The sequence below is a fragment of the Callospermophilus lateralis genome, chromosome 12 (assembly GCF_048772815.1).
Source record: "Callospermophilus lateralis isolate mCalLat2 chromosome 12, mCalLat2.hap1, whole genome shotgun sequence".
Taxonomy (NCBI): Eukaryota; Metazoa; Chordata; class Mammalia; order Rodentia; family Sciuridae; genus Callospermophilus; species Callospermophilus lateralis.
The window spans coordinates 75546262-75690440 of NC_135316.1; the positions used below are offsets into that span (position 1 = coordinate 75546262).

At 43.3% G+C, this 144179-nt stretch overlaps 2 protein-coding genes across 2 annotated transcripts; both read right to left on the bottom strand.

Annotated features, from left to right (window-relative positions):
* Positions 1-203: 203 nt before the first annotated feature.
* LOC143411452 (guanylate cyclase soluble subunit beta-2-like) lies at positions 204-52655 on the bottom strand. The gene is made up of 14 exons (XM_076872229.1): positions 52588-52655; positions 40781-40875; positions 30302-30462; positions 26709-26808; positions 25713-25909; positions 24426-24537; positions 23113-23216; positions 21224-21440; positions 19142-19462; positions 16124-16272; positions 15328-15474; positions 10772-10926; positions 9430-9581; positions 204-337 (listed from the first exon to the last, which is right to left on the bottom strand). The coding sequence occupies exons 2-14, from the start codon at positions 40845-40847 to the stop codon at positions 204-206; spliced, it is 2016 nt and encodes a 671-aa protein (XP_076728344.1). The 5' UTR covers positions 40848-40875; positions 52588-52655.
* Positions 52656-65059: 12404 nt separating this feature from the next.
* On the bottom strand, positions 65060-93011 carry C12H13orf42 (chromosome 12 C13orf42 homolog). Its single transcript, XM_076872525.1, has 4 exons — positions 92598-93011; positions 68233-68380; positions 66404-66644; positions 65060-65234 (listed from the first exon to the last, which is right to left on the bottom strand). Exons 1-4 carry the CDS (start codon positions 93009-93011, stop codon positions 65060-65062), a joined length of 978 nt encoding a protein of 325 aa, XP_076728640.1.
* Positions 93012-144179: the final 51168 nt, after the last annotated feature.

A 144179-nucleotide genomic window follows, 5' to 3' on the forward strand; every position in this document is an offset into this window, starting at 1 on the left:
GCGTTGAGAGCTGGCTCTCGGCGAACAACGTCTGCATGTTCTGCAGACTTGTCAGGATCTTGTTTCATCTCTAGACTTTTCTTCTCAAAGGGACGATGAGGGAGACGCTACTTAAGAAATTTTGAGCTGGGATGCCAAGTTACTGTTCTTTGTCACCTTACAACTAAAGGGAAAATTCATCTCCAGGGCTCCTATCTCCTCTGTTACAAGACGACACAGAAACCAGACGGCACCGAGTCGCTAGTCTTGGTGGGATCTGAAGATGACTGTCGGTCAGTGGCCTCCACGGAGTCCTGCCTTGTCCCCAGACTCCAAGCGGGTGTGGCTACATCAGAGTCTGCAAAAAAAAAACCCAGAAGGGTGAGCAAGTCAATCAAATGTCACATTGACCTCCCGCTAGGGACTCCCTCTGAGCCTTCACCTCCACCACAATGGATACACTCTGTGCTACTTTCCTGCCTCTGCAAGATCTTGGGCATGACAATATCTTGCACCCTGTGACTCTACCATTTCTCTTGTGCTCCACGATACCATCTTGTCACACCTCAAATCTTTACTTCTGTAAAAGCTACATAATAGCACTAAGTCTCCATTCTCCCCAGACTGGGATCATCTGTAAGTTCTGGGCTACCATGTCCCATGGACTGAGGTTCACACCTGGTGCCACGTGCTGGTGGCAAGCCACTTACCACCCTGTGACAGTGAATAAGTTACTTAATCTCTCTGGGTCTCATTTTTTCTCATCTGTAAATGGGAACCAATAATTACGTTAGATGATCGATATCAAGTAATTAACAGAACGGCCGCACAGGGTACCCATTCCAAGATGCCAATTAGTCTTCCTAAGTATGCAAGGGAGCCCAAGGAGGAAGCCCAGGAAAGCAACTGCCTTGGGAGGGAGGGGTCAGGACCAGAGAGCAATGGAGAGGGAGGCTGGCCGCAGGACCCGTCTCTATCCCCTCCTGCTCCCCCTGCGTTTTTTTCTGAAAGCCAGCATCCGAGATCTTAGAGCCATATATCATCCGCATTTCCTTTTTTGACACTAATAATTTTTCCAGAGACACTCAACTTCAGAGAGGCGCCCATGATAGATCCCAGGTTCATGAACACCTCCTGTTCCATAAAGCATGCAGTCAGGAGGGGCTTCCCTCTCAGCTCTCCCTCCCCAGATGAATGATGGGCTTCCTTCACCTTAGGGGCTATTGCAGTTCAGGCTTCTTTCCGACCTTAGGTCAATGATGGGTTTTGCATCAAGATCCTAAGAGTAATGGGTATCCTTCAGCCCAAACAGACTGAGAGGAGCTCCGTCTGCTAATGACCAGTCACTATAAGTGATGACATATGAGGAAAACTTTAGGCTACTGGACCAGTCGGTTTGCAGACTCCCCTCAGTCTTAGGCCCAGGAAGAGGTGAAAACTGGGGAGAGGACCCTGGAACCAAGAAGGTAAGAGGGGAGTTCCTGGGTCACCTAGAACCACGTCCCTGGAGCAACTCTGGGAAATGAGTCATGGGAGTATTTAGCTCATGCACAAATTGGAGCTAAGATGACCAGGAACCAGGTCCATAAAATTCTCAAGTGTGGCATCTTTATAGGTCTGGACAAACTGGAGTTGGCTAAATACAGATGTCTTTAGTTATAGGTTCATCTGATAGCCATACCATATTCTCCATGTCTGTCCCCCCCCCCTCACACACACACACACACACACACACACACACACACACAGGGTATAAAGAGCAAATCATGTGCAGTCACATTTTATGCTCTTTGGAAAGTGTTACTTATTCAGATATGAAGTTGTTGTACTTCCTTGCTAATTCTCTACAAATTTTATTATTCCTTATGCCTTTCATTTTTAATTATAGAATTATTAGAGTATTAAATTTCTTTGAAATGTAAGGCATTATTATAATTTTAAAAGGCATTAAATTTTTCAAAACTGGAAACCTGCCATTAAATGACAGAGCATAGTGTGTTTGAAAGCTTTGAGTTTCACGTTTGTTTCGGTTTTGTAGCAAATAAGGGAGAATGGAGCTGATTACAGAGGGAAGTGTCATTTTTTTTCCACTGACTGAGAACACTTGGCCGGGTGCCTCCTCATCCATCACCACACGTCAGTCTAGAAGGGCAACTGGATGTCCCCATCGAACATCCCTCTATACCTTGGTTTCTCCAAATGTTCAAGAATACTAAACATCACATCCACGTCCCACTCAATTTACAGACTTGTTATATAAGAATCTGTGAGCAAAATCTCCACAGAACAGTGTCTTGATCACAAAATGTGCTGGGTATCTTGGAAATACTACCATAAGGGAGTATTATTCTAATTGAAAGAAAAATGGAGCTAAAGGGGGTTGGAGTTGCTAAAAGTAGAGGAAATTCAGCAAAGGCAACTTCCTTTGACTGTCAGTCACCAACTCTGCTTCCAGAGACTACCATGAGTCTTCTGAAACAACGTGAATAATCTATTTTCTGGCTCAAAGTCTCACAAAGGATTTTATAAGTACACTTGATGTTAGGAAATAACACTTCATAGAACTCCTATTTCCTCTTTTATTCAATACCTTTTCATGTTTTTTTCTGATTTTTCCTTGTGAAAATTTTTGAACTTTGCTTTTCATCATTGACTCATCTCTTCTGTTCATAACACATTTTTTTTCTCTCTTCTAACCTGCCCATTTTTTTCATTTTCTTGCTAGTAGCTTAACCTTGATCTTCCAGCTCCTCCATTTCTACTCCCATTTCCCTTAAACTCATTTTCTTCCTTCTCTTTTCTTTCCCTGAGGAAAAATCCCCTGGTCCCCAATAAAAAGAAAACCGGCTAGGATAGTGTTGGGAAATTGAACTGAGACATCATGCTGCTAGCTGGACAGGCCAGATGTGACTCGATCCATTTGAGTAGATGCCACCTGACAATTCAAATAGACTTGGTCAGCTCAGAATTACAAGACTTTCTGGGATTTTTCCACACATATGTTTGACACTTTTCCTCAATTCAATTCCGTAACCCAGATGGTGGAAAAATGACTTTGCTTACTTGAGATGAATTCTTATCTATCATCTTTCACACCCATAAGACCATTGCTCACAGCTCCCAAGATGGCCTATTGGTGCCATCATTTTGCTACACTTAATGCTCATTATTGGTGCACAATTAGGAAATGTAGCATTTTGGTTAATTACATTTTCTAATTGGGAATTTTAAGGTACATCTTCTGTGGATTACTGACATCTAGACACCTGGAATAATCCAAACACAAAAGCTAAATTAAATGAAATTACTCTTTCTTGGAAATTTCAGAGGAAACTTCAGGACTTACAGAATATCAGGGTCATCACAGATGGATTGTAGATATGCAGCTGTACAAGATTATTAGGATTTCCATTGGATGCCATATAAATATGAGTCTGGGTATATAATAGCACAGATTACATGGAAATAAGATACCATACCAAATACATCTTCCTTCCTTTGTTTTAAAATGTGTTTATATTCAAAGGAAAGAAATCCATGACCTGCAAAGTTACAAAACAGTACATAACAGTGTGTATGTACTATACACACACCTATACACACAAGTCTGGGAAGATATGCACCCCATTTTTAATAGTAGTACCTCTAGTAGTATCTCTGGGTGATGGAATTACAGGTGCTTTTGTTTCCTTCTTTTTTTAAAATCTGCTTTTTCTATTTTTTAATAGGTAAATAGTCCTTCTCTGATACAAATCAAAAGGCAAACCACACAGCTCAGTATTCAAAGCAGAACAAAAACCCATTCAAAATAAATTAAAAACAGGTTAAATGAAGATGACGGCTGCAGAAGACATCTCTGCATTTGGGAAACAGACATGATATAAGCCACATTGTCAATTTATGAACTTGAGAGTGTTTGGGGGGATGGGGAGCTATAGGGTCTGCAGTGGGAACAGCATGGAGTTTTGGAAGACGTTGGTGTCTTGGAGAAGACAGGTGGGATTTGGACTATTGCCTGGTTATACTTCTAGGGCTCTGTGAGTCATACAGGAAATGACATGTGTTTACAAGTAGGAATTCTAACATTTGTGAATAAAATCAATTTTTTTTTTTTTTTTTTTTTTTTTTTTTTTTTTGCCTTTCTGCGTCTGTTTCTAACCTCCTAGCTAGATAATAAGATATGGAAGATCATATCTTCATTTCAACACCAAGTCTCCATGGCTGGGGTAAAAGTTTGTGCTGAGCCTGAAATCATTCTCTGCTGGGTCTTTGTCACCCTCAGCGACTGCAGTTTCACTCCCTGGGAAGCTGCACCTCATCCTGGCACTTGGCTGCACAGGCCCTGTTATTGGCCTTCCTGGACCTCTGCCCTGGCCTGACCTTTACTCTGCATGGGCTCCCCTGTCTGCCTTCCCACCTGCTTCTGTCTCAGCTTTCCGGGGCATTCTGTGCTAGTGATACGAAGGATGTGAGGGTGTCTCCAAAATGCTGAGAGGGTTTGCTATTGCAGAATCATCTCCAGCTCCCTCCTGTTTATATCCTTGGGCAAAAGAGACCTCACTGTGGAGGCGATGTCTCCAGCTTCCAGAAGACCCCACATTTTCCAGCAACCAGAGCAAATTCTTGCCTTTGCCCACTTCTACCGTCTCCTACACTCCCTCTGAGAGCTCTTCTCAGTCCTTGCCGAAGCCATCATCTCTTCTGCTCCCTGTGGGTGCCTGGTGCCCTGTGGGAGGCTGGAATTCTGATGTCTCTGTGTGGATCCTTCTGTCCGCCTCTGAAGTTCCTCGTGTGTACGTCCAGCAAGCCTTTTTCTAGAGCCCCTTGTACAGTCTTGTGCTAAGACATACATCTTTTTTTTTTCAGAATGGACTCTCAGTGTTAGGGTCCCCAAGTGAGCTAGCAGTTAGCATTTCCAAATATCTTAGTACTCTGAGTTTTAGGTGATATGTTCTATCTCATATTCCTCAAACCACCCCTATGAACAGGCCTTCTAACATTCTGGGATAAGAAAAAAAATTAATTAGGAGGACTCACTGCAGACCTGAACCTAGACTTCAGAATTCTGATTTCAATTCTGATTTTCACTCTCTACCATGATGGAGGTTCCCAAACCCATTTGGGCTCATCAGAATCCCCCATAAGCTGCTTGACAAACTAGAGTCATGGGCCCCACTCTGAGCCTCCCAATCGACCTTGGGATGCAGCCTAACCATCGTACTCTCCACAGTTGCTCCAGAAATGCTTCTGCTGCCCCCACACCTCCCATGAGGAACCAGCTCTCATGAAACATGCTAGTCCGTGTTATCCAGGGATATGTCCTTACCCTGAAAATCTTATGTTCCTCCATTAGTAACCTGCTTATTTGTGAAAGTCCATGTTCACCTCCCAGTATCTTCCTTCTACGGAACCTTCCTGAGTTAACAGCACAATTTCTAGAAAGTCCAAGGTTAAAAACAACTCCGCCATTCCTTGATCCCAGGTAGGAAAAGGGAGCGCAGTTTGACAGCCAAGCTTAGGAAGGCCCCCGAACAGCTGCCAACAGGCTTCTGAACTGGGCATAAGGACCCAGCCATCCTCAGCAGCTAGATCCACATCAGCTAGACCCCAGCTAATTGGACATGTCTGGAAAGACTCTTGAATAATCAAGACTCTGTAAAGTAAGGCACAGGAAGCGTGGCACATTAAATGACTACAAGCCCATCCAAGAATTCAGTCCATCAGGAGGACTGAAAATGGTGGGAAAGTTCTTTCTGTTTGGAAGAGTAGTCAAGTTCAGAGGGAGTCAGCAACCTCTATCAGGCAGACCACCAAACCTGAAATTCAGGAGAGACTCTCACCACACAAGTTCTCCAGAGGAACAATTAGGAGCTGGTTTAAGAAGTCCCCCAAGCTGGCTTAACCTGCCACAAACCCAACAAGTGGACACCCTTGACTGTGGTTTCTAAGGAGGGGGTTACTTCCAGAGAGGGGCTTGGGCTGCGTGCCCAAGCGCTGTATGCAGGTCAGCCTGGAAACCATTACTGTAATTGTCGGGAAAATCAGTTAGGAGAAAAGTTGAAGCAAACTGAAATTTGAAAAACACATTAACAGGGACCTGATGAGATGCCAGAAGAGTCTGCCAGGAGGGACAGCTGGAAGGCCAATTTTTCAGTCCATACTGAAAGGTGGTTGCTTACATATCTGAGTCAACATACACTGGTTTCTCTCCTGCTCAATACTCCTGTTTAATTGCACTGGGGGGTCTCCCTACGGACACATCTAACACCCCAATACAGAGTGGAGTGAAAGAAAAATGTGTCATGGAAATGCAAATGAGGTTCCCATCCTGCCCACGGCTTCCTTCTGCTACTGTGAGGGTGCCGCAGAGATTCAACAAGGCCACTTTTAAAAGGAGGCCAAGAGAAGGGGTGAGCACCAGGCCTCAGCTGGCCCTCGAGAGACATCTGCATGGTGTCCCCATTAGATACTTTGCCAGGAGCAATGGTAACCACAGCAGGCAGGGAGGAGGCAGGGGACTGCCTACAACCCACACCCAGGAGTCAAGTCAGATAGAAAGGCATAGAACTGCAGAGCCACCATGTTTGGCAACCAGGTGTCAACCTGCCGAAGAGGGTGGCCGATGTCATCAATGAGGTGAGTCCTGAATGTTCAACCAACTACCGAGAGATTGGAAAGCAACCAGATCTCCAAGGCAATGAAATCCTACAGCCTGACTTCAGGAGTCTCACGGGCTTTGGCGACTGATAGAAAGGCTTCCCCATAATGATGTCCAGACAGGGGACAGGGTAATGGTGAGGGTGGGGGCTCTTGCCGTGACCCTCTAGCAGCCTTCACTATCTCAGAGCAAAGCTAGGCCTGCAAATGCATGAGAACTGGCATTAGAACTAGGGTAAGAAGTAGGGTCTGTGAGCAGGAGCCGCGAATCCTATAAGGCTAAGTGCCACATCTGCTGTCAACCCTGAGAGCTAAGAAAGAAGCCCCCACAGGGGAAAACTCGAACTCATATTGCCTGGGGAGGATTGGAAAAGATGTGCATTTGGGTAGCTTTCCACCCCCAGGCCTACCTGGCTTCAAGCCTCTCGCACATACCTGAGAATTATCATTTACCCACAGTGTGAGAGTGATTCACCGTGAACACACCTGCTCATCACACTCAGTGATGGGAAATCTGAGGGAAATGGGGCTGGGCCATCATGATGCCAAGAAGTCCAAGTGCAGCAGCCTGCCCCTTGGGAAACTGAAATTGTTTTGCTCCATTACTGAAGCCATCTCACACAGACGCAGTCTGTCCAAGAAAACCAAGCCTGGAGATCACACGCTCCTCTTCATGTTCTAGTTGTGGGACCTTATATGCATCACAGCGCCTTTCTGAACTTTAAGTGCCTTACCTCTGTCGTGGGATTAGTAATGTAATCGTTGTGTTATTGTGATCACTGGGTCAAATGTGGCAATGTGAATGAAGTGCCCAGCACTGAATAGCTGCCCAACAAATACCCTTTTTCCACCCTTCCAATTTCCCTCTGATACACAGGTGCCCTCGGTTTTTCCTTTTCTAGCCATTGATGTTGGGTTTTGTCCAGGAAAGCAAAGGCTAGACAAGGTATTAAATCAGGGACCCTCTGAGATATTCCTCTTTCCTCTAAGCAACGTGCCCAAACCCACCGAGCCCTGTGCACCATGCAGCAGGTGTCTAAGAAAGACATTCCTTCAACTTCATGGAGCTTAAGGAGTTCTTAGACCTTAATAAATCATAAACCACCTTCTGAGTGATTTATGGAGCAGCTACATCTGAATTGGAATAGCAGAGATCTGCTCCCTTTGAAGGTGCCCACCAGGCCCCAGCAGCTCTGCACCTCACCCCAGACTTTGTGCCCATACATTCTGCATGTGGATAAGGAGGCTCAAGGCCAAGACTGTTGGAGGCTCCACCTACCTCTCTGACCTCATCCCCTACTACTCCCTTTCTCCTCCAGCCCTCTCCAGATACTCTGGTCTGGTCTCCATTGCACTTGCTCAACCTGTCTGCCTCTGGGCCCAGCGTTTCTGGAAGCCCCATTCCCCAGGCTGCCACCTGCCGGCTCTTTCCCTGAATCATAGTCTCAATTAGGTGCGGCTACCTCAAGGAAGAATTTGTTGGCCCTCTTCTCCACTACTCAGATTTATTTTCTCTGTAGCATTCATCTCTACCTGAAATATCTTATTTATTTTGCTACATGTGAAGGGTTTGATTCTATCAAAACACAAGCTGTGTCTGTCAGTAGCACCCCTAGGTCCCAGGGAGGCGCATGCTGGTCACCCTTTGTTCCTAGTGATGTGGCACCCCCTTTCTCCACTGAAAGCCCTCTTCACCATGGCTGATTTCAGGACTGTAAGCAAAAGAGTCCATTGTAGATAAAATTCCTATTTTCATGTCGCCCTGTTTACTTGGCCACTGGCCGAGAAGATACCAGCACTCCAGGTGCTGTACACCCCCTTACTAGTTTTTCACAAACATATCCAGTATAGTCTTTTGAAGAAATGTGCAGACAAGGCCTCTGGCCTTGAGCTGGGCTTCACAGAGATGTCTACATTTTTTAGATAAGTTACAATTGGGCTCCATGGTAACAACTGGCAGGGGGAGGAAAGAAAGGGTAGAAGAAGCTCCCCCCTTCTCAAGTGTTGTCCTTGAAGAGTTAACTTGCCCAAAACAGTGAAAGAAAAAGCTGCTTTTATGTGAACTTCTGCAGACAGTGAACTTTTGAGCCCCTCCCCTTACATGCTGGGTATAAAACTCTGAAACTACCTGAACTCGGGGTTCAGGGGATTAATTGATTACAGCAAAAGCTGTGCCCTCTGAACCTGGCTGCAGCCAAATAAAACTGTTTCTTGCTCTCTTCGGTGCCTTGCCTCGTTTGTTCCTACAACACTAGAGCAGCAAGAAATGGTTTGTTGAATAATCCATGGCTGTTATAATCCTATCCTGTACTAGGCTGGACAACTCTTCAGGTTTGGATACTTCCAGAAACGTGAGCTGTAGGAGAGCAGGGCGCTAGGAGTAGGTAACACCTCTATGTCATGGCTGAAATCTGCTTCCAACTTCTTATGACCCAGGGCTACAAAATCCTGGAGTCAGAACTAGGGAAGTTTTACTCTGTGTCCTCTCTACTGAACTAAGCAGAAGGGTGCTGATCATTCCCCCCTCTCTCATATTCTGGAGCCAACCAGCTCAACACCAAAGGCTCAATTGATCCCGGTAAACACTGTCTATTTTGCCCAGCTCAACGGGTATCCGACTGTCCAGAATATAAGAGAGGGGTGTGCAGGGCAGGAGGATGGAGGCTCCACCCCCGAAGGCAGCAGCGTGGTGGAAGCCACCTGTGTCCACTCTCAGACCAAGTCTACTGCAGACACATCTGAAGTGCAGAGTAGAAAGATACCCAATGCTAATGACAAGGCCTTGGGGCTCACCCTTGTGATCAAGTGGAGTTTTAGGTCTGCCCATGATCTCATCCTCTGTGGCATTCAAGTTCTGGATCAGAAAGTATGTGGTCATTTTCCCTTTACCTTTTACTTCAATTTCACCTCTCTCAATGATTTCAAACCCTTGATTTTCCAAGGCTCTGCACAGAAAGAAAAAGAAAAACAAAGACCACAGGTTGGCTACAGTGCAAGAGGAGAGTCCCGGACCCAGGACACACAGCAGGGAGGAAGGAGGATCCAAGCCCCTGGTCAGGGCCTGCAGAGGGGCAAAGGCAGTGGGGAGAAGAGGGAGGCACGAAGGTTGGATGTTCTGAGCAGGGTGCCAAAGAGCAAGAGAGGGCACAGGGAACCCTCCCAAACCCTGATGATGCTCCCACAATGTTCTTCTCCCACACATGCCTCACACCCACAGCCCCTCATTTCTACTGGACGGCTTGGTTTTCACTCCCACTACCCCGATTTTGGCTAGATCCCTCTCTGAAACTCCTCATTCAAGATTCAGCCTGGCATCTTCTCCCCCACCCCATGAAGCCTTTCTTTCCAGGGACAGGCTCTTTCCCCTGGGCTCCCATGACCTGCTTGAATTCCCAGAGCAGGAGAATAGAGGAGCTGAAGAGCGGGGAGTCTGAGCCCTGAGCCCTGCCTGGAAGCTTCCAGGTTCCCCCCTCCTGACCTACCTAAACCTGGGGCAAGTTATTAGCGCTTTTTATGCCTTATTTTTTTCTCATCTGTAAATAAGAATAATAATAGTACACTTTCATGGAGTCGTTGCAATTAAATGAATTAATATACGTAAAAGATTTTAGAATCCAGTGTGGACGATTAGACTTTCTAAGTATCATTTTGAGCCTATCTTTATCTTTGTACTTGTCCCACTCTAAAAATATTGAAATGTGAATTTTCTGTCTTCTTCCCCTAGACCAAGGGCCAGCAAACTTTTTCTATAAAAGATCAGGTAGTAGATATTCCAGGCTTTGTGGACCATATAATCTCAACTCTGTCTTTGTATCACATTAGCCGTGGACAGTATGTGATAAGAGAGCATGGCTGTGTGTCAATAAAACTTTATTTACAAGAAAAAAAAAACCAAGCCCATGGGGCTTTATAACTTGCTGTTCTCTCCACTGAGCCACATGGACCTTGAGAGCAAAATCTATGTCATAATGGATGCTCAACAATCCTGTCTGGCACAGTGTCTTCTGTGAGCCAGTGAAGCATGGAAGAGCAAACAGGAATCTCCTCTACTCCCCCACCCCATGGCTGGTAGACATTCGGTAAGTTCTGGAATGAGGGGATGGATGAAAGAAGGCACAGAAAAATGAATGGCTACCTGTAGGCTGTGGGGCTAAGGTGCACTTTGTTGGGAAGCCCATGACTTTCCATCCTCGAGGCTGTGTTCACAGTGTCACCAAACAAGCAGTACCGTGGCATCTTGTCTCCAACGACACCTGCTAGGACTGGTCCAGTGTGGATCCCCACTCGGATCTGTACAGAGAGAACCTCCCTGAAAAGAAACCATCTAATCCTCTTGCTTTTTGCTTTTAAGTTAATGTATAATTTTACATAAAAGGAAAACCACAGCCATTAATGTGTTTAGTTCCATGAATTTTGACAAGTGCCTATGTCCCTAGAACCTCCATCTAAAACCATTCCACAAAGATATGAAATTGTTCCACTACTTCACAGAATTATCTTGTGCTCCTTTCCAGTTAAACTCTTTTCCCCTCCCACCCCCAACAGAGATAGAGAACTACTTTTTTAAATATCTTTTCCCAAAGATTATTTTGCCTGTTCTGTAATGTCACATACATGTAATCGTCTAGTATATGCTATTTTACATCAGGATTTACTTGATCAACATAATTTTGAGATTCATTTATAGGATATGGATCAGTATTTCATTATTTTTATTACTGAACAGTAAAAGTACACCATGATTCATTTATCCATTCTCCTCTTCACTTGGGTTATTACCAGTTTGGAACTAATATAATTAAGGCTGCCATGAACATTTCTGTACAGGTATGTTTTTGTGGACATATGTTTTCAATTCTCTTGGGTAAATTCCTAGAAGTAGAAATTCCACTTCTGGGTCACAAGGTAAATGCCAATTTAATTTTACCCAAAACAAAACTACCCCAGAACTCTCCAGAGTTCATTCTCTATTTTCCACTCCTATCAGCAGTGTGACACTGCTCATGGCTCCACATTTTCACCATTTGGTCTTCTAGTTGGTGTGAAATGATATCTCTCTGTGGTTTTTAATTGCATTTCCCTAGCTAATAATGTTAAGTACATTTTATGCCCATATTATCCATCTGTATACCTTCTTTTGTGGAAAGTCTGTGCAAGGTTTTGCCTGCTTTAGAAATTGTATTATTTACCAGTTATTGTTAATGTGCATGAATTCTATACATATTTGAATATATATATAACATTTTTTTCTAGTCTATGGTTTTGTATATTCATTGTGTTTAATAAGCAGAGATTTTAATTTTGTTGAATATATTAATTTGCTTGGGCCACTATAATAAAATACCACTGACTAGGTGGCTTAAACAGAAATCTTATTGTCTCATGGTGCTGGGTGCTGGAACGCCAGGATCAAGGCAAGGTCAGGTTTGGTTTCTCCTGAAGACCTCTGCTGGTTTACAGACGACAGCCTCTCTCTGAGTCCTCACCTGGTCGGCATCCCTACTGTCTCTGTGTCTTCATTTCCTTTTCTTATAAGTACATCAGTCAGATTGGACTCACCCTTAGGCCTCATTTTCACTTTATCCGCTCTTTAAACCATGTATCTTCAAACATCGTCACATATTAAGAAACTGAGGTCCAGGACCCATGAATTCTGGGGGATTTTTTCCTTTCACGTTTAGTACCTTTATGTACTAAGAAATCATTGTCCCAAAGACATGAAACAACCTCCTGCATTTCCATCCAGAAGCTTTGTGATTCTAGCTTTTATGATTAGCTCTATAATGTGTGTTAAATTATTTTTCATATATGAAATAAGGTAGGATTGAGGTACATTTTTTTCTTGCCATATAATATTCAGTTGTAACAGAACCACTTTTTGAAAAAAAAAAAAAAAGGTTATTTTCCCCACTGAATCAATTTGGTGCACTGACTAAAATCAATTAATCTTTAAGGCACAGTCTATTTTTGGACACTCTCTACTATTTCAACGATCTATCTGTCTATCTTTCTGCCATTTCTACTTTGTTTATTACTATAGCTTTAGAATAGTTCTTGACATTGGGTAGTGTAAGCCCTATAATTTTATTTTCCATTGTCTGAGTTATTCTAGATTCTTTACATTTTCATACAAATTTTAAAATCAACTGGTAAATATTTTCAAAGAAGCCTTCTGGAATTTTTGACTGCTATTCCATCAAATCTATACATCAACTTGGGGACAATGGACAGCTTAATCATATTGATTTTTTTCCAGTTGTGAACATGGTACATTCCTCCATTTAATTAGGTCTTCTGTATTTTCTCTAAGTAATCGTTTGTAGTTATAAGAATAGAGGTTGAGTGAATCTTTTGAAAGATTTAGTTCCATGAATTTAAATGGTTGCTTTTTTTTAATTTATTTATTTATTTATTTTTTTCATCTTCCATACATTTGATTCATTTTTTATTTCATCTTTCAATTTCCTGTCTTAATGGGAGATCTGGTTTTACAACACATTCCAACAGTGAGCTCTTCAGGGTTGGTTCTCCGGCCAGTCCTACTCTCTGCACCTGGGGAGATTTCTCTCTCTCTGCCACTCTTCCTTGCCGGGGACCCCCCCCCCCCCCCCCCCCCCCCCGCCCCACTTCAGAGAATCATTGTTGTGCAGGTACTACAAAGAATGCCCCAGAGGAATTTCTCTTGGTTCTCACACACTAACACCAGCCCCTCCCACAGGCCACTGCCTTGCATTTGGGGAGGACCCCAGGAACTCAGGGATGAGGAGGTTTCTCAGCTCTTCCTCTGTCCCTAGCCTTTGGCTGAATGAAGAACTCTATGCACTTGGGGAAAGGCCTTTGGGAAAGAGTTGGTGGATGGGTCCAGACTTCGCCTGGCGCTCCATGGGACTTTAGCCTATCATTCTGGCCCTCCATTCTGGCCATTAAAAGTTCACCAAACTGGCCTGCTTCCTCCCTATCCCTATATCTGCTGGGTTACTTCTACTGATGCTGTACCAGGAATGAACAAAGTTTCAGCTGTTTCCTTCTTGAAAAGGCTCGACACTTTCTGGAATTTTGTTCATTTGGATTTCTTTGCTTACTGATGGGAATAAAAAACGTCTACGAGCATGAGAACCTCTCAAACCTGCCTTTTTATACAAGATTTTCTTCTCCTAGAAATAAGATTGTAAATTCCTCAAGAAAAGGGCCTGTCAGTCCATCTCTAAATCCTTCAGAGCACCTTGTGGAACTGCTGCATACACTCAAGGACCGCAATAAGTGCACATTAAATAATCTGTGAATGAAAGAATAGATCTCAATGTGCACTAATTTTAAAACTGTAGAAATACTAGCTTTCCAAAGAGAGATGATTCTGGTTATTATCCCCGAAAGCCTTGAATAAAACCTACATGATATGCTGCTGGTGGTGGGTATTTAACTATGTTCCTACCTTAGAGTTGCTAACATACTTTCCTGTTTTGTTTTCTTTTTTCTTGGTAAATTCACCTTAAGAATTACAAGGAGTTCACTGCTTAATTCTTATTGGTATGGCATTATTCTCATCTATACATCTTTCATAAGCACACACACTTTCGATTTACACAAACATATATTTTAAGTCATTTTTCTTCAGTGACTTACCTTAGGGCCCTTTAACTAAAGTATTCATCTCTTGTCTGACCTCCTTATCTCTACTCCCTCACTACCTTCCATTCTGATTTTTATTTATGACATCAGAGATTTTATTCAATGTATATATTATAGTATTGGAGATGTTTTGTTCTTGTGATGGCCTAAAGCCAGTTTTTACTTAAAAGACTACTGGGGACACTAGATTCGAGATCTAAGCTATTTCTTAGCCTCCAAATCACAGGAGAGAGCAAGTAGAATATATTTTCAGAACTTCCTACAAAGGTATCATAACTTGGAAAAAATCACATCTGACCTTATAATTTTATTTATTTTTAGTTAACCATTATTTTGAATTTTTGACTGAAATGAGCAGGGGAGGGATCTGGATGTAAAACAGCAAAGAGATTCAGCTCCAAGCTAGCTCAGGGGATTAGGATCTGCTCAGTTGACAGAAGAGGGCATTTACCTTCTTTCTCCCAAACTGCCCAGATTCTATCATGGTGCTTGGAAGAGCAGCTCCTACAAGAAAGGTGAGTAGATGTCTTGCTAATGGCCACATGGTGGAAGGAACCATTCTCAATATCTATGGCATCCTGGTGCCTGGGCTTCTGACTGGAGGCAGCTTTATGCCTCAGCCTGAGCTCTCAACTGCCAGTCAGCACACAATTTCCCCAAATAGGAAAAGCTGGCAGTTCAGTAAACCTGAACCACCTGTTGAAATGTCTGAACAACAACAACAATAAAAAAAACAGGAATTATAAATGAGCTTTCAGAATGGATTGAGTCTTACAAGATAAGTAGGGAAATGCACTCAGAATCATCCTAAGTTATGCACAGAGGAAGGATGCAGTGAATCGCAGGAAAATTCTTAGCATCCCAGCCTCTTTTGAATTTTGGAAGAAACTGAGACTATAATATCCTTACTAATATCTCAGTTCCTTAGGTACATATGCAAGAGAAAAAGAGCTGGGAAAATTACCCATTTTAATTATTGCAATAGACCCCATGACCACCTAAGCAGACCAGAGTTTTGCATGATATGTGTGGTATTAAGCAAAGTACTCATTTGCTGTCTACCTGGATAGGTTCTCCGGTAACAGGATTCATTACTTCTTTTGCAGCAATTCTCATCCCCAGTGCAAAATTAGCCACTCTCTGAGCATGGCTTCCAACAGGCACAGGTACACCACCTACCACCATATAAGCATCACCTATTGTTTCCACCTGCCGAAGGGAAAAGAAAGGGTAATCAGAGGCTTCCCTTCATGCACTACGCCAGCCATTTTCCATCTATTTCTGTAAGCAATATATTAAAGCTGGTGACTGCATGCGGGGGTATGAGGAGGATGAGGGGGAAGGTAAGAAGAAACGTGACTTAGGGAACAACCATGAGACAGCCAAAAAGATTTTCTGGTGTTTGCTTTGTTTGTTTGTTTTGACATTGGGAATCAAACCCAGGGCCTTGCTCATGCTAGGCAGGTGCTGTCTCCCTGATTGACACCCCCAGCTCCCTTTCTGTTTTCGGTGGGAAAAAAAATCCCAGGAGGCTCAGAATCAGGCCTCTGGAGTAGTCATATGATACTGTATTAGATAATGTATTATTTGGATATAAATTCTGCTAAATTTTCTAGAAAATTTTCCTAGAAAACAGTGTTTTCCCCTCAGTTGCACCAGGGGACCATGTTAGCATGGGTATTGCATGAAGAATCCTAGTAAGATATGATTCCTAAAATACTCCCAATTCTCTTTTAGCTCTGCCTCTTCTCCCAACTAGCATTCACACCAAACCCCAGACTAGTGCCTACAGAGGAAAGAATCAAGACTCTGCCTAGCCACAACCCATGCGCAACCACCACAGCACACAGACACTAACTTTGTAGACCTCGTGGACGCTGGTTAGCCTGTCAAACTTGGAGTACATGGAGTTCAGCATGTTCACTATGTGGATAGGCTCACAGGCAGCACAGATGTTGGTAAATGTCACCACGTCGCTGAAAAGGATGGTGCAGGTTTCAAACTCTCCTGCGATAGAAATGAGAATCCGTGAGAACCTAGGAGAGAGGGTTCTGCCTTCAGGTGTCCCTTTTAGAATCAAACCTGCTTGTACCTTGGGGAAGAAGATCTGAGTGACAAGGACCTCTCAACAGTCACTCGACAGACACCAGCTGAGCACCTGCCACAAGCACATCTCTTGAGTCTCTGCTGTGAGTAGAGATCGTGTGCAGAGAGATGAGCAGACAGAGCCCCTGCCCTGAAGGAGCTCCCAGTCGATTGAAGGAGACATGAGAGTAAGCCAACATTCCCAATAGCATGGACAGGAACTATGGGATGACAGAAATGTACCCTCCCGTGAGAGCCCAGGCTGAGCCTGAGCTCCAGGAGGTTCAGAATCAGGCTGATGGGGACTAATCTCCAGGAAGTCTTGGTACAGTGTGGTAGCTACCCGTGTCCTCCTAACCTGTGCCCTGCTCTCACTCCTGTCCAAACTCATACTAATTTCTACATGGTCATCAGATTTTCTCTTTTAGTCTGATTTATCCCTCTTTTAAATCTTAGAACCTTAAATCTTAGAACAAAATCCCAAATCCTTACCATGCCCTGCCACAGGGACTCCCTCTCTGTCCCTGCCACTTCTCTGACCACATGTCTTGACACTATCCCTGTGGTTTACTCCACTCTAGTCTCACTGGCCTCCTGGGGGTTTCTCTAGCATGTTAAGGGCCTCCTGCCTCAGGGCATTTGCACCTCCTCTCTCCTCTGCCTGACATACTCTTCTCAGACATCCACAGGGCTCTTCCCTCCCATCTTGGATGCAACCAACTTAGTGAGAACATTGTTGATCTCCCTGTCTAAAATAACAACCCCAAGACTCTCCATCCTCTCAGCCTTATTACAAGCCCCCCACTCCATAAGACCTATGTGGCATGATTTATTAATAAAATTCTGTATTTAGTTATTATCTGCCTTCCCCATTGGAATACTAAACTTCAAAAACTGAGAGACTGTTTCGCTTTCTGCTGTACCCCTAGCACCTAGAACAGGGCCTGACATAGGTAAATGCTCAAAATATATGTATTAACTGGTGAATTGATGACTCCTGAATGCAAATGGGTGCCTTTTAAATTATTTATGCCTCTGTGGTATTCTCCCCTTTGTATAACTCCTCTTCTGTTTGGTTTCAGGCCTCCCAGTCTCTTTTTCAAATTCTTACCATCCTTCTGATCTTATTTCACATCTTTGGCTGGATTCTCTTCCTTCTTAAATATTGGGTGTTCTCTAAGGTTCAGTACCCCACCCTCTTCTCACCTTGGACCCTTCGGATGATCTTACCAGCCCTCACAGGGTCCATGATTAGCCATCACCTACACTGAAGCTACTCCCAGACCCCGGGCTCCACGCTAGAACTTCCCTTGAGCTCTCCCTACAATCCCTAACCAGCTGTGTGAAGCATATCTCAGACTCAACAGTTCTAAACTGACCTTATCACTTGCCTTGAGACCTGGTCTTTCTGGATAAAGCATCACCAGCCCCCAAGCCGGGTACCTCCTCCTGTCTCTGATCTTCCCTGTCATATTGGCATGATGGCTCCTGGCTCCTCACCAGGCTGCCTGGGTTCAGGCTCTGACTATCTCTGAACTTCACTTTGTCAGGCTCTCAGCCCTCCTCCCTCTACACTGCAGCCCAAATGGCCTTTATAAATTCACCACATCACTTCCACTGTAAGAGAAATGAACCCCAATGACTCCCCACCTCCTGCAAAGCAAAGACACTTTCCTTTCCCTTGACAATCCAGATCCACCACTCCGTCTCCTGAGCCCCCCACTGCTCCCCAGCTTCCTCAGACGTCACTTGTCCTTGTCCTACCTTGTCCTGCATCTGGTACTTAATTTCAGGCTGTTTTACCTGGGCTCTGGCCAGACCATTCTCCTGAAGCGCTCTCCCCTTCTTCCCTTGCTGAAATTCAACCCCAAGGCACCTTGAGTGCCACACACTTTCATGAGGTGCCTTCACCACTTCGCCCTGCCCCCTATCTCCTTCTCTTCTGATACCTGTTTATTATCCATCTCTGTGACATCTGTGTTCCCACTGCCCCTGGAAAGAGCTCGTAGTGGAACGAGTATGGCTCTTGGAATCAGACAGACTTAACACGATGCGTTTCCAACTCATAAGCTGGGCTGAATGTCAATGTGCTCAGCTGTACAGAAAGGACGACACCTCCCTTAGAGAAACGCAGAACAGGTTCAACAAAACAGCATGTGTAAGATACCTAACACGGTTCCTGGCACAATAATTGCTCCTTATTGCACATTCACTTCCTTTCCATTAGCCAGTCCTATCCCCATTAATGTATTCTACATATATCTGTCAAACCCAAAGGCTGGGAACTCCTTGGGGCCCCTGGATCTGGTACAGCCCAGGGCACTGAGCTCACTGGGCATGGCTGTGAAGGAACACACACCAGGCAAATGAAAAGTGAGTTCAGAGCAAACACATCATCCCTCCCTCCAGAATGGTCCTCAAAGGTACCCCCTGCTTCAGTTAATGTGTGGATGTATTATTTCCTGTTATAGTTAAGGACCCTACTTTTGGACATTGAATAATGAGGCCAGTCTCAGGACACAGACTGAATTCTTAGAGAACCTAATATATGTGCACGCTGTTAACAAGCATTTTTCTCTACTCCACATTTCACTCTCGTGTGGTTTTTCTTATGTTCAGTGTAGAGGGGAGAGACTGAGGCAATGCAGGCTAAGCAATGGACCAAGATGGTGCCACTTACAAGGGATGGAGTAGAATTCAACCCCAGATCTGCTCAGCTTCGAAGCCCATGCCCTCAACCCTGAAGGCACCCTCTCCCCTGCCCTGAGGTCCCCGTGAAGGGATGCCCTACCTGCGGCCACCTTTTTGCCCTCCTTCAGCTGGTTGGCCACGTGTTGGGGCAGCATGGCATACAGCAGGGTCTCTGTCTTCTTCTTTTCTATGGCCAAGTGCTTGGACAGGACTCGCAGCTCCTCCTTCTTCCTCTCCAGCTGGTTGGACAGCTCCATCTCCGCCAGCCTCTGCTGGTTGAGGAGGATGAGATCCCTGGTGGTGTCGTGGCGGGCAATGTCTGACAGATGCATCTTGCGCTCCTCCAGCTCTTGCAGACTGCGGAGCTTCGGAGAGCACAGGAATATCATGCACCGCAGGGACTCCATCCAGATCATCTGGCCTTTACATCATGGAGAGAAAGGCAGAAACACAGTCTATCTCCAAGGCTGGGTTAGCTGAGTCCTCCAGAGAAGCAAGCCTCACCCTCTCTGGCCACCTTCTAGCCACTATCATAGCCATACTCCTGCCTTTTCTGCCAGACGTCTTGAGAATGATCTATACTCCTGTGTCCACTTCCTCATTTCCCCTCTCTCCACAACAGCTCTCTCTGGTTGCTTCTGTACCTTTGAAGTGGCTCATTCATGGCCTCTAAGTTCCCAGCTGCAACACAAGCCTCAGTCTCATCTTTACTCGCTCTTCTGTTGGTATTAACCTGAACTTCCTTTTCCTGAGGATTTCTGACATTGCTTTCTCTATAAAAGTTTCCCCTACCTCTCTGAATTTTCCCTCTAGGATTTTGTTCTTTAAATTTCCTTCCTTAAATGTAGGCATTCCCCCGGGGTTGGTCTTGGAATCCTCTAGCATTACACTGTGTGATGGTTTAGAGGAGAGGTGTCCACAACGCTCATGCAGGAGACAGTGCGAGAAAGTTCAGAGATGTAATGATTGGGTTATGGGAACCTCAGCCTAATCAGTGCATTAATGATAAGAGAAGAAAGAAAAATGACATTGGATATGACAATGATTTCTTGGATGTGACCTCAAAAACACAAGCAGAAAAAGAAACAGAGAAATTGGACCACAGCAAAATTAAAAACTTCTGAGCACCAAAGGACACAACAGCATGAAAGGGCAACCCACAGAGTAGGAGAAAATACTTGCAAGTCATATATCTCACGAGGGGTTCATATCCAGAATATATAAAGAAACCCAGATTAAAATGATATAGACAAAACACTTGAACAGACATTTGTCCAAAGAATATGTAGAAATATCCAATAAGCACATGAAAAGATGCTCAATGTTATAAATCATTAGGGAAATGCAAATCAAGGCTATATAAGATCGCTTCCTATGCATTATGATAGATATTATTTTTAAAAAAGACAGAAAATAATAAGTGTTCATGAGGATGTGAAGAAATTGGACCTCTTGTGCATCATTGATGAGAATGGAAATAGTGCCGTGTCTACAAAAACCAGTATGGCAGTCCCTCAATAAATAAAAACAGAATCACAATCCATGTGATATGTTTCTGGATCATATTCCATTTCTGGATAGGCTCAAAAAAAAACAGAAAAATAAAAAAAGAAAGTAAGGACTCAAAGAGACATTTACATACCCACATTCACAGTAGTACTAGTCACAATAGCCAAATGTAGTCATTCAATAGCCAGATAAATGGATAAGGAAAATGTATATACATACAACAGAATATGATTCAGTCTTTAAGAGGGAAGGAAATTCTGACACATGGAACAACATGGGTAGACTCTGAGGACATGACAGTGAAATAAGCCAGTCACAAAGGGACAAAGATTGTATGCTCTTCCATTTCTGTGAACTACCCAGAGTAGTCAAAACCACAGACCGGAATTGGAATGGTGATTGCCAGGAAATGGGAAAAAAGAGGACTTGAAGCTTGTGGGGTGTGTGTGTGTGTGTGTGTGTGTGTGTGTATTCCATTTATGTCTAAACCAGAAACCGTTGAGGAAATATATTGTTTAAAAATAAAGCCAAATAGAAATGTCCAAAATAAAAAACAACTCGCACTCAACCATAGTCCCTGCCCAGATTTTGGGAGACTGGAAACTTGGCCTCTTCCCTTTCTGACCAATCCCCCCAAACCTGCAGGGAGCAAAGGACTGGAGGGAGTTGTTACCGCGGAGTTTGAGAGTGGGCTGCTCTTTCCAAGCTGCCGGCATCCTTTCTCTTCGTGTCTTCAGGACAAATTGACTGTTGATAAATTTGCAGATGCTGGAAATGTTGAAGGTAACTTGAGGATGAACGATGGAGAAATACTCATCTAATCGAATCTTCTGGGTTTGGAGTCCTGGGACATACTTCTGAACATTCACTCCGGCTTGCTTGACCCTCAGCTATCCACAGAGGGGAGATGTCAGACTGGGGAACACAAAGCAACCTCCACCATAAACTCTCCTTTAGAAATAACATTTGGCCTTGCTTTGTGACTCGCTGGGGAGAAAGGGGGGTCTGTAATGGAATAAACATCACAGATAGTTTTTCTTAATCAGATCTGTAGCTCATGGTTGGAAGGAAGGCAAGAGGAAAGGGAGGCTCAGCAGAAAAAAGAGGTTCATGAGGCTCTCAACTGGACCCAGCAGTCCTTTCCTCACTCTCTAAGACCTCTCTGGGTCCCTCTGTCTTCACTCACTAAGAAAGCAACTAGCAAGTTCTATAGCACTGGATCTGACACCCAGGCCTGGTGAAGGAGCCTATCTGGTGGGTGGAGACACATCTTGCTGTCTCTAGAGAACACTCAGAAGGGAGCAGTAAAATGGGTATCCTTTACATAAAATGTCCAATGCAGCAGAGTGGTCAGGGACATGTAGCTTTACTAACCACAGGGAATCTACTAGGTGATAGAAATCAGCCTCATCTTTTCACACATGTATCATGAACTTGTATATATTCTATACCCAAAAACTTAAAAAGAAAGGGAGTTTCTAAGTAGACCAGAATTTAAAATATTAATAGTGGTAGTAATAATAATAAGAAGAAGAATTATGTTTTATGACACTGGAGAAAAGTCAAGGTGCATTACTATATAACCTACCAAGTTGTTTCATATAGGGGTATTTTTTTTAACTCAGTGAATTCACAATTTCTTTGTGAATGAAGAGTCCCCTCAAACGAGCATGCTTCATAGACTCTGCATTTAGAAGTCAACTGGTAGGTGATGATTTAATATGTCTATCGGTTGCAATAAATTATCAGAGAAAATCATAGTGGCTAAAAAGCCTTTTTTAAGATCTTTATTTATTTTTGTACTAGGGATTGAACTCAGGGGCATTCAACCACTGAGCTACATCCCCAGCCCTTTTGTTTGTTTGCTTTGTTTTTTATTTTCAGACAGGGTCTCAATGAAGTTGCTTAGCCTTGCTAAGTTGCTGAGGCTGTCTCTGAACTTACGATCCTCTTGCCTCAGTCTCCCAAGCCACTGGGAATACAGGCATATGCCAAAATGCCCAACAGCTGAAAAGCATTTTAACTGATTTTTTTGGATCAAATCAATTTTGCCTACTTGTCCTTTAAATTCACAATCAATTCTGTTGACAAATATTTTATCCAGAGAAATTTCTAACAATCAAACTTAAATGGCATGCTCACAACCCCCACAAAACATGGTAGGAGACCAGCACAGACCTCTCCCCAACTAAGATGCAGAAAGTCAAGCATGGTAGGACTGAGACATTGAAAGTGGTCACAAGGATTTTGGGAGATGATGCTTAGAGTCACCCAATGTTGCTACTGATGTCTGTGTGCATAGTGAATGCTAGCGTCACTTCTTTTTGCATTTAGTTATTTGAATGGTAAACTTTCCCATTCATTCACTACTTCAAACCTCCTTTCCATATCTACCTAGATGATCCTGAATCCCAGTTTCCAGAAGATGCCACAACCTGAATCCAAGACAATGGTTCTGCCAGGCTAAAAACCCTGGGAACTTAAAAGTCTCCTAAGACTATAAATCACAACCCCCCCCTTCCCTGGCTTATTCCCAACCCCAAGAGGCAATAGTGCTCTTACTGCTTCATCAAAGATAATGTGGAAAGGAAAAGCCTCACAGAACGTCTTTGCTTCAATCCAGAGACTCTCAGGATAAATGGGCTCGAAGGTGTCCCTGAGGTGCCCTGGACACAGAAAGAGAAAGTCCTAATGAGAAGCAGCTCCTGCTGTGGCCCTCGCACAGAGCCCAACTCGGGACGGGGATAGAATCTTAAGTGTTTCACAGGCAAAGTGTGATCCCCACTCTTTAGCCCAGGCTCCCTCGGCGTCTCCAGATGGCCACAGCAATTCTTCTTCCAAATTAAAACAAACAGAAAACTTGCTACCAGGTTGAGAAACCCTTCTGCCCCCTGCCAAGTTTCTGCCCGCCGCTCAAGAGTTACTGGGCCAATTGAGTGTGTCTCACCATGAAAACAGAGTCGGCATTGAAATGGTGACAGCCAGACAATGAGTGTGCCCGGCCCAGCAACAGGGACATTTGCCATGGAGCCTTTTAGACTGACAGTTTGGGTGGCACATGAAAATTTAACCAACAGTCCTATTTGGCAGGGGGTAGAGATTCGAAATGGAGCCTTTTTGATATGAAAATCTCCTAGACAAAGGATGTCAATTGCATGTTTGACTCATTTGCCACGGCTTGAAGGACTCCAAATGCAGCTCTTTGAGCCCTGCAGACCTTCTCCCAGATGCGTGTCACCTGACCCTAGGGTCATGACAAGGGGCATCTAGCTCCATTCTTACTGTGGATCGGAGCCCTTGTTCCAGCTCTGGCATCAGGTGCCGGTTGTTAGGCCGGCTTAGTACCCATGGGAGTGCCAGAGAGAGCCTACTACACTCATTTTGCAAATGGAAAATTGAGGACCTTATCCAGGGTCATATAGCTCCTCAGGGACAAAGCCAGAAATCTTTCTTGGCTCTTGATCCAGTGTCCTTTACGTAACTGGATGACCATGGTCATTATCCACAGATTTCCAGCCCAGAAACGTGTACCAATCAAGAAGGCCTGGATCCAGAGGAGGAGTTAAGGAAATCCCGTTGTTCTTGACAATAACTCAGCCCCTATCCATCTTCCTGCTCAGCAGTCACCAGTTGGGACTAATTCCAATCCTCCCTCCAGCGGCTTAGGAGAGATGTCTGTGGATGATCCAGATGTATAGTATTACCCAATGGATGGCAAATTAGTAAGACATTTTAAAGTCAAAAAAACCTGACCACTAAATCTAAGCTCTGCAGAAATCAGGGGGCATCAATCACAGAGAACTCTGTCCCATTTGTGCACGGAGGCTGCTTCCCCTGGGAACCAGGCAGTCCTTCTGATCTAACAGCCTACCTACCTTTTCCAAAAGTGACTATACTTCTCACAACATCCCAGTTGGACTTCTTCACAGGACAAACAGAGACACTTAAATATTTTTCCTTCATCCTAAGGAAAGCTGCCTGAAGAGCCTGCAGAGAGAGCAGCACAGGTGCCCGGTCATGGGACTGGAGATGCACAGCCCCATTTGCTGTGATGGGGCCCATCTTTACAGTAGAACAGTGTCCACGGCTGGGGGGACAGTGCGAGGTTTGTGACATCAATGCTACCAAGATTTTTTTTTTAAATCTAGTTAATCCTCATATTGTTTCTCTACCAAAGGCACCAAGAACGTTTTACATCTTGAGACCAGGGTAATATCTGGCAGGAAAATCACATGCAACATCTTGGTCTTTCTGTGGTTGAAGACTCTGCAGTAAACCCTGAGATGGGCTTTGAATGCCCTGAGACATAAACACTGTGTGCTTCCAGAATCACAAACCTATCTGGATATTTGTACAAGCTACATGGACAGAGAGAGTTGTTCTCCTATTATATATATATAGTACCTAAGCTGACAATGATCATCTTATGAGTTGCAGTTGAAGAGACCAAGCACAGAATTTGAGTAGACTTTAGGCTTGTGACTAGCATTGGGGAGGTGAAGTCAACTTATTTTAGGAGGATTGTAAAATAAGCCACCAAATCCAAACTTCAAAGCCTTTATCCTGGCATTTTTATGGGTGAACAATTTTCCAGGCGAAGGTGCATGGCAGAGAGTCTCTGATATCCAGTTAAACTTAACCCAGCAATTCTCAACACCCACCCTGGGGACATTGGTAATGGCAGGAGGCTTTTGGTTGCCACAACTGAGGGGGCAGGGTTCTACTAGCATCTAGTGGGTGGACACCTGGGAAGCGGCTTCACATCCTGTAATGCAGAGGACAGCCCGTCACTACAAAGAATTTTCTAATCCAAAAGTTCAGTAGTTCTGCACCTGGTGGCACAGGCCTGCCATCCCAGCTACTCAGGAGGCTGAGGCAGGAGGATCACAGGTTCCAGGCCAGCCTGAGCAATTTAGTGACAACTTGTTTCAAAATAAAGTAAAATAAGGTACTGAGGATGTAGCTCCATGGCAGAGTGCTTACCAGCAAGTGTGAGGCCATGGATTCAATCTCCACTATGACAAAAACAAAAACAAAAAACACCCTGCCTCAACTCCACTATTAGAAGGTCCAGTTGATTGTGTTGTTTGCATAGATGGTGCCAAGACCGGTATCTCTACTTGGGAGAATTTTGCTTTCTGAATACACCACAAACCCAGTACCTCTTGCTCTCTTCTGACGTCCTCACCATCCTGCAACCCGTTTGGTTTTGCCCTTCTAGTCTGCCTGCGAGACTTCTGTACAACCAGAAACACAACGTGCTCTTTTTTCCCTGTCCTCTCCACTTCTTCATTCACATCAAGGATGTCCATGGTCACGTCCATGTCAAAGAAGTCCTTAGCCACAGCTTCAATGATACCTGCAGCATGAGGACACTTAGCGGTTAGGGATGGCAGAAGACAGTGTGTCAACAAACATCATCCAAAAATCAAGTCATACAACTTCTGATGAATTTTCCAGGATTCACAAAGCCCAGGACCTGCCTCAAGACATACAGCATATGACAGATGAGTAAAATAGAAGTACTTAGAGATTCAATTTGTCCATGCCTGGATACCAAATATATCCTGCTGTTTCCATTTCTCGTTCAGCATCGATTCATTTGGTTTTTATTTCAGGAAGGCATGTTAACTCCTTAAACAAACAAACCAAAAATAATGTAAGCAAAATTCGGTTGTAAAAGCATTAAGAATCATGTTTGCAAAGTTTTCTTTGGGAATCTATCCCAGGGTTAAAGTACACAGTGTGGAGAAAGAAATGTGTGAAGATGTTCACCACAGTCTTGTTTACAATAGCAAAAGATTAGTATTGATGAAAAAATGCAGCAATAGAGGGCTAGCTAAGATAACCATAATATGCAATATCGTTCATCCATTTAAGACGTGGTTTTAAAGACTACGTGAAAACATGGAAGCATGCTTTTTCTACCATGCTCAACTTTTTATTTTAGAAAGAGCCAATACAAAATAGTATCTATATAAATATTATAATTATGTAAACACCTGCGTAATTCAAAGACTTTGGAAATAATGATCAAGATGTCAAGGAATCAGATATAAGAGACAGAGCTCCCAGCCCACATCTGGCTCGTGGCTGTCCTGGAGAGTTTGTGGGCAGTTTCCTCCCTCCAGTGGCCTCAGAACTAAGCCACGGCCTACCTGGTACAATGTGGCACAGACCACGCCTGTCCGAGTAGTAATGAAGAAGCATTTCTCCATCCGCCCCTCTCTCCACACGAAATGATGGTGCGTTCATCTCCTAATTAGAAGACACAACATGTTTCTTCCCAGGGAAAATAAATTGTTTAAGCTATGACGTCAAGGCCCTGGGAACAGGACTTTCCACCACAGCATGCAGAACTGTATCCCCGCCTCTTTCCAGTCACACAATACCGACCACGGTTTCTCAGCTCCCATGTATCAGGAATTTTCTTCTGTACCTAATTCTCTAAACAGCATTTTATGACAACCGTTGTCTCCATTTTCAAGAGGAGGAGACTGAGGACCAAGGAAGTTAAACCTAGATGAACAGTAGAACAACGGACCACCCCCAGATTCAGCCTTTGTCATGTGCCAGGCCTCTTCCAGCTGAATCCCAAGGGATACTAGCCAGAAGGCATCAGGAGGCCTCTGTGAGTCTCTGTAGACCTTGGCTGTGACCAAATGACCAAGGGCCTTTTCACCCACAGAAAGATCAGGGGCTCAGAGGAATCTGCAAGTGAAATGAATTAGTGAGTTTCTTGCTGTGGTATCAAATCCCACATTCGGAAAACAGAACCCTGAAGGAGCCATCAGAAAAACTCCTCTTTCTTCGGGAGTAAGTGTTGACATTCACGTATGCCCAATCTCATGAAGGCAAGATACGTGCTGGGAATGAAAGGTACACACTTTGGCTGGAGAATTCGCTGACAGAAGCAACCGTTTCTCCTGCTTCCCCCACCCGCTTCAATTTAGCAAGACAGGGTCTTGTTAAATTGCTCACAGCCTCCCAAATTGCTGAGACTGGTTCTAGACTTGAGATCCTCCTGCCTCAGCCTCCCAAGTCTCTGGGACTACAGGCATGTGCTACCATGCCCCGCTCTCCTGCTTGATTAGCAGGCAACTCAGCACCCTGGACTCACAGCTTTTGGTCTCAGAGAGGGATGAGATGAAGAAGGTGGATGTGTTTTTTATGAGATCTTTGTCCTCTTTCCTAGTAGAGGGTTGCTAGTTGGAAATGGGTTTTTTTTTCTTTTCCAAATAAATATTTCATATTCCCAAAAGTATGTATATAGATAAAAACATTTGTTGGTATGTATGTGTGTTTATATCTTTACCAAATCTAAAGAGGATTTGATGAAGTATGCATAAAGAGGAAATTAAAAGTTCATTTAAAAACTATATCCAAATTCTACAGTGAAAGTAAAGCAATTCAGTACAGAGGGGCTGAAATAGAGATCCACGTGCTCCTGCCAACATCCCCCTCAAGCCATCTCCAAGCCAGACCTCTTCCCAGACATTTTAGTTCTTGTGGTTGATGTCTCCAAGTTTCTAAATAATGCAGTTATAGTTTTACTTATTGATTAACATAAAACATTTTTTTTTAATAGAGAATAAGGCAAAGGAAAAAATGATGCCAAGCAAGGCTTTTTTCAGACAGACGTGGCTGGGTTTAAGTTATTGCTCAGCCACCCACAGTATGGGTGAGTTTGGAGAGTGTCTTGACCTTTCTGGGCCTCAGTTTTCTTAACTATATAGTGGGGAAAATAAGAGTGCTTAATCTTACAGGCGTTAAGAGGATAGTTCATTTAGCCCAATACCTGCCTCATAATTGCCAGTCAATGAAGGTTAGCTAAAAAAATAACAAGATTAAAGGCACAGTTTTAACCAGGAATGTGTTCCTTAAAGTTAAAATCATTTTATTATTTTTGCCTAAAGAGACAATCTTTAATTCTTTGTCTAGTATAAATCACTATATAGCTATCAGGTATCATTGCATAAAGTTCATCCTAACTTGTGTTTTATAGCAACTTAAATATTTTATCTGATTATATGCTGAATGTCCTGATATATCCTCAGAGAGGTTCTAGTCTATTCTCTATTACTATGGTTTTGGCATATGTGGGGTGAGAGGTGGTTAACTAGTATAGGAAGGGTATCAGGTTGGGTATAAAAGTCACAGCCGTGGGTCTTCAGAATCTCAATTCCTTTCACTCTCATTCATGAAAGTGAGAGTAATATCAAGGGAACAGTATCTGAAACATTAAAAACATTCCATAACGTTTTTAATTAATAAATAAATTAAATATTGACACCTTCTCCAGCACCATGACTGAATATATTAACCAAATTTCAGATGATATTAAAAAATATTATGGAAGTTTATTAAAGGATCCTAACTATATTTCTTTCTATTCTAATAGTTGTGTCTTTAGCTAAGAAACCTGATAGAAAGTTGCCATGCAAATTCTCATACTTTTAAAACTGTTCCTAATGAAGAGAAAGAAAGAAAAGGAGAAGGAAGTGTTGCTTATGAAATGCCTGTTCTGAGCCCATCATAACGCTAAGGACTTTTATATGCTATCTCTTTTAATCTGCACACCTCTATGAGGTAGGTTATTTATTCCTATTCCTTTTTGTCTTTGTGTCTAATGGCTTAAAAATTGTTTAGTACATAGTAGGTGCTCATTAAATGTTTATTAAATAAATAAGTGGGCAACAACTTTTCCAGGATCACACAGCTGGTAAGTCACAGTTCTGCTCAGACAGTGACATCCAGCCTCATTGCCCAGACTCTTTCCACTCCCACCACCTCAAGAAGTTTATGTGAAAACAATAGAACAGGCTCACAAACTCACTCTTCTTGAAGTAGGATGTTTCCAAGCCTCTGATTACTTATTCAAAATATAGAGAAAATAACCATTTTTTTCCCAATTTTACAGATATGTACAAGTGCACATATTAGTGATGTGCTTTAATATACATAACGTTTTTATCCTCATGACAACCCTGCAAAGGTTGTCACTATGAACACTAAGTCTAGAAATGGTGAAGAGGTTGGTAAAGTAAAGGTGTCCTAAAAATAAAATATTTTACATAAAATAAGAAACTCTTATCATGCTATGTGAAATGCTACTTGATCGTTTCCATAAAGTACTTTGTCTTAAAAAAAAAAAAAGTTGGTGGTGGGGGAGCCTAGGCATTTGAATTTCCAATGATCTCTCCAAAGAAGAAAAGCAAGGCACGAACTCCAGAAGGACCTATCCCAGAAGGGAAATTAGTTTCTTAACACCTCAGTCAGTTGCCCTGTGGGTTAATCAGAGTTGGATGGTTTCCGATTCTGGCTCTTGGCCCTGTCGAGTCTTTCCTTCTGATACTTGAATAACACAAATCTGGCTGCATAAGCTATTTATCAGCTCCATCCAGGCCAGGAAACCTTAGGAGAGATTTTGCAAATCCACTGAAACCTGATTGTTTTCCAGTCTTTGTTGCCATTGTGATCAGCCCCCTAGAGGCCTTCCCCCATCACAAAAACTGTACCTCTCTCACTCTCTCTCTCTCTCTCTCTCTTTTTGGCCAGGCAGTTTATGAAGGTGGCCAACAGGTATTTATTTTCCTTTTCTTTCCCATGAGAACTCTCGCACCAGGGACCAAGGGTTCTGCAGCTCCCTTCCACCCACTCTTCTCTGCAGAGAGGGAGGACATGGCCCAGAATTGCTAAGTATTTGCTTCTTCTCAGGATCACCAAGATTACCAGGCCCAGGTGGTCTTACCTGGTAAGAGAGTGCAAGGTAACTGTGGAGGGCATCCAGGTTTTCAATAAACTCCGTGAGATTTCCTCCCAGTGTCCTCAGCATTCTGTCGTAGCCAGACATCTTACAGAATTTGAAGAAGTATTCTCCAAAGAGTTTCAGAACGGCTTCCATGGACACACCTGTGAAATACAAAGCACACCTCACCATCAAAGTCCCTGCAAGGTGTTTGTCCTCCCTTGGTATTCATTTATTTCCAAAGTGCCCAAATCCTGGCTCTGTGAGACTTCCTGAGCCCCCATCTAAGTCTTCACCTTCCTCATCAGTGAAATGTCAACAACAATGTCAATGTCATGAGGCCCCTGGGAGGAGCCCAGTGCAATCCTGGAACCTGGTGGGTGCTCATTAACCACGAGTTCTTCCCAATCCCACCCAATCCCAGTCTTTTTCATGACATCCACGGCAAATATTTTCCTATGGTCCAGGAGGGGATTCACAGTTATTGTTCCCCCTTGACCACTGCCTCCAGTGAGTGGTCAGATCAAGGGCACAGAGCAGCCCTCTGCAATCTCTTCTACCACTCCTACATCTTCAAATACATGGTCTAAAGCGCAAAGTTCAGCTCTTATAAATGGCCAATGTAGCAGTGCAAAAGCAATTCCACCAAAGTTTTTATCATAATTTACCCAAAAGATGATAGCAAACGCCTGCAAAGACTCCCTCTCTCTGGGCCTCACCAGATCACGGTTGCCCTTCAACGTTCAGTTTTCACATCACATTCTCCACGAAGATCTGTCTGAATATCCCATGTCCTGCTGACTTCACTCTTCCTAAATGTTGCACTTTTTCCCTCCTATTTCTAGGGTTAGGCAGCAACCTTTCCTTCCATGTTTTCTGAACTGGATACAAAGTGGGTGCTTGATGAATTTCTGGGGTTGGGTTTGCAACACCTGGTGAGAAATGCTGCCCACCTCTCCCACTCCCCACCTGCACTGTTTGTGTAGTAAATAGTTTTAAAGAATAGTCCGTAGTTCCTGCAGCACCCATTGTCAAAGTTATTTTACCAATGCTTGTCGATTTCTTGGAAGGTAGATAATGTTATTTTCACGTCCCCCTTTTCCCTCATGAGCCCATTAAGGCTAAGCCATCTTTGTGAATTGCAGAGACCAGATTTGCTGAAGAAGCTATAAATCTTAAAGTCAGTGCCTCCTTCTACTATAACCCACAGTCTTTCGAGCAGCAGTTAGGGAAACAAGCGTCAACCCAAGGCAATGGCTACCTATGGACTGTCACCATTGGCAAAGGAGGAAGGACATCTATTCATCCTTCTGACCTAGAGCTCCTGGAAGGAACACTCTTACTTATAGTGGACTTGGGACCCATGTGCATGCTGGGGGCCAGGGAGAAGGTCCAAAATACTCAGATTTATAGGATTCACAATTCCTCTACTGCATATGAAATCATTTTAGTGTTTCACATGCTTATGAACTCTAGGATGCTAGCTGGATCTGGAACTCACAACAAGGGGACTTCTAGGTCTGTTGAGCTCTCTGGAACTGGGTCATACAAAGGGACAGGGGATGAGAGGAGACCTGAGCACTGTTCAGCCTGTCCTGGCTTCCTAAGATGGAAGCCAGGAACAGCAGTTTCTCTACAGTTCTTTGTCCTTAGCTAGACCTCTGAGCAGATAATTGTTCTGTAATCCGAGCAGGACAAAGTCCCCACTGAGTTGGTCTGGTCTTGTCTGACTGAGTTATATACATATTTTTCTCAATTTGTTAGTCGCATCTGTATCTAGATAAAGCTTGGGATGGTAGAGTGGGCGGTGGTCCTGGCCTCCATTGCATCCTTTGTTTGGGGTCCATCCTAGCTGGATGCAGGCAGGCTTGTCGACACCAGGAGCCATGCCAACTCTTAAGTTAACCGACATAAATTCTACTCAGGTTCTTTCCAACACTTCTGAGTTCCTGGAAGAACTCCTGAAAAATAAATGAACAGGTGGGAAATTGTTCCTTCCCCTCTCCTTCCACCTTTCCCTTCCTTTCCTTCTAAATCTAGCTTATCCTGGCTGGGAAAAATGAAAAAGAAAAACATCTGTTCCTTACAGCCTGCAGCCGGGAGCTCTGAACAGGTGCATCCTGTTACCCACCAGGAAAAGCACGGGTCCCTAAAGCCTTCCTTCTCCCCGGGACCTCTCCCAGGAGGACTAGGCTGTGTGCAGGCCAAGCAAAGTTATGTTCAAGTGACAGTGGCAGCTTTGTGTAGAAAAGCTGCCTGCTTGACTTTTCTTTTATATCTGAAAATTTACAAAAATCCATGAAGTTGCTCGTTCCAGACCCTGGTTATTTTGTTTCTGGGCACCCAGCTCTGTTAACAGGAAAGGACATCTGGCTGAGAGACTAACTGTTCCTTAAACAACAATCTTGGGCTCGGGTGTGGTGCTTTCCATCTGTGCTGGGTTTGGGGCTGCTGCTGGGATTCTTGGTTCAGAATGCTTGTCCAGCAGAGGACAAAGGCCTGTTCTTAAATTCAACACCTGTCTTGTTTTTTGATACGGTTTCACCTCAGTGAATTTAGAATTCCAAGAGCCTCCTAAGTCACAGGGTGTCAGGGACATATTGAAAATGATAAGAAAATGCAAGAACAAACTCAGCACACATCTGAGGTGCTTTAAAATGTTATTTGATAGTGCAACAGAAAATCTATAGTATGCATAGTTTTCTACCTTTTGTGTAAGAAAGAAAGGGAAATAGAGAAATGTATATCTATCTGCTTATTTGTGCAAAATTAAACAACAGAAGAATAAACCAGGAGCTATGAAGATTGGCTACCTATGGGATTTTGGTGGGAATGGGATGGAAAAAACTGTGATGGGGGATGCTACTTCTCTGAACATAACTTTGAATAGTTTGGCTTAAAGAATCATGTTAATGTTTCATATGCTTAAAATAAGCAAGATCATTAAGGAGAGGGGAAAACCCTAAGATGGAATACAAACAGAAACAAATTAACAGAACAATATTTCAGACTGAAGAGTTTTGAATAACACAAATACCCAGAGGAAAAAAATTAACCCGTTAATATTTGAACACAATATTTAGATTGCTTTGTCCCCAGGCCATAGACAAAAAGAATGTGAACAAATATTGAATTGGAGTTCAGCTTTCTTCCATCATTTAGGTTAACAATTCTGAAAATAATTCCTGAATATTCAAGAATTGAGCATATAAGTAAACATCTTAGAGCCTGTGGGAGACAGATTTCTCCCTGAGAAAGTGGTTACAAAAAGGAGAAGAGAAAGAACCCTGTAATGTTGAATTAGAAAAAAAATTTAATATAATAAGACCACAAAAGTCATCATAGTATAGATAGATGATAAATGATAGAGAGATTGACAGATAGATAGATATGTATATTAGCATCTGTTTTCCAGGTCTGTTTACTGAGAGAGCCTGAAAGTAGTGACACCTCAGACGTGATGAGCTCACCTAGCAATCAGATCTTGGTCCTTAAGTACCACTCTGCCAAAAGAAGCCATTTCTCTACTTAGAGAAATGGCAGATTCCAGGACTGGGGCATGGTGGAAAGAATGAGATGAACCTATACCATTGTTTCATTCCAGAAAGTAAAGAGGAGATCAAAAAATGATAGGGACATATCAAAAGGGCACAGGGGCCAATTTAAAGGGATTCCTATTAGCTAAATCTTGGAGAATTTGAGCATCGAAATAAATAGTGAAAGTAAAGGATTGCAACCTATTTTTTTTAAAAATTAAGTTTCAAGAGTCTTGCTTATTTAAATTGATATAAATAAACTCAGGAGGGAAAAAATTCTTCCTTATAGAACTCCAACTAACAAATGCCAGACATTCTATACTTAGAATATAACCATTTTACCAACATCATAAGTATTGGCCCAGATAAAAATCATAACTGAATACTAAAATCCCAGAAGAAGGGGTTTGAAAAGCAGTACGATATTTGCATTGTCTGAATTACAAAGGGAAAAATAGTAATTTTACAGTGGAGCAAGCTGGCAGATTCCACTTTCACAGAGTGATCAATATTGACAGTAATAATAGGACAGCTCAATGATGAATTGGGAAGGATCACTTCTGAGCCAGGCACACTGGTGGATACCTGCAGTCCCGGCAGCCCAGGAGGCTGAGACAGGAGGATCATAAGTTTGAGGTCAGCCTCAGCAACTTAGTCAGACTCTGTCTCAAAATAAAAATAATAAAAGGGATTAAGGTAATAGCTCAGTGGTTGAGTAGCTCAGGTTCAAGCCCCCAGCACCACAAAAACAAAAGAGAAAAAACAAACAAAAAAGATCACTTCTGTGGTCTTTCTACCAAGAAAGCATAATTGAAATTATATTACGAGAAACTATTAAATAATCAACTTTAAATAAATCCTGAATGAAGGAACAGGATACCAAATAGCTGAGCAGAAGCTCCCAAAGATATTAATGTTATAAAATACAGAGATTCTGGAACACATCTAGGTTAAAGAACAATGAAAACACATGACAATTGGCATCATTCAAGTTTTCTTCTATTTTAAAGGACATATGTGTCAAGTGGGGAAAATACGCCGTAAAGTCTGTAGATTATTTCATAGAATCATATCAATGCCCATTTCCTGAGTTTCATGTTGTACCGTAGTTATGTAAGATTTTTTTTTTTTTTTTTTACCAAGAAGCATCATGTCTGTAACACAGTAACAATTCGGGGACGGGGGATGGATTATAGATACAGATATGGAACAAAGACAGAGCCAATATGGTTAGATGCTAACATCTGGGAAACACGGATGGAAAAGTATATGGGAATTCTTTGTGCTATTCTTACAAATCTTTTGTGGGTTTGAATTTATGTCAAAATGAAAAGTTTTTGCTGATTGACCTGAAAAGACCTTAGGAAATCTTATATAATAAGACTGCTTATCCCAGGCCAGCTGAGATACAGCTGGAACCTGAATCTCCATAATATTATAAATTTTGTTGGATATAATCAGAGCATTATCATTACATTTTAAAATGTCTTTATCTTGTTAGAGACTCATACTGAAATATTTATGGGAAAAATTATGGGAAACCTGAGATTTGCCTTCAGACATTCCAGCAAAAATAAAAACAGAAAAGGGGTGGAGAGACCAGATAGATGAAATAAGATTGTCAAAATCCTGACAATTAGTGTAACCGGGCTATGGGCCTGTGGCCTGCAGTATATGACTCTCTACTTTGGGATATGTATTAAAAGTTCTGTTAAAAAGTGGTTTTGATTTTGTTTCAATGAAAGGCTTCTTTGTTAGCAGGGAATTAACCATCACAAAGCATCTAGGCTTGGCTTCCCAGGAGCGGTGCAGAGCCTCCTAACAGGCTTTTAAATTGGCATGATGTATGAACTTGAACTTTCTGACTTAACAAGCTTGGCTCTTGGGTGTTGCCAGGAAATGTTTATTTTTTGCTGGGTTACAGCTCCACGGACTGGAAAAAGCAGAGGTGCACCGTCCAGGGCAGCGGGAGAGGGGCCACCTGCTAAGGCCCCAATGAGGACTGACATGTGGGGGGCTGAATGCAGCAAAATCACTGCCACCTACACTCAGCCTTCTGGGCAAAGGGTCTGCATGGGGCTGGATGTCTCATAACCCCTCCCCAGCTCCCACCTCCAAAATATAGGCAGTGGGAGTTATTCGTTATATGACCTTCTGGGTCCCCCCCCCCGAAAAAAAGCACATGCTGTTCCATAAGACAGGGAAACATGCTCTACGTCTTAGAATGTTTTCCATAGCTTTACTATCCAAAGGATAGGGAGGGAGGGGTCGCTGACGTCACCGCTGTTTTACCCCAGGGGAACTGGCACCAGGTGACCTGATGAAGGGAGGAGATGGCCAGGAGGCCCACCCACGTCTGCCTGATTCCAAAACCCTCACCAGCGACATCGCCAACATCTCCTCTCGTCTGCGGGATTCAGAACTGGCCTTGGAATCAGGATTGGAACCAAATTTTCAGTTGGTTGCCCAGTCTGGGTTACTGGTCCCACCCTCGGAGGGCTATCGTAAAGAGTAAATGTCAGAATGCCTGATTCCGGTCATTGTATATTTTAAATTTGTAAATTTTAAGTCATTACTCTTATTTTTGAAGAAGTAAGTGCAAAAACGGGCTGTTGGCATTTGCTGAAGGCTAACTGTTGAAACATACTTCACTACGGGTTTCTTAGCAGGCAAAGTCTAGACAGACACAGCTGTGCCAAATGGCTGTTGGGTGTTGTTTTGAATTTTGTCACTTCAGATCACTAATAACCCACTTACACACTAAGTAGGCACTTATTCACATACAGAACAATTCCTTATGCAACGCTCAACCTGCCATCTGGTCCCATCCTGAATTATGCTAATTAGAAAGCACAGAGCTATGCAGAGGCAGAGGGGTCTGGAAAAGTCCCAGCAATTGCTTTAAGGTAGGGAAACCGCATCCTGGGGCCCAGTGAGAGAGCAAAGCCCCCATCGGGGAGAAGCAGCATGCTCTCTCTTTGTCCAAGGGAGGAGTCGGCCTCCACTGACCAGTATATTTTATTGAATAGTAAAATGCCCTTCTTGAAGTCTTCCTTTGGCTGTGCCTCACTCTCTCCAAATCATGAGAGTTGTATATACACAGAGAAACCACATGGCTCAGGCTTCTTAGGGGCATCCTGATTCCAAATCCCAACTTTTTATTTGAAAAATGTGTTCTGCCATTTAAGGTATGGGCCAACATGTTTTGAAGATAAACAAGGAAAAGGTTTCTGATATTCTAAGAGAGGCAGAAAGAAATCACAGGGATATACTTTGGCTTTGGGTAGAAAGTCCGTCCACACATGGGTCTATAAACTTGCTGCTGACTCTAAATGTGTTGTTGGGGCTGGGACTATGATTCCCATAGAGCAGGTGTGAGAGGGCATTTCTCTGCTAAAGGTGCCACCACACACTCGGTGTCTACAAGCATGCACAATGACAAAGACAGACTGGGAGGATACAAGATATATAGAGCATTTCTTTTTGGAGACCTAAAATATTAGAGAATAATTGAAGCCTTGCAGGTCACGCAGTGGTCTCTCGACAGCTCAACTCTACCATTTTTACCACAATAAGGGGCATAGACAATACATTATACAACAAAAAATGGACATGACTATGTTACAGTAAGACTTTATTCACAAAAACAGGCAGAGGCTCAGATTTAACCCATTGGCTGTAAGTAGTTTGCTGACCCGGGATCAAAGGACTCACAATGTTATTTTTTATCACGGCCATTTGAAGGGAACAGTAAAGCCTGTATCCACTTCTCAAGGACAGCATTAAGAGGTACAAAACAGAAATAGCCCCTGCCTTCCTTTCAGTTTCAATGTCAGCTTGTATTTGCTGAATTCCGTATTTGCTGTCACCCTGTATATTACAACATGCCTTACCTTTGTTATCTGTTTTAATTCATTCTTTCCCACTACACTTTGCGGTATTGTTCCTTTTTGAGGAGATCAACTCTCAAGGAAATTCTAGCCCAAAGTCACACAGCTGGTGCGACAGAGCAGAATCCAACCCCTCCTGCTCCTTCTAGGATAACAACAAGCTGCCCTATGGCAGAGGGCTAGGAACCAAACCAAGTCAGCTTCATACAGACACCCATCTCGTCCCGTTGCTGGGATCCCCCGAAATAAAAGCCAGAAAGAACTGGCTTAATTTTTACCATCCATTCCCAGATCTATTGCCCTTTTCTTTCTTTCTTTTTTTGAGAGACACAACATCTTTATTTGTATGTGGTGCTGAGGATCAAACCCGGGCCGCACGCATGCCAGGCGAGCGTGCTACCGCTTGGGCCACATCCCCAGCCCTCTATTGACCTTTTCTATTTTCTAAGCTCAGCCCGAACTCCAGCTTTTCAGATCAGAAATACCCACCTCTCATTGCGGAATTTTCACCTACTATTTTGTATTCTTTCCAAGGAGAGAAAACATAGATGAGAGGGTATAGCTGGACATAATTGAACTTGCTTGTGAGTCATCAGCCCTTACTGGGAATCACAGACCTGCAGAATTGTCCCCAGAGGAGGAGCACCTGCGCCTCGCCTATGTGGGGTGGTGCACATTAAGATCAAGAAGTCTGACTGTGTGGTTTGGAAAAGCATCTGTGACATCATAGTTACACAATTTAAATTGTGTAAGAAAGCAATGTCTCAGAAAATAGAGCAGAAGCTCTTTGGCAGGTGCATCAAGCAAGAGGACTGACAGATACTACATGTTGAGAAAGAAGGTGCTCCTGGGAAGCAGAGCTGAGGCCAGAACCCAGGTCCCCTGGCTCCCAGCCCAGAAGGGACAGTGTGGCACTGTAAAGAACATGCACCTTGGGGCTGGGGTTGTGGCTCAGCCGTAGAGTGCTTGCCTAGCACGTGCGAGGCATTGGGTTCGATCCTCAACACCACATAAAAATAAATAAAATAAAGATATTTTTTAAAAAAGAAGAACATGTACCTTAGATTCAAGGCTCCATGTCGAAAGCCTAATACCATCTGCTTGTTGATAGCCCATGTCCTGCAAAACCCTCCACGCTGTCAGTTGTAGGGGAAACAAAACAGGCTGGGCAGGAAGGGATGGGGTTGCAGGTACTATGAACGCCCACAATTTCCAGCCCAGCTTTTCCTAGAATCTCTCTCTCTAAGATTCTTTGGAATCTTAGAGGGTGTGGAATGTCCAGCTGTCATTGCTGGGAGGCCACCGGAGCCTGGTGCTGTGGACAGAGGTGGGGCACTGGCATTAGGAGAGTCCCCAAGGTGTTGGTGCTCTTGGAGTCTGAGTTCCAGAAGGTGAAGGGATAAATCTGTTTCACTCCTGTTCACTATCTCCAATCTCAGACCCAACCTTGTCTTGTTTTATGAAAGGTGCAGAAGCCAAGTGACTAGGGGCTACCACACATCTGGACGGAAATTATTTTAATGACCAAATGGTGCCCGGATTCCTCCGAGCTCCAATCGCCATCATCTTGCCAGGCCTTATTGACCCCTCTGGCCCCTCTATGGCTCCACCACAGATCAGAGCAGCCTGATGAGCCAGGGCAGCAGGTGGCAAAGTTGGCAAGAGAAGCAGGTGACCGCCTCTTACTGGAAAGGACTCTGATTGTCACATGAACCCAGCTTCCTAAGCTTCAGTGACTTCCCCCTCCTGGCTTGGCAGAGACTTTTGGCCTCTCCTGCATGCAATCCCCGGAAGGTATTCTGCATACAGTAGACAACTGGGAACGTAAGAAGAGATGCAGATGTCAGTCAAATTACCATTGAAAATCAAGGGAAAAGCCCCCCAATTGATCAGTTCCAGGTGCATGAGTTAAAACTGGTCCAATCTTTTTAATTAGAGAATTTTTCTGAAATTCAAAAGAGAGGGAAATAAGTGCAATGCCTCACCCAATACAGGCACATTACTCATCACGGCTGTGCTCTGGAGAAGCCACCTGTCCCCGTGGACTCAGGGTTAACTAGCTTCCCAGGTGGGTTCTGAGGCACACCTGCAGGTCTGGTTATTGCAAAGGCTCAGAATGGCTATAACTGGTAACCATCTCACAAATTGCTCTTGAAGACAGCGGTCAGTTTGCTGGGCTCCCAGAGGCACTATGAAAACTAGCTTAAAACCAGAGTCGCTACTCCTTGACCCTTTGTGAGCTGCACAGAAACCAGCTTGCAGGCCCTGAGTGACAGGACATGTCTTTCAAGAAACTACTATGTGCCAGATATCACACTGGATATTTTCACATACATTGTCTCAAACCTTGAAACAACTCTGAAAGGTAAATGTTACTATTTTCATCTGACAAACAAGAAAGCCATGACTGCTTAAGTAACTTGTCCTTGGTCATTAAAGCAGAAAAAGATCAAGCTAAAACTTGCTTTTGTCCTGTACCTCCTTCCCTTTGGGTGTGGAGAGTGAACTGATTCATAAAATAAACCATCCCTGTTGATACACCTATGGGAGAAACATCCGGGAATATGTGCGTTGTTAGCAGGACCATGCACATGTAGGTCCTCTGCACCCCCTTATGACCCTATTGTGGCATTTGAGGGTCTGGGAAGATAGACAAAATGAGCCATGGTAGAGAAGATGAGAGAAAGGTCCTCAATACCCTCATACCCTCATAGCACTCCATTTCCAGATAAATACAAGTGTGGTTGGCATAAGGAGATACTCAGTATGTGTGTATATATATATGTGTGTGTGTATATATATGTTAAATATTGTGTCTTTAAACAGAAGCACACATAAATTAATATTATACCTTGATCAGTTAACAAAAACATTATGACTCAAAACTTTCAGGAACCTAGCCCTGTATTTCATATTTCACTGAGGAGCACTGATTCAGTATTCACTAATTCAGAATTTGCACAACCTCCTAGAACATAACTACCATGAATAATGACAGCCACCTGTATTTTGCTACAGCAGCCCTTAGGACCCAAAATGAGCCCTTTCCTGCTTACCCAGAATCTTGCAGGCCTCTTGGATGAGCTTAATGGTGATGATGTCATCATACACTGTGTAGGTCATGAAGGCATCTTGAACTTCTGCAGAAGCTCTGGAAGGCAAATCAAGGTGCCATGAACATCCAGCAGTGGAGTTTAATTCAGGAATGTATATACTGACTCAGCAAGACATGGTACAGCCACACACCCCGAATCGTAAGGCACGTGAGGCACTGAAGTTCATGTGTGTTCCTACAAGACTTCCCTGAACACCAGTATGGACCAACAGCCTAGGGCACCTTGTGCCCAGAATTGAGAATCAATGGGTTAGAAGTTCTCTGAATTTTCCTCCAACTGTAAGAGTTCCAGTTTCGGTCCAGTGGTTTCTAAGCATTATTAGATGTAGCTGTTCAGAAGAGCCAGGTGGGAACCCTGGGACAGACAAGGAGTGTCATAAACTATCACTCCGTTAAGTGGGGTACTCTCTGTCATATTGGGACAGGAAACTTCTACTGGCTTCCCAGGGGCCTGTAGTCCTTTGTGAAACAAAACAGACAAAAACTTGTGCCCTCCTTTGGTGCCTATGAACAAAATAAAGACACAATGGGCAAGACCCCAGCTTAAACCTGACATTGTCATCATGGGTTCTCAAGACTCCAGAGAGAATGATGTGATCTCCAGGATACCTGGGAATGTATCAAACTCTGTGGCTTTCCCCAGCACTCTGATGGGGCCACCCATTCGCTCCCTCTAGGCTGGGCAGCCTCTTCTTTCCTGCAAGCACTCTGCTGTCAAACATTTATTTGGGCTTGTCTATGTGCTGCACGTTGCTGCCCTGCCAGGCTCGCTCAGGCTGTTAGCACTACACAGGGATCTCTAGCCTCCTTCACTGACCCCCACGACCTTGGCATACAGCTCCCTGGATCAGTGCACACATACACAGACTCATTCAAACCACTTTGGTAAAACAGAATGTTCACCAAGAATTTACTTTAAAAATAGACCAATCCACGTTTCTAATAAGATGGCAAAGTTCCTGTGAAGAAGAAGGGAAGGATAGGAAAACTACTATCCGCCGGGCATGGGGGTACATGCCTATAATCCCAGTGGCTCAGGCAGCTGAGGAAGGAGGATCATGAGTTCAAAGCCAGCCTCAGCAAAAGCAAGGCACTAAGCAACTCAGTGAGACCCTGTCTCTAAATAAAATACAAAATAGGGCTGGGGATGTGGCTCAGTGGTTGAGTGCCCCTGAGTTCAATCCCTAGTACCCCACCCCCCCCAAAAAAAAAAGGAGAAGGAGGAGGGGGAGGAAAATGACTATCCGAAAACATTTTGAAGACATGGGGATTTGGAAAAGCAACAATGGTGAGAAATGAAGTAAGAACTGTTTCCAGTTCACACAGAGAGAGGAGCATATTTCTTATTGCATGAAAACGTCAGTCACCTAGGAACTCATGCACTCACAGGCAGGAGAGTGAGGGATCAATATTTAGGGAATAAGGCACTAAATGTGTTCCTCTTTAGTTAGTTTCAACTAGTGATACCCAAAATACCAGGGCAGGAAACCAAGGCCGGGGTTGCCTGAATCAGAATAACTTGGGGAGTAGAACAAGCACATGGACTCCTGAGCCCCAGGAGGTTTGTCTGTAGTTTCTAACCACTTGCTTCTTGACTCTCTGGATTTGGAAACCACTGCTCAGGAGCACTTCTAGATTCAATCTGGCAAGGCAATAGACTATGAAGATGGCGGATCTTACACTGTTCAACCTTACTAAGCTGTGGTTCCTAAGAGTCCAGAGGGGAAATAAAAGACCCTTTGCAGCACATTTCAGAGCAAGAAAATTTAAGTGATGGGAAATTGTTCCTTCACCAGGTTCTTCACGGTGGATGAGGAATTCAGGTAACAAACCTGCGTGTAGCTATGTAACATAAGGTGTAGCCGGGGACGAGAAGGCCTGGAGAGTCAATGGCTATCTGGGGGTTGGAGAAGGCACCAGCTCCTTCCTGCCTGTCCTTTGCAGCTCCCCGCACCTCCACGGAGATGTCCAGATTCCTGGCTCACACGCCTGCCTGCATGACCTAGCTCTCCCTCCAGCCAGCTCCCCTGCCCCTCCATCCTCTGCTCCTCCTGCTTCTTTCCTCCCCTGCTGCCTTCCTTCCTCCTTCCCCTCTCAGTTGAAAAATCACAGGGTCTAGTCATCACACTTTCCCCCTCTGGATTCTGAGGCTCCTAATACTACACGTCTGAGCACCAACTGTGCCTGTGAGCTTTGATACACTCATCTGCATGGGACCATCTAAAGATCAGGAAACGTCATTTGATCGTCAATACCTAACATTGCACCTGGTGCACATTAGGAGCTGGATCAATATTTTGAAAAGAGAATTTAGCAATTTAGATGAGAGACCTAAGTGGGCAGAGGCTTACATACTCACAGTGTGTGAGTCAGGAAGGGACCCGAGAGTGAATCCTGGCCCTAGCGCCGACGAGCTGGGTGACACAGAACAAATCTCCTTACACCTCCATTTCCGCTTCTTTGCGGTGATAGCATTGGATTCTGTCAATGTTTCCATGGAGATCATGGTATCCAGTGCTCCCCCGCCAACCACCAAAGATACATCCCTCCTGACCTCTGATTCACAGAGAAAGAATCTGGCACTTAAAACAGCAGCTCTCAAAGCATGATTTATAGAACCCCTATGGGAGGTCCCTAACGTGTTTTTAAGGATCCATGAGGTGAAAACTATTTTCATAATAAAATTCAGACATTTTTTGCCTTTTTAACTGGTTGTGGTGCAAAAGCATGAGAGGGTAAAACTGCTGGTGACTCATGAATCAAGTCTTCATTATATCCTTTAGAGTCATTGAATGCTTTTGCTGCAACACACACATGCAGAAAGAAAAAGAATGCCAGTTTCTCTACAGATTGTTCTTGTAGAAGGAGAAAAGGTGATCGATTTTACTAAATGTGCATCCTCAGCACACATCTTTTGACCACTTTGGGATGAATAGGAAGTATATGGACCTGGAAAGTGCTACATACAAGGGTGTGGACGGTCACCTCCAGGCAAAGCACTTACACCATGAGCTACGAGCTGAATTAGCAACTTCCTTATAGACCATCATTTCTATTTGAAAGAACCACTGACAGATGAACTGTGGCTCCTCAGGCTTGGATATGTGGCAAAGATTTTTTTCTTAAAAAAAAAAAAAAAAAAGAGGAGGAGCGGGAGAGGGAGAGAAGGAAGAAGGAGAAGAAGAAGAAGACAGAGAAGACGGCTGTATAGCTCAATGGTGGAGTGCCCCCGGGTTCAATTCCCAGGACAAAAAGACAGAGAGAACAAAGTTAGCATATCACTTCAAAGAAAATAACTGGCAGAATGTATTGCCAGTGATAAAACTCAAGTTTTCAAATGAAATGAGAACTTTGGAAAACATTTATCTGCTGCTGTGAGCTAACGAGCTTCCCATTCTTAGAGGTTTCTCTGGCAAGATTGAGATGATGAAATTGACCAACATGATTTTCATATCAAATAAGGAAATGATAATATTCGTAAGAACTGACCGATTTGGTGAGATAAAGCCTAACTAATGCAAGACAGTGTGAAATGCTTCCCACTGCCTAATGCATGATGGAGCAAAATGATGGCAACAGATTTATTCCAAAGTGTAATACAGACCAAGGCATTTTAGCATAACATGCAATGAAGAAAGTTATGGGCACAGTTTCAGGCTTAACATTGCAACCGGCCTTTGAGAAACTACCACTTTTCAAACTTTTGTGAACATTAGAGACAAGAGCCATGATGATCTGAAAAGAGGATTAAAGTCCTTCCTTCTACATACTCTTCATGTATTTCAAATAAAACCTCACAGCACAACAGAATACAAAACAGAGAGTCCAGCTATCTTCTATTAAGATAGACATTCAGGAGATTTTCAAATATGAAACATCATTCCTGTCATTTTTGCTAATTTTTTATTGGGATAATAAAGTCATTTATTATCATTAAAATATTTTCTCTGTGCTAACACCCAATAAGCTTATTATTATTATTTTAGATGAATTAACAAATAACCATTTGTAAAATTTTTTCAGTTTTTATTTCTATGACTTTAAATAACAATAGATAAAAGAAAGTTCTTTGGAGTATTCAATAATCTTAAAGAGAAGGAAGGTTTCCTAAGATGGAGATGTTTGAGAACTTCCGATTTAAACCAAGAATGAGTCATATTTGCTTTGAAAGCTAATGAATCTGAGGAACAAGAAGGAAGAGCCCTGCCATCCCCGGCCAGCTTAGGCCATCTCAGCCTGGGGAGTCACCTTACCTGTCCTGGCAGTGGTCCTGAGTATCTATGGATGGAGCTCTCGAACATCCAGCCTAGCACCATCTGCCCCTGGTATCCTCAACCTGCAACTAGACCCTGACCTCCAAAGAAAGTCTTCTGAAGGAAAGGCTGCACAATCCCTGTGGGGACCACCGGTCCCAGAGGACCGCCTTGCCCTGGAGGTGGGGAGGAGGGGTGGAAGGTAGAAGGAGATCAGGGCTGAAGTTCTCCCACAGCAGCCACCAGGTGAGACGAACACCCTCCTCAAGACACTGCTGAGAACAAATAAGTTTGTCTATTCTATCAATAAAAATAAAATACAATACACACAATTTCCATCCAGTCATGCTAAAGGAATTATTATTATCTTTACAGAAAATGACATAAAATCATTGCCATATGAACAGGAAATTAAATGGAGCCAAAGATACAAAGCAACATTACCAAAGTGAGTCAGTAGGTTAATGAATGACAGTAACAATAAAAACATTCTCTTTGAGCTTTTAGTGTTTCTGTTATCTGCCAGCTTTAATTTTTTTTCCTTCATTCTAATGAATACAAACTCACTTTTTGTAGCTAAATTCTATTTATAATTTTTTTTCCAACACTGGGGATTGAACCCATGGTCTCACACATGTTAGGCTAATGTTCTACTGCTGAGCTACATCCCCAGCCCAGCCCCATTTTATATTTTGTGGGGAAGGTGGGTACTAGGGATTAAACTCAGAGGCACTTTCGCACTGAGCCACATCCCAGGCTATTTTTATTTTTTATTTTGAGACAGGATCTCACTAAGTTGCTTAGGACCTTGCTAAATTATGTAATCCTCCTGCCTCAGCCTCCCTAGCCACTGGTATTACAGTCACTTGCCATAGTGCCCGGCTCTGTTTCATATTATTTTTAAAGAAAGATACCTAAAGGATATAAACTTTAGACCTCAAAATATCTACTTCTATTCTTACATATCTTCGATACAATCTCACTAAACAAAAATATTTCTCGAACTTTACCTTTGAGGATTTTTATTAGAGAAAAAGTTTCTACTTTATATATGTTATATTATAAAATGAACTGTATTTTTTAAATGTCATACATTCTTGGAAGCTTCAATATGATCTTTTGGAGGTTGAGTCCTGCAGTTGGAATACTCTGGCCAAATTGATTCTTGAGGGCCCTCTGACGGCCCAGGGTTTGAGGCAGGTGGGTGAAACCAGCAAACCCGTTTATGGCCAGAAATAAAGCAGGAGTGGAAGGCCAGGGAGCATCTTCAGATACAAGTAAAAAAATAATAGCTCTTTACTTCCAGCCACTTTTAAACTAGACTTTATTTGGAGGAAAACTAGGAGCCGTGAAGGAAAGGGAAACTTGCAGTATTAAAGAAAGGAGTAACAATTTGATTCAAATGTATGATATGTCAAGATCATTGTATTGTCATGAGCAACTAATTAAAAAAAAAGGGGGGGGTTTAGAAATTTGTTGAGTCCACAGGACGAAGAAGGGGGAAAAATGGTGAATGGGAGCTGTTTCGATTTGTTCTGGCTCATCTCATTTCTCAATATAGAAATCCTCCTTGACTTATTGTGGGATTGCTTCCCAACACACCTACTATAAATCAAAAATATCGTTAAATCAAAAATGCACATAATGTACCCAACCCACCAACATTATTGCTTAACCTAGCCTACCTTAAGTGCCCAGAACACTTAAATCACCCTACAGTTGAATAAAATCTTCTAACACAAAGCCTATTTTGTAATAAAGTGCTGAATATCTCTTGAAATTTACTGAATACAGTACACCATAGAGTCCAGTATTGGTTGTCCACCCTTAGAATCAAGGGGATGACTGGGGCCTGCTGCTTCCTGCTGCTGCCCCACATGGTGAGAGATTATCACACCCAATGTTGCTTGCCTGGGAAAAGATCCAAATTCAACATGTGAAGTCCAATTTCTACTGGACACATATTGCTTTTGTACCGCGATAAAGTTGAAAAGTCCTAGGTCAAATCATCATAAGTTGGGGACCAACTGTACTTGAAAGGATGCCTTTCAGAATGTCAAAATATTCATAGCACTTCCTATTTAGCAAAAAAATAAAAAATCCTATGCATGCACAAGTAAGGGTCCTTGAATTTTTTAGCTTGTAGAGCTCTTAGGGATGCTAATGAATACTATGGATCTTCTCCCCAGAAAATATATCTAGACACATGTTCACAACATTTTCATACATGATTTCAGAAAATTCTCAGGCCCTCACAGACCTATCCATGAATGTCTGTGAAGACCCCCTGACACAGGGAGAACTGAGTAACCATTCGCCTCTCTCCTACCTACATCAACTGGTTTAGGCTCAGCACTCATCCATCCAGCTCCCTTTCACTCATGCACCTCCATTCATACACATCCGAATCCCCCAACTATTTACCCCTTCTCCGTGCATTTGTTTCTACAGTGGGGAACACATGCCAACCCTGATGTTGTACCCATAATCTCTTCTGTCCTACAAAGGACACCTGACCACGGCCCCCTATCAAACCCTCTGTCTCAGGCATCTGGAAGGAGACACTCAGAAAGTGAGCAGGTCAGATGATGGTGAGCTCTTGAATCAAAAGGACATGTAGAAAATTTTGGAAGAAAAAGAAATTAAGAGGCCTGCAAAGAGAACCAGGAAAACAGAGTAAACATGAAGAAAGATGCGGAGACACAGAGGTCACTGGCCTTCCATTTCCTCTCAAGTTGCTGGGTACTTCCTGCTCCTAAGCTCTGAGATTCCTTAGAACCCTACACTAAGCTTTTATACTTTGGTTTATATGGTGACTGCTTATCCTTACAAGCAAGATCCTGGATTAGGTTCTACTACCAAAGTGCCAAGAGTGATAACCTTCTCATCTCTTAGCCACCCCAGTCCTCACAAGTGGACGAGGTGAAGGCCATGATTATCTACGTTTACAAGGGAGGCCAGAGACCTCAGCAAACCAATGCAATTACATGACATTTCAACTCCTTCCCGTCTTCTACAAGTGTAGCTATTCTGGTCCCCAACAACTTTTCCACTTTCATCTTCTATCAGATGTTTTCGTCTCTGATACACCACGCACACTGGATTATTTTCTGGGCCTCCAATTCACCAATCTCAGTCTTACCTAGGTCCTTTACACTGGATCGCTGTCTCTGCCTGGAACACACATACTTCCCTGACTCAAGGTGGCCTCTTTCTTCCCCTTTAGTTCAACATAACCTTTGCTAAAAGACATGTTCTGACCACTTCCGGGATTCCAGCATCTTCTCTCCTAAGTCACTATCATATCGTCCATATTTGAATAGCACCTGGCACAATCTGAAAGGCTTTTGTTTATCTGCTTATTCCACTTTTTCACTTTCTGTCCCCCACATTGAAATACATTCCCAGAGAACTTCCCTCATCTGTTTCCTTCATTTCTATCCCCACACACTGGCACTCTGCTTACAAGGAGCTAAATAAGCATCGATTGAATCAATGAACTTGCCCAAGTCAAATAGTTAGTAATTGATGATCCAGGTGAAATGTAAAGGTTTATTGGATTCTAAAGACCTTTCTCTTCCCAATCTATTAGTAGCTTCTCTTGGTTAAGTTTTGATAAAGATTTTAGCCAGGAGGCTATAAAAGAGTGGCTCCTGATTAGAAATCTATAATCTAGACTCTATGAGCAAGAAATCAACAATGTGGGCAAAGGAGAAGAAACATCTGTTTCTGATTGCTCATATAAAATAAAATCTATGTCATAAGGTCTGGAGACATAGTTCATTTGACTTAATCATTTCTTCTTCAAATTTGTGTAGGAATTGATGGGTTTTCCTTTTTAGCAAAAATTCTATTTTAAAAGCACTAGGGAGCTTGTTATTTGAATGTAGCCTGAAGCAAATCCTGCTGCACAGCAAATAATCTTGCCTTAATTTGTGTTTTATAAGTTGAGTTTTCTGTACTCTACTTTTTTTTTTTTAAGAATGAGTTCTAATACGCAATTATTATAGCTAGTTGGACTTTAAGATAGACTTGACTTTTGGCTTAAAGATGCATTTCCAATTCCATCCCATAGGTGTCTAGTGTTAAGATATGGACAGACATTCTGTGACTCAATTCAATAAATACTTCCAAATTAAAGCAATAAATTTCTAGCCACACAGATTCAGGACATGGCCCTGCTGGGTCCTCTGCTTCCAGTCATGGTTCTCTGATTCCTTGCAAGCTTGCACCCTTGTTCAAATGCCTTGGTCACCTTGGAGTTCTTGGAGACTCCAGGTTTCCATCTCTAAGGGTGGGAAGAGATAGTATTCTAACCTTTCAGGAGGCCACATCCAGTATCCAAAAAGGAAAAAGTGACTTCCCTCAACTCACACATGGAAACCCGGGCTTGGAACAGTAAGCTGACTTCCTCAACCAATTGGGGTTCTGGTACCTGGTCACACTACACCTGCTTGACAATGTAGGTCAGGGCGAGAGACCTTCCTCAAATTGCACATCTCAGCTACTGGCCATAGGCAGGCTGAACACGCTGCTCTTCTATTGGTTCCAAGTATTTGCCTATCTCTGGCTATTTCCAGAGCCTTTGCCTTCCTCCCAGGCAGGACTAACTCCTGACCAGTGGCAGCTGAGCTGAGATTAAAAGTCTTAACCAGGAAATCAGATGGTACAAGGTCCATGGATCAAAAATCAGCAAACCAAACAACCTCCCTACACAGAGACTCTGAAGGTCCCTTTAGGAGGGCTAGATGGTGACCCACATTGGACCTCACAGAGGTCAGTCTGAAAAGATGAGCAGAGACAAAGCCACCCATCAATACATCAGGCTGATCTCAGGAAGCCAGGTGTCCCTAGGCACGGAGGAAGGAAGACTTTGAGAAACATCTGCTTCCTCAGGATGTTGCAGCTATGTACTGGAGGAGGGGGAGAATGATGCTTATTGACTTCCTACGAGGTTCTTTGGTGTAGATTGTTCCACTCAATCCTCTCCTTAGCCCTAGGAGATAGGGGCATTATTCCCCTTTTATCCACGAGAATCAGAGCTGCAGAGAGGTGAAGCAACATTCTCGGTTCTTGTGCAGCAGAGCCGGGCTCAAATCCATCCAGTGGGATGCATGTCCTGTTGACCCTCCACTTCTCCCCAACACCCCCGTCAAGAACTCACATTTCGAATATAAGCCAACAGCAAACATCAGTTTCCAAAACAGCCACTGGCATCTGTTGAGTGTCTACTCCAGGCATTTGTGTGTATGTCTGCTTAGTATAATTTAATTTAACACTTGTAAAATTTCTACAAGGCTAACTAGTCCTAGTATTCCTTTATGATGAAACAATTAAGTGTCATGCCCTGGGTCATACAGATAGGAAGAAAAGATTGTGGGCTTTGATGCCAAAGGTTGTAGCCCCAGATCCCCTGTTGAATTCAACTACAGTTTCCTAGGGACTTGCAACTATGTCCAATGACTTTTGAGAATACAAATGTCCTATTTCCTAAAATGGTTCCCTATGCCACCTTGCAATGTCCACACCATAGCCTGTCTACCCTCACCAACTCTTCTTCCTCCTCCTAAGACTGACGGCGGCCCCTGTGTAGGGACAGCTGATCTTCTAGCAGGCAGAGGGGCACAGCTGTCCTGTTTGTAGCAGAGCAAACAATCCCATGTTTCATCAAACGTGGGTCTTTGGGGGGGCTGGGGATGTGGCTCAGGCGGTAGCGCGCTCGCCTGGCATGCATGCGGCCCAGGTTCGATCCTCAGCACCACATACAAAAAAAAAAAAAAAACAACAAAGATGTTGTGTCCGCCGATAACTAAAAAATAAATATTAAAATTCTCTCTCTCTCTCTCTCTCTCCCTCTCTCACTCTCTCTTTAAAAAATTTTAAAAAAAATTAAAAAAAAAAAAAAGTGGGTCTTTGGTGCCCTAATTCCTAGGTTCCAGGTATATATGTAAACTTTGTGCACATCATAAAACCATGCAGGCTGGCCTGTTCTTTTCCTTCCTCTCTTCTTACTGAGTTTTCCCTTTACAATATAATGGCTATAATAAAAGACCCCAAGTCTTCAAATGCATCTCTCCCCAAGGCTGCTTAGGGGGTGTTGAGAAGGAGCCCTTGAAGATACTGCCATCTCACCCTGGCCCTGTGGCCCTCTGGCTGTGCAGTCTTGGCCAACTCACTTTAACTGCCCTAGGCCTGTTTTCTCACCTAAATAAAATGAAGATTTGGGCTAAACAATCTCCCAAGGGCCCACCAGCCCAAGGTCTCTTTAATCATAATTATTCAGTGATATATTCAGAAATGAGTATTTCTTGCCTCGGGGACACCAGAAGTTCTTTTTTCTCATCCAAACATGTAGAGATCTAAGTAAACTGTCCTGGAGAAGCTGAGGAAATAGCCCTGGACTTTAACATAAAGGGGTCAGGACACTGCAGCACTGCACGATTCTTATTTCTTTCATTATTCCATTTGTTCTTTGGTCGTTTTGCACCACGGAAGACAGTTTTTGTTTTATTATTTAGAAATGCAAGACTCCCTTATATCTTTTTGCGCGCGTGTGCATGTGTGTGTGTGTGTGTGTGTGTGTGTGTGTGTGTGTGTGTGGTGTTTCCAAGAGAACAGATTCTCAAGAATGGACTTACTACTTCCAAGGAATTGATAATTTTCATAGTTTTTAGTTGTCTAACTGCTTTCCAAAGGGCTGCCCTGATTGACAATACCATCAGCAATTACCCATTTTGTTGCAACTTAACCAGAATTGGTCATTATCATTTAAATTTTTGGAGATTTAATAGGCAAAGTGGCACCTAATTGCTTTGATTTGCATGTCCCTGATTAACCGAGGAAGCCATATTTTTATATTCCCCTCTCTTCATAAGGCCAGGGAGGATCTTAGAACCCTTTCAGTCCAAACTTATAATATTTTAAGGCTGAAAGATTCCAAAAAGCAGCCAGAGAGCACAAGGATACAGGAATCAGATAGGGAACTCTTTGGAGATGTAAATGACAGTATCAAGGGGTTACCAGGTGAAGGCTGGGAAGAAAGACCAAGAATTAACTAAAGAATACCTAAAGGCGCAATTCTGGCCAAACTGAGAAGAGATGTCCCTATTCTGACCAGCAGCTGCTGTCCTGTGCAGTAGAAATGGTATAAGTGATTTCTCTTCAGGGACCAAAAACGGCAAATGAGAGTTCACTCATGAGCTAAAAATGAGAATGACTTTGGCATTATTTACATTGGGGCTCTGTCTTAAGGTTAATTTTAGGAATAGAGAATGATAGTAACCTTAAGCACAGGTATGATTTATTAAGTTTTTTCAAGTTAGTATTTTTAAAGCACTTGAATTCATCTCCCTAGTAACTGAATCTCTTGGAGAGTTCTAATGATAATATTGTAATGAATCTTACTCAACTAACTGGCTTAATCAAGAGTAAAGAGTCGTAACTGTCAAAACCCTGTGGCTCCAGGGATGCTTCATCTTTCCTTTAATATACTTACTTCAATTTTTCCCACGTCTCTTCACCAAATTTCTCTATCACGAGAGATTGCAGACAAGTGTTGATAAATCCATACTAGAACACAAAGCAAGTACAAAGAAATCTGTATGACGAAGCATGAAATCTGCAGTCGTAGACATCTAAGTGGCATCTTTGTGGCAGTGGAATCCTACAGCAAACCCATTATACCTCTTCCTTGTTTCTCTTGACTTTATTTGCTCAATAGCTATGCTCATTCCCAACTCAGGGACACCCCTGCAGCCTGCAACTAGTGTTATTTCCAAAGAGAAAACATTTGAGCTAAATTTTCACAGATTATTATTACAGGAGGTTGAAGAAGCTGCTATGGCTCATTGCAATCCTCTCTGGAACTGGGAATTGGTTGGTTAGAAAGAAGAGTTGAAAACACAGGTGGCCAAGGCAGGTATTTAGACATGGAGGAGGTTGGGCAAACAGGGGCCACACAAGTCATAGCTGGGGCACTCCTGAGAAATGTCAGTGCACCAAAGAAATACTAAATATCTGAAAATGTTAAGGGTTACCAAATCCTTCTCTTATAAAGAAGACTTGCCACATCCCAGTCCTACTTACTGGGCCTGCCATCTGTTGGCTGGGGAATGGGGCTCCATATTGTAATACAGCCTCAGGGAGCCCAGGGAAGGCATGCAGCTTAGAGGAAAGGGCTTGGGCTCTGGAGACAAATGGGTTTCTGTCTCTGTGCCTGACAGTGGTGTGTCTTTGGATAAATTGCCTAGCTTTTCTGGGCCCAGTCTTCTCATGAGCTAAACTGGAAATAATAGCACTTGTTCAATTTGAAGAATATTGTAGGGTTATATAGGAATGGGTCCGGATTTAGACAAGGAGGGCTGATTGCTAACCCCAAGCCTTATTCTCTGTTTGACTCTGGCCCTTCACCAAATCTCACTCACTTTCAGTTATTTCACCTGGAAAACAGCTATGAGAATGATCCTGCCTTTTAGGGTCAAATGACAGCATTGGTATGAGCACATGGCTCACGGTAAGTGACCAAAAGCTTATAACCATGCCTTTGGAGAATATGCATCTCGAACAACAAGTGTTAACAAGCGGAAGCTGGGAGGAGTCCGAAGGAAGGATGCAGAGAACCGCTTACCATGTTGCCACTGGCTTGTCTGCAGGCCCGAGAGATCACAGCAGAGCCCCAAGCTCCCAACCTGGTAGTTCAGCTGGATTGGCATATCCAGCAGCCCGTCTTATAGCAGTCTAGGTAGTCCACAGGGAAATCAGGATGTGCTCACTGGCCTCCAAGCAAGGAGCACACACCAAGCTGAACACTCAGTCGCCCAGGGAGTAAAAAGTAAGGTTGCCCCTGCCCAGGAGTGAGTGGCACCCCAAGGGGTGCACCTCCCATATGTCTACTCTTGGGAGATCAGCCTGAAGCCTGAGCACCTCCCTGTGGTGCCAACAAACCATGGCCTCATGGTGCCAGCCCAGAGCTGCTGCCCTGTGCGGCAGAGATCCACAGAGCACTGGGAGATGGGTCCTGCCAGTTTGCTTCCTGGGTGGGGAGACAGGCAGCTTGGAGGAAAAGCACGTCCTGGGCCTGCTAGACCCTGGAGTTTATTGGCTCCTCCCACTGAATCCATCCACAAATTCATAAACTCCCTGTGCCCCTCCCTCTCGATTCCCTGCTGAGAGGTTGGCTAAAGAGGGAGGCCAGGATTCCCGAAACCTGGCAGGCTTCTGCAAAGTCACTCATCTTTCCATTGGACACATCACTGTTAGTCACCTACCTGTGTACTGTCATCAACATGAGCACCTGGGGACGAGAGGAACTAAAGGTATCGGTTCTGCTCCCAGAGAACAGATCTTGAGAGCAATCCTGGGACCCTGAACTTGACTTTGGAAATTACTGCTGGACTCCTGCAGGAAGCTGCATTTTATATGAGATTGTCTATTGAGGGGACTTTAATGGAACCACTTTGGATACCATCCAAGAAAGGCCTGCCTGGACCAGCACTTGACCCTATAATGTTATAATGTGGAGTCCTCCGGTGCCTGAAAACCCAACTGTTCCATTTCTCCTCCAAACTCAACTGTTCCATTTCAGGCTCTGTAGGCTGTTGCCAGAGGTCTATTTCCTAAGTATCATTTGCAGTCAGAGGTGAGAAACCCAGCCACCAACCAGGTCCCATGAATGTTGCCTGCAGCGGTTCTAACAGACTGCCAGCTTTGGTGTAAAAACAAGAGTAAAAGTAAATAAATACTCTAACATCAAGTGGGGGTGGTAAGCTCTCCAGGCTGCAGTAGAGAGATGTAGGGCAGGTATCTGGAGGCGACTCATGGTTAAGACAGCATCTCGTGACCCTGACAAAGCCAGAGATTGAGGCGATCCACTGGGATGCATGTGTGGACATCAGATGCCCTTGGGGGTCCTCCAGAATCTTTATCTCAGCATCCCAGCTTGCTGAAAGACTTCCCTTCATGGCTCTCTCCTGCTTGAACCCATCTTCTATGCTTCCCTTAGAAAGGTTTCTCCGTCCATCAAGCCTAGTTGATTACAGTCCTGTCTGAACTCATTACCACCTCCTCTTGGAGAGACAAGAGATGGTTAGAGCCTCTCTTGCTCACTCTTTCTCTCTCTCTCTCTCTCTCTCTCTCTCTCTCTCTCTCTCTCTTTCTTTCTTTTTTGGTACTAAGGATTGAACCCAGATGCTTTACCACTGAGCTACATCCCCAACCCTTTTTATTTTTTTACTTTGTTTTGAGACAGGGTGTCTCTAAGTTGCCGAGACTGGCCTCGAATTTGCAATCCTCCTGCCTCAGCCTCCTGATTGGCTGGGACTCCAGGCGTGCACAACTGCACCTGGCATAAGTCCTCCCTTCTTTCTGAAATAGGGAATTTGCTTATTCCCAGAAGCTGGACTCTCCATGCTGTTCCTATGTGGAAGGGACATGTGGTCTGGAGCAAGAGAAAAAAAAAAAAGTCTCTGGAATAGGTGATTTCCATAATTATGCTTCCCAAGCCTTTGCCACCATCCAGCTGACAATCCTTCTTTCGGCTCTGCCAAGTGGGCTTGCTCTGGCTCTCTCTTACATCCCCCAGCCCCCACCCTGCTTTTTCAAACACATACACCCACATGCTCACACTTCACAATAAGTAAATGGTTAAAAAAAAAAAAAAATCTCCCTTTTTCTTTTTTCATGCAGCAGATGGCAGGTCTCAGGAACTTGGTGGAAATTAGGCTTTCTGATTTTCTAATAAATTTCAGCATCTCACACAAAAAGCACAAGCTCATTTTGATTCTGATGTTAAGTACCATATGGCACATCATCCGTGGAACGTGGCAGCTTCATACTCAGGGTAACGAGGACAGGAGGATCTCTGCTATAACAATGAGGTCTAGCGTGTATGAACCAATTGGATTCCTGGGTGAATACCATTTGATAATAATATTGTATATGGCAGCGGAGTAATTATCCCTCTTTTATGGTATGTGTTAATTTTCCCTGCCAGTTTCCCTAATTACAACTGCCACCCAAAGGACTACTTTTCGTAAATACTCTGTAAACATTTGAAAAGACATCGACAGCATATGCATGAAGAAAAGCGTCCCTGGATTTTGAAACTGTCTGGAAAATTGGCTGACGTTTTATATGTTTTTCAATGGCATAAACAGCCGGGGAGGAACCTGAACGATATGGAAATGCCCTCTCCCTTTCATGACCTCACAGGCCTTCCTGCCCACCCTGTCTGGGATCATGGTTTGCAGACCTTTTTTTCACTGCTGACTTCATGAATCTTCAGTGAACAGTTCCATGAACCTTGACAAATGCATACACCCGTGTAACTCACGCCCCAGTGAAGATACAGAACATCTCCGTCATCACAGGAAGTTCCCTGGGGCCTCTTCTCAGCCAGCCCCACCACCCCAGCTCCCACATCGATCAGCTTGGCTCGCTCTTGACCTTCATATACACTGAAGCACACGGTGTGCTCTCTGCTGCGTCTGCGTTCTTAGCTTTTAACGTTATGTTTGGAGCATTGCATTCAGATATCATTTTCCAAGTTACACATGGGTAAGTCAACACAGCCTCTTCAACACGTGAAGGAGCCCCCACAAGGCAGTCGATGTACGATACGCAAGAGGGAAAACACAAACCTCTTATTTCTCATAGGACAAGCAGGAAAGGGCAAGATAGCATACGGAGGTCACTAGATAAATCTCTATCATTTAAGGAAAGAAACAAGAGGGGGGATGCATGGCGAAGCATCAGGACAGAAAAATATCCCCATTCTTTCCCCAATGCGTGTTGCATTCCTAGGACAGGAGCTGCCTTCTTCCTGGCCTGGAGCCCCTGCAAATGGATTTGTTCCTTTTGTCTACCTCCGACTTCCTGGCTTCCTACCAGTCCTGCAGCAGCAGCATCAGGTGTCTCAGGCCTGGAGGTGGAGTCCCAGAGGTTCAAAATCCACCCCCATCCCCCCCGCCCCAACACACAGTTTCCAAGCATCTGAAATTCTCATTCCTTTAGGCTACAGCTTTGAAAACTTCTGCCACAATAACAATATTATCTATTCCTTTGACGAATCAGACTTGCTAGTGTTCACCTAAGAAGTCAGGAGATATGAAACAGATGAACTTTGATGAGCTCATACCAGACACACGGACAGGGCCCGTTTCCTCATCAGGCCAAGGCATGGAGTGCTCTCTAGCAGCCAGGGACAGCGGAGGGAAAAGATGAAAAGTAGCACAACTTGTGTAGCACTGAGTTATGCTGATTTTCTCCCTTGGTGGGACTCCCATGGAAAGGTGGTTCCAGGTGGAAATGATGTGGCTAAAGGGAGAGCTGTGATCATCTGACCCAGGTGTGGTGGCTCTCACCTACATCCCAGCTACTCAGGCGGCTGAAGCAAAGGATCCTTTGAAACCAGAATCTTAAAGTCCAGCCCGGGCCACACAGGGAGACCCCATCTCTTAAAAAAAAAAAAAAAAAAAAAAAAAGAATAGACTGATTTCTTTTAGATATATTTTCCTAGTTGGAACTTCAGAATGCACAAACTAGGGGGTGAATATCAGTAAGACTCTCCAGGGGTGGGGAGGGGGGTAGTCCAGAGGTAGGGTAGTCTGTTCACAGTAAACACTTGCTGTACTCCACTGTGGTAAGTGGAGTACAAGCTTCTGTACATGCTTGCAATGAGGCACCTATATGTGTTTAAGGGTGAATTGCATGAAATGACTGTTTTTACAGGTCATGGACTAAGGAATATTGTCACTTACCTCTGGTCCTTCTTGCTATTCACGCCTCCTTACCACAGTCCTGTAAAGTGGACGCTATTATTGTTAACCCCCTTGGAAGATGAGAACTTGGAGATTCAAAGAAACTAAGCAGCTTCCAGGAATCTACAAAATTAGCTGGGGTCAGAACTGGTATCAAAACGCAGGCCCTTGGTCTGTATTTATGTTGCTTCCAAGAATTGCACTCCACACCCCCACTCCGCCCCTCTCTCTCTTTCCTTGAAGAAGTTTAGGTCTGTCCTAGAGTCATGTGTTTGCTTGGGAGAGTGGGGAGAGGAACCTCTTTTTCCAGGAAAGTCCAAACTCCAGAGCTGGGGTTGTGCTCAGTGGTATAGTGCTTGCCTAGCACGTGTGAAGCACTGGGTTCTTTTCGCAGCACTGCATAATAATAATATAAAGTCATTTGATAATTAAAAATATATATATTTAAAAAACAAAACAAATAAAAAATCTCTGGTTTACGAAGGCCCTTTTTCCTTCATTGAGACGCTGGAAGATGATATTTTCATTTGGCCTTAGACTTGGGTGCAATATTCTGAAAAAAAAAGGAGGGGATTCTTACTGGGCAACCAAAGCTTTCCCCTTAGGTCCCAGGAAACCAGCAAGAACGGAGGCTTTTTCTTAGGGCAGGGACATCAGCTAATGATCCCCGTTTGCCTCCATCCTAGCTACCAGCCCCATGCTCGCTGACAATGGTATCTGTGTATTCTAAGCAGAGGGCACGGCCCTTTCCCTTTCCGTTTGAATTTTAAATTTTCAATAATAAGCAGAGGACAGGTGGGATTATTGGGCCTGAAGCGCCACCGTGTGGCCAAAGCGCCGCACACCAAGAGGTGCTGTACCGGTTAACTCCCCCCACACCCACCCCCAGGAAGAGGGACGCGGGGCCCCAGAAGCCCACCAGGTGGAGCTCAGGTATGGATTAATCATAAAAAAGTCTCCTGAGAGAATTCCTCCAGGCTTGGCCGTCCTACAACTGCAACGTGAATGTGCATTTGCTTTTATGCATTACATACAAAACCAGACCAGACAGGAGGTGAGACGTCAAACCACACAGTGGCCCTTCTGACCGGGACTCATTCAGGACCAAATTCAGCCACCCTCTAATCTAATCTAACCTCTGCTTCCAGGTGATCCAAGGAAAGCCACAAATCAATCAGGTGATCTGGGTAAGGAGGTACAAAGGACTGTCACATTGTGATGAGCTGGCTGTCACTCACATAAGGATACTTTTTTTAAAAAGTGTTTTATTTGTTTTAATAGTTATACATGGCATATATATGTGATATATACGATACATGTCATATACATGATACATCATATATAATAGAGTATAAATTCTCATTCTTCTGGCTGTACACGATGTAGAATCACACGGATCGTATAGTTATATTTATGCACAGGGTAATAACGTCTGACTCATCCTACTCTCCTTCCTACCCCATACTCCCTCCCTTCCCTTGAGAGCCCTGATAATAATATGAGCTGCAAAACGGACCTCACTCACTATGTGCCAGTGCTTTACAGGTGTGGTGTTCTCTGACGAGCCAGGTCTCTAGTGCATGTCTGTGGCAGAGACACTCACTCTGTGACATTGTTAGGGAACAGAGACTGAAATGGTCGAGCAGCATATTCCAGCCATCTGGCCAGTGGGCGCGGGAACTGAGATGGCAGGCAGATCTGTGACTTCAAAGCCCACTTTTCCACCACAAGTTGCTACAGTGCTGTCTTCTTCGAAGTGATTCTTCCTCCAATTCTGCGCAGAACATTTTTAGAATCTCTCTTTTACAGCTATTTTCAGAGTGTGTGGCACATTTTTGAATAGCCTGTTTTATGGTTCAATGTGAGGTGTCCCCCAAAAGCTCAAGTGTGAGACAATGCAAGAAGGTTTAGATGAGAAACAATTGGATTATGACAGCCTTAACCCAATCAGTGAATTAATCTCCTGACAGGATTAACTAAGTGGTAACTGAAGACAGGTAGGATGTGGCTGGAGAAGGTGGGCATTGGAAGTGTGCCTTTGGGGTACATATTTTGTATCTCATGAATGGAGTCTCTCTCTGCTTTCTGATCATCATTGAGCTGCTTCCACGTCACACTCTTCCACCCTAATGTTCTGCCTCATCTGAAGCCCCAAGGAATGGAGCTGGCTGTTTATGAACTGAGATCTCTGAAACCATGAGCCCCCAAATAAACTTTTCCTCCTCTACAACTGTTTCTTGTCAGATCTTTTAGTCACAGCGGCAAAAAAGCTGTCTAAAACGCTGAGAGCCAGTCAACTTTCTTGTATTACAACCATAGTTAACACTCATTATAGGGCAGGTATAAATTCATTTAATTGTCACCAAAGCAGTCAAGAAGTAGTACGGTCGTGCCTGATTCACATTTGGGGAAATAAAGCCTGGAGAGTCTCAGTCATCTGCCCCTGTTTACAGGAGGTCCCCAGTCACTGGATGAGGGAGAACTGAAGTCCAACCATTGCAGGACAGAGACCACTGGGGTAAGGGGCATCCCACAAAGATATTCAGTCACCTGTGGGCTCCCCTCCTGCGCTCAAGAGGGCTTGGGCTTCAGAAACAGCCAAAGCAGTCCAGAGCTGGTCTCATGAGTAGGGTGGTAAGCTTTCCCCACTGTGCACAATCCCATTTTGATCAAAATTGGGAACCGCCTCCCTCACCTGGTTTTGGAGCATGCCCCGCCAGCCCTGCTGGACCACGGCACCTCCTCCTCTCCAGCTCTCTGTGCTCTATGGTCCCAACCTCAGAGCTCCCCATCACCTCTCCAGGCACGTCCCTTGCTCCTTCTCTGCCTAGCCTCCAAAGGTTGGGTCCTTCCTGCCTCTTAGGTCTCCCTCAGCACCTTCCTGACTTCCTCTGCCCAAGGCTTCAGATCCCATCTCTGTGTTGATGGCTGCCAAGACGACACCCCTGGACCTAACCACTCCCTGAGCTCTATGTGCAGATGTCTAGTTCCCCATTGGACATTTCTCCTGGAAAGTCTACAGAAGAAAGTTCTAAAGTTCAAAACAGAACTATTGATGTCCTTCGATCCCAAGCCCCTCCTGATCAGCCCCTCCGTTATACAGCTCCAGAAAGGGACTTCCATTACTAGTTTCTTAGCCAAAATCTTCATAGTGAATCCACTGACATCCAGAATACGTGTAAGTTCTGCTTCAGAGAGGATCCTAAATCCAACCACCTCTAATCACTCCATTTCGCCCTCCTTCATCTCACCCACCACCATCTCTTGTGTGGACTCCTGCAGAGCTGCCCAGCTGGTCCTCCAACCTTCCCTTCTGCCCTTTACAGTCAAATTCCCATCCAACCCCGGAACCATCTTTTAAAAATGAAATTGCATTGGGTTATTCTGTTGCTCAGAATCTTCAAGAATTCATTAGCACATCCATCTCTGTATCCTCAAGGTGCCCCTAGTGCTTATACATCCCTCTCCCCACATTTAAAAGCTCTGCTCTCTTATTGTTCTACCCTCAGGCCCTAAAACAGCACTCGGAGTATACAGGTGATCAGTAAGACCTTATGAGTAAATTAATAATGGCTTTGAGGTTCCTTCAAAGGTGACACATGCCCTCCAGTCCAGGTTGGTTTCCCGTGATATATCCTCAGCCTTAATCCCTCCCTGTGACCCTGAACCCTGTACATTTGTATGTCCCTGTTCCCCTACATCTCAGTTCATAATTGTTTCAGTCAGCTTTTTTACTACTGCGACTAAAAGACCCAACCAGAAAAATTGTACAAGAGGGAGAGTTTATTTGAGGGCTCACAGTTTCGGAGGTCTCAGTCCATAGACAGCTGGCTTTATTCCTCAGGGCTCAGGTGGGGCAGAAGAACATGGCGGAAGAGTGTGGCAGAGGGAAGCAGCTCACATGGCGATCAAGAAGCGGAGAGAAACTCCACTCTCCAGATACAAAATATATACCCCATAGCCCATTCCCAATGACCCACTTCCTCCAGCCACACCCCACCTGCTTTCAGTTACCATTCAGTTAATTTCATCAGGAATTAATTATCTGTCTGGGTTAAGGCAACAACCCAGTTATTTCTCCTCCAAACCTTCTTGCATTGTCTCACACTTGATAATAATAATCACTTCATCACGCTGCTATTTGTGCATCAATCCTTCAACAAGTCACTGTTGGTGCAGTTCTAGGCACTGGAGACAGAGTGTGATGGGGTCCCTACAGGCTAGTGGGCACATAGATATGTGTGTGCTTGTTCACATGTTATGTCATGGTGAACACAATGAAGAAGATTCTAGCGTGGGGGGAATGAAGGGCAGGTCGAGACAGGGTAGTCAGGAAAGGCCTCGCTGAGCGATAACAGAAGAACCTTTGAGTAAATGAAGCCATGTGGAATCTAGAAAGTCCTCCTCAAACCATCCCACCCTGACTAACTCCCACTCCTTAGGACAAGTTTTCAGTGATTTCGAGGTCTTCCTGCATAGCACATATGATAATTCTGATTTACATGTATCAGTACAACCCCTTATTTAATGTCTGTCTCTACTGTGGACTGAAGGCTGTATGAGAGGCTCCAGCCATACCACAGGCACAGAGCTGGGGTGGTGTACATGCTCAGTATCCTTTGTCAAATGACAAATAAACCGATAAATAAATACAACCAATTCCCCCAAGAGAAGGTCAGACAGGCTTTGGCACCTAGTGTGGCCTGTGAGGTCTACCAAGAATCCCAGCAGGCCTTGAATGGAGGCAGAGAGTCCCTAAAGATGCAGGTCCTGGTAGCCATGTTCTCAGTTGCTTGGCAACCAGGCAAAATGATGGGTACACACAATTCAAATCAAACTCATGGTCCCCATGCACATTCCTTCACACACACACACACACACACACACACACACACAAACTTTGTGGTGGGAACTATATTACCAGTGACTAAGAACAAGCCAGATGCTAGGGAATTCCATCTTCTTTTCTTGACATTTTGTCTAAGGATAGGTCAATTTTCATGTGTCCAAACTAATACAGTCTAGGGAAAGCTACAGTCGCTAATGTACACCCCAACTACCAGCCGATTCCACTGAAAAACTAGTCAACTCAGGGGCACAAGAATCAAACAGATCAGTTTGGTTTTCTGAATTGACTCTGATTGTTTTAGATCCATTCATCTCGAACCCCAGATGATACTGTCCCAGATTCCCCAGGCAGAGCCTGGGGTTTAATACCAACTTCAAAGACAAAAATCATCCCAGAGGACAAGTCAGCCTTATGTTTCCAAACCATGGGATTTTTTTCAGGCAGACTGTGTACAGTCTTATTGAAGACAAAAACATACAAAACATAAAGCCAAATAGAAAAGGCACAGCTCTATATTCTATAAGGAACATGCTAGAAAAGAAAAAAACCATAATTCCAAACATCCTCTCTGTCCTGTTTATTTTTTTTCTTATCTATAAAGCAAAATGTACACAGTATCTTTACCACATAATGTCAGGGTAGATCTATGATAAACTGTAGTTAGATAAAAGGAAGAGTAAAGAGACCTTTATCCTGGCTTTATCCCCAGCAGAGAACTTTCAAACACAAGACTTCAAACAAGGCCACATTTGGGGGAAAAGAATGATCCATGAAGATACGTTACAGTACTTTAAAGCAGTTTATAAAACAAGTCTCCCCAAAATTTATTTTTCAGTCAAGTTTCTGGCTATAGTTGGGTTAGTATAAGCAACAAAATGAAAAAGCCTCCCAAACATTGGCATTGGCACTCCAAAAATAATAAAGAGATGTATTAAAGCATTTCCAGTATGTTTTCTTTCTGAAAATGTGTTGATATAAAATTTCTAAGAATCTAGAGAATTACTAGTTGGTCTCCTCCTCCTCCTCCTCCTCCTCCTCCTCCTCCTCCTCTTCCTCCTCCTCCTCCTCCTCCTCCTTCTTCTTCTTCCTCTTCTTCTTTTAGGAGCTAAAAATTCTTAGATTCAGACAATCAGATTCACATAAATAAAAAAACTTTTTTTTTTCTTAAAAACTGAACAATAAGAATAGTATCACACAGGCCTGGCAGAAGGAAAACCTTTATTCAGTTTTCAGAGTGATCTGGAGTATCCCTGCTGAATTGAGATGATGGATTTCTCCTCCCCTATCCCCTCTGTCAACCCCCCAGGACACACACATTCATGGGCATGCGACCCCCAGGCACCTGCTGAACCAGAAAGCATCAGAAGAAAGTAAGAATGGATAGAGTGCAGAATGGATAGAGTGCAGTTTCCAAACCAGTGGTTCTCCAACCCAAGTGGGTACAGCAAGGTGCAAAAATACAAAATGTGTGTTAGAAATAAAGGAAAATTAAATACCCTTAAAATGAAACCCTAACTCAGTTCCTGAAATACAGAAATGCTTTCTTGGACCAGAAGAATTTATGGTTCTGATTAACCTCTGAACGAGGGACAAGGGGACATACAGCCTGTCATAAACCGGTCGCATAGGTACTTATAAAGATTTATTGGGTGAGAACTAGAAAACAAACGAAAAAGAATCATTCCATATCCTTCTCTAGAAAATTGCCTTTGGAAAGTGGAACTCATCTTTTGGTATCGGGGAGATAGTAGGGTCCCAAGGCAGGGCCCTGACAGGCTCATTCCCTTCCCCTACCACCAAGGTATTGGCCTCATCTGCTGCTTAATCCAGAAATCGTTTCTGGAAAACTCTGAGACAAAGGGCTGCGTCCTCAACTTCCATTCTGCACAAAAGAAGGCAACTAGAGAACCTAACCAGGGTGTTTCTGAGCCCTGTAGAAAGAAGAGCTGCCTCCTTGAAATTTTTGGCCCAGAGTTCCAAAGGAACACTCATTTCTGGTACTGAACAGAGTGTGAGCATGCACATGGACATGGAGAAGGGCAGGCCAGGCACGGCCAGGGGGGTGAGCGTGGGCACTCCACTCAAGGTCCTCTGTGTCTTCTGCTCTGGGACACCAGCAAGGCTCTTCCTTCCTGCTCTCTTGTCCACCTGGTGGGGAAACCCAGGCTCCACATCCCCTGAGGCGGGTTCTCTGGGGAGCTCCAGGTCTATTTGGCACTAGCTAGGCACCAGCCAGCAATGGCAGAAGAGTTGGACTTTGTTACAATTTCCATCTTTAACTCCAACAAACACTTTACACTGAACTGCAAGGAGACACCTTCTCAAAGACTCAGCCTGAGACAAGTCAAGGAGCCCAGATGGGGTCAGGGCACTGTCCGCTCCCATCGTCTTTCTCGAAGCAGCCACTGCCCTTTGGGATTCTCTGTCTCATAGTAATCCTCCCCTGGAGACGCCATGGGCTCCGGTGCAAAGAGCTCCGCATCCCATCCCGTATCTTCTCTTGAGCAGTTGAAGAGGATCTGTCTGGAGCTCCCTAGGCTAGAAGGGAGGAATGAGGCACAGAGTTTAAGTTCAGCTTGGCCAGCCGCACAGAGGGAAGGGATGCCTGGATTACCACCATTCCTGTGGAGACCATCAGATGGCTCCCCAAGTCCTGGGCTCTGGCGAAGAGCAAGCAGTGTCATCATGGGAACTTTAGATGGATCTCAGGTGGGCCTTGGCCTGGCCTTAGAGAAGGACAAGTGATGAGGACTGGGTCATGGTTTCACTATGTCTTGTACATGGTTTATTATTATGAGAGGAAAATGCTACCTAGGAAACCCTGATTCCATCAGAATTGGGTGACTTCTATAGAAGCAAAGGAAACCACTGGATGAGCCTCTATAGGCCCTTCTGTTGGACAGGCAGGCCCCACAGCAAGGCCTGGGTTGGCCAGACCTAAACTTAGGAGCACAAGACTCACACCTGCGTGAACAGGCACCAGGAGTGTGGGGCTAGTGACGGTGATTGGTCCTGGGACAGGAGGATATGGAGGAGAGACATGGGAGGTGGTGGTAAGATGGCCCTTCAGGATAGAATTGGGAGAGTCTGGGGTTGAACTCTTCTTTCTAACCAACCAATTCTCAGTTCCAGAGAGGATTGCAACAAGCGATAGCACCTTCTGCAAACACCTCTAGTAACAATCTGTTAAAAATATAGTTTACATGTTTTCTCCATGGAAATAACACAAGTGTAGACTGCAAAGGTATCTCTGAGCCAGGAATGAGCACAGCTAACTAGCAATTGAAGTCAAGAGAAATAAGGAAAAGTTATAAATGGTTTGCCCAAGATGGCCATTGCCCACAGAGATACCATGTCTCTGACTGTAGACTTCTTACTGCATTCAACCCCAAACTCTCATTAAAAATCTGTATCAATGGCACTTGGGGACAATAATGAAAGAAGATGGCCCAAAACATGAGGGTTAAATGAGCCAGAGAGAAAGGGAGGGAGATTCAGAGCTGAAGCTCTATCCAAGGAGAAGACAATGGTGGACCATGCTATAATAGACACTATCAAAAAATCTTTAGAAATCCTGCCCCCGCAAAATACAATATACAGGAATAATTTTGGCACGTAGGATGGGCACTCCACACACCTTAAGAACCACCCAAGGGTCTGGAGGACACAGAAGCGTCTTAGTTCCAGTACTTAGCCCAAGCACTTACTCTTTTTTGTGGGCTTTGGGCTTAAATTTCAGGGTGTTGAATGCCCCTTCCACAGCCTTGGGCAAGTAAATGGGGTGCCTCTCCAGTCTCCTCTGGGTGCCAATGGTCCTGCGCTCCGTGCTCCTTCGAAACTGGCTGTCTGAGGTGTGGCCAGCTTGTCCAGCAATGTCCTCAGAATGTCTGCGTGGGGCGCGCAGGATCCAGTTGGAATGCAAGCTGTGCTCCTGGGAGCTGGTGGCCACTGGAAGAGAGAAGAGGGTGACCTGGGAAGGGAGGGCTGGGCGTCAAGAGGGGAAGAAGGCAAAGGAGAGGGTGGGCGGGGCTAAGAGCTCACCGGGAATGGGTAGTGACACAGTGGATCCTTAGAAAGGCCCCAGTGGCCAAGCAAGTAGGGCACAGGGGTGCTGAATATTCACTCCATCAAACACAGAGACAGAGGTCTGTATTATTGACTTGGAATCATACTCAAAGTGTAATGTACATTGTTAAATGAAAGAAGATCCTATTTTTGTTAATAAAATAAACTGGTGTGTGCGGGTGTGTGTGTATTTGTGTGTGTGTGTGTGTGTGTGTGTGTGTGTGGAAACACTTTGGAAAGGTCATGTGCCCCATGTGGGTTGTTGCTGGATGGTTTGAGGTCATACATTTTTTTTACCTTCTTTATGTTTTAGCATGTTGTTTGATTAACTGGAGTCACAATTGACATAGATGGTTATTTTTACCAGGATAAAACAGTCATTTTGTGACAAAAAAAAAAAAAATTTCATTAAAAGATTGTGATTGTGAAGATGACACTTGCACCCTCAGTGGACTCTGTCATCCTTCCACAGATGTTCTGCATTTCCCAGGACCCACTCCTGGGTGACGGCTTCTGTTTGCTGGGGGATGTGGGGCTGCATCCATGGGGAAGGTGAGCAAATTGCCCACAGGGTAGGATGAGCTGGGGGAGGGATGGGGAACATGTCACAGAACCAATCTGAAAACCCAAATCTCTCAGACGCACATCTACTGAGACCAGAACAACCACAAACCACAAGCGTGTCTTCCTTTGGCCATTAGATTAAACCCCCAAGATTATTTAATATCAGTACCAGAAGCTGTTGCTAGGTATCTAGGTAAGAGTGGGGGGGGGGGGAGGGCAAGTCAAAGTTTAAAGAAATGGACAGGTTGGGAATTTAAAAGTAGGCTCAACTTCCCAACCTGTTAGAATTCTTTGCTCTCCCCAGTGATCACCTTGGTGAGGAGGGAGGTGAAGCCTACCCCTTCCCCTTCCTTCGCCCCAGGGACTGGCTGGGCCTGGGCAGGCTCCTGGGCCTCTCCTGCTCTATGCAACAACACCCACCACCGAGCTTTGGTAGGGTCAGAGGCCAGGTTTTCAAATCTAGTTTATCCGTGCCCTTTCTCTTTTCAAAATTGTGGTGACATGTAGGTGACATCAAACCATCTTCACTATATTTAAATGTGCCATTGGGGTAGTGTTGAATACACTCCCATAGCAATCTCCAGAACTTTTTTGTGTCACTAAACAGGATCTCTCTACACACCCTTCCTCCATTAGTTCTGCTCCCTGTCACTTTTCCTCTCTTAGGAAAGCCTGACCCTGTCTCGGCTCCGTGGACCACAGGGCCTCAGAGTGCTGGCTGGAGGCTGGGGTGGTAGCAGCAGGGACAGCTAAAGCAGGAGGTCCCCAGAGATAACAAGCTTAGGGGCCGTCAGGGAGAGGGGTTTCCTTTAATCAGGAGGGGGGAACCCATTGCTTATCCCAGAATCCCACTCACATCCCCACGCACTTTCAGCCCCTGGGTTAGGGTCCCTTCCCCAGCACACACCATCGAAATCCACGTCTTCATTCAGCAGGTCAGCCTCGGCCACCCGGGATCCCCTCTCTGTATCCAGCTCTGCAATGATGGAGTCGAAGAAGGCGATGGCCTCGGCCACATCAGCACTGAACTGCGAGTATTTCTTTGAAGCTGCTTTCTGCAGGAGATAAGAGGGGAGGAGGGCTGGCTGAACCAGGTTCTGAGGACCCTCAGGCACGTAAGCCGGATATGCTGGAAAAAGTGTTGCTGAAACTTCATGAATATGGAGTCAAGAATTTATGAGATTTCAAAGGTAAGTTTGAAAGCCAAGATACGAAGTGAACCATAGTGTCTATCATGAGTGAGTGAATTAAGAAAATGAGGTATATATATTTGCACTCGAATATTATTCAGCCATAAAAAAAATGAAATCCTGCCATTTGCTGCAAGATGGATAGAACTGGAGGACATTATATAAAGTAAAATAAACCAGGCACAGAAAGGAAAACCCCACATGTCCTTATTCACATGTGGAAGCTGAAAAGTTTGATCTCATGTAACTAGAAAGAGTAGTGGTCACTTAGAGGAAGGGGAGAGGGGAGCGGAGATTGAAGGGTAATGAGTTGGAGACCAAGAATTACAAAATACAGGTAGATAGGAGGGATAAACTCTACTTTCATAGCACAGTGGAGTCAATATAGTTCACAACAATTTATTATATATTTTAGATGGACACAGTACCCTTATTTTGTTTCTTTAGTTTTCTGTGTGTGTGGTGCTGAGGTCAAACCTAGTGCCCCACACATGCTAGGCAAGTGCTCTACCACTGAGCCACAGCCCCATCCTTACTATGTATTTTTTTTTTACTTTTATTTTGTTTTATTTATTTATTTTTATTTCTTTTTGTGGTGCTGAGGATCAAACCCAGGGCCTCACATGTGCAAGACAAGTGCTCTACTGCTGAGCCACAATCCCAGCCCCATTATTATTATGTATTTTATAAAGAACTAGAAGGGAGGAGTTTGAAGTTCCCAACACAAAGAAATGAAAGATGTCTAAGAAGGTAGAAATGTTAATCAATCTGATTTGGTCAATACATCTTGCAGACTTGTATTGAATTATACCCCATATATGCAATTATTATGTGTTAATTTTTTAAAAAAAAAAAAAAAGGTAAATTTGATTAAGTGCCCCATTGAAGGAAGTTCAATACACCAAATCCATAAGTGCTGTGGGTCAGCAGATTTCTAAATATCTCAGACAGAGATAATGAAAGGACAATAAGATCTATTTCATTCTTGTTCACAGATTTGTCATCAGATATTAGAAAAAAAATGCAAGGACCATCAGTGGAGTAGAATCAGGGAACCAAGAGGGAGGGAAGAGGAAGGAGAAGAACCGGAAAATGAAGGTGACCAAACTATGTCATTTATGTGCCTGTACTACTATATCACAGTGCACTCCAATTTTATATCTAACTGTAATGCACCAATAAAAAATAAATAGAAGGAAAACCAATAGAGTAGATGAAAGTGAGCAGAGGGAGGAGAGAAAGTGGCAAATTGGGCCCCAATCATGGGATAAATAATAATAAGTAACACTTAAATGAATCTATTCAGTGTCTAACCAAGTTCCAGACTCTTTGTTGACTTGTGCATGATCTCAGTTTGTTGGAATAACTTTCAGTTTACAGCTAGCAGCTAGCAGCTAGCAGCTATGAGCAGCTTGGAGAGCTTGAAGAATCTACACTCCTTCAGGCCTGATAGGAATGCCTGCAGGATGGGGTGCTCTGCTCTAGAAACCACAGCCATAGCACTTGTGGTTGGCATTGCCAAGCTGCCAGGCCAGGAAACTGATAGCCAGGAGCTTCGACATGGAACTTCTAACTTAGATACCCGCTCCCCTAGGAACAAAGACCCTTCCTGATGATAGCAATATTTAGAGCATCCTCATAGTGTGGTTACATTAGGCATACTATCTTGCTTGTGTATGATTGACGGGCACGCCCCACTCAAACCCTATAACAGTTGTGTGCATTCCAAAAATAAACCAAGCTACTGGACGACGACCTGAGGTGGGTCTCCAGCCAGTTCTCTCACCATCTCCCGGAGTCTGTGTGTTGATGTCCCATCTCTACCCCCTGCAACAAGGTAGCCAAGCAACTAATTGACCAGAACCACAGCATCAGTTTATCATCCTCTTGACCATGACCCACACAGAGCCTGCCAAGAGTACCTGACACTGTGGAAGTCCAGCACCACGTAACAATCACAGATTTAGAAAGAAAGAAATAAACCACTAGCCTAGAAATTGCCACCTCAGTCTCTGTCACCAGAGCTGGTGGGCAGTAGCCCTTTCAGCTGTGCACTCGTTATTCCAAATACATAATCATGTTGCTTATTTCCAAAACTCTGAGCTTTAGGACTCCTGCTTGGGCCTCCCAGCCACACCTGACGCTCTGGCCGTATGTGGCAGTAATGCCTTCCCAGGCTCCCCCATGCACTCGGGACAGCCAGCTCATCCACCAACACTGCAGAGCTGCCCTTCTGGACCCCACCAGGAGTCTCTGCTGGGCTGTGCAACATACCGTGATTATAAAACTTGCTTCTGTTACAAGAAGTTTGGATCCTGGTATGGCTGGAGTATGAGTCATCATCTGCGGCTTTCTGGTGTCATTAGCAACTGGCCTACACCTGCCTGTGTGATCAAGTCTCATCTCAAAAGAAGGGTTTTCCCTAAGATCCGTTATGGAATGAAGTAGGTACATAAGCGAATGAATAAGCAAATTGCTGTCTTTCCTTGCTTAGCCCTGCCTTCCTTCCCTGCAAACAAAATCTGCCCCTGTTCCAATCCAGAGCCCAGCCCTGGGAAGTGACTTGTGGATAGTCTGTATCTCCCTCGACATTTTCAGGGTGACTCTGTAACAGCGGTGCCCACTCCCAGCTGGATATAGAGATTTTCTGTGTCTGACCTCTTTGCAAAGGAATGAAATCAGATAATCCAGGGACTCCAGGGCTTGGGGGAGGGAGAATGGCTCACCAATCCCCACCTCAGCAACTAATCCAGGATGAAAAGCTCCAACACCAGTCTTATTTCCTGGCTATGCAAGAGCCGAGCTCCATGATGACAGGGGCACAGGGGACAGGATCCAAGAGGACAGGATATAGATCAATGAATACAGAGGACAAAAGCTCTTTCACTAAAGAGCTGAGACTCCTTGCGTCCTTGAGCACATGCTTTTGCATCTCCTAGTGCTTAGCCACAGAGGTGACCCTGCTCCTTTCATCTTGCCACCCAACGACAGCCTCCCACCCAAGAGGTGCACCTTCCCAGCCCCAAACCCAACCTAAACCCCCTGCTGGGCAAGCACTTCTCTGCTTGTGTTCATGCAGGGTGTTGGCTCCCTTGGCTTGATGTCCAGCATCCATCCCTGCTAGACTTCCTTCTGGTTAGGCACAGAGGCTGCCCCCGTGTGTTTAAACATCTGGGAATTCCTATCCCATGTCCCACAGACTAGGTGACCAAACATCCTGGCTTGCTCAGTAATCACCCAGGGTATGCCTGTTACCCCAGCATAATAATGAAGAGCACCTTGTGTCACTCTTAAAAGTGACCTGAGTTAGAGGACAAATTACCTCATCCCTCTAGTTGTGCCATCTTCCCGTTTCCCACAATGAGCAGACTCTGTTTTATCATCAAGCTTCTGCATATGTGCATAATTATTTCCTAACTCTTCATTTAGGAATGAAATCCAAATATCGTTGATCACCAATCCTTAAAAGGGATTTCTTCAAGTTCCTTATTTTCTTTCTTGCCCAAGTCTTATATGCCATATCTCATTGAAAGTTTCCAGGCATGTTTATTTAAGATGAACTAGGAAATTCAAGCAGTTCTGAAGAGATTTCAGTTCAAAATCCTTCTAGGTCTTAATGATTTTTTTTTTCAAATCTTTCATATTTGCCTTGTCCAGATCTCACTTACTTAAAAAAAAAAAAAATCAACTTTCTAAAATATCCAACTTGGTTTTGTAGAAAAAAAAAATTGTTACATACTTATATTGCATCATTTATCATATTTAATTAGATTATATTATAAATTATAATGATAAGTCCAAAGGACATAACCAGTTTGGGAAGAAATATGACAATTTTAATAAGTACAGATTAAATTTATGAGGGCTGGTAAGTACATAGCATACTCTAGTTCTTAAAATTGCTTTCTTCTAAACATTTCAGATATAAAAAATGTACAGAATTGTCCTATGAATTCTGGGAATTCTCACCACCAGCAGCTTCAAAATTCATAAACTTACTTCCATATTATTCACCTATCATCCTCTTTCTTTTTTTTAAATAAAGCCAACCCTAAAAAAATATATAATTTTACTCATAAATACTTCAAACTGTATTTTGAACGTAGATGTTTTCAGCCATTCACAATATTATGATGTGTAACAAAATTGATAATTTTAAATATCAGCAGGGAGCCAGTCTGCATCCTATTTTCCCTGACTCAAAAATGTCTTTTGCAAGTTCCGTGTGTTCACATTAGGATCCAAGGTTGGCATTGCTATGTTTCTGAATCTCAAAAGAGACTCAAATGTTCATCTTGTATATTTCCTACTCCAGACTTGAATTCTGTTATTTCTCCAATGATTTACTAGTGATGATCTATACCACACATCAGGAGGCACACAGTACACATTTTCCAGCTTTATGTTATATGGGTTTATATGTTTATATTGATTTGTGTGGTGGTGCTTGACCCATCTAATTTAAAGTTTATCTTTAAACTTTTTCTTAGTGATTTTAGAGTCGTTGTCTAGATCCATTATTTTATTACTGATTTCGAAGTGTTGATGCTCTTTCTCCCCAGTGCTGGTGATTGAACCCAGGGCCTCATGCGTGTTAGACATGATTTTTCTAATTCTACATTCTTTCTGCATTTATTAGCTGTGTTTCTGGTGTGAAGAACTCTCACCAATTATCCATTGTGTTTAGAAACAGAGGAATAAATAATTGATCCTTTCCTCTCATTTATTATTTTTAAAGAAATGAATTGATATCCTAGAAAGTTCCTAAGACAACTATGAGCCCAGTTATGGGGGAGGCTGAGGCAGGAGAATCCTAAGTTTGAGGCCACCTTGGACAACTTAGTAAAACCATGTCCCCAAAATTAAAAAGGGCTGAGGATGTAGCTCAGTGGTAGAGCACTTACCTGGCATACACAAGGCCTTGGGTTCAATCCCCAAAACCACAAAAAGAAAAAGATGATCAATGAGGTTCATTGGTTTGTTTTTGGTATCCGTACCAATTCAGGGACTTTAAACACACCTGATAATGCCTTTTCATCAGTTCTAATAATTCGTTTTGATGCTCAAAATTGTCCCATCCTTTGACACTAAGAACACTTTCGAGGTAGATCCTGAGTTCCTTTGACACAATCTTAGCATTTTGAGAGCCTCCGAGCTTTTAGACGTAACACAATATCCAATGTTCCTCTTGTACATTTCCTATTCCAGACTTAGATTCTGTTATTTCTCTGAGTCAGAAGGGGCATTTAGATAGCACAATGTATATGTTAGGGGTTTTTATTGGGCAGGATTGTCATTACTTCTAGGCCTTTACAATAAACTAGGAAATATTGCTTTTTGGAAAAAGAAAAAATAATCTGGAGTTCATACTAATATCTGCGATTCAAATTACAACAGTGTATTTGCCATTCCTCTCTCCCACCCTTTGTATTATTTCTATAATGCATTTTACTTTTAATTATGCTCTAAAACCACAATACACTATTCTTCTTTTTTCTTGTAGATAGAGAATTTAAAAAGACAATTCCACAAATTTTATTTTTACCCTCTTCCCCCCAAGGCTCTTTATTTCTTTGTATGCATCTAACTTTCTGTTATCATATTCCCGCCTCCTGAAAATCACCCTTTAATATTTATTGTACTACTGGTCTCCTGTCAATGCAATGACTACTCTTGGTTTATCTTAGAGATATTCATTTTGCTTTCATTTTTAAAGGTACTTTCACTCTGCATAGAACTCTGTGTTGACAGGTACTGTGTCCCCAAAGTTCAATATAATTCCCAGTGCAACAGTTTGAGAGGTGATTAGGTCATGAGGGCTCTCCTCTTGTAAATGGATCAAAGCCATTTTTGCAGGAGGGGACTAGTTATTGAGGAAGTGAGCTCCGGATAAAAGGATGACTTCAGCTCCCTAGCCCCCGTCTCTCTTTCATGTGTGTTTTCTTTCCCATCTTTCTTCCACCAAGGGATGACATAGCAAGAAGACCCTCTCCAGATGTGGGCTCCTGACATTGAACTTTTGAAACTTCAGATCTGTAAGAAATAGATCTGTTTTTTTATGAATTAACCAGTCTCAGGTATTTTGTCATGGTAACATAAAACAGACTAAGACAATAGATTTTGAGTTTTTAATTTTTGTCTTTCAGCTTTTTAAAAGAAACCACTCCATTGTTTCCTGGATCACATCATTTCTGATGAGAAGTTTGCTGTAACTTTTTAATCCATGTTCCACTGTGAGTAATATGTCTTTTTTCCCTTGTCTTTTCAGCAAATTTATCACAATGTGCCTAGGTTTTGTTGTTACTGTTATTTATTCTACTTGGTGTTTTCCAATCTTCTTTTATGGTTTTAGTGGGTGATGTTGATTTTGGAAAATTCTCAGCCATTGTTTCCTCAAATATTTCTAGCTCTCCCCCATTTTCTTCTCCATTTATGTCTATATTAGACTATTCGGTGCTGTTCTTCAGTTCCTGAATGCTCTGTTCTATTTTCCTTATATTTTCTTGGTGTGTTCATTTTGGTAATTTTTTTTTACCTACCTTTCCATCTCCAATCTTGCTAATTCCTTCCTTGGCTATAGAAAGTGTACTGATGAGCCCATCAAAGAGATTCTCATCTTTGATACTGTGCTATCCATTTCTAGTCTCTTTGATTCTTTTTTAAAGTTGTTATGATTTTATTGGAATTTTCCATCTTATCTTACAAGTGTTCTGCCTTTTCCACTAGGGCTTTTATCATATTAATCATTGTTTTGTTTTGTTTGTTTAATTCCTGTCTGACCTGATGGTTCCAAGGTCTGTGCCATTTGTGAATCTGGCTCTATTGGTTGCTTGGTTCTTGGTTTCTTTGCCTCCTCCTCCACCTTTTCTTCCTCCTCCTCCTCCTCCTCCTTTCTTCTTCTCCTCCTCTTTCTTCTTGTCATAAAACTCATAATTATCTGTTAAAAGCCAAATATTCTGTGTAAGGTAGTAGATATTTAGGCTTTTATGCCTAGAAATCTTTTTTTTTTTTTTTTGCTGTGTTAGGCCTTTAGTTTGATTCTCGGTCATTCTAGATCATTTACATGGGATTGTTGCTATGATTACTCTCAGGGTCTCTTAGACTTTAAAGTTTTCTTGAAAAAGCTTTTGTTCAAAGTGGTAGCTGATGGTCCAGAGTTTCTCCTCAATGTCTGCTGTATCCTCAGTTTTAGGTCTTGCCTTTGTGGTACCTGTGGAAGAAGGTCTCTCTCCACGTTCTCACTCCTCTCTTAGCAATGGGCAGTATACCACCAAATTCTTGTTTGCAATGGTGACAGGAGGCAGAAGGGCATTCACTGTTTTTCTGAGTAGGCCCCAGTCTTGGGCAGGCACTGGGTCCTGGGGATGCAGCCTATTCAGTGGCCTTGGCCTTCTTTTGGCTATAGTTGTAAACATCCCTCTCACATTCCCCTCCTCAACTAAAGTTTTTGCTCCAAAGGAAGATATGAAAGCATAATCCTGTCCGGTATCCAGGAACCTCCCTCAGCAGCTGCTGTCCCCTCCCCAGGCCTGCACCCCCAGGGACACTTCCTCAGGACTTTCTACCAATCTTATGTGAGCACCCACTGGAGGTCATGGGAGTGAACGTGAATTCTACCTATATTTGCAAGCCTCGGGGACTCCTCCTCTCTCTCCAACTCACACTCTGCCGCCACCCATTTGCTGCCAATTTTAGGTGGGATCTTCTCCACATCTGTCTGTGCCTGCGCCACACAGATAGGTACAGTCATGTCGTCACTCCATTCAGAGTCTCTCTCCTCTTAGATTTTGGGCTGGCTGCTTTTCGTGAGACCTCAACTCTCTCATGATTCCAAGAAAAATCATAAACTTGAGTGTATATGGGTTTGGTTTCTCTTCTTGTTGTTGTTAAAGGGATGGAAGTGATATTCTTCTCATCTCTCTACATCCTGAACAGAAACTGTTTATCCAGTTCAAATTAAACATAATGGGTTTTATGCTTAAATTCCTAATTTCCATGTGTGCTTTCCTTACACTGAAAATCTTGGCTCCATGTGAGATTAACAAAATTGCTTTATTTCTGCCACAATCTTGCATAGCCTAGATAAAAGATGAGAAGGAAGGGTCCTTATCATTTGAAATTTGAGGGCTGTACTGAAAACATCATTCCCCACTTCCTCCAGTATCATCAATAGCTTTAACTATGTATTTTTACCTTTCACATGTGGTCCTTGATTGTTTTGGCATTTTTATATTATTTTTATTTTTCATATAGTATAAGGCTAATTCATATGGTGAACTAAATTTTTCCCAATGCCCTCTATCTAAATAATATAAATAAACTGTGTATAAAATTGTTTTTTAAAAGTTACTAGCTTTATGTTACTATGTATAATAATTTCAAAATCTAAAATCCTTATAATGTTTGAATTCTCCTGTTGATATATCATTGCTCATTTATTTTTTAAATTTATTCAATACATGAATTCATAGACTAAAAAAAATAATTTCAAAATAACACCACCAATATTAGCCCATTGAATGCAATTTAAGATTTGTGTGTGTGTTTCCTTGGCGTGTATAACCAAAATTCTCTTTTAAAGTCTCTTGAAATTCTTTTCTTTGTGATTATGTTGTTGACTTGGTAATCATTTAGGTTCATATGCACCAGTTGTTTTTCAACTTTTAATGATTGTTTTTTTCTCTTTTGATTTAATGCTTTAAAAGCTTATAACAATATGCATAGTTTCAAATCCAAAACTGTAATTAACATTCAAGACAGAACTTATTTCCATTCCAGCCTTTTTCATCCTGTTTACTCCATTCTTTCTCTAGCGTTTTGTTTATTTTTCCAAGCATGAGTTTATATCCATATTTACCCACTTTAAAAAAAAGGGAAGGAGCATACAATATACCTATAGAAATTGCTTTTTTCACTTCATGTAGCCAGAGGTTCACTCCCAACAGAGAGAGCCTCCTTTTCCTTCTTAGTAGCTGCATAGTTCTCCATTATACATCTGTACTATAGAAACACATGGCAGCCCCCATGTTGATGGATCTTTGGGTTGTTTGCAACCCCCTGCTACAACAATTAGCATTACAATGGAGAGTCTTGCGCAATGTCATTTGAACCCTGGGAGGAAGACCATAGTTTGGTGTGGATCTGCTTGTAAGTGCCCAGCTTATTGTGAGAGAACTATAAGTAAGCATCAGGTGATCTGGCAAGTTAGTTTAAAAGGGGCTCAGAATAACCCTTTAATAACAGAGCTTCGATTAACTTTTATAAAGTTCACTTTGAAATATCCCCAAATGGATTTTGTGATGATTTTGTCCATATCAAGGGTCAGCCAGAAGTCAGGGTCAGGGCTGTCCAAGTCCTGGCTTGATTTTAACCATTTTTCCTGCCTTCCCCCAGCTTTCCTGGAGCTTTCTGGCCAGCATCGTTGGTGACCCTTCCAGCTGCATTGATAGAGGTCCAGGATTCAGGGCTCAGGTGAACAGCACAGGAAAATCTACTTTACAAAGAGGGGGTGACACGAAATGGGACTTCAGTCATCATCCTCCCTGGGTGAGACCCCAAATAGTTTTCCCTCCTTGACTCGAGACAAAAGGGGACTGCTGCTCTCCCAGTCTTGACTTTTCTGTATCACAGAACTTCGAGCTTCTTTGGAGTGGCTGAATGGAATGCAGTCTGCTTCCTGATATAACATGGCTGCGCCTGAGGTTTGCAGCGTCCCTCTTCCATCCGCCCTGAAGCAGCCCCAAGGAGAAAGAGTATTCTGTAAGAGCATCTGTATCGCATTGCTGTCTCCACTCTGTCGCCTTTCACACGTCACCTTCTGTGACCTTAGGTTACCTTTTTCCAAGCCTCCGCTGCGCCACCCATACACCCCGCCTGGGTCTTGGGTTACTTCCCCCAGATGAAATCTGCTTTTTTCCAAATCAAACTCTGTCGTCTTTCTCATTTCAATTTCTGAACCCCAGAAGGCAGTTTCTGAAATTATTCTGCATTTTTTTTTGTCAGCCGGCCATCCCTCCTGGCTTCCCCTGCCCTCTGGGTACCTACATCGCCCCTTCTCCAATCTGTCCATTTTCTTCCGGGTTCTATCTGTATTTGTCTACAAGAGATCGGAATTCTACAAAATGAGCTTCCTGTTATAAACAATAACACTCTGTCGAAGGGAAGTGTAGGGGGACATTCTAAACCCACCAGTTCCCTCATCCTGGGTCAGCTCATGTGTCACCTCCCCTCTGAAGTTTTCATTGATTGAAACAGACAGACTCGGCACACTTTTCTATGCTCATGTTCTGCCTTGTGTGAACAGGTACACAGCGGTCACACATTGTGTTAGACCCTCCATAGTCCTACCCTAGACTAGTGATCCCGAACCTCTTCTTTGAGATGGCTTTGGCAAATGACACTCACAGTTACAACACAACTCCTTCTTAATAGACGCTCCCTACCAGCCGCTACATACCTGTGTCAGGTTGTAGGATACTGGAAACTCCCAACATTCTGGTTGACCTTCTACCTGCTTCTCTTCCAGGAAACTTAACACACCTGTGTGACTCAGGCAGCGGTGCTTAGAGTGACTGCTTCAGACTATGGGCCACATTCAGGCAAACATGTCTATGAACATCACATGCCTACTTCTATGCTCAACATGCTGTAAAACTATTTATGGAGTGCATGAATGTACACTCCTATATACAATACCTGATGTTATGGTTTGGATATGAGGTTTCCCCCCAAATCTCCTGTGTTAACCCAGGAATGTTCAGAGGTAAAGTGATTGGATTGTGAGAGCTAGAATCTAACCGGTCTATGCTAGTTTGAATGGACTGACTAAGTTGCAGGTCACTGTAGGCAGGTGGGATGGGGCTGGAAGAGGCCAGTCACTGGGTCTTGTCCTGGAAGGGTGCCTTCCTTGTGGCTTCTTCCTTCTCCTTCTCCTCCCGCTTCTCCCTCTCTCCCTACCCTTCTTCTTCTCCTTCTTTCTATAAGGGGAGCACTCTCCTCCACTGGGCCCTTCCACCATGATGTGCTGCCTCACCTTGAGGCCATAGGCATGGAGTTCACTATCTGTGGACGGAGATCTCTGAAACCATCAGCCCCAAATAAACTTTCCCTCCTCTAAGTTGTTCTTGTTGGGTATTTTGGTCACAGCCATGGAAAAGATGACTAAAGCACCTAATATTTATATTTTACCATCAATCGGGGTGCTTCTAATTTACACTTTTGGATTTAACTTGACACATTTTAAGAACTGTATACAGATGCTACTCAGTTTACAATGAGTTACATCCTGATAAGTCCACTTTAAGTTGAAAATATGAGTTCAGACTGCTGAACATCATAACTTCACCTAGCCTAACTTAAATATGCTCAGAACATTTGCATTAGCCAATGATTGGACCACGTCATCTAACACAAAACCTATTTTATAATAAAGTGTTGAACATCTAATGTAATTTATTGAATACTGTACTGAAAATGAGAAACAGATTGCTTGTATGAGAACACTTTTACACCATCACAAAGTAAAAAATTCATAAATTGAATCACAAATTCCAAGGTCTATGCTATGGAGTACTGATAATACTCTTCTGGGTTAATTATACCTATAAATCTGAACGTTGATGTTGGTTATATAATTTCCAGAATCAAATGTGAAATGGATCTGGATTGGGAAGATGTTTTTTTTTTTTTTTTCCATTGAATCATTCAATCTGGGTGAAATTAAATGCATAACAATTCAAATTTATCCCCAAGAAATGTAACATAATCAATATAAGCTTTTAGGATAAACCATAAGAGGCCCAACTCCTGCATCCTCCTTGCCTTCTGCCACTCTTGAGATGGATATTGAGGACCAAGTCAAAAGTAATGTTTATCTTATACTTTGTATACAACCAGAGATATGAAAAATTGTGCTCTATATGTGTAATAATACATGTAATGCATTCTGATAATGTCATATATAAATTTTTAAAAAGTAATATTTATCTTATCTCTTAATTGCACTTAAGAGAATAGTTGAATGGGGGTTTATGAAAAAATAAAAGGGGTAGATATGAATAACAATCCATGGTAGATATGGTAACAAACTGTAGAATGAAAGCATAGTCACTGAAATGTAAATGCATATGCACAAATACCCATCTACAAATTTTTGTTTTGATTAACAAAATGTTCAACTTGACAAGGCTAAAGAAAAAAATCAGTGATGTAGACAACAGAGCTGAGAAAATCAACACAAAAAGGAAAAAAGTTTTAAAAAACTGTAAAATAATTAAACATTTCTATTATAATTAAACCTTAAAATAGTTTGGGGAGTACAGCTGCCCATCTTTAGTAACAGAGGTACAGGCTCACAGGTGCTACCTGATAGTTGTAAGACAATTTTTCTCCCAGCTTTATAATCCATTCATTACTTCTTTTGCAGTTACATGGTAACTCCTTTTCTTAAACGTCATCGAAATGATCCTTTTACTAACACAAAACACTGTGAAAAAAGTTGCTCACATTTATCAAATTTCAAAAGCATAACTAATAGAGTTGAATTAATACCTTTAAACAGAGTACAATATCTTTTCATACAATAAGTGAAACGTTTGAACCCAAAGACAGAAGGGAAGGAGTTGCCAATGAGTGGTGATGGAAAACTTCACATTTAGGAAAAGTTCAAGTTGGATTTTCAGTTCCTACTACTATCAAAATTAATTGCTAATAGATTTTTAAATTGAGTTTTTAACAATAAAAGCATTTAAAGTCAGGGAAAGAGGTGAGTTAAGTATGCAATTTACCTTAAGGTATGGAAGGAATTTCTAAAGTGAAAACAATGGAAGAAATAAAAGTAAAAAAAAATTGGCATATTTGACAAAATAAAAATCAGTAGCATCTGTCTATCAGGAAATGTTATATAAGGGCTGGGTTGTGGCTCAGTGGTAGAGCACATGGCTACCATGTGTAAGACACTGGCACTGGGCTCAATTCTCAGCACAGCATATAAATAATCAAAATAAAGGTCCATCAACAACTAAAAACAGATACTTTAAAAAGAAAAAAAACTTGGAGAAAATATTTTTAACACATATGGCAGATAATGGGCTGATATCCTTAAATTAAAAAAAAAATCCTTATAAATAAATAACAAAAAGTTAATGCAACCAAAAGAAAAAGGTATAGACATGATTGGACAATTCACTAAACAAGAAGGATACCAAAAGAAAATGGGCCACTTTTCACTCAATAATCAAAGCACCTTAAAATAATGCCATTTATCCATCAAATTGTCAGACTTTTAAAATTAATGACAATACTTGGTGCTGGTAAAATACAGTAAGCATCTACTGTTGATGAAAATGCAAAATGCATCTGGAAAGCAGGATTGTGAGAGGGAGAAAAGAAATAACTGTTTTTCTTTACTCTCCTCTCACTCAGCAATCAATGCAGAAGGCTTCTATGACCAAACATGTGGAGGTGTCCCCATGCATAAGAAAGCAAGCAATTCTATGACTTCGGGGTGTCCTCTGATTCCATTCACATCTGACTCTATCTGCCTGGAGATAGGTGAGATCTTACAGTTTGAGGGCTCAGCCCCCCAAGACTGTACCCAAACATACACGCTTCAGATGCCCCAGATTGTTGCTCTACCTGTGCTTCTGATCTACAGGTTATAAATGGGGGCTCCCACAACCCCTACTGAGGTTCGATTAAGTTATTAGAGAGGCTCACAGAACATTCTGACATCTGTTACAACATGGATGAGCCTTGAAAATGTTGTGGTCAGTAGAATGAGTCAGACACAGAAGCACAGAAACATGTTTGCTGTTTATTATAAAGGACATTACAACAGAGATGAACACCAGATAGAGACAGTTGGGACAAGGTATAAAGGAGAGGATAAGTAGCTTCCATGTCTTCTAGAAAGCACCAGAATCCAGAAAATTCCATGTGTTCTGCTATCTTGAGGCCTTCTGAACCCAGACTTAGTGTTTTTATGGAAGCTTTATTATATGGGCACAGTTGATTGACTCATTGGACTTTCATGATCAATTTACCCTTCAGCCCCTCTCTACTCCTCAGAGCTTGAGCTGAAAGTTCCTGCTCTCTCCTCCTGCCTTGTGACCAGCCCAATCCTGAAGCTTCCTAGGGACCTCCAGCCATCAGTCTACTCATTAGCACACAGAGACACTGCTTTGTAGACTCCAAGGAATTTAGAAGATGAATTTCAGGAAACAGAGCAAGACCAAATATATGTTTCACGATATCACATATATGTAGAAGAATCTTCAAAAAATTAATGATCTTTTAATCCTCAACCCATTAATCACACTTCTAGTGATTTATAAAAAAAATGTCTTACGGATCATAGAGTAAGAAGTATTTATTTATAATGTTTAATAATTGTCTAAAATGAGTTGTTAAAATTTTTGTTTACAAAAAGTGAAGATGGTAAAGAGCCCACAATATATAACATTAAATGAAAAGAAGAGAATACAAAACTATATATGTATGAGCCACATTTAGTAATCATAACAAATGCAGTAGGGAAAATTATTGGAAAAAATATACACCTAAATAATTACAATAGTTATTTCCAGATGGTAGGATTCTAAAGTTATTTGTATTTTCTTCCTTATACTTACTGAGTTTTACAAACTTCCTTTAATGAGAAAATGTAGCTTTATCATCAGAAAAAGATTTTTTTTTAAAGAGAGAGAGAGAGAGAGAGAGAGAGAGAGAGAGAATTTTATTATTTATTTTTTAGTTTTTTTTGGAGGACACAACATCTTTGTTTGTATGTGGTGCTGAGGATCGAACCCGGGCAGCACGCATGCCAGGCGAGCGCGCTACCGCATGAGCCACATCCCAGCCCCCAGAAAAAGATTTATAGCTAAAAAAGATGTCCTTCTGATGAGCCCTGGTCAATTACCCACTGAATATTTTAATCGTTAGGGTATGATTCCATATGAATATACTCAAACTACATTCTATTCCATTAAAGAAAGGGGGGAGCTGGGGATGTGGCTCAAGTGGTAGCGCACTCACCTGGCATGTGTGTGGCCCCGGTTCGATCCTCAGCACCACAAATAAACAAAGATGTTGTGTCCGCCGATAACTAAAAAATAAATATTAAAATTCTCTCTCTCTCTCTAAAAAAAAAAGGTCAGCCCTCTAGTTATCAAAACCACTGACCTAGGACTTTTCTAGATCTTCCATCAAACTTCATAACAGTTTCTTTGAAAATGGAGATTCTCAGGCTTTTGGTTTATTGAACATCTACTGTGTGTCTGGAACTATGCTAGAGATTCAAGATAAAAAGATCAATAAGATGCAGAGTCTGGACTCAGTGAGCTCACCGTCAGTGGCAAAGATAAGCAAATGAGCTGCTATAGTGGCTGTGAGAGTGTGGGGAAGGACTCAGACACAGGGAGGAGGAGAACCCACTGAGATGGAGTGTGGCTATGGGAAAAGACTCCTGGGAGGAGCTCACAGGGCAAGGAGTTAGCCAAGTGGAGAGGAAGGGGAGTGGAAGAAGTGTTGTTTCTAAGCAGAGCAAACAGTTTGTGCTTTAGGGTAGATTAGGAAATATAATTACACATCCTGCGGCTTGACTGAGGGCTTGTAGTAATCACATGCTGCGTTATCAATCATTATTACACTGTCTCCCATCTTACAGAGAGCTCTGCCAAGCATAATGGAATATTCTTTGCAGCTTATATTGAATTTTTACTGCCTTTCAACTCTGCAATCTAGAGATGAGCCAAGTGAGAGAGACTCCCCCCATCCCCTGGTTAACCCATGCTCACAGAAAATCTGCCTTCTAATACCACTGTATTTGCAGAAGTGTCCCCAACAGATCCAAAGGATAATTCCCGGCAGTGCAAAACAGATTCAGAATCTGCTTCTCATACTATATTTAATTTATCTATGGATGATTTAATCTGTTTGTAGATTAATTGGATTCAGAACCTACTGCCATTGAAGAGAAAGAGCCTTCTACCTGTTATTGACGTGATCCTATTTTGTAAATCAAGACTGAGGGAACTCAAGTGAAAATTGATTCTGCAAACTAACTGTTGTCAGAATGAAACTATTTTAAATAAAAACCCATCACTTTGGGGAGGCTTTTGTCAGAATGCAACTATTTCTTTTGAAGTCATTCTTCTAGTAGGTGAATTTCTTCAGTCGAGTACATTTTGCAACTAGTTCATTCAGGCAGACATACCAAGAATCCCAGCTGCTCAGAGTTGCATGACCCAGGGAAGAATTAATGAGGTTTCTTCTGACTGGTGGGTGACCGATAACCCTGGCCTTGGAAAATCTGTAGCCTAAATCATCTGGGCTGCATGGGGGTCTATGGGTGGGGTTGGGGGGTCCATGGGATTTCACAGGATGCTGTAGTCTGCCCCCAAAGCCCTCCCCAATGCTGGCCTGGCTCCACAACCAACATTCCTGAGGCTCTTCTCTGTGGCCCACCCAATCCACAGTCCACTTATATGTCCCTGTCCTTGTAGTGGAATGTTGGCTGTGTACCTCATCATCTAGCTCTAAAGTATAGAGGGTAGTCCTCAGTGAGGACCCCAAATGCCAGTAAGCAATCTTGTCAGAGACAGGGTAGTCCCACATTCTGACACCTGTTACAACATGGATGAGCCTTGAAAATGTTGTGGTCAGTAGAATGAGTCAGACACAGAAGCACAGACACATGTCAGCTAGCAACAGACCACATACATGGATGACGGTGGTCCCATGTGTTTGTATCACCTAGTGACGTCTGAGCTCTCTTAGTTGGTGTAAGGATGCTTTATGGTATTTGCACAATGACACAGTGGCCTAGTGTCACATTTCTCAGAATGTGGCCCTGTCATTAAGTGGCATGTGACCGCATAGGAGACACCTGGTATGGGCAAATTCATGGAGATAGAAAGTGGAATAGAGACCAGGGTAGCAGATCAGGAATGAGGAGTGAGTGTTCAGTGGGCACAGAGTTTCTGACTGGGATGGTGGCCAAGTTCTAGAATGGGTGGTGGTGATGGCTACTTAACACTGTGAGTGTATTGAATGACATTGAATCATATACTAAAAAATAGTTTGGTAATTTTTAACAGTGGGTGGTCTGGGGATCTAACGCAGGGCCTTGCACATACTAAGTATGTGCTCTATCTCTGAGCTACACCCCAGCCATCATTTTTAAATTTCAAAGTATCTCACTTAAGATAGAAGAATGAGACAGACACTATTACCCTATATACATGTATGATTACACTACTAATGTGAGTCTGCACCATGAACAGCCGGAGGAAGGAGAAGCTGTGCTCCATTTTGTATAATGTATCAAAATCCATTCTACTGTCAGGTATAACTAATTAGAACATATTTTAAAAATATTTTTTAAAAGTATCTCACTTAAAAAGATTATTTTAAAGAAATAATTGTCAGACCTTTTATTAAAAAAAATTCTCCTGATTCCTAAATAGAGTATTTATAAAACTTCTATGATCTCTTAAGGAATTCATTTTCCAGTACACTACTAGCAACACTTGTTTTGTTTGGTAATAGGAACCGAATCCAGAGGCACTTTACCTCTGAGCTACTTCCTCAGCCCTTTTTATTTTTTATTTTTACTTCCTAAACTGCTTAGGTCCTCGCTAAGCTGACCTCAAATTTGGGATCTTCCTGCCTCAGCCTCCTGAGCCACTGGGATTACAGGCATGGGCCACCTACCCAGCTCTATGAGTAATACTTTATAAAAGTGTTTTAAAATATGTTAAGGTTTAATTGCCTTTTGAATGAGTCGTCATGGGTTTGTATAAATTGTAAACTGGAAAAGTGTCTGGCAATTAACAATTTGAAAGCTACTTAGTATTATTTACTTTTACTTTCTTAAAATTTGATGCAGGCCTGGGGCTGTAGCTCAGAGGCAGAGCGCTTGCCTAGCATACGTGAGTCACTGGGTTTGACCCTTAGAACCACATAAAAATAAACCAATAAAATAAAGGCATTCTGTCCATCTACAACTACAAAAAAATTTTTTTAATGATGCAAAATTGTTTAAAGAAAAGTGCCTAATTATTAACAGTAAACACACGTTATTACCTATAATTTGAGAACACTAGAAAGCACCCACTTAAGGAATGACAAGGTGCCATGTTGAAAATGGTTAATGTTATGTTTATTTGACACATGCCCCCCAACAGTTGGAAAGGGTGATGAGAATGTTCTACAGTTAGACAATGGTGAAAGCGACACCACCATGAATAGACTCAAAACCATTGCCTTGCATGCTTTAGAAGGGTGAGTTTTATGTATATAAATTAAAGGGGTTTTGTTGTTGCTGTTTGTTTTTACAAAGGACACTGAGAGAAGCAATGTTTATGAGAAGGAGAGAAGAGAGAGAAGTCAAATGCTCCAAGCCCAAGATGCAGGTGGCTGGGCTGGAGCTCAAAGAAATGAAAAGAAACAGGAAGGCAGGAGAAGCCTGTCCCAGAGGTAGACTATTTGGGTGACCCCAGAACAAATCACAGACAGAGCACTTGGCTTTCTAACATGCAGGACATGGTGGGGCGTGTTTGCAAGAAACACTAGGGGACAACTTTGTATAGTTTTCTCTGGGAGAACCACATCTTTAGGGGATTTTGACAGACTGTTGGAAGAACCTGTGCTCCATGCATATCTCAGGCCTCTGAGTCCACCCCTGGGTTCAGAGGGAGTGGCAGAAGCCTCAGACTCAAGGATAATCCTGAGGCCTTTGCTAAGACTGGGTTCAAGGCTAGGGTGGTTGTCACAGCAGGGGCTCTGAGAAACTCCAGAGGGAGCTCTGTGCTGGTTTTATGCCTTGCTGTCTCTCAACCATGAGCCCCCCTAGCAGACAGGGATGATAAGTGTGAGTTGATGAATGAACGAATGAAGAAATGGTTTATTAATGAATGTCTACTAAAATATTATTGAGATCATTACCAATCCCATCACACAAAATTTCCTGTATCAAGTACCATATGAGAAGCATTAGAATTCAAAGTTAGGAAAAAAAAAAAAATCTCCCTTACCCTAAGCAATAGATATGGTCCTTCTTAGATCATCAGAATTTTGAAGTGAATCCAGCCATTTCCCTGCAAATTTGCTCTGCAAATTTTTTTGAGTGGTCTTGATTTTCTGTGGATTTTTTTTTTTTTCCTCTCCTGATTTTCCAATTTCTACTGCTACTTCATTATTCTGGTGTGTGGCTCATCTCAGATGTTTGTGAAATGAGCTGGGAGGTTTAAAACTACATTTTTGGAAACGATTTGAGGACACAGTACCTACCCATGGTGACTGGGCCTGCATTACTTCCCCAGCTCTCTTCCAAGAACCCGTCAAGAAGCACAAAAGCAGGTGAACAAACTCAGTATTCCAGTGTTGTGAAGACTTGGGGTGAATGAAATCAGGGGTAGCTATGAGAGGGAAATTTTACAGACCCATGGAGAGGAGACAACTGAAGCCAGGCCTTTCGGTCACTTCTTTCCAGCCAGGTTTCTCTGGGTGAAGGGAGCCCAGGTCACGCAGCCTCCTTTGGGAGACTCCTTCTGTTGTGAGGTGCCCCCAGAAGCTCAGGTGTGAGACAATGCAAGAAGGTTTAGAGGAGAAATGCTTGGATTATGAGAGTCTTAATCCAACATTGAATCAATCCCCTGATGGGAATTAACTGAGTGGTAACTGAAGACAGGTAGGGTGTGGCTAGAGGAAGTGGGTCATTGGGGGTGTGGCCTTGGGACATAGTTTGGAACTGGTGAGTGAGGTCTCCGCTACCCTCCACCACGTTCTTCTCCCACGAGCCCCAAAGAATGGAGCCTGCTGTCTCTGAACTGAGACCTCTGAAACTATGAGCCCCCAAATAAACTTTTCCTCCTCTATTATGGCCCTGGTCAGGTCTTTTAGTCACAGCAATGAAAAAGCTGACTAAAACACCTTCCTAGCACCGTGAGTAGAGCAGGTGGGTACCTCCCTGACCCCTCTCCCTGACTCAGGTATGCCCAGGTGAGCAGGATAGAGCAGAGTCCTCAGTGGGTCCTGAGGTGCACACTCTGACATCTTGTATGTTATACAGGCTCAAAAAATGTTCCCTGGGCTGGGGATATAGCTCAGCTGGAAGAGTGCTTGCCTCACATGCACTGGGTTCAATTCCCAGCACTGGAAAAAAAAAAAATATTCCCCAGTTGAAAGGTGCTATGGGACACCTACTGGAGGGTGAATTCTGGCACGACAGACTGACTTTACATCATGGCTCTTTGTTCATTGGATGCTTGGCCTCACATCACCCCTCCACCATGTCTCTGAGCCCCGGTTCTCCCATCCGTGGGATGGGCTGACACCTAGCATGTGGGGTTTGGAGGATGATTAGCTGTGGGTTGTTCCTGATGGTGCCTGGGCTGTGGCACAGGAGCAGTGGAAGCAGGTATGGAGGACACTGTCACTGTTTCTCTTCATTGTCCCAGAGGAGGATCTCGCCCTGTTGGTTCAGAGACTCTACTTTACAGGACAGGACCTGTTTCAAATATGCTGTTCCTCTGCCGTGCACATTGTGCCCTAATTCGAACCTTTGAGCACCCAAACAATGAGTCCCAAACTGTAGCTCATGCCCAACATAGAATCCTAAAAATGATCGCATATGGATCTTTGTTGTTCTGATTTTCAAATCTTGGAGAAAGTATGTTTCATTCATTTTTTGTGACAACTTCTTATTCTGAGGGAGAAACAGATCCCACAGGGCCTGGCTGGGACCCCCACCCTATGTGACTCCAGGGGCACTTCCCAGGCTCACCTTCCCTTTGGTTTACCCACACTTTTTCCTTCCCTTGACCCATATGGGTGCCCTTCTAGGCTCAAGGTATCTCCAGGGAGCTGGGATGGCAGACCATCGGGCACCCTGGTGCTTCATGCCTGAGACACCAGTAGCCTTTCAATTAAAATGCCTTACTTCAGAGTATTAAAAAAAGTATAGATCTTGACCCAGTAGTACCTTGTGAAATCAAGTTAGCATGTCATGACCAAATTTTGAAATAGAATACTTTGAAAAACATCAGAGTGCTAAGCAAGAAAAGGAGGTAAGTCCATTTCATGACAATTTTATTTTGATTGTATGTTTAGGTAAACTAAGTCAATATCTAAAATATATGTAGGAGTTCTGTGGCTCTTAATCAAAATAATTTAAAAGCCATCTTACTTGCAAGAAAGGAACAGGCAAGGAGACTTGGGCTCTGCGGCCAGGCAAGGGGCTGATATTTGGAGAGAAGGAAGGAGGAGCTGCCACGTGTCCTGGGTCACTTAGAACACGGCTCACTCCCTACATAAAGGCCAGCTCCCAGCTACCTATGGCACAAAAGACAGCAAACTTGAAGTCCCAAATCATCTATGAGTGCTGAGTGGTGTCCGCTGCTCCAGGGAGAGAAAAATGAAAAAGCTACCGTTTCTAGTTCAAGTGCCCCAGCCTCAGTGCAGTCCACCCGGGGAGACACGCATTTCAACAAACCGCAGTAGGGTGTGGTGAGCGCTGGGACAGAGAGGAGTTTTAAGGCTGGAGAAGAGAAAAGGGCGAGTTCTATAGATGGTCCATGTGTTTCCAGACGCATGTGTTTCCAAGTGACGGTGCCAGGGAAGGGTCTGTCCCAGGCCCCTCTCCCAACTTCCAGTAGCTCCTTGGCTTGTGGCTGAATCACTCCAGCCTCCACATGGCCCTCTCCCTGGGTCTCTGCATCTTCACAAAGCCATCTTCTTATTAGGACAGCAGTGGTATTGGATTAGTGTCCCCTTTCTCTGGCATGACCTCATCTTAACTAATACCATCTGCAGTGACTCTCGTTCTAAATAAAACCACCTTCTGTGTCTCCATAATAAGGAGACAAGGAAAAGAACAGGGCTTGCTTTCACCCTTGAGCACCAGCAGGGTTTTCTACCAAAGAGGAAGGCTAGGGCATTCCAGAGGGAAGGAGCCTCCTGGCGGCTGCCTCTGGAGTGCACAGAGACCTATTCTGCAGAGACCACACACATTCTTGCACGGTAAGCTCAGTAGGCGGCTCTTTCTGGAGGAGCCACGGGGGAGGAAAGCAGCTGATCCGAAGGCTACCAGCCTCCTGCACCTAACATTCTGAGTCAGTCAACACTAGAGTATCCAGAAGTACCAGCTAGAGTCACATGCAAGATGTTACTGACTCCTCACAAGGGATATCATCATTTCCATGTCTGTGCTACTGAAATAGAGGCCCAGAAAGGTAAACCTCGTTTGGCAAAGGCACACAGCTGGTAAATAGAAATACCTTGGTCTGATTGACTTCAATGTCCTTTTAAGACTCTCCCCTGATGACACCATGGTAAGAGGCATCTTCTCAGAAGATCCAGGCATGGTACATGTCTGTGACCCTCTTCACAGCCACTTCATAAAGCTAGAGGTGGCTGTTCTACTTCTCTCCCTTTCCTCTATTCGCAGATAGCTCAGCAGGAAGGACGCTAGGTCCCACAAGGGTTGGTTCCCTTTGCAGGGCACAGTGCCCAGAAGGAATCTAACCATAGCTTAGAACCGAAAAATACTCAATCTGGAAAGAAGTCCAAAGGCCCTGCCACTCTCTCTGACATCAAAGCTGGCCCCAAAGTAGGGGACATCTGTCCCACAAATCTACAGCTGGCTGACCACAGGATCAGCAGGGGGATCCAGATCTAGGAGGCTTTTGTAGAAATCCCAACACTGACATGCTTTTGCAGTTAAACGATTATTTAAATGGCTCCCACCTGGTATTAAATGCAGATAGCTGAAACCTGTTGGGTTGGGCCAAGCCCTAGAGATTTGATAGCAGCCCAATCGGTCATTCAACATTAATGCACCTTGGATGCTGCAGGACACTCTGGTAAGACAGTGAGGGAGTGGGAAGCAGGCCGGCTCTGGAGACCCTCTAGTCCAGCCATTGCAAAAAATGGAAATATTCAGCCAAAGACCCTCAAATTATAGGCATTAAAAATAAACTGGAAGAAATAAAGAACAGAATAAGTAAGTGGATGGGGGGGGGGTCATAACTGGAATCAGATGACCTAATGAGTCACATGCAAGATGTAGGACAAGATAGGGTCCTTGAGCCTTAGTTTACCTTCCATGATACAGGACTTCCTCTCTACTTTTCACACTGGCATTATTTAAATAAAAGAGCATTTACAAAACTCTGTGAGAAGTATAGGTGACAAAATACATGCATGTTTTCTTTCATTAATTTCATGTTTGTGGCCTCCAGTGTTTAGCAAACTCATCTGGCAACTTCCTGCAAGCCAGAGACTCTCTGTGCCTTACTTGAGCCACTGGAACACCTGAGCCCAAGGTACTGCTGGACTAATCCCCTGGTGGTTTGACTGGCCTGGGACTAAGCACCTAGATATTTGAAATCATCTAGTTCATACAAAAACCAAAAAAAAAAAAAAAAAAATCACTTTTCCCTGGAATTTTAAAATGTGATCATAATAGCATTTGAAGAAATGGCAATAAAATGCTGAGAAATCATTGGCCATCATCCAAATGCCATGAAGTATTATCTCTTCTGTTAATTGGGCTGTAAGTGACAGATGGAGGATGCAAATTCAGAACCACCTGGCACCCAGTCCATGCCCTTCCCACCCGGGTGCTCTATTGATGCCATTAAATTGCAGTTCCTGGGTCCCTAGCTTTTAAAATAAGCAAGGGATTAGCCACCACTCCCAGACTGGGAAGTTGACCATAGGGAGTCTTTAAGGACTACTGACCCATTGCTTGGGTGGGTCTGACTTATTAAGCAAGTCCATGGATTAGACGGTTGCAACAGGTTTTCACAGCTCCTGAAAGAATTCCCATCTAAACTGCGCAGCTCAGCAGTATTTTTTTTTTTTTTTTTTTTTTTTAACCAGGAGTTGAACCCAGGGGCACTTAACCACTGAGCACATTCCCCCGCCCCTTTTTTATATTTTATTTAGAGACAGAGTCTTGCTGAGCTGCTCAGGGCCTCGCTAAATTGCCGAGGCTGGCTTTGAGCTTGCGATCCTCCTGCCTCAGCCTCCAGAGCCTCTGGGATTACAGAGGAGCACCCTGCGCCCGCACAGCACTTACCTTTATTTCTTTAGAGGAGGACGGGCCAGAGGCCTTTTTCCCTCCCTTGGAGGATTTGGAGGAGGTGGAGGAAACACCCTGCGTGCGGTGGGCCTTGAGGTCGCTGAAGCTGTTGAGGTACTTCTTGCGCAGGGCCAGCAGCTCCTGCAGGTACTGCAGACAGTCCTGGGTGCGCGAATACATCCAGGCCCGGTCCTCCTCCTGGGGAGGGTAGTACAGGCTGCTGTCCATGCTGCTCGTGCTTCTGTACTTCTTCAAGGACTCACTGAATTTCTCGCCGTGGTCCCCGACCACGTACATGGAGCTGCTGCGAATGAGCCTCACGGTGGGACCGGCTCCGTTGCAGTAGGGGCTCTCCGCAGCAGCCTTCCTCTGCCGGCTGGAGCTAAAGATGGAGTGGATCTTTCTGAACATGGTGCTCGGTTTCTCTCTGTGGGTAGCTTCCAGCTGCCTGCACTGCCGCCACTTGATCTAGCTGGAGGTAGAGGAGTCGACATCCAGGCCCCGCGCCATCTGCCTTCCAGGAGGCTCGGATCTCTGGAATCCCAGCGAGTGCCGCCTGGGTCAGGCCGGCGACGTGCGCATCTCTCCTGGGGGGGATACTTACCTCCAATAATCGAGATGCCATAGACAATCTGAAGACAGAAGGTGAGCTGTGAGCTCAAAGGCAAGCGCCCTGGCTGGCCTTAGGAATCCTTCGTCCAAATGGGTGTTCTGCGATGGGAGACCCTGATTGGATGGGGACAGTGTGACAAGGCTTTACCTGCTCAGTTATTTTCTTTCCTTTTCATTTTCCTTCTCTGGACGTGGTCTCGGTCAGTTGGACTTGCTCTATGACTGGATGTTTACATTTCCACCTTGCCTGAGCTGGCCCTGGTGCTGAATTCTCTGGTTCCAAAATGAAATCCTACTTAACAGAGACATCCCTCAACCAAAACGTGTATGCTTCTCAAGATAAAAATCCAGAACAGCGAGATGTGACCAGGGCCCTTGGCAAGAGCTCCAAGATGCTCCGATAAGCTGGGCTCTGAGCAGGCATCCGAGCGACCTGGAGGAGCCTGGCCCTATGGTAAGGGGACCTCGCAGCCGTCACCGGATAGCAGCCCTTTTGTGGAGGGGAGAGGATTCAGGTATCCATCCACACTGCGACTTTTTGCATAAAAGTTCAGTGAGCTGAAGAGTGACTGCTTATATGAGGAAGACTTGTTCTTTCATCTGAGCACATTTTAATTTAGACCCGTTAAAATCAGACATGCACTATTTTTTTTTTTTTTCAAGAGCACTATATGAGTACATCACTATCCCAGACATGTTCCCTCTAGGGGTTTTCTCAGGCTGGTGCTAAACATCGTTATTGCACTCATTTCTCTACACAGTGTATTTCTCTCCTGGAATTCAATTGGAGAGCTGAAGCCTGTGTCTCTAGGACCATTTTCTTAAGCCGGGATAGGTGTTACAGCAGATGACAAGCCCCAGAAATCGCATGCAAAGTGTTATTAGATGTATGCATTAACACACTTTATTTTTGCCAATTGCTGGCTTTGTTATACTTTATTGGTTTTTGAAAGAGAAAGGGTTCACAGTTTTATCAGACACAAAGAAAGACATTTTAAATGTTTATAAGCTGCTCTAAAACAATAACTATGCCTTTTATGTAGCTATAAAGTAACATTATAAATGTATTGGGACCCAGGGCATCCTCTGCGGGTGGCACGCTCCTTGATGCTATGGGGATATAGCTCCTCATATGTAAAAGCACCTAAGGACTTTAGGGCTGATGGAACATTGCCACACATATTATTTATTACTTGTAGCTTCCTTGGAGAGAAGTGTCATTTCCATTATTATCTTTAATGGTCATCAGTTCACAGATGACAAAGGGCACCCTGAGGGGTTAGGAGCCTTGTTTAAGGTCTAAATGTTCCAGCTTCAACCCGATATGTCCCCCTCCCTTCTGGGGACACATAAAGTCACCAGGATCCTAGGTCTCCTGGGAGGTCTCTTCTGGCCCATTTCTCTGGCTTCACTCGGGCACAATATCAAAGTACCCAGGGTAGACAGGGGCTGGTGTCACTTCTTCAGAGGTAACCAATGACTGTGACCACACAGCATTTCTAAGTGGTTCATGCCAGTGTGTTTATGATTATGCTTATTCTACACGGATTGAGAAAAAAGTATAAATAGATAAAAATTCTATCTACTCTCCTATTCCAGATTGTCATGTGTGACTAACTTCTTGATCACAAAGGAAATAAAACTAACTTCCTATACATTTTCCTCCTCCTCCTCCTCCTCCTCCTCCTCCTCCTCCTCCCCCTTCTCTCTCTCTCTTTCTCTCTCTCTCTCCCTACATCCTTTTTGAATTATTTCCAAGATGAAGAACATCAAGAGAAAACTATTCTGATGTCAACTTGCAGAGCATTGCATGCATGCTAATGGACAGGACATTCTGCAGCAGGTACAACCCAACTGGCTGACTCTCATCACCTGTTGTGTCAACCCTGCCCCTGAAGCCACCTCTCCAGAGCTCCTACTAAGGTGGTCAAGGGAAGAGAATACTGTCTGCCTACAAAATACCCATCATCTCTGCAGGATGAAGGAAATGCATCTGGAATGGCAACTGCCTGTATTGTGCCTTATTTAGATTGTGCTCATGGCCTTAATGAGACCTGGGGGTGAAATCATGCTTGAGTTTTAAAAAGAGCATTTTGAGGACACCCCAGATACCCTCCAAATCCCAAATGAGGCATCCCAGGCTTCATTCTTTCCTTGCATCCTGGAGAACTATAGAGAATCACCTGGGCAGGAAGAGCAAAGAGGCCTCTTCCCATCGCCCAGCCCAGCCCTGCACATCAGCCCCACGATGCTCCCTGCTGGACACAGAGTTCAACCAAAGAATCTGCCTAAAGTGACTTGGTCTAACAAACCTCACTTTATTCTAGAATTTCTCAAAACTTTAAAGGTCAGAATTCCAGGACAGCAGCAGAAGTTGGGAGAATTTGCTCTGTAGTAATGCCGGCAGGGTCAGCCCTGGACACCAGGTGGAGAAGAGAGTGATTAAACACCTCCTGCTCTGAGGAAGCCTTGTCTTCTGGCAATGCTCATGACCTAGGGAGGAAGGCGGAGTGGTGGGAAAGAAGGCAAGTATGAGCCTCATGGATCCAGTTTGAATCTCAGCTTGATGACCTATCACCTTACAAAAGTTACTTAAACCCTCTGAGCTTTGGATCTTCTATCTGCAAAAGTTCACACCACCTATTTCATAGAACTGTTGCAATGATGAAATGAGATTGCATTGAATGAGTGTTTAACACATCATATTTGTTCAACCAAAACCACAGACTACCTATTTCATAGGGGTCTTATGAGTAAATGAGATAATATATCCTTTGACCTCCCAATTTTCCCTCTCATCCTGTCTCCTCTGGTAACCACAGTCTAATTCTCTATCTCTGTGTATTCAGTATTGTTTTTTTAATGCAGAGTTTTTCTTTCTATATTAGCATGATGTCCTCTGGGCCCATCCATGTTGTGAAAGTGGCAGGCAGGATCTTCTTTTCAAGGTTAAATAATGTTCCACTGAATATAGGTTTTTTATTCATGGATTGATCAATAGACATTTTCAGTGTTTCTGTATCTTAGTTATTGTAAATAATGTTGTAGTATGCAGATATGTAGGGTAAATAAATCTAGAGATCTAATGCACACCATGAGGACTATAGTTAATAATACAGGGCTGTATTTGGGGTGGGGGTTGCCCAAAGAATAAGTTTTAGATGTTCTTGCCCCAAAATGGAGGTAACTGTATGAGGTAATGAATATGTTAGGAATGTATATCAAGATGTTATGTTGTATGCCTTAAATAGGTACAATAAAATAAATAAAAAATTAAAAATGAGATAATAGTGCTTAACCATCTTATTTGCTTAAAAGTAGAAATCATTACTTTCTAACAATATGAAATATAATTTGCTCCTACTTCTATTTTGCAGGTCCCACCATATAGTTGACAAACTATTATCCCAGCCAAACATTTTTTATTTAGTCCTAATTCAAGAGGCCTCTTGTCCTTCAATATTTGAAGAGATCCACTAGGTCAAATGGATCCACTTTAGTAACAGTTGATTTGGATACTACTGGATTACCTGCTGCTTTGAATAACGTGGTCCCCTGAGATATTGGCTGGTCACTCTGTTGGGACAGCCCACTTGCTTACAGGGCACCTGTCTGGACATCCCATCCCTCCCGCATGCATTCAGGTGAGCACCTCATCATTTTTCCCCATAGCTTGGTGCGTGACAGTGAAGGCCAAGTCAAGGTCATGCCTCCTTCAATCCCACCCAGCTGCAACTGCCCTTCCCATAAAGAGTCCTGGCTTGAAGAAGTCAATTGCTACCTTTGTCCCCTAATGGCACATCTAGGAATTCCCCTGGCTTTGTCCCTGACAGGAAAGTGACTTTGAGTCAGCTCAGCATTTCCCAGAAGGCTGGTGAAATGTCAGGGGGTGGGGGGCAGGTGGGCGAGGGGAACAAAGGAAGAGACAGAGGAAAAGGGGTGGGGAGGAGCTGAGAAAAGGAAGAGATCAAATATCTGTGTTGAATATTTAATGAAGGGTAAGATTACAAAGTTCGACAACGTGTATCCCGTGTCCCTGTCGTCCATCTGAACAGCATATTAGAACATTCACTTTCTGTTTGTGCTAGGAAGGGTGAGGAGAAGAATTTTCACTGGAGACCTGCTTCCCTGGTCAGGCGACAATGCCCTGTACTTTGGATCTTTGACCAACAAGGAAAAATGGACCTCTGTCTGGTGAAGCCCCGTCCCCTCCCCCGACGGGGGGCAGAGCAGCTCCAGGGCTCCCTGGGCTGGACCCTCCACACACAAAGCAGAACGTGAGGTGGCTTTGCCAGCCCGCTGACTCTAACTGGCCTGGAGATCCCCAAAACACCAGCCTCTGAGCCAACATCAGCTCCTCTGAGGTTTACAAGACCCAAGATCCTGATGCCTGAGGACATGGAGGGCGGATGGCAGGACTCATGTCCCCCTCAGAAGCACAGCCCCAATTCGGGAACATTGTATGCATCACTGCTGATGGACTGGGAGGCAGAATGGGCCCATCTGACAGTGGGGGTAACTCAGCAAAGCCAGGATTGGCCAGGAGTGATGAAGAGGGGTCATTAGGCAGTTAAAGGATAGTAAAAGGGGGGCCTGAAGGCCAGGTATAACAATGTTTGATTGATTGATTGATTGATTTAATTTTTGCAGTACTGGGGATCAAACCCAGGGCTGTGTACATATGAGGCAAGTGCTCTATCTGAGTTATGTCCCTGGCTATAACTCTGGATTTGAGTCCACAGGGTACCCTTTATCAGAGCCCATAAAGTATCTTCATTCAATTTTAGAAAAAGTGCCCCCTCGAGGTGGAGGCCAGGCAAGTAGTCCCTACTGGCCCCTAGGCAGGGTTCTCCAGCTCAGGATCCAGCTCACACAATCTGGCAACCCTGATTGGTTCAAAACAGAAGATAATGTGGCCAATGGAATTTGAGAAAATTCTACTTAGAGACCATAAAGAGGAGCTCCATAAGATTCAAGAAAGCTCAGTGCTTCCTTTATCTATTGCTGTGTGCAAACCATCAGAACACCTGCTGGCTTAAGACAGCAATCATATTTGTTCACGAGTCTGCAGTTAGACTTCTGTATTTCTGCTGGGCATGCCAGTGGCACTCCTGTAGCGGCATTCAGTAGTGGATTGGCTGGGGTTGGGCTCCGCTGGGGTGCCAGGACACTGGCCTCTCCCTCTCCACATGCTATCTCCAGCACCACGGCTGGCATTTTTACACAGTTGCTCAGGACTTCCAACAGGGCAAAGTCGGAAAGTGCCAAGACTTCAGGCGAAAGCTGGGAGCCAGCATCGGTTCCCTTCTGCCACATTCTGTTGATTTGGTCAAGTCACATGACCAGCTCAGATTAAGGGGAAGGGACTACACCAGGATGTGAGTATTAGAAGGCATGTCCCCTGGCAGCCATCAGCATTAATTAACTGCCAATCTACTAAGAGCTAAGATGACCATCCAAGTAGGATGAGGAGTTCGGGCCTCACTGGGAGGTAGTCAGTGAATACATTTTTCTTTTAAGGAATAATCTCAAAATCATTTATATTTGATTTGGGGTATAGTCTTGTTATGCTTTGGATATGAGATGTTCTCCCCCCAAAAAGCTCTTATATTAATGCGGGAGGTAAAATGATTAGATTATGAGAACTGTGACTTAATCAGTGGATTGATCCATTTGATGGATTGGTAATCTGAAAGGACTAACTGGGTAGTGACTGCAGGCAGGTGGGATGTGGCTAGAGAGGTGGGTCACTAAGGGCATATCCCTGGCATCTCTCGCCCTCTCTCTGCATCCTGACCACCACGAGGTGAGAAGCTTTCCTCTGCCCTGATCTGCCTCAGGCCCACAGCAGCAGTCAGCCAACCATGGGCTGAACCTCTGAAACTGTGAGCCCAAAATAAACGTTTCCTCCTCTAAGTTGTTCTTGATAGGTATTTTGCTCAATCACACACTGAAAATCTTACTAACACAAGTACATAACCCCAGTTTCCTGAATGCTTATGCCTCTATCAAACATTCACTTAATAATCAACAGAAAGATTGGTTGTGGGGTTTTCTAATCTCCAGGTAGAAGACTGAGCCTCACGGTGCTTTAGGAATGGAACAATATAAAATATCCACCTGGCCAGTTATTTCATCAATACACACACCCCATCTCCTCCTGCCTACCTCTCTCCCTAGACCCTCCTCTCCCCTCCCAGTTTTTCCCTTTCCTTTTCTCTCCAACTGAAAGGTATTATATTAGAATATCGATTTGGTTTCCATAACAGAGATAAGAATATACACACTTATTTCTTGTGTAACACTGTGGAGGACAGTAATGCAGTGTAGATGTCTATGCTCCACAGAGGACATCCAGGGGTCCAGGATCCTTCCATCTCATTGTTCCTTCATCCTCTGGACTTATTGCACTTGACTGTATGGTCAAGGGTGGTTCAAAATAAACTATCCTTGTTTTAATTGATAGGAAAACAGAAAAGAAATGGGTTTGCACACTCCTTCAATGTTACTCACCTCTCATCAGCCAGAATCTATTCACATGCTGACCCAGAACTGCAGAAGCTGAGAAATGCCGTCTTTCATTCATTAGACATGTCCATCTCCAATTTCCATGGCTATAGCAGTTCTTGGGGGTGGGGGTGAGGTGGGCAGGGACAACCAGCAATCTCTGGCAAATGACTTGGTTTCCTTTGTGGTGTTAGGAAAGGAGAAAGATAAAACCGATGAAGAGATTTCCTTCTCCTAAACCTAGAGTAGAGATGCTACAGGAAAAACTACATTCCAGGTTTTCACTAAATTTCTGACTTTTGTTCCCCAGGCAAGGCATTTTCTAGTGGAGGAGCCCCAGCACATCTCCTAAAGCAGCAGGAGTGATCCACAATGAAGAGGGAACTAAAGCCACACTGACTAACCGTTCAAGGTGGTGGCAGCTATGTGTGGGCATGGATTAGAAGTAGTGGCTCTTCTTCAGGCTGTAGCTTTTAGGTGAAAGCATCCTGTGCACTAGGTTATCATGCATTTAACTTGGCTGTTATTTGTCTGTGTCTTAATTATGAATAGCAATCCAAAAAGTGGGTCCTTTAGCTACACAAACCACAGCAGAGCCCAGGGTGCCACGGCCACAGCCAGCATGGCCTTTGGACACATGCCCAAGAATATGGGCAGTCCCATGACTCCCAGCATGGAGCAAGGTACAGAGTCTTGGAGGGGAAGAGTAAAGCAGGCCTACAACTGTTTCGGTCAACAGCACGTGGGGACCCTGGGAAAGCACTGCTTGATAGGAATGAAGTAATCTTCACTCAACCTGATGAATGACCCCCTTTATAGGTGAGGAAAACAGGTATCAAGATTCATTGTCTAGTTGAAATTTGTCTGATGGCTTACCCCTGGCAAAGCCAGAAAAGCAATGAATGGTTTCCTGCTGCCATGGGGTGTTGTCAGAGGGGAAACTTCTGAGAGGTGAAAGCAACCCAAATGTTCATTAATGGATCAATAGACAAAATGTGGTATTTACATGCAATGAAATAGTATTTGGCCTCAAAACGCATGCTGATGCCCACAACAACAGCTCTGAACCTTGAAGATATTATGCTAAGTGAAATAAGTGAGATGCAAAATGGCAAATCCTGGCACCCTGGGCCCTGCTGTGATTTTGTGTAGCTAAAGGATCCACTCTTTGGATTGCTATTCATAATTCTACTTGTATGAAGTACCTAGAGAAATCAAATTCTTAGAGACAGAAAGTGGAATGGTGGTTGCCAGGAGCTGGGGGGAAGGGGAATGGGGAATTAGTGTCTACTGGACATAGAATTTCAGTTTGGGAAAATGAAAAGTTCTGGAGAGGGACGGTGGTGATGGTCACACAACCATGTGAATATACATCATGTCACCGAATTATACACTTTAAAATGATTCAAGTGGTAAATGTTATGTTTGTATACTTTAGCACAGTAAAAACAACATAGATTCCCAAGGCCCTCTAAGAGGAAATTCTGACTCAGGGAGCTTGAAGAATCTGGGAATATTTTTCTAAGAAGCTTCCCAGAGGATTATCACCATCAAGGAAGCTTAGGAAACACTAATGCTTCATAATGAGCCAACAGATGTAAGGCATTGAAGTCCATGCTGATTTACAGGCATGCAATCATTGGTTGCTCAATAATAGTAGCTATTATTATTAATAATGTAAATGGTTTTGTCTGTACAACTTCCATGTGAGAATTACGATAATGATCATGGTTAGCGTTTGCAAGCACTGACTGCATGCTGAGCTTGTGTGTGTGAAAACTCATTTAATCTGCAACTTTATCTATTAGGTATGATCATCATCCCCACTGTAGATATGGGATCACCTAGGAACAGAGAGTTTAAGTAGTGTGCCCATGTACTGTGTGTGAGATTTGAACCCAGAAGCCACACTTACAGGAAACCAGTATGCTCAATAAATTGTTATTAGATCCCCCTGACAGGAGTTTTGATCCCTTGGTCACTACTGTACCCATGCTGCCTTCCTATGTACAGTAATAGGCGCTTAATCAATGTGTTGAATGAATGTTTCATCTTCATCAAAAATGGTTATCTGAATATTTGTCAAGGGAGAATTGCCCCGAGGCTGTTTCCACCGCTCCCCAGGCCCTTCCTTTTGTCTTTGACTTATAAGGTCCTGAGAAGCACTGGATTGGATGGAGTTCAAAGTCCTGGGCTCAGATTTGTCCATTACTAGTGTGTGAACTTGAGAAAGCCCTTGATTTCTTCTTCAATAAAACCCTTCCTCATAACACCCCCTGCCCCATCCAGCCTCTTTGCCAAAGGCTTTTACTGATTCTCGTGCCTTGCAGGCTGTGGTGGTCGGCAGCTGAGCTCAGGGTTGAGGGCAGGATAAGGAGCTGCCTGCCTGCACTTAGAGACCCTGGAGCTCAGGAGCACAGTATGGGATTCAGCCAGGAGGACTAGAGCCCCTGGACCCAGAACTTGCAATGCAAAGTGCAGCGTGATTCCAAATTGCATCCATTGCTGGTGATGGAAAACGTTTAAATCAAGGTAACATTTAATATTTGTTGGACAAGACTTTGAGAAAAAAAGTAAGACCATATATTGCAAGGGTGAGAAAAGTTGAGAGAGAAAAAATCACATTGTCAGTGACAGTGTATCCTGGAATAACTTTTGTGGGGTAGACTGGAAATACATATCAAATCCTTAAAACTGTGCTCTTGCTTTGATTCGGCTATTTTACTTCTAGTTACCTAGCCTAAAAAAATAATTATGGATATGCACAAATATTTGCTCATAAATTTCCTACAGAGAATGAGCCAAAGAAATAATGCTCGTATGATGGAACACAGCACAGTTATGAAAAGGGATGCCCTAGAATAGCAGATAATAATACAAAAAGATGTTCACATTGTAACAAGCAAAAAATGTCCAACGTAAAACAATGTAGAGGATGTATTCCCATTTGTGGGTGTATAATAAATATTTTATTAACTGTTTTGGTTGTACATGCAAATGTGCTATTTTTAGGTCAGAAAAAGAATATTTAAATACATAAGAAATATAGTACATTAAGAGAAAAGAGAAAGAAAATATATGAAATGGTACATACAATATAGTACAAATGTTGAAAATATGTATTTACATATATGAAGAATATATATCAGAAATATGTACATGATCAAAAAAGAAGGCATTTAAGCTAAGAAAAAAATTTTGGTTGTCCTCATCTTGTTATAAAGTGCTATCTTGGCTATTTGCATTTTGATTCCTGCCCACTACAAATAGGTTTGACTGATACACAGCACTGTGATACACAAATAATCTGTGAACCATCTTGCTTCCTGACCACTCTTAAAATTGTATATAAATCCTCAAGATCTTGTGGATCTTTATTTTGATTGTGTTTTTCTATCTAAATATAATCTCAAAACAATTTCCAAAAAAAAAAACCTATTAATCTCTCCTCACCAATCCTGTAGTTCACCATCATCAACTGCAGTCAACCAAAAGAAGGAGGCATTTAAACCTTACACACAGGGGAGAAAAGAGATGTATGGATAGCAATAGGAAGAAAGTTTGGGTCTTGATCTTGATCTGTTTAGCTCACTGCTGAATCTCCTTGGTTAATCAGTTTTCTTTGATATTCTCCAAAGAGCAGCCTGGCTCTTCATCATCTCCCAGGACCCAGACTGTTCCAAGCTTAATCTTGACAAATACACCCAGGTGGGGGAAAGAGAGGTGATGGATCCTTCATCATTCCTGATGCAAGTTTCAGGCTTCCCTTCTGCTCATACTTCATTGACCAAAGCAAGTCACACAATCTCTTCTGACTTCAAGGGGAGAAGTACACCTCACGCTCGTGCCTGCAGGAGATGTGAAAGGTCCATGAACGGCCCTAATCCATTCTATGCATTGCCTTGGTTTATGGGTTCATTTTCCTTTTTAGTTCATTGTGAGCTCATACAAAACAGGAATAAACTCCTTCTACATAATTAAATCTTTTTCCATCACCTAACCCCATACCTGGTACATAGCAAGTACTTGATATTTATTGAATGAATAAACAATTTGTCTCACATAATGAGGTGGTCACCCCAGGAGTTTCAGAGGTTTGGAGTTGTGTGATGTTGTCTATTGTCTGCTGGCATCATCTCCCCTGACTAGACTCCCCTCCCCACCTGGTTTGGCTCCAGCTCAGTTAGTTTTCCAACAAGAGGAACTGAGCTTTGAGAGAGAAAGTGAGGAGAAGCAATTTTCTTACAGAAGTCACAATAAACACCCATTCCCAGTAGATTCCAGGGCTCTTGGCAAACACCAGGATTGGTGGAGATTTTTCAGAGTTTCCTAAGAATTGCAACAGTTGCTGCTAAACATTGGAGAACCACCCAGATGTTCTATCTGACCTTCTAGCTATTTCCATATCCTTTCAGCTATTTTTCACTCCTCTAGATCTTGTCCATCCAGGTGAGCCCTAATACCTATAACAAACTTCTTTGTCCCCTAATAGAAAGAGTGGTTTAAATTAGGGCCTTCCTTTTCTCCCCGCCCCCCTCAGGGATTAAATAGGATTTTTCCTTTTGATCATCCTCCAAAAAATCTCACTATACTGAATCTGTAGAAAACCATCTACATGAGATTTGTTATTCTTTTTCTCAAGTTTTGACTGGATCAGAGGCCCAAATATTGTCAGAGCTCTGAGGGCATCTGCTAGCATCTCACCTCATCTCTCCAGTTAGCCGCAGTCTGTCTCCTGGGCAAAGGTGCCAGTCTTAGTTTCGACAAGTAAATTAGGAACAGGTGTAGCCAGAGGCAGTCAATCTTTCAGGATTTGCAAGAAGATTGGCAAATAGGCCAGAGACCTCTGGATCCTGACCTGTAATTGCAACATCTTCCTGCTAAATTCTCAACCCCCAGCTTGCCCCTCCAAGCAACGGTTGGTATTTTCTTCTTTTTGAAAGGAATCTTAGTGAAACTGCTACTGCACATCGAATATTGATGCCTGGTTGAAGCAAGGTTTCTGGGGCATGGATTGCACTTGTCAGGAATGCATAAACCTTTTTACTCCCTTTGAATGGAAAATGGCTGGCCATTTCAATGCTATAACTCAAAAAGCTGATGGAGAAAATCCTCCTACTTCTTTAACATTGCCAGTAGATTGATTACTGGAAGTGAATATTAAAAAAAATCAAGACTCAGCAGGATTTCCAGTGCTTATGCAGAATTGCTCAGGTCGCTTAATTTGCCTGAATGGAGCCCCACCCCCAGCGACTCTGAGTCAACATCATTACAGCCCCTGGGCTTATCTTCTTAATCAACAGATATTTACTGGAGGCCACTTTCTGCTCATCACTCTCCTGGGTCCTATGGGTGTTTCCTTGTGGATGTTCCTCCTCCTTCTTCTTCACGGTTTCTTCTTCATCTGTTCCCGGCTAAATAAATATAGCCTCAACATGATCCGCCAGTGCTGAGCTCTGCCTTGTGGCTGATTTCTTTCATTTGGTCCAGCATGGAAGTTTCCTAACTTCCACCAGAGGGCAGTACCTCTACACAACAACATGCTTACAATGCAATTTACTGTTCACACTGAGGGGTCACAGCTCTGGTCTGGGTGGACAGCAAAGCAAATCCGCACCATTGTTAAGTTTGTGCGAATTAGCGTGTCTTAATTTCATGCCTGTGCCTATGAGCCTATCTATGTATGCAGACAGGTGGAGCTCACATCTTAAAGTCGTTGCAAATTATTGTCACTATTGCAATGTTTACTGAATACATACCATATACCAGAAAATGTGCTACTTGCCTTAGTTTTTTTTTCTCTTAATAAGGAATTATTCATAATGAACACTTTATGGGAAGAAGCACCAATGAAAGGCATTAAGATGCATATGTCTTAATACTTTAAAATAAGCATTTTGCTCTGATCTTGTTGACCGCCATCTAATTGACTTATAAAAGCGCTTTCCTGTTAATAATAACATTAAAAAGTTAAGTACATTTAGACAAAACTCTTTCTAAATGAGCTGGGAATCAGAAAGAAATACAAGAGAAAATATTAGAATTATTTCCTTGAACTTAAAGCATTCCAGAATCTGCCTACAAATTTAAAAAGCATTACCTTCTCATCCACCTGTTAAATTGTCCACATCCACCCAGAGTTCTGTGCAGATTCCTTTTGCAAACAGAAGACACTATTTGCAAAAAGAAAGTATTATGCCCAGAGGTACCTCTGCCCCCCATTCCCAGGACACAAACAGGGACTTGCTAGAATGCAGGCTGCATTGTTCTGGGCTGGGAAGTGGTCATGCAAGGCCAGGGGGTGGAAATGGATTGCCCAGGGGAGGACTGCAGGGGGCAGTCACTAGCTCTTTTTGACCGACAAAGAGCAATGCCAGACCTGACTGTTTTGACAAATGAGGAAATTAGTAGAGGTCAACCAGAGGTCTGATAAATTTTAAAAGCTAAGGAGAGAAAAAGGAAATGGAAAGTCATAGCCACATCTTGGAAGAGTAGCTTCAGTGTAGGTGATTGATGGACTCCTTCACTCTGGGCAGCAGCAATGAGGCTGATACCATGGTGATTTTCCCCATCTGGGGGGAAGGAAGCTAATTCACAGAAGGGTTGTGTGACTTGACCACAGTCATACAATTAGAGGTAGAGCCTGATTAGAATCCAGGCAGACAGCTTCTGCATCTCTCTGCTTATTAACATTTATATTACACCGCTTCTCTAGGCATGAGAACCACAAGTAAAACTGGCCTACTAGTCAGTGGATCATGAGTCACTTTCAAATTTATGAAAACAATCATGAGACAAATACTTCAAAATGTTCCCTTCTGTTAATTCCAGGTGGTGAAAGTCACAGGTATAGGATATGAATTTTTTGAAATGCTTTAAAGATCAAAATTTTAACTGCTTATGAGAGCTGAATAAAGCTTACATTTTAATTTTTAAAAACCATACATATTGAAAATATTGTACTAAGTGAAATAAGCAGACATATATTGTATGATACCACTTTTATACAGATACTATATTTCTGAGGGATCCAGGGTAGTCAAATTCATAAGCTAAAAAGTAGAATCATTGATGGGGGGGCCTGGAGGAGGGGGAAAGAGAATTACCATTTGCTACAGTTTGGGTAAGGAATGTCCCTCAAAGGCCCATGTGCTGAAGGCTTGATCCCAGCTTGCTATCATGGGAGGAGGTAGAAACCTTAAGGGGCTGGGCCCACTAGGCGGTCTCCAGGTGATTGGGGGTGTGCCCTTGAAGGGGATTAGGGGACCCTAGTCTCTTTTTCTTTCTGATTCCCTGGCCATGATATGAACAGTTTTGCTTTGACACACGCTCCCACCATGCTGTGCCACTACAGCCCCAAAGTCAACCAATCATGGACTAAAACCTGGAAAACTGTGATCCAAAATAAACCTTTCCTCCTTATAAGTTGATAATTTCAGGCACTTGCTATAGTGACAGCAAGTTGACTAACACGCTGTTTAAGGAGTACAGAGTTTGGGGTGATGGAAATAGTAATTGTATGTTATACATATTTTAGCATATTTTTTAAAGTACACAGAAATTTTTCTTAGTAATTATTTGCTATTTTAAATATATTTTCATTTTATCCAACTAAATTTGGCAATCTCTGAAGTATCCAGAGATGCCTTGGGACTGGTTGGGTTTCCCCAGCAGCAGAGCTTAGGAGACTCAGGGAGCCTGGGGCCCTAGGGAAGGAGCAAGTACCCAGGTACCAAGTCTGCCAACCTGATCAGGAGGCTCCTCCATGGGCACTAAAGGCCTGAATTGCTAGCGCCTCCTTTTACATTCTGCATCTCAGACTCTGTCATTTTGTGCCCAAGACAGAAACACAAAGGAAAGGAAGCTTTATAATACAAGATATCTGAGAACTTTGGCTCCACAGGAACCAGTTCCCAATGACACAGAGACTTATAAGAGGGAGAAGCTAGTCATGAGGTCAGGGGACAACAAGCCAGTCAGGCATTACCAGGGAAAGGGGGGCCCATCCAACCACACACCTGCAGCACCTCACCTATGATCACATGACTGTCCTTCTGGGTCTACATCAGCCAACTGCACTGCCATAGGAAGCTTGCCCAGGAAGAAGAGAGGACAAGTCACTTTATTATTCATTGGCAGAACTTCCCGATCATCTAGTCAATTTACACCCCTTCTCGGGACCGTAGATAACAGCAAACCAGTCCAAATCCTCACCTCTCTGTGTCCCCTGGTCCTAAACTGTTATGTGCCAAATTCCCAGTTCTGATCCAGCTCAGCCAAAGCTCACTTGAATCACGACACTCACTAACCCACCACTTTGTTATCTCCTTCCCAAGATCCTCAATTTCAGAACCTCTCACTAGGACTATAACACGTTTGGCTTTGCCTCAACACCAGTCTGTTTGGGTGGTGTTTGGGGAAACCCCAGAGATACTGGGTTGCTGTGCACAGACAGACTCTCAGCAAAAGGGCCGCTCCAGGGTTGGTGAGAGTGATCCCCAAACTCCTAACTCTTGGAATGTTTGATGGTATAGGGGAGGACAAGTAATTCCATTTCCTCAGCCACCACAAGGATCATGGCCGACACCCCTACGACAAAAGACCAATTCATAAGAGAAAAGAATCACAAATGTATTTAACCAAAGTTTTCAGTGACACAGGGAAATAAGCCCCAAAGTTTCAGGGACAACTGTGCATTTTTTATGCCTAGGCTCCATGAAGAATGGACAGTTGTGTAGAAGTACAATTGGACATCTACAAGAGGGGATCTGGGGGTGATAAACTGGGCCAGGGGGCCTCGACAAGGCCTGTCTGTTCAAAACCTCCTCGGCATCCAGTCATGGAGCAGGAGACCCACCACCTGAGGATTTAGGGGTGGTAGGTCAGGGGATTTCTCTATAATCAGCTCTCACACAGAAAGGTGGGAGGCCAGGCTGCTCTGTTTCCGACGTTTTCTCAACTTCTACAGTGCCATGTTTTGGGGTATCATGTTCTGAAACCCAGTCACGATTAATGTGAACGTGAAATATAATCATTTCTCCAACCAGATTTTATTACAATTCCTGTTCCTTTATGAAACAAACAAACAAGCCAGGAAATTTCTATTGTCTGAAGTCAATCTGATCAGATATCAAAAACTGTTGGGCCCAGTCCCAGATCAGAGAGGTGTGATAGCATTTTCTGTTTGAAAGAAGTTTCTGAGCTGGGCATGGTGGCACATGCCTATAATCCCAGGGGCTCAGAAGGCTGAGGCAGGAGGATCACAAGTTCAAAGCCATCCTCAGCAAAAGCAAGGCACTAACAACTCAGTGAGACCCTGTCTCTAAATAAAATACAAAATAGGGCTGGAGATATGGTTCAGTCGTTGAGTGCCCTTGAGTTCAATTCCTGGTAGCCCTCCCCCGCCGCCCCCCCCCCCCCCCCCCCCCCCCCGCCAAAAAAGAAAGGCGTTTCTGTGGCTGTGATTTCCCCTCCCCTTTCTTGCAATGGGCCCAAATCTGCCTAGGAAGAGCAAAGGGGACTTTCATTTAGAACAACCTCCAGGGGACAAGAAACTTTCAGTGCAGCAAAGCCCAGGCCCTGTGCTAGGAAATGGTCCCTCTCCACAGGCCACAGGTCCACCAGTCTCAAAGTCTGATTTGCCTCAGGAAGACAGCTTCTCCTAGACCTGGAGGGAGACACCAACGGGCCTGGTGGGTGACTGAATTAACTCCACGAGAGACACTGTCACCCTCACTCCAGGCACTCAGCTCATCTGGTTTTCAACACAGGCTGGAAGCATCACACTCACATATAGTTTGTGAGATGGACTTGTAAGCCAGAGGTAAGGCAAGTCGAGGGACTGGTCTACATAAGTAACACATAATAGATAAAATGAAGACATGTTGGAAAGACCATCACAGAAGAGAAAAGGACCCAGCACAACCTGCAAAAATATCACCCATCCTGTTTCGTTTTCCTCATTCCTAAGATGGGAGGAATTGATTTCTAAGACTTTTTCCCACTGTAAAATTCTAACCAGTTGATGTATCTCCAGGAACCAATTTCACCTCTGAGGGGGAAAAAAACATAAAAGGGATGTCCACACTCCACACTTGGATACAAAGAATTGAGATAGCCTTTGTTTAAGTCAGCTTTCCATGCTGTGATTAATACCTGAGACAAGTCACCTTAAAAGGAGGAAAAGTTTGTTTTGCTTCCTGGTTTTAGAGGTTTTGGGTTGCTTGTTTGCTTGGCCCTATTGCTTTGGGCCTGGGGTAGCACAGAACTTCATGGCAGGAGTGTATGGCAGAGGAGGTTGTTCACCTCATGGCAGTTGGGAAACAAAGAAAAAGAGGAAGGGGCGGAGTCCCAATAGCCTCCTCATGGACACACCCCCTAATGACCTAACTTCCTCCCACTAGGCCCCACCTCCTAAAGGTCCCAACACCTCCTAGTACTGCCTCAGGATCCTGACCAAGGCTTCAGTGTATGAGTCTTTCATAACATCACAATCTCCTTCCCTAAGGGATGACTGGCTGTGAGACTGTGGGAAAGGAATAAGTAGAATACCTGAAACAACTAAAAGTTCAGAGCTCTGGTATCAGGCAGGGCTTTCTACATGGTAAAGTAATAATGATAGGAAGACATTGTTAATTATTATTGGATAGTCTATATACACATTGATTCTTCCCAGGAACTACACTGTTTTATACCCATCTTATTTATACTCAGCATTTTACTCACAAGAAAATAGAGACACAGAAATTCATGAAAGTTGTCCAAATCTCAGAATTACTCTGGGCTGGGGTGGTGTGCTGACAGAGTTCTCTTGGATTTGGAAACTTTTGCTCTTTCCACTCTCCTAGTCTACTCCTCAGTAGCTGTGTGACATTGAGCAAATGACAAAACCTCTCTGTGCCTCAATTTCTTCATCAATGAGGCCCCAAACCCCTACTTTGTTTGAGTCATTGGATTTAGTGACCTATGATGCCATTATTTTTAAGATATTATCATTATTATCATAGACCCTGCCAGGGCTGAAAGATGTTCAGGAAGGTGAGAACGGGAATCTCCTTACATGGCACTGGATAGCTATTATAGCCACCGTCCAGTGGGATGACCTCAGGGGTTCTGGGAAATCCTGCAGGCCAAGGATGAAAGCAGGGGCTCCCAGCAGTCACTGGACACATGACTCACCTTTCCCACCTCTTGCCTCCCAGCCTGTTGGCATTCCCTGGGGAGCCACTCTCAGGACCAGCACTGGGACGGTGCCTGGGCAGAGGCAGGAGGAGCCAGGAAGTCCCCAGCTGCTGGGCCTGGCAGCTTCCAGAATGAGCTAAGTGCCTCAGGGATCCCAGTGGCATCTGCCTTCATTCTCTCCCCAGACCTGGTCAGGAGGAACCCCTCCCACTTCTTCCATCCTGTAGCATTTCCCTCTCTGAATCAGCAGGACCAGACCACAAAAGAGAAACTGGGTATTGAACTCAGGGGACTTTAATATAGGAAATTGATCGTACAGGCGATGGAAGAGTCCAGAAGGCAAGCAGGTAACTGGGATAAACCAGAGGTTAGCATTTCAGAGAACTATCTCTACCCCTAGAGTGGAAGGACAGAGAGCCTGGGTTCAGGGTCACCAAATGAGACCAAAGTTCCAGAGGAGAGGAACCACCAGCAAATGTCCCTTTTCCTTGTCCTGCCCTCCAGCCTCCCCCAGGTGACTTCGGTCTGAGTCAGTCCCCTGCCCTACCATGCCAGGCTCCCAGTGCTGAGCTTCTGGTGTGTGCTGGACACTCACTCACGCATTCACGACATCTCACTAAATCCCTCACAATCACCTTGTGTGCCTTGTTCTCATTGTCCTGATGGGAGACAGAGATACACCTTACCCCATCTCCCAAAGAAAAGATGAGGTAAACCCAGAAAAATTCAGATCAAAACCCAAGTTGGCTGTGTTCCCTGGAGAACCCAGTAGATTCTTATTCTATTCTCAGACCAGAACCACAAGGGGGAAAAAAAAAATTGAACAAATCAAATTCTGAGTCATTTAGTGTTGAGTGTGAAAGATTTGGTCTAGATACCATCCAAGAAGATGCTGCTATCACAAAATGCCTTTGATCAATTTATGAACAACAAGAAGTTATCAGTCACTGTTCTGGAGGCTGAAAATCCAGGCTCAAGATGCCAGGAGATTCAGGGTCTGGTGAGGGCTGTTCTCTGCTCCATAGATGGTGTTGTTTCTGTGTCCCCACATGGCAGATGGGGTCAGGGTAGCCTCTCCTATAAGGGTACTAACCCTGAGCCCTTCCCACAAGGTCCTCATGTCACAGGCAAATGGAAGGCCAAAGCTCTAAACCTCGGTTCTTGTGTTCCAGCGAAAGAAAATTTAAAGTCAAATACAAAAAGCCAAGCAAAAGGATTGTTTTGTAACTGAAAGTAAGGTTCAGACAAAGAGAGAGAGAGAGAGAGAGAGAGAGAGAGAGAGAGAGAGAGAGAGGAGAGAATGACAAAGGAAATGTAATGTTACTTCCAAATTTATTACTGTTCTATGTTTGCTCTGAGAACTGGGGCACCTTCTGGGATCCAATATTTAACTCCTTCTCCACATTGGGCAGGAAAGCTTTTGACCCTAGTGGATCCTCTCCAGAACCATCCCATTCAAGGGTCTTCATCCACAAGTCAGTCCTGTGTTCATGCAGGTGTTGGAGTCAATGACTGGGCAGACTTCATCTTAGTGCACTTGCACTATTCATGAAATTTTTCCTTCTGAAATACATGGAGAGACTATGGCTGTTTGTGCTAGCTTTACAGTGGCCCAGTAGACCCTGTCAGGAGTTAGCCCCATTGATCTTTCCTTCTTGACTCCTTTCTTAATTGGTTCCCTTTGTTAACATTGTTGGTTCTCAGGATTAGTACACTTGTTTTTCTGCAAGTTACTTGATTGTCCATTAAAGGCCATTCAAAGAAACCCCACAACCCTGCTAAGTTTATTGGTTCACATTCCACTGCTCATTCATTTCTGCTACCTAACACTGTCTTAATAACTCACAATGGGACGCAGTTTCACCATGAATTTGGAGGGACACACTGAGATGCTGCTCCCCATGGTAGGGAACCATCTAATTACAAAGCAGCTTGCAGGGCTCACTCCAGGTATGTGTGACAAGTTCCCCAAATAATGCTTAGAACTCCTGGAGTTTGATATCACTAAGGAAGAAAAATACTTCTTATGGAAAAGGACGCTTAAAGACAAACTTCTTGCCTGGCTCTGGGGAGGAAAGGTGACAGCAGGAGAGGTGACTCATCCAGGGACCAAGAGCAAGAAAGACTCTGAGGAGCCAGAAGTGCTGGAAATGCAAATACCCAACAAGCACCAAATCCACCAGGTCCTGGGAACATGGCAGCCAGCAAGACAGCGTGGCCGTCCCTTGTGACATTTGCTGTCTCATCCTCACTGCTCTTCCTTCTCCTGAGAGCTGCATGGAGTGCAAAGTAACTTTGGGGGCTATGTGGGATAGCTGGCGGAAAAGGCGGAGAGGTGGGGTGGGATGTGACCTGCAAGTCAGCTACCTGGCCCCACGAGAGAAGAGACCTGCATGTGTGTGCGCATGTGCGTGTGCAGAACAGCTCTACACGTGTGTGGCTCTTTGTTATCCTAAAGAGAGTGCATGTGGAAATTAAGCAAACCCATTATGCAAATTGTTTAAGATGATACCTGTGTGTTGCTTATGCTGGTTAATTAACCAAAATGACTCATTGTGATAGACTTTTAAACAATGCTCCATAACTAATAACTGAAGTGTCAGATACTCAGCCATGGAGCCAAACCCTGCAGCCCCTGGGCTGTGAGGACTGTACAACCCCCAGAAACTCACTCTCAAGCCACTGTGTGCATCCTGTGTGCCGCGGGGTCCTGTTCCCACAGGAAATGACAGGTGCCTGAAAGTATGTCTTACCTCTTTCTACATCTGGGCCCAATATTCCATCTGGAACAAAATTACCGCCCTCCCCATCCTCTGAAATGCAAATAAAATTACCCCTTGCTAGGCGCTGGGTTTCTCCCTCTTCTCAGTGTCTACTGGGCTTGCATTCATCCCCTGACCAGGATTCTCCACCTGCAGCTGCCATTTTGACACTCTGGCCTGTGGCAAAGCTTGCAGCGCCTCCCCAGGTTTCAGTCTTTTAACTGTCAGTCCTTGCTAGAAGCAGTGAGTCGGCTGACTCTGCCAAAGGAAGAGCGAGGGGCCTGGAAGGGGTTGCAACCCCAGGAAATTCCAGACACTGACCCCTGACCTCCTGTCCCTTCCAGGTGTGGCTGCAGAGGTCCCCACTCCACACCTATCCAAACTGCTGTCACACCCTGGACTGCATGTGTATGGACATCCTTTCTTTTCTTAAATGCAAGAGAACAAGCTCCATCAGAGTCTGTCCTGCTGGGGGACAAATCCCACTGCAGTGTCTGGGGTCTGGCTCCCTCCGGTCAACACAGGGGCTAGAAACTGCTGACAGGGAAAATTATGGCTGTGGTCCACCCCGATGCTGTTGACTCAGAAGCAGAAGGGGTGGATTTGATCCTGATTCTCAGTTTAGGTACAAAACGGAGTCACCTGAAGAGGACATTAAAGCCCCTATGCCTAGCTCTCCCCCAGCCCCAAAGACCAGTTGAATCAGAACCTGGGGGTGAGGCCTGGGCCTGCAGCTAAACATGGCTCCATCCATTCTAACATGCAGACAGACTTGGGGTGCCTGGATTGGGGCATCTCCAAGGCCTCCCATCTCTGATTGCCATTGTATTCCAGGCCTCTGGGTGAGGGTGAGGGTGAGGTGGGCCCTCCTTCACCTCCTGCCTCTTCTCTCCAATAAAAGGACCCAGGAAAGCAGATGCAGTAAATGGAACCAAATATGTGGAAATGCTGCAGCCCTTGAGAATGCTCTGCACCTGCACAGCACTTTGCCCATGTGATTCCTTAACCACCAGGGTGGTCAACTGCACCCCTATGACAGCTTCCAGGGAAAGGAAGGAAAGCAGCAAGGGCCGGCAGAGGGCCCCTCCCAGGCTTTTATCACCATGCCTCTCCCAGTCGTTGGGCTCAACCTCTTCCTTCTTCACACCCACCAACCAGGGCAGCACCTGCCCAGTGCCAGGCACCATGACAGATGCCAGGGACACACTGGCTGTGCTGGGGGAGATGACAATAAAAACATAGGAAATGGTAGCAAATTGTGATGGGCACCCAGATGGAAGCCCCCAGGGGTCCTTGCTGAGAACAATGGCAGGAAGTCCCCAGGGAGGTGACACTTCAGTGGAGAGCCATATGCAAAAAAGAAAGCACCCTACCGAGCCTAGAGGCTCTCAAATGAACAACGGGGCTCGGGCATTCCCCTGAGGCCATCTAGAGAGTCAGATGACATGTGTGGGGGTGAGAGAAGAAAGGCTTTCCCTCCACCACGGGGCAGGACATCTGGCTTAGGATAGGAAGCCCTTCCCAGTGGGCAGGGACTTGCCTTAGGAAATGGAAGAGCAAACCCCCCTAGCCAGTTGAGGGCACACATACCCCAGGGTCTCAGAAACCAGGGCTCTATGAACACCCTGCTCCATCCCCAGGCTCCAGCCAGACCCTACGGTAGCCGGCTCTCACAACAGTGCAGAAGCTGCCAGGCTCCCTCTGCAGGCTGACTGCTCTTCACAGGGTTGGGTGTTCTTTTCTCTGGAGACAACCACATGGAGACCCTCCCTGAGGCACCAAGGAGAGCCTTTTCCTTCCCTCAAAAGAGCCTCTGATTGCTCACCTCCTGCTGCATGCAGTCACATAGAGAGTCCAGGATCTTGGCCAGTATGCCGCGTGAAGCTGCTGCAGAGCCCTGGTGCTCACAGGAGGGGCTGGGCAGGAATTCCAACCAACCTACTAATTTCAGAACCATAACTGCAGTGGCAGCTTCAAATTTCACCACTAGATGGGGTCCTTGATTGCTACAGCTCCTCGCTCCAAATCATTTAATTTGGCTTGGAAGGCTGCTCAGAAATTGTATTCAAAGCAGAGGGAAATCTTTTACAGGAAGTGGCCATGGGCTGCAATCAGAAAACCCCTTGGAAATCTGTTTTTCTATATCCTCCTTAATTAGCAAATGTGATAAAGGGTGAGGGAAGATGTTTGCCCAGGAAACCTAGTGAGTCTGAAACACGGATACAAATGGGGTCAGCTAGAAAGTGATGGCTGTGAAGAGCCATTTTGAAAAACGCTGTAATTGTTTCCTTTTTGAGGCAGACCAGACATATTAACCCCGGACAATCAGGCTTAAAAAAAATCCTTTGGTCCTGGTCATGGTCACCATTTTGCCTGATCAACGGGGACCTGTTTCTCATTGATTCATCTCAGTCCCCAGATATACAAATCAAGCAGACAGGGAAGATGAGACTGGCGAAGTTAAGCCACCAGAGCAAGGTAAGACAGTTTTTCAGATGCAAAATTTATTTGGCTGAGTTACCGTAAATAATTATATCCTTTGAAGTAATGCACCATGGATATTTATCTGCATTATCAATTGTACACCTCTCTTATTCCCATATCAGTATGGAAACCTCTCTTGACATTTTTAGGCATAGCAAGAACAAAGACACTAGCTCTGTCTTGTGAGGCCGCATTTTAGCCTAAGAAACACAACTCCTTCCAGAAAACAGTGCAAAGACATATTTTGTAAATATTTGTTTAGTTGTAGATGGATACAATATATTTATTTTTTATGTGGTGCTGAGGATTGAACCCAGTGCCTCACACGTGTAAGGCAGGCACTCTACCACTGAGCTACAGCCCCAGCCCGCAAAGACATTTGTGACATCACTTTAGAACTTTGCAGGTATGGATGGAATCCTTGATGAGCAAACTCATCACTGAAGTTTGAATCCCATAACAGAATTCCGCAAGAAGGGGTGTGAGCATATTTTGAGGGTGATTTTGAAGCAAGACCCCTTGATAAATTTTTATTGTTCACATTTCCTTTAATGTGGAAACTTGTTGGCAGGGTCCCCCTCCTCCTTTTCCCTAGGATTGGAGATATTTTGACATTCTTGGGCATTCGGTCATCAAGCAAACAAACACCTTTAGGCCCTTGGTCATTAAATTTGACAATTTTAACTTAAATTTTCGGCCACAGAGCATCTCCCCCTGGAAAAGTTAGGGTGGGTGGGGAGGAGATTCTGGGTTTTGTTTCCATTTACACTGGGAACAGGAACAAGACAATCCTCTAGGGGAGCAAAATTAGATCTTCAGTCATTTGGGAAGGTGGCCTTGCAGAAATCTGCTTCCTTTTACACACTTCTCTGTCCTGGTCACTGATGCAACCTAAAAACTATATGCACTTCCAGCAGAGTTAGGGACATCTTCTTAGACTGTCCATATGAAAGAGCCTCCTTCTTCCCCTGGAGCTGCTTTGGCCATCCTACAATACTTGAGTCCAACCCAGAGGAGCCTATCAATTGCCCAAAGATGACTCCTATGTCACCAGAAAGACACACCTAGTAAGCCCAACAGTTGAGAACTGTGTTTCCTTCGCAGGTTCTTGGCTCAGAATAGAAACCAAAACCAGAGCTCAGCTAATGCTTGCTGGGGTGAACCAAGTCCTTTGGTTTTTACATTGATCAGCCAAGGAGTATATGCCTAGAATCATGGGGCTGCCCAGGTCTTCTGAGATATCAGGAGCCAAACAGAATCTGGTCTGAATGAAGAATGCCAGAAATACTATCAATTGACCAGGAACTCCAGAGCACAAAAACCTTAACTCTTGGAGTTCCTCTGCCCTGAGCTGTGTCCATAGGACCAACCAGAGGCATAAATTCACTCTAGATACTATTCAAACATTGTCATAGAATAGTGACACACACCCCCTAAAAATGACCACATGCTAAGCTCCACAACCTGTGAATTATCTTACAGTACAAAAGGGAATTAATGTTCCTAAGTAATTAGATAGGGACAGTATACTGTGTTGTCTACCTTAGAATGGAAGAAGGCAACAGGGGAGGACGTCAGAAGGACGTGGAAGGATGCAGAGTAAGAACCCAGCATACCGCTGCTGGCTTGGAGGATAGAGGAAGAGGTCACTTACCAATGAATGCAGGCAGCCTAGCAGCTGGTAAAGGAAAACAAGACCAACCTTCTCCCCTAGAGCTCTCAGATGCAATGTAGCCCTGTTGAGCTCTTGGTTTTAGCCCAGTGAGACCCAAGCTGGACAGTCCAACCTACAGAAGGTAAGATAATAAATCTGTTTGTTTTGAGAAACTGATGTGACTCCATTTTTGAGAAACCAGCCTCTACCTCAGAGCAAAGCCTGTCCAAGGAAGGGGGAGTGACTCTTGTCCTTGGAAAACCCCACAGAGCACTCCTAGGCACATTCCCACCCTGCTGAGTTGTTTGTCTGCAAATAACAGGAGCGATCTGCAGCACCAGGTGTCCCTGACTCAGTTAGACTAGATGAGGACCCATAGCAACCCCCTAGCAACCACCAATCAGCATGAGACAGGAAAAATACTTGGGATGCCAGATGACCCCCAGTAGTTCATGGGGAAACCATGTAGTTTAGCACGGACACCCCTCGTGGCCTAAACCAATCAGTTCAAAGGGATCCCCCTCTTGTACTAACCAATCACCCCTACCCAACTTGTTCCCGCCAGTGAATGTGCTAATCAATGTTAAGAGTTGTTGTTTGATTTTCCCGTGGTGTGAAATGATTTGCTGTGTGATGTTGTGACACATAGAATGTCCCCCCAAAACCTATAAAATCTCACTGAGCAAAGGACCGGGACTCACTCCTCAGCACCACTGCGTCAGGAACGGTTGTGAGTCCAGGCTCGAGCTTCCAATAAAGACTCTTGTGTGATTGCATCGGATTCAGCTCCTGGAGGTCTATTGGAGTCCCACACATCTGGCATAACAGTTTAAGCCACTGAGGTTGTGGTCCTTTGTTCCAGGTAACACAAACCCCCTCTGTGACCGGGCACTGAGCCAGCCGGTGGGGACTCAGTAGTGCCCAGGATTCCAGGAAGGTACACACAGAGCAGTCCACCGGGAGGGAGAAGTGCGCATGTGTGGTTAACTCAGAAGGTTCTACGTGGACGTCCTGCACCACGCCTACACTAGAGGTGCTGTCCTCTGCCTCAAGGCTTCCTGAACCTGGAAGGTTCTGCTGAACCTGGAAGGCCCATAGCAGGGTTGTTCAGAACAGCCATGGGTTCATGTGTTCCCAGAACCTTTCATTTAGGTTTTTTTTTTTTTTTTTTTTTTTTGGTTGGGGGTCATATGTGTCGAAATGGAAAGCATTTCTTTATTGTCCAGGCTGGTCTAGACCTTGATTCTCCAAGGGTGGTCCAGAGTCCAGGGGCATGGGCATCCCAGAGAATGCAAACTCCCAGCCCCCCAGCCCAGCCCTGCAAAGTCAGCATCAGCATTCTAAGGTCTCCATGGGGTTTATGCCTGCATTCTAATATGCGAATCTCTGCCCTGGCCCTCAGTGTGGAGAGAACAGAACCAGGGTTCCAGAAGATGCTCACTAATATAAACCGGATGGAGCAGAGTTTCCTGGGACCGCCCGCCACCCATTGCTGGGGAGCAATGCCCAGGAGGGTGCTCCCCCTCCATGAGCTTCTCAGCGTTTGCAAAGAATCACACGCGATCCAGTTATACACGTCCTACGGGAACATCAGGCAGGCTTTATTTCATAAAAACGTGGCCACAAACATCATCCATTTCTTTCTTTCTTAGAAAATATGACTTTGCCTCTAGCAATTCTAACAGAGAAATTTTTTTCTAGTCTGATGACCTCAATCCCATAATCATTTATCCTAACAGCTCAATCTTTAAATCACTAAGTTTCAATTTACTTCTCCTGCTGTCAGTTAAACCAGTCCGGGGGCTCTGGCAAAGGCGACTGCCTCCCTGCTCCCTGCAGCCTTTTTGCTGGGCTGGAGCTCTACCTCTGGTTGGCTCTTAGGCTACACACACTCAGAACTGCCTCACACATCGCTGGAAAACCTGAGACACTGTCGCCCCGGGGATGGACGTTCAGTTGGGGCTCTGTAGCACACCAAGGACTGGCTTCCAGGGTGTTTACGCAGTGCACAGACTGGAGTCCCGCACTCAGAAGTGGTGGAGGTATAAGGCTCTGCAGTTTCACTCTTAAGACTCTTGATGATTTTATCTTCGACTTGGCGTTTTCTCCATGCAGTTCTATGGTACAATGGAACATGTGCTGGGGACTTGGAGGCTCCGTTCCCACTGAACTACCTCCCATCTTTTCCCCACAGAGACTGTCTACCACTCCACTCTCCTCTCTGGTCTATGGTCACTGTACCCATCTCCACCCTTCTCCGAGTCACATCCCCACAGGGTCTGGGCTGTGATCTGATAAGGATCAGGGTCAAGCACCAAACCCCTACAAGGATGCCTCACTCACCACCTGCATTTGTGAGTGTCTGCACTCAGGCCACTGCGGACCTTTGTGCCCAAGGGAACCAGATATGAAATAACAAGTAAGAGAACATGACAAGCGTTGAAAGAAAGAAAAGAAGAAGGAAAAAAGAAGTAGAGGAAGGTTTTCTCTTGCTTTTCTTTTTTTTAAATTGTAGTAAAATTCACACAACATAAAATTACCCTCTTAACCATTTTAAAGTGCTCAGTTCAGTGGTGTGCAGATTTCATTTTGCCGTGAAAACAAGGTTTCATCTTAGGAAAGGAAAACTCTGTGCCAGTTGAATATGAAATCCCCGTTTCCTGACCCTCCCTCTTCCCCTGCTAACAGGATTCTGCTTTCTGTTCTATGAATCTGAGCACTCTGGGTACCTCACATAAGTGCAGTCAAACAGGTTTTGGTCTTTTTGTGACTGGTTGATTTCACTCAGCACAGTGTCCTGGACATCCATTCACAATGCAGCAGGGTCCCAGCTCCTACCTCCTTTAGCCTGAATAATATGTGCAAATGTACAAATCACATTTTGTGTGCCAAGGGAGCTCGAGTTCTTGCGTCTCTTGGCTAACCAGCATGGGTGTGCGGAGATCTCTTTGAGACCCGTCTGCTTTCAATTCTTTCGGGTCCGCTCCCAGAAGTGGAATTGCTGGATCAAATGAACTTCTGCTTTTTGAACAAACATTTTCATTTTGAACTGGGCAAGTGTGAATTACGCAGTTGGCAGCCCTGCCACTCCCAGCGAGGGGGTGTCGGAATCATCAGCATCAGAGAACTGCTCTGGGTCAGGTGATGAAACTGCAGACTGGGAAAAGAAAAGAAAAGTGCATGACTTGCAAGTGTCACCACCACTGTGGAACAAATGAGAAAAGTGAGGCACTGAGTAAGAGCGTCAACACCCGTCAGGAGCACCTACGGTTATAGAACATTCTGGAGCTGGTTTACTCATGCATGAAAGTACTCATTCAATACATAAGACTTTTTAAAAAATATATTTTTAGTTGTAGATGGACACTATACCTTTATTTTGTTTGTTTAGTTTTTTGTGTGATGCTGGGGATCTAACCCAGGGCCTCACACATGCTGGGCAAGTGCTCTACCACTGAGCCACAACCCTAGCCAAATACATGTGTCTTGAACACTGACCAGACTCGAGCCTTTGAGGGCACTGAGGGTACAGCAGAGAGCAAGGCCCATTTGATGGTTTTTCATGAAAGATCCTATAAAGGAGAAATAAATGTTGGAGCTTGACCGGGCATGGGTCACGGTACCCATCTGCAGGAGGTTGTCAAGCTGGGGCAGGAGTTCCAAAGAGGTATGTGAGATGATAGCTTTGATTTTTAGTAAGTGTATATTCACTTTAATACACACAGACACACACACAGAGACACACACACACAGACACATACATTTAACCCTCAATTCTTAATTATTGAGAATAATAATGGGGCTCAGTTAAAATAAAAAGACACTTCAACATAAATAAGCTAAATGTATAGAAAATATTAAAAATAAAAGTGATTAGAGGCTGGGGACGTAGCACTGTGGTACAGTGTTTGCCTAGCACGTGCAAGACCTCCGGTTCAATCACAAGTACTGCAAAAATAAAGAAAGAAAGAATTAAAAAATAAAAATAAATCAATCAGAAACTGCACAGTAAGACAAAAACAATATAGAATTTGCGAATCAACCGACTGCATTTTAGAAACTGCTTGTAGATTGTACTGATAAATATGTTTTTAAACATGAGCAACTTAAAATTCAGAAGGACAAGGACTAAGATACAGCTAAAGCCGTGGGACCAGGACAGCATCGGTGTACAAGAGGGGCTCCCTACTCACTTTACGATTCAGGAAGGGCTTCCCTGAGTCGTGCGTACCTGGAGTGAATTTTATTCTTTCCATGACTCTGTCCAGATGCATTTGTTTCGACTCTTCAAATCCTAGCAGTGCAGACCCATGGGAACCAGCTGAAGCAAGTGGAATAATTTCCAGACACGGATGGGCAGAGTCCTTCTCATGATGGCCCTGGACACTGGGGTGATGGCTCTGGCCGTCTGTGCCCCTTGTCCCTGCTCGGATCTGAGCGTCTGCTTCCCCACCTCCTCTCTGCACACTTCCCTTCTGGGTGTCTTTCTGAGTATACAGTGGGGAAGTCTGCCCACACCTGGGGTCTGGCGTTCTAAGGACCAGTGAGCTAGACCCAGGTTGACATGTCTCACTTCCAAAGTCCTGATTTCTGCTGAAAAAATTCAGCATGGTCAGCACAGATGAGCACAGAAGGGGATCCCCGTTTACACAAGGACTGTCCTCACTGTGTGGAACAGGGAAGAAGCAACTCCCAGAGTCAGGGTGGGAACCCGGGAAACTCCTTCCAGCAGCTTCCAGATGACTCCTTTGTGTCCAGCATAATGTAGGAACCGAAAAATGAGAACTTTTCCTTGGAGGTCACTCTGAGGAGAAGAGTGGTGTGCTCAGAGAGTGGAGGTGACAAGGGACCTCCACTGGACTGGGACCACCACCTGGACTGAGACCCAGGAATCCCCCAGGAGAAGCAAGACCATGAGCTTGCCAGATCTAAGGTCTTTGGGATTTTTTTACTTGTGGGAAGGAGATGGAGAGCAAATGCAGTTTAGCCAGGTAATCTTTTTTAATTGATTTTTAAAAAATATATGACAGCAGAATGCATTACAGTTCATATTGCACATATGGAGCAGAGTTTTTCATATCTCTGGTTGTGTATAACGTATATTCACATCAATTCCTGCCTTCATACATGTACTTTGGATAATGATGTCCATCACATTCCACCATCATTGCTAACCCCCTGCCCCCTCCCTTCCCCTCCCACCCCTCTGCCCTATCTAGAGTTCCTCTATTCCTCCCATGCTCCCTCTCCCTATCCCACTATGAATCAGCCCCCTTATATCAGAGAAAACATTCGGTATTTGGTTTTTTGGGACTGGCTAACTTCACTTAGCATTATCTTCTCCAACTCCATCCATTTACCTGCAAATGCCATGATTTCATTCTCTTTTATTTCTGAGTAATATTACACTGTGTATATATGCCACATTTTTTTTCTTATCCATTCATCTACTGAAGGGCATCTAGGTTGGTTCCACAGTTTAGCTATTGTGAATTGTGCTGCTATAAACATTGATGTGAACCAGGTAATTTTTTAAAAGTAAATTATAAAAAATATAAAGTTATCTCAGAAAAATCACAGAATTCAGCCCATCCACTTTTGAGAACTTGTGTCATTCATCAGAGTACTTGCTCCTGTATTTATAGTTCTTATCAATCTCCCCAACCAAGTACGCACTTTGTGCTAATATTTAATTCACGATGCCTCTATGATGTATAGTTACCATTATCCCCATTTCTGAAGATGAGAAAATGAAGGCACAGAAAGGTCAAGAAACCCACCCAAGGTTGCACAGTGTTATGGTTCGGATATGAGAACCCCAAAAGCTCCTGTGTTAGTACAGGAGGTGTGATGTTTAGATTATGAGAACTATAGCCTAATGGGTAGAGTAATATAGTTGATGAATTAATAATTTGAAAGGACCAACTTGTGGCAACTATAGGTGGGTGGGACGTGGCTAGAGAAGATAGGTCACGGAGGGCACGCCTTTGGGGTTTACAGGGTGCCTCACTTGCTCTCTCTGCTTCCTGGCTGCCGGGAGCTGTGCAGTGCTGTCCCACCTCACCCTTCCCGCAGGATGGCTGCCTCCCCTTGGATCCAAAGCAATGGAGTTAGCCGACTATGGACTGAACCTCTGAAAATGTGAGCCCCAAATAAACTTTTCTTCCTCTAAGTTGTTCCTGACAGGCATTTTGGTCACAGTGATTAAAAAGCCGACTAGCAGGGAAATGAGGAGCTGGGACTCAAACCCAGGCAATCTCTATCCTGAGCCTGTGTCCCTGACCAGGCTAATAGACCAGGGTTAAAAATCTTGCTCTCCATTCACTTATTATAAATTCTCTTGGATCTATTGACCCAGTGATAAAATGAAACAAAAAGACACCTCGTGTGTAAGATCACTGTGAAGACTAAAGGGGAAAAGTCTCTACCTATGAAACACTTAGGACAAATGGGCACTTGACCTTATGTAGCTATTAGTGTTCAGGAAGTGCTAATGAATCGGAATGACATTCAGCTCCCATGTACATCTGGTGATGATGGGTGTGTCCCCAATTTCCACAATGGAATTGCCTGCCCGGGCCAACTCTCATTTAGGCTGGTCCACTTCTCTGCAAGGGAGTGATCGATGTAACTGTCACCCAGTGCCAGCGTGGGTGAGTGCATTACAATCAACTGTGTTACGTACCTACAGGTCGCGCTGCGAGTGCTTTTCATGTGGTCATCTCAGTTTTCAGTTCTCCTTCATGGAGGGAGCACAGACACAGTGAGGGTGTTATATGTCTAGGTCACATAGGCACATATTTTCAGGTCAGCGTCTAGAACCCTTCCCATGCCCAGGGCCCAGTGCCCAAAGGCTCCCCTTCCCCATTGATTCCCACGCCCAGAGGTAGCCACTGAGCTGACTCCTACTGCCTTGGATTAATTTTTGCCTGTTCTTAATCTTCACAGAATGAGATCTTGGACTTGTGCTGTGGGCATTTTAGTGGGTACCCCTTGCCTTCCACCCAGGAAGGAGAGCAAGCTGTGTGTGGCCAGGGAGACTTTGATGAAAACCCCTTTCTCCTACTGGAGATTCTCATGCTGAATGAAATAAGCCAATCCTCCCAACCAAAGGCTGAATGTTCTCTCTGATATGAGGATGCTAACACACAATAAAGAGGAGGGGTAGACATCCATTGGACTGGACAAAGGGAATGAAGAGAAGGGAGTGGGTAGGGGATTAGGAAAGGCAGGAGAATGAATCGGACATAAACTTTCCCATGTTCATATATGAATACACGACCCGTGAAACTCCACATCATCCACAACCACAAGAATGGGAAGTTAGACTCCATGTATGTATGATATCTCAAAATGCTTTCTACTGTTGTGTATGCAATTAAAAAGAACAAATAAAAAAACTAGTAAAAAAAGAAAACCTCTCCTTCCTTACTATTCGCCCTCCCCCCATAAACACACACACCTCTGTGCAGTAAAACACATGCCAACATGAAGAGGCAACCAATTGGCATTTTTAAAATGTCGAAATAAAAATGTCAGTAGCAGCCTCGGGGTGTCATAAACTAAAAAATGTTTACCAAAATTCAGATCTCGGCAATTAAATATCAACCCCTGTGTTATGGCTCTCCCAAAGACCTCACAAAGGATTTATAAGATGTGAGGGTGAGAAAAGATAAAGCCGTGTAGCCATCATTTGAATTTAAGGCAACCTCAAATCTCTAAGCTTTGTGATATTACTAAGAATAATGGCCTTAAAAAATCAGGCTCTTCCACATTTACAATGTCCCAGGCCTTGGACTGTGAACTTTATACACCTTGTTTCAATGAGTAGATGTTAGGCTCATTCTGCAGATGGGAAAACTGAAACTCATATAGTAGTTAATTTTCTGAAGGTACCAGAATAAGTGAAGGTACCTGGATTCGGATCCCATCTGAGGGATTCTGGAACCTATCTCCTCAGCCACTCCACTGTGCACAGGGGAGGGCGAGAGGGTATCCCAAGGAGGACTTTGGTTTTGGTCATGAACAGAAGTTCTGCCTCTCCCATGGCTCACAGAGTGAATGGCTTCCCTTCAATCCTCAAGCAAAACCGGAGCAGGGAGGGATGATAGTTCTTGCTGGTTATTAAAAGGTCAGTACTAAATTGTGTGAAGGGCTTCTCTCTTGAAGGCCCTCAGGCAAGGGTGACTCTCAGGACTAGTTGCCCTGTGCCCCCTGGAGGCCAGAGCCTGGCCCCAGCCTTCCCCAGCAGGAGCAGCAGGAGCAGCAGGGCTGTTAAGCGTGAGCCTGCATTTTTCTGTCACCTCGTATGGTGTGGACCTCACAGCTGGGGCCTTCTTTGGCCTGAAGGTCCCACATGACACTTCACATGACATGGCAGCAACTGAACACACAAGTCAACCAATAGATCTGAACGACTTGCAGTAACCCATCAATTCAGGGAAACAACTGTTATTGATTTCTGGGGTTTTTTTTCCCTTCCCACTGGTTGTTTAACAGAATTGATGGGTGCTCTGTGGAATTGATTACACCAGCCAGTTCTTTTAGTGTGATAAAGACAAAATGATAGTGTGTGCCCCAGAAAAAAAAAAAAATGAATGAATCTGCTCGTTACAGAGAACATTCCGGCAAATCATTTTTTTCCCTATGACAGTGGTTTTCCTTCTTCACTTTGTCAGCCTAGGGAATTGGAAAGCATTTAAGGGGGCTCTCATTGCTTGTCAATATGCTGATAAACTGGCTCCCTTTCCATTTTCTCATAGTTCTCAGGGACAGATTCGATGCCAAAATGAACCCACCAATCTCTCTCCCCTCCACTCCTAGACTTTTGCCAGTTAGGAGTTCTGTAGGGTCCCTGCCGCCACCACCAATCATGTGCATCAAAGCCGATTTTCAACATTAAAGGAAAATGCAGACGCTCAGGCAAGCCAACCATGTGCCAGCTCTTGGGGGTGATGATTTACACACCTATGATTGATATTTTCTTCCCCAGAGGTGGCTTTTCATGGGTTTCAGACAGTATCACACTTGTTTTCACCGACAGTGATTTAAAAACCAGATGTTGGGATAGGGCTGGGGCCAGGGGGGAAAGAATGGCAAAAAGAGAAGATCTGACTTGAGTGAATTCTGAAATCCCTCTTTGAGCCCTTATACTTTTCCTCAGCCACAGGGAGAGACAGACTTACTGACCTCCTTTTAGGAATTGAATTCTAGTTGAATTTTTATTAACTTTCAATAAAAGCACTCTATCTCTGAGTCTTTGTGATTCCACCGTTGTGCTGAGGTTTCAGGGTTATGGAAATTAGCTTGCCACGGAGATTCTCACATACAATAAAGGAGGGAACGATCTTAAGGACAGGGAGATTCACTCACCATCAAATTCCGTAAGTCAGTTGACTCGGAATATACCATGTAGCTTTCATTTTTTTATGCACTTTATACAGCATGAAATGTCAAATTCCTGCCAACTCATGTAATGCAGTGTGACATTAAGGCTGGGTCGACATAATGCCAATTTTTAAAACTTTTATTTGCTTCTCCATATTGACATACTTTATGGTGCCTAAAAGATAAGTGAGGAAGCAAGCCTCCTTCATTGAAAACTGATGAGGAATTGCAAATTTGACCACGAGGTACTAGAAAGTGGATCATTTCTCAATGGTGTCAGAAAAACACTCCTCCAAGTGGCAGGTATAAAATGAGTTGGGAACACCCATAAATTATTAAAATCTCTCAGCAAACCAGAAATAGAAAGGAAATTCTTTAACCTAATTTTTTTTTTTTTTTTAAGTATCTGTTAAGATCCCGCGGCAAGCGTTATTCCTAATGGCAATGAGTGAAAATGTTCTCTCTGAAATAAGGAAGAGGACAAGAAAGCCTGCAACCAGCACACAGTATGGGAGATGCTGCCAGCATAGTAAGAAAAAGAAACAAAACCTACAAGGATTAGAAATGGGGAAAAATAAACTGTCGTTTTTCACAGCTGATATGACTGTCCACAAAGAAAACTCGAGGTATCTAAATATAAGCAGGATTGACCACAGAGTTCCACACTGCTGTCCAATAGAAAAATCATTCATCCAAGATCAATTGTCTTCCTGTAGCCAATTCCTTGAACCAACAGATGTTTATGTAGCACTTACTGTGTGCCACTGTTCCAGGTACTTGGGGGGACATTGATGAACAAAGTAGGCAAAGAACATGCCCCTGTTGGTCTTGCCAGCCAGAATCACTTTTAGAATGTCATGAAATGAGTGGAATCAGGAAGACCAGATGATGGATGGAGGTGAGGAGGCTCATGAATGTTAGGGTTCGGATCCCAGCTGGCTTGCTGTTTGCTATTGCTTATCAACATGTGTACCTGCTCTTGAACCGTCAAAGTCTAAGTAGGGTAGAAAGAAATAAGACCAGAACTAAGAGCCAATTTTTTTAAAATTCTGATTTGGTATATATGCCAACAGAATGCATTACAATAATTCATATTACACATGTAGAGCACAATTTTTCATAACTCTGGTTGTACACAAAGTAGAGTCACATCCTTTTGTCTTCTTACATGTATTTAGGGTAACCATGACCATCGCATTCCTCCATCTTTCCTACCCTATGCCCCCTCCCTTCCCTTTTCCCCTTTTCCCTATCTAGAGGTCATATAATCCTCCCATCCCTGCCCCCCACAGGATATTATGGATCAGCATCCTTAAAAAAGAGAAGTCATTTGGCATTTGGTTTTTTTGGAATTGGCTAATTTCACTTAGCATTATATTCTCCAGCTGCAAAAGCCATGATTTTATTCTTTTTTAATGCTGAATAACATTCCATTATGTATATATATCACATTTTCTTTATCCATTCATCTACTGAAGGGCATCTAGGTTGGCTCCACAGTTTAGCTATTGTGAATTGTGCTGCAATAAACATTGATGTGGCTGTGTCCCTGTAGTATGCTGTTTTTAAGACCTTTGGGTATAGACGGAGGAGTGGGATAGTTGGGTCAAATGGTGGTTCCATTCCCAGTTTTTCAAAGATTCTCCATACTGAAGAGCCACCTTTGAGCTTTGTTTTGTGGACTGTTGACACAATGTTGCCTTTTTGTTTTTTAATCACACCTCCCAAATTTCATATTGATTGAACAATAATAACTATTAAGCAATCCACGTTCAAATATCCCTTATTGTCTTAATAAAAGAGCTTTATAACTGACTTAAAAACTTAGGATCTAAAGAATGCTCACACATATATTCGTCAGATTGCCTTAGGTCCCCTTTAACCTAGAACATGGTGGGTGGTTTTTTTTTTTTTAATTTACATAGTGCTATATTTTAAAAAAAATTATCTCTCTGCTTGGACAGAGGTCTTTCACTCCCTGTTGCTTTACTCATGGCCCCATATTCACAGTGATGTTAGAACAGAAGCTGTCTTATCCTGTGCATTCAGAACCAGTTAGAGATTTGTTAATGTAAATACAAAGAAATTTTCACTCTCTCTCTCTCTCTCTCTCTCTCTCTCTCTCTCTCTATATATATATATATATATATATATATATCCACACACACACACACACACAAACACACACACACATATATATACATATATATATAAACATATATGTATATACATATGTTGGAAGCCATGTATAAATTATGGGTTTGTTTGAGCCAAAATAAAGCAGGGAAGCTGCTTTTCTGGGAAATCCTGAGTGAAATTTCCCTGTTCGAGAAAGCCCAGATCAAGCTGGTGCCCCGCCTTAGCTCACAGCCTTAGGATCAAATACAGAGGCCCAGAGATGGGTGTAACCTGTCAAGCACCAAATATCTTGTTTTTTTTCTGAAGAAGCATCCTACCAATTCCTTTTGGTCTGTACCACTATAATAAAGCAAGTGTGGGTTTTTCTCTTTGTTAGGGTCAGACCCATCAGTCTGCTCAACCCATCATTGCCCTCACTTTTGAATTCTTGCCTTTTTGTCTTTATTTCTTAATATACTACTTTCATAGCTTTTATTTCACAAACAGCCCACACCTCTGACAGTTACCCACCCCCACACCACACAGGACACGAGCAAGATATATATTTAATATATATATATATATATATATATATATATATATATATATATATATATAATATTTTAACTTAAAAAAGTGTTTGCCAGATTTTCTTTTATTTAAGGCCAAGAACTTTTTTGACATCATTTTTGCACAGATGAGACCCATGCATATCATTTATAATTTCTAGTTTATTTGCAATGGATCCATAATTTTAAAAATGATTGTGAAACAGTGTGAAACAATATCCTTCTAAATCTTCAGATTTTTTTTTCTTTTTTAATTACTTAACCCACATGTATTTAAAACATTTTTTTCTCATCAAGTCTTTCCCACTTAGTTTTCAAAGAATTAGCTTTCTTTTCATACCCATAGGTTGCTGGTTTATTTAACATTTCACTGAATCATAATTTTATTATTAAAAGTAAATTCTACTAAGTGTACCATTCAAGTGATAGAAGAAGAAATTCATGGATGTCCAAATCTCATTTATTACTTATATCAAACACATCTTCGTGATTGGATGTTTTGACATATGGGAACTTACCAATCCTGGGGAAACTGCTCCTCCCAGAGCTGGTCAATTCCTAGAGGTAGCACTGTGAACTCCTTAACTAACAAACCTAGAGCATTCTCCTCCTACCTCTTCTAACAGACTCTTACACTCCAGGCCTAATAACCTAGGACAGGTAACAGACTCTCAAGACAGTCCCTGTACCCCAGAGCCTGCTGAAACTCAAACCAGTCAATCCTAGGCCAGCTGATACTGCCTCACCCACTTCTTCCCCTGGAGATGAAAATAAAGCCTCTTGTTATGTTTCCTCCTGCTCCTTTCACCTCCTTCCCTGATAGCCCTGCTATAGGGGGATATGGCATACCACCTCCTTCTGGGAACCATGGGTGACAAGCCATCTTTTCAGTGGCAGTCATTGCCTAACCTATTGGCCTCATCATACCTGACTGATAGAAAACAAAACCTATATTTAAAATGTTGTTGATGCTGCCAGTGTGTGGATCATACTTTAAATAACACTGTTATTTAATAACACTTTAGCTTGTCCAAAGTTGTTTCACCTTCATCTTTTGAGTCCTTAATATCAATTGCTTTCCACTTTTAAAATTTTCCATTTGATTAAATTCCAGTTCTCTGATGAATTTCTCCATCTCATCATAAGCTTTCTTGAATTTACCAACCTATTTAATTTGAAATGTGTGCCTGAGAGTTTCAGTGTCAGAAAACTAGGTTATCTTTTTTTTCCTTGGTTCTGTTTGTTAGTATGTCTAGTCATTCTTGTCAAATGCTGCACATTGCCTCTGGAAAAATTACAGAGACTAGGTGAGAGAATTTACCTTGTCCTTTATAAAGTGACAGAAAGAGAGCTCATCTATATCTAATCAGGCTGTGAGCAATCTCAGGCTGGACACATTCTTTGAACATCTTGATCTATTACTATTTTGCATCTGTTCTTGAAATGTGGCACTTGGAACTTTAAAGTTCCAACTTTAAAGCTTGAAGTGTTCCCCACAGTTCCTCCTCTGGCAGGTCTCAAACTCCAATCTTTTGTTTCAAACTATGCCCAGTTTCTTAGTCCTTGTCCCTGAACAGCTTGATTAACTAATATATTCAGGGGAAAACAAACCACGTCGGGGTTACTCTATACACTTCTTCGCTCTCTGAAATCTTGACCTCCAAGTCCTGGCTGCCTTATCAGCCCCAAACTCCAATTTATGACTCCCATGTCCCATGAGATTGATGAATGCTGCTGGCTTCACTGTCCCTCTCCCCCTGCTGGGAATCAGCAGTTGCACCCTGAGGTCGGCAGCACGAAGACTTCAATGAACTTCTCTACTGTCTAGCATCTTGCCCCTCACCCAAAGGCAGCCTCCGTTGTCCAAGTACGCCTTCAAACATTTTCTTTTTTATTTTATCCTGCTTCCTAGTTTTTCTCAGCAGAGGCATTGGTCCACCACAAAATATTCCATCATAACCGGAAGATAAGGTCCCACTAGGGAAAAACAGAAGGCTAGCTCCTAAGTATTGAAGATAAGACTAAGAGGCAATACCACAACTTGTTAGAGAAACAGAGTGATAAGGATTAGAGAATGAGAAAGCAACCAAAAAATTATAGGAGATATAAATCATAGGTTTTCTAGGAAAGGGATGAAGGCAGGTGAGGACTTAAAGGAAAACAGAGGCTAAAAAGTCAGGAACCAATGCTCATGACCTTTTCTCTAACTTTCCCTGTGTCCAGTTGTTCATCTACCAAATCTTCATGGGCAGCATATGACTAGCACTCAATTCAATGGAGTGTTCCAAAACTTCAAAATTCAGGTAATGTCTATTAATAGGAAGTGTGGCTAGAAAGTATCTTGGAAGTGTGACCATGACATGCTCCCCCCACTCAACTGTAAGCTCCACTAAGGGGCAGACTTTGTATTCTCGCTCATCATGTGTCATCAGCACCTGGCTCAGTGCTTGCCACCAGGAGCCATGTGAAAACTCTACTGTTCCCCTTCATATAGACATCATCAGTAAAAGGTGAAATATTTCCACGATCCAAGAAAAACCAGAATACTTTAAAGTATACTGAAAATGACTAGATGAATGCTTCATTAGAAGTAAAATTGTGAAAATCATGAAACGATATAGATTCTAAATATACACTGAAATTAAAGCCAGTAAAATTTCATGCTGTGGAATGTGAGAGAAAGAGATCGATCAAGGATGACATTCGCCTGAGCAATTGAAAGGATGGATTTGACATCAACTGAGATGAAGAAATATGTGGGTGGTGCAGGTGTGAAGAAGGACCAGCTGAGTCTTGTTTTATACATGCTTGCTTAGAAACACCCATTAGACATCCAAGCTGAGCTGTCAAGTCGGTTTTTAGAAGGACCTATAGTCTTTTAGCACACAGATGGTATTTAAAGTCTTGGAACTGGCGTTCACCTACATGGTACCCTTGCTATCTTCCCTGTGCCCCTCTATTTCCATTTCCCATCCTCCATTCTGCTTTGTCTCTCCAGGAGACTGGCTCATTTGGACTTTATGGATGATATTTCTAACTTTCTTTGGGGTTCAACCAGTGGGTTAAACAAGAGGTCAACAAGTACAAAGAGAGAATGTGGGGCTGTTGATCTCCCCAGGTCCCTCCTTGCTGAGCTATGTGCTCATTCTGTCCTGTATCAAAGGCTGCAGCTTCCACCAATCAGCCCACTCATCCCATTACCCTTTCTGTGTTTCATTAACCATTCCTGCCTCAAGCTCCTTTAGGTTTCTGTTTTCTAACAGGTTTCACTGTTTCTAATTCCAGAATACAGGTGGCCTTTTTGTAGGATGGTTTATGTATTTTTTTTTTAGCTTTACAATGATGCAAAAGCAACACATTAGTAGAAACCATAATTCCAATTTTGAGTTTTTGATCTTCTGCTGACCTGGCTATACACAAGATAGTCCTTTCTTATACTGGAGAGAGAACAGCAGCAAGCCACAGCTCCCAGTCAGTCAGGTGAGTACTAGGGAAACACCAACACTCTACAGTGTGCTGTGCTGATAAGCTAGGATGTTCTGTAGATTAGGTGGATTAAAGGTATTTTCAACTAGTGATGGGTTCACTGTGATGCACCATCTGTACTGAGTTTCTGTTATTAATGTTCCTAGATTTTTCTTACATTTTATAAAAAGTCCCATTATTAAACTCTGTTCAAATTATCTAGATATTTCCTATCAGGGCCCGAACCAACACAGGGAGAAAATAAAGGTACAGCTCCAAGGACTGGGACCTGGGACAGTCAACTGAAGAAGTTGGGAAGAAGCAAGGCATGGTAGCTCATGCCTGTAATCCCAGCAACTCAGGAGGCTGAGGCAGGGAGATAGCAAGTTCAAGGTCAACTGTTGAACCCTGATACAAACAAAAGATGACTGACTCCAATTTTAAATCAAATTAAAGCAAACTTGTATTTGTGTACACAAAGAGAGCTGATCAGCAGCTGTCTCTCCTTACACAGGGTAGAGGCCAGCACCCCAGCTTTCCAGGAACAAGGTTTTATAGCACAAAAAGTTGCAAAGGGGAGTGTCTTGAGAGCTTATAGCTAACAGGATTTTGACAAGCATAATACAAAAGCAGGTAGTAGATTAATGATTTACTGGCATGATATTCAAAGGTAGGGACTAAATTCACATCCCAACATCATGATTTATGAGGTGCTGCTGAGGCTTCAGAAAAGATTGTTATCTGGTCAGGGGGAGCCAGGCATGGGTGAGTTCAAGGCACTGGCAAGAATTCCAAACAAGTTTAGAAATCGCAGTAATTTATAGTAAAACAGAAATTAACTTTTCATGACTTTGTGATGAGATGGCTCCCAATCTTAAAATGGAATTAGGATGGGTTCATCACAATCCTAGCTACTTTGTGAGACCTTCAGCAATCTAATGAGATCCTGTCTCAAAATAAGAAGTAAAAAGGATTGGGAATGTAGATCAGAGGTAATGTGAACCTGGGTTCAATTTGTAGTATCAAAAGAAGAAGGAGGAGGAGAAAGAGGAGGAGGAGGAGGAGGAGGAGGAGAGAAAGGAGAAGGAAGAGGAGAAGAAGTTGAAAAGAACAGGAATAAATGAAGGAAACTAAAATAACCAGTGAGGTAAGAGAAAATTCAAGACAGTGTGGGCAACCTAGACACCAAGTGAGGAAAGAATTTTAGAAGAGATGACCAACTGCATTAAACTCTGCGGAAATTATCTAGGTGAAGAGCATGTGAGACCAAGACCAACTGAGAACTGCCATTGGATTAACAACATGGCGGTCATTGATCACCTTGACAAGAGTGGTTTTGGTGAAATACTGATGGAATGCTTTCCTGTGCGGATGTCACAGACAGGAAGTGAGAAGAGATCTGATGATCTCTTCCCAATGGCAATAAATACTCATAATTCCTGGGAAAATAGATATAAAACTATATTCACGCCATATTTTAAATCTGCACAGCACTATAATGATGGCCAATATTAAACAAGCACCAAAATTCAGGGTCAGGGCCAAGTGCTTTGCAAATATTATCTTATTTAATCTTCATAACAATTCCATGAGACAGAATAACTGTTCCCATTGATTACTGAATACCTTCTATGGGCTAAATATCATTCTAATTTCAGGAACTATATCAGTAATCAAAAGAGGAAATCATGCCTGTTTCACAGAACTTATGTTCTGGGAGTAGGGCTCAAATGAGAGACTATGACACACAGAAGTTACATTATTTTTCTAAATTCAGAAAACTAGAAAGCAGAGAAGCTGGAATTTGAATAAAATGCTGCTCTATCCATCATACTTTTTTGGCTATGAAATCGTGTGCAAACATTTTTACAGTTTAAAAGCTGGTATTAAAAAAAAATCCAGCATGACTTTAACATTTCTATAGGCTAAATATGATTGCCTCAGCCAGTCTCAATTTCAGATTCAAATATGAAACATAGGATTGCCCAGTATTTGTCAAGGACTAAGATAAAAAGCCCAAAGCTTTCTGCCCCCAGAAACCCACCAGCAGTTTGCTGCATTTGGACTTCAAAGGAAGCACAGACACACATACAACCCACTCAAATACAGGTGCTCTCTCTTACATGCACATGCATGCTTTCAAATACAGCTTTCTGGTGACCTTGGCTTTGTGTGTCTTTAGGCAAGTCCAAAGGACAAGGGGATTTCTAGAAGAAAGTACACAAAAGGACCTTCTGAAGTGGAAAAGTCCTGTTTAGATTTTGTCCAAGGGCAATGCTTACAAACCCCATGACTCTAGGCATCCCCCAATCCCTTCCTGAGTGAGAACAGAAGGAGCTAGCCACTGGAGACCCAGACCTCCTTTCCCAGCAGCGGCAGGGGGCCTGCCGTGTGCCCAGGAGGGAGACTAGGCTTACCCATGAGGACTGGGAGTGTCTTCATGAAGCACATGGGACGTGACAAATGGCCTTTAAATCTATTTTCATGGTTAGAAAAGCCTCGGTGCTTCATTTTTTATTTTTAATCTTCTGGGTGGATGTCTTTTATATGGGCAGATTCCTGATTGGATCCCAGCTAATGGGGTTTTCTGATTCCACCCAAGTATATTAGAAGATAACACACGTTTCTCACTCGATTACCAGGCTGTGGCTGAGCTGTCCATCCTGCTGCCTTATGGCTTTTATTTTTAATCTCTGTGAGCTCTGTATGCTCAGAGGAAAGAAGCCTTCAGGATCATTTATCTTAAGCTCTCCAGAGGCTGCCTGCCAGGGTGTGTGTCCATACAGAAGATGAAATTCCCACCAGTGATTCTGGGCTCCGAGCTCTCTGCTAGCTAGGCACACAGCTTTCCGACAGAATTTCCAGTTTCATGCTTTCTAGAAGCGGGAGAAGAAAGGGAAACTTCCTTGTGGATCACGTACCAGATGCTCTGATGGACACTTTATAAACATGGGTTCCCATTTATTATCTCCATTCACAGGCTAGAAAACTTGCCTGAGAGAGGCCCAGTTTGCAAAAGGCAGAGCCGAAGTTGGAGCCTAGTTTAGACAGTCAGTTGTTCACATTGAATAAACAGTTTACCATTGTCTGGTGAAGTCTTCTGTGCCAGAGATTGCCAGCTTTCCCCCAGCAACCTCTCTTCTCTCTCAATTTTAAATGAATGGATAGTTCCCCCAAATAAGGGCAACATTTCCCAGACTTCCTATGGCTTGGTTCCCCAAATAACAAAGTACTGGCAAATGGAAAGTAGGCAGAGGTAGAATGAGCTTCTTCTAGTTTATTCCATATATATATGCTAAATTATTTGTGTGTGTGTGTGTGTATAAACACACACACTTTCTCCTCCTGACCACTTTCAGGGAAGGTAAAAATGTTGGCAAATTATTTTGAACTCTGGATGAAGTCAGCCCCAAGAGTAAGGAAACACAGAATTGGTCACTGTCACCAATGCCATGAAGCCACCCTACCCATCTTATGAAAAGAAAAAAAAATTCTATTGGTTTAGTCTGCAGGTATTTTGGATCTCTTCCACCGTGACCAAACCTAGAACCTGACCAAAATACCATTTTTTAGAAGGTTACATTTTTCTTCTCATTTCTCTTCTGAGAGCAAGGTGTTTTCCTCTAAAGGAATTTAGGTAAATACAAGAATAGAAGTTCTGGTGGGAATCCTTTGTTGATCACAGAACACCTTCAAAAAGCAAATAATTTGGCATACAGAGAAACATATGAAGTAAGATGATTTTGCAAAATGAGAAGCCTTGGCAACATCCAAGGACCCATGGGGGCAGATGCTATTATATGTAAGATGCAATGACGAGGTGATTAGTAAAATAGGTGCTGCATTCCTTTTTTTTTATTTTTTTATTTTTTAGCTTTTGAGTGAATATTCCTTTTTATGGGGATATCCTGAGACTAGAGATGTGAAAACATTAGTTGGAAGCACTGGCTCTGGAATCAAAGAAAATCAAGGCTGGGTGCCAACTTAGCCACTCAATAGCCCTGGTGAAGTCCTTCGCTTTTCTAAACTTTGACAACCCCTCTGCTGTTAGTAACTAAGACCACGCTCAACAGGAAACGGGGTAAGAGCAATGACCAGCAAAGTCACAAACAAGTAGATATAAATGATCAATAAACATGTGGAAACAAGTCAACTCAATAGTTGACAACAGTAGTTTCTCAACAGTAGAAACGTGGACACTGAGGGGGGCACAAGACAGGAGTCAGAAGCCACAAGTTCTATTCCAGTCTCTACTGGCTGCATCAAATTTTGGTCAGCCTCAGTTTCCCCAAATAAGAGGACTCCAAGAGATGACTCTTAGTGTTTATGACTGCTACAGTTTGAATGTGTTCCAGAAAATTCAAGTGTTAGAAACTCCATCCTTAAATTCATGTCCATCATATTTGGAGGTGGGGCTTTTAGGAAGTAATTAGGACTAGTCAGGTCATATAGCATGAGTGGCTTAATAAGTAAAGGAGGAGAGCTAACACATTTGTTCTGTCACAGCATGTGATGCCCTCCCCCATGCTGTGACACAGCAAGGAGGCCCTCACCAGATGCTGACAGATGCTGGCACTTGACTCTTGGATTTCCCAGCCTCCAGAACTGTGAGATAAACAAACTTTATATTCTTAATACATTATCAGGTCTCGGGTATTTTGTTGGAGCAACAGATAATATACTTGGACAATAGCACTATGCGTTTGTGTATTTTAAATTAATGGCCAAATAATCCAATTAGTACAACATAGATAGCAAGCAATGGGTCAAACCTGGAAAAAATGAAGGGAGGATGTGTAGCCAATAGTCAACTGTGACTCAATGATTGGGGCAGTAAGAGTGGGAAGGGAGGTCACGAGAAGAACTGACTTGTGATGTTACAAAACCAAGACACTTTCCACCTTCCCAACTCTCTTGATTAGACCAAATCTATGTGTCATTATTCCAGCTACAGCTCCCACACACCACCACCACCACCCACACAGACACACACACACACACTCTCTCTCTCTCTCTCTCTCTTTCTACAAATCTTTAACCATCTTTGTCACCTACACAAGATTTCAAAAGTGGCTTCATTCCAGTGTCTATCTCACACACATTTTGTTCACAGACAGCTGCTTGCTCCAAACCAGAGGCTAGACTGGGTGTCTCAAATCTCCCGACATGGGTCTGTGATCTTCGTTGTTTATCCTTCTTGACCAAGATGTCTGGGGGTCTCTTTGCCTACTCAGATGCTCCTATCACAAATAGCATCCAAAAAGCACATCAGGTCAAACACTCCAAACCTCTCCATAACACCCTCACTGGCCCCCACCTCTCAGATGCTCCTATCTTGAACACTGACCACAGTTTGTCCCTTACACCCTCGAAATTCTAGAACCGCCACAAAATCACACTCACTTGACTCCTTAATTGACTTCCAAGTGACAAGCTGAGGAACAGTGATCTCTGGTCCACTGCTTGTCCCCTGCTGAACAGTAAGTAGTGAAAGGGGCGTCCCAGCAGCCACAGGGTATGAGCTCTGTGGGTGCTTACTGAAAAAGAGGCACGAAATGTCTTCCTCTCACAGAGTCCCCTCTGCTCACAGAGGTCTATCTTACCCTCTCTTTGTACTGAGACTATTTCTACTTCCTTTTTATGAAAATTTATTTTTTTTTCTTTTTAACACATAATAATTGTGAATATTTAGGGGGTACAAAGTGATATTTCAATATTGTACATAGTGTGCAGTGATCAAGTCAGGGTAATTATCATGTATTTATATTTGAAGCCTTCATCTAGTTCTTCCTAAAATATATAATAGGCTCTTGTGAACTATAGTCACCCCCCTGTGCTGTAGAACCCTGGAGATAATTCCTCCTTGGTTCCTGTTATCCAACCTTCATCTCCTCTTACCCCATCCTTCCTAGATTCTTGTAATTGCTATTTTACTCTCTTCTACTTTGAGATCAGTTTTTTTTTAGCTTCCACATATGAAAGAGAACGTGCAGTATTTTTTTTCTGTGTCTAGCTTATTTCATTTAACATAATGTCCTCCAGTTCCATTTTGTCACAAATAACAGGATTTCACTCTTTCTTATTGCTGAATAATATGTCACGTTTTCTTCATCCATTCATCTGTCAATGGGCATGTAGGTGAAATTCCACACCTTGGCTATTATGAATATGCTGCCATACAACCATGGAATGCAGGTGTCTCTTTGATAGGATGACTTCATGTGCTTTGGATAAATACCTAGAAGTGGGATAGCTGCATGTGGTAGATCTATACTTTTACTTTTAATCACTTTTCCATTGTATAATCCTAGGTAGAATTGGGTACCTTTGAAGGAGAAATCAGGCTTCCAACATAGCAGTCGATTGACCTAGTGTCCATATCTGATTAAGCAGTTTGCAGACCATAAATCCAATACAGATTCTGCCCCAAAGTTTCATTAAAATGCAATAGACCCATGTCAGGAATACAAAATGTGCACCGACCCTGAAACCACACAGCTCCATGCTGTTCTTAAGGTGAACTGCCTTCTCCGTGACTCCTCCAAATTCTCCTTTCACACACTGTGAAATTCAACTCCTAAAATTGACTTCCCAGGTCTTGAATGATGCTGGCTTTCAAAATTCCTTGCACTCCTCTGCCTCCACCAGGCCAGCCATCTGTCTTGGCTGATGAATTCTGCATTAGCAAGAGATACATTAAGCTCAAAAGCATTCCATTTCCAAGGACATATGCTGCATTCTTTTTTCTTCCTCAATAAAGTTGAGCTTAAGTCCTCCAGAAAAGCAGAAAAACTCTGTCCTTACCAAACACATTTCTTCACTCGCAAGTCTGCCCTTGCCCTGGAAGTCACTGTTGCTTGATGAGAAAAGGAAAGGACTAGGAGAATGTAGTCCTGGAATTGAATCCAGTTTTCCAGATTAGTAACTATGTGACCCTGGGCAAATTATTAATCTTTTGTGAGCCTTTGTCTCACCATCTGCAAAATGGGGATGATGGTACACTTGCTTTGCGAAATTAGTGACAGTGCATGTATAATACCTGGTACCTGATATTAATTCAGTTGATGGAGGCTAGTATTTAGTGTTTAGTCAGAATACAGAAGTGGTTAAAATTTTAGCTTTTTTTCCAGACAGACCTGGTTTATCATCTCATCAGTCATATGATTTTGGAATTTTTGTTTAACCTCTTGATTTTGTTTCTATCGCTCTGAAGTATTAGTGACAATTGAAGTGCTTTGTGTTGAAAAGATTGGAAGTGGTATTTTGAAGCTGTCAGCATGTGGCATATAATAAATGGTAGCTGTTATTATCATCCTTGGTGTTGCTATTATTATTATTGGCCATCTTCCCAAATGCTAGCTCAATGTTTTCTGTTTTGGCAAAATCACCTACTACATCTGTTTAAGAGGCAACTCATGCCTTGGAGCCCATGTTTTTCATTTTCTCCACCTTGCAGCTGAATCTTGGGTACAGGGTTGAGAGAGGGTTTTTACTTCTTGATTTTTTTAATTCATCAAGAATCTTGGGGTAGCTGGGCTTGGTGGTGCACGCCTGTAATCCCAGCAGCTCTGGAGGCTGAAGCAGAAGGATCATGGTTCAAAGCCAGCCTCAGCAAAAGCAAGGCACCAAGCAACCCAATGAGACCCTGTCTCTAAATAAAATACAAAATAGGGCTGGGGATGTGGCTCCGTGATCGACTGTCCCCAAGTTAAATCCCCAGAACCAAAAAAAAAAAAAAAAAAAAAAAAATCCTGGTGGCCTCCCTAAGAAATGTTTCTCTTACCACATCCAATCTTCAGAGAAGTTAGGAAAGGTATCACTTTTAATCACTTTTTCCATTATATAATCCTAGGTAGAATTGGGTACCTTTGAAGGAGAATTGACCTAGTGTCCATACCTGATTAAGCAGTATGCAGACCATAAATCCAATACATGGGGAAGATTTCCTCTTCATAAGTGGGAGAGAGGCTTGAGGAACTATGAGGCCACATTTATGGAGACACAAAGGGACTGTAAGCCAGAATATTTCAATGCTATATGTTTTAAAGGGAACCAATAATGGCTGTTATTGTTGCATAGGCAGTGAGCTCTGCCACACAGTGCTGCTTCCTTAACTGCCTCTCAAAATTTCTCTTTATAATCTTCATTTTTAAGGCCCAAATAATATTCAGATTGTTATGCAAAACTATAAATTCTCCTCTAGAAAAAAAGATTGAGCTGAACCATCTACCCAAGTCTTTGCTCCCAAGTCACTCACCTTCTTACTCAAAGGTAGTGCTCCATCACCTCCTCGGACATGCTCCAGGAAAGAAGAGGTGCCTGACTTTGATGCTCAAGATCTAAGCAGGACAGAGAAGTGAGAGTTCCCTGTGAAAATGCATCCCACCAACTGACCCTGACTCACTTGAAACACGGGAGACTCTGAAAGGGGCCTTTCATGAACAAGATTGGGAGAGTGTTACTCTCGGTGCAACGCCTTGAACTCTCATAACCAAAGCCACCCCTATGTCCAGCTGAACTGGGGATAAATAAGGAGACTGTACTGAAAGTGGTGAAAATTAAATTACTTTGAGGAAAGCTTGTACCTCCTATTGAAATGGAATTTTATGACTGCCGTATTTGCTCATGAGTCACTAAAATTTTACATGATATTTGTGATCATGTCTCAGAATCACCTTAAATGTTTCCACAACAGGGAACAACACAAGAAAGAGACAAAGGTAAAAGCAGCTAAGCAGGTGGCTCCCCGGGCTTGACTTTCTCCACAGTAATAAGGGTGGAAACGTTGCTAACGGTATGCTAAGGTATCCAAGGATTCATGGCCCAGGGGTGATCACGAATGTGAAAACTGGTTCACAATATCTACACTCAAGCATGGAGATTTTGTAAGGCAGAATAATAATTACATTTTATATATGCACATATATTGTCATATGCAAGAACGAGACCAGGGCAAATTCTCCTTAGCACTGACATTGCTGGAAAACTAATTAATAATTAGTATTTTTCAGGGTATTATTATTATTCAGTGACGGATGTCTCTGTTTCACTCTCTAAAATTTCAAGTAAAACAACCAAATATATATATATTTGGAAGGTCAATAGTGGGAGCATTTGCTATTGATTTTGAAATTGATACGTAATTGAATATATACATATATAAATATATATATATACATACAGATGTATATACATGTAAATCTTTCAAATTATTTTGGTTGGGTGATTGTTGTCCTCTGCTTGCTTTAACAGTCAGAGACTGAGATTGTTATCTAGCAACTGCTCCTTCAACATCCCATTCTCACCCATTCCCTTCCCACTCCCAGCAACCAAAACAAATCTACTCTGGTACCAGTTTCCAGTATTCTCAACTAAGCTGCATGGCAAAAAATAAATAAATCCGATCAAATAATCCTGGGATGGCAGTTGCTAAAGATGCTTACAGCAACAAATTAACAGGAGATTTTTGAGAAACAAATTACCGCTCCAAATATCTCTAAAGAGTGCACACAAAACATGCCTGAGAATTAATCATATCATAGGCCACAAAGAAAATCACAACAAATTCCGTGGTAAGTTCTGGTGGTAGTGGAACCAAGCTTCCCACGGGGTTGGCCAAATAGGTAAGTACTCTTCATTGAATTTTTCCTGTTTTTTTCACCAAGGCCTCTCTCCTACTCCCTGGATCCTATGCCAAATAACCATCTGTCCACGAGTCCTTGTTTCAGGCTTTATTTTCCTGGGAAACCAAACTTAGGCTCTGCTCTTTCTTTTGCCCTTATTGTCTCCATCTTTCCCAATTTGAATTTTATACCCAGCAGTTTATCTTCTTTACAGGGGGAGCTGTAAGTTGTTAGTTGTAACAGTTTATGGAGGTACAATTCACTCAACCACCAGAATAATAATTACATTTTATATACGCACATATATTGTCATATGCAATATATAATGAGGCCAGGGCAAATTGGAGGTTGCAAAGGGATTCACAAGTTTTTCTGGTCTCAGATCTGCCAGCTGCGCTTTGCTATAAGAGCCAGGTGGAAAGTCCCCACCCACAGCCACCATGAAAGGGGAGGGGGAAGGGAAGCCTGCCAACCTAACACTATCAAAGACCCCTGCAGTGTCCCAACATTTTCACCTATTTAGTTGCTGCTATCAAGCAAATTTGTTTACTATACCCAATTCATGCCAACCCACTTATATACAAGGGTTCATGTGAATACCTCCTCCCTTGACTTTTTTTTTTTTTTTTGTAGATTTTCCTGTTTATTTGGTTTTGTTCTCCTAGTGACATCCCTTTGCACTCCACTCCATTCCTGTCTGTTCCATTCCATTCCATAGCCACACAATGTGGAAAAGGATGTTTTTAGTAAATGATCTACAAAATGAGTGCTAGAGAAAAATGGTGGTCATCTTCTCATGACACATTCGAAAAGAGGTTGTAGACAATTTGAGATAAGTGTTAAAATGTGAACATAAAGTAGTAAACATGTGCCTTGAAAATTTAAAAAAAAATTGTTCTTTTCTAAGCTTAAAACCATAAAGTACAAAGAAAAAAATGATGGACATATCTATATAAAATTTCAAAAACTTGGTATAAAAGAATGAAAATCAAGTTAATGATGAACAGCAAGAAAGAAGCATACTGGCATTTAATATGGTAGGCAAAGGATTAATATTTTTAATATATAAATGCTAAGAAAAAAGCATCATGTATGATACCAAGGGCTAGATAGAAAAATGAGCATAAGGCATGAACATCATTTGAAGTAAAAGAAATAAAAATGACTAAAACACACATGAGCAATTTTCAAGCTTTCTAGCAAGCAAGAAAGTGCAA

Bases quoted from the DNA above. Each gene is read 5' to 3' on its own strand.
- LOC143411452 (XM_076872229.1), bottom strand. From the start codon at position 40,847: ATGACCTACACAGTGTATGATGACATCATCACCATTAAGCTCATCCAA. The intron at 15,475-16,123 runs GTTAGTGTCTGT...TCCCTTCGGCAG, and splicing joins GCGTCCACGAGGTCTACAAA to GTGGAAACAATAGGTGATGC. The intron at 10,927-15,327 runs GTAGACAGCAAA...CTCTCTGTACAG, and splicing joins TTACCGGAGAACCTATCCAG to ATCCGAGTGGGGATCCACAC.
- C12H13orf42 (XM_076872525.1), bottom strand. From the start codon at position 93,011: ATGTTCAGAAAGATCCACTCCATCTTTAGCTCCAGCCGGCAGAGGAAG. The intron at 68,381-92,597 runs GTAAGTGCTGTG...TATCTCCTGCAG, and splicing joins CCTCCTCTAAAGAAATAAAG to AAAGCAGCTTCAAAGAAATA. The intron at 66,645-68,232 runs GTGTGTGCTGGG...TCTCTCTTCCAG, and splicing joins TGAAGACGTGGATTTCGATG to TGGCCACCAGCTCCCAGGAG.